We start from the raw sequence: 142,307 nt of genomic DNA, 5'->3' as shown, positions 1-142,307 counted from the left end.
AGTACCTGGGAAGAGATCTTTAGAAAGTATAAGTGAGATTCCAGGTGCTTCCCCTACTTTAATCGCCACCGCCACCCGCTAAGGTTTTCTCTTGTACTTCGAATAAAGATCCAACTCCTATTGCCCGGACCTGCAAAAAAACCCAACAGGGTCTGCTTCCCCCACCACTTTCTCTCTATTTCTTATTCTCTCTCTCTCTCTATCTGGATTTCAGATAACAGAATTGGATTAATCATAATCCTCGGTCCATGACACACTCTCATCATTGTTTAAATTATCATTACTCTGCACATGGGCCACTTTTATTTATTAGACGTTCAGTTATTTTAGATAATGCAGTTGGCACCTTCAAAGCCACAGCTAAGCTATGACACAGGTGAATCTCAAAAGCATATGCTAAGTGAAAAACACCCAGAAACAGAAGGTATATACTATATGCTTCCATTTGTATGTAAACATTCTAGAAAAGGCAAGAGCAAAGAAAGCAGATGACTAGTTGCTGGGAGTGGCGGGGGAGCAGGTGTGTGGGTGGGATAGAATGTGACAAGAAATCTTGGGGGTAATGAAAATGTTCCGTGATTGTGGTGGTGGTTACATGACTGTATACATTTGTCAAAATGTATTAATTTTACAATAAAAACTAGTAAATTTTATTATATGTCAATTAACCTTCAGAAAAGCTAAAACCAAACAAAAAACTACCAAAACAAAGCTAGAAGCTCTAGCAACATCTAATCTATCCTCTTTGCCTCCAGCCCAGACTTAAGCTAACCATGATCCGGAATCCTATGTTCATCACACCTTTGCTTGCCATTTTATACAGTTTTATTCACCTACTTGTAGTCCTTAGAAGCTATATTTTTAAATTTAAATGATTTTTTATTCTATAAAGAGAGTATTAAACTGCATTTAATCTTCTGATGCCTTTTTTTCTTCTTTATTTATATTCCGAGGTATTATCTGCATTGTGGCTTGTCACTGCAATTCACTCCTTTTGACTGTTGGTTAATATTCCATTATGTGACTATACTACACATATTCATTCATTTGCCTTGATGGACATCTGTACTGTTTCTAGATTTTTGCTATTGAGGATTGAGGACAGGGCTGCTGGGAAGACTCTTGTTCGTGTTCCCTGGGGCATATGTGCACAATTTTCTTGAGGGTTCATACCTAGGAGTGGAACTGCTGGATTACACGTGAATTCAGCTTTAGGTGTCACTTCTTTGACCTCATCCCTCACCACTTTTTACTTTGACTACCGTGCTTCAGTCTCACTTATCTCCTCTCCTTGAAGAAGCCAAGCCCTTTCCAGCCTCCAGACCTTTGTACCTGCTGTCCTTTCTACCTGGAAAGCTTTTCCTTCAGGGCTTCCCATGGCTGGCTTTTACTTACCCTTTAGAACTCAATCGAACACTACCTCCTCAGCCCAAAAGTCACTGTCTCTGGCCCCTGGTCTAAAGGAGTCTCTCCTCTTCCCACCCCAGTCACTTCCACCACACATCACCTACCACCATCATCAGAGATAGTCTTTCCTTATTTTTGTTGATTTGTCATTGTCTCTCCTGTTAGACTCAAGCTCCAGGAGAGCTGGGACCATGTCTGCATCCCCCCAAACATCTTGATATAGAGAGTGTGCTCAACAACAACAAAAAATTTTATTGAGGTAGATACTAATATTAATCCTACGTTAGAAAGGAGAAATCTGAGGCTCATAGAGGTTAAACCACGTGCCCAAGGACGCAGAGCTTGGAGGTGGCAGAGCCAGGATTTGAACCTAGATGTGACCAATCCCAGAGCCATGTTCTTCCCTGGAACATGACTGACTTGTTCTGATGTGAACTTTCCTTCCTCCTCTCCCATTATCAGCTTGCCATTCAATGCCACCTGTGGAGCCCCACCCACATTGGAGGGAACCCTGGGTCCTGTGGTTGGCTGTCACTCCCCCATCTGCAGTGGGTGAGGGCTGTGGCCTTGGGCCATGGGAGACCTGGTGTTCCACCACCTGTTCCGGGAATGGGGCCCAGTCTGACCCCCACCCCCCGTTTCCCACCCTATATTAGAGCCCTAGGCTATGTGTCTCTTTCTTATCGCCTCAAAACTCACGATGATCCGGCTGCTGAGTTTTCTCCTATTTGTGGCCCTTGGTAAGCCCCCAACCTGCTCTGCACTGGGCCAGAAGCCTGTGAAATCTGCCACCCACCCTGAGTCTCTCAAACCCAATACCTACTTCCATGGGGGAGCTCTCAGCTTGTGTCTGGGGCATGATTGTGGAGGCTTCTGGATTGGTGCTAGAGCAGGAGAATGGAGGGGAAGCTGTGGGTGGCGGACCAGCTCAGGAGGAAGACTGGGGGACCCAAAGCTCTGTGGTGGGAGTCCTTGATGGGGGCAGTGAACAAAGTCTGATGGGAAAGAGTTTGGGCTCTGTGGTTAGACTGCTTCGGTTAGAACTTCTTTCCCTCTGCTTAACCCTCCAACTCTCCTCTCACACTCTCCTACTGCGCTCCATATCCTGAGGTCTACTCTTTTCCTGGTCTTTCTGCCATAGCACATTACGGCTCTCGGCCACCTTCCCCAAGCAGCCTCCCTTGACTGACAGTGATTAATGGTAACAGATAATGTTAATTGAATTCTTACTAACTATATCCCAGGCAGAATGTCAAGGATTTTTTTTTCTTGTATTATCTATATAGTCCTCACAATGGCCCCAAGAGGTTAGTACTATTATTATCCCCAATTATAAATGGAGAAACTGACCCTCAGAGAAGTACAGTAGCTCATCCTAGAGCCAGGGGAAGGGCTACACTTTGAACCTAGGCAGTCTTCCTCCAAATCCACTATTCTTCGTGGCAATAGCTGTCACTTCTCGAAGGATCATTGGGTGCCAGGTATTGTTCTGAGTGCATCAACCCCTTCTTTCCTGCCATGGAAGGAGACCACATGTTCATCTCCATCCCTAGACTCCCGGGACTCTAGAAATCCCTGCTCTAGTCCAAAGGCTCACTGTTCATTTGTAGTTACTGAGTTCAGAGCGGGGAAGGGGCTTGCGTGGGCTCACACAGCCTGCCTGTCTGTGGCACAGCTGCGGGTGGGACCCTGGCCTCTTCTTTGTTTTTGGGGACCCCTGCCTGGCTGACACTTCTTCTCTCCTCTGTAGCCTCAGGCTGTGGCCAACCTTCCTACCACCCCTCCACCCGAGTTGTCAATGGTGAGGACGCGGTCCCCTACAGCTGGCCTTGGCAGGTAAGCGCAATACTAGCTGCACCATTTCCCACCATGAGCTCTGCACCCCGTGCTCTGACTGCAAGGCATCCAGCCTTGGCCCCACTGCTTCGTTTCCAGTATCCGCTTCAGCTTCTCCAGACCAGGAAACTCTTGGACAATCTACTTCATGTGGAAATTTTGTCTGTTCAGTCTGGAACCCTGGCTGGTCTGTTTGCAAGTTAAAAGTAGAATCTGGGAAGAAGACAATGTTTAACTGAAGAGTTGGTACACCAGTGGTGGAATTTCAGCACTGTGTTTAGGCAGGGAGATTTGAGGGACTCACTTCTAGACTCCTCAAATTATACAACAGAGCTATAATTTCTGAGAGCAATCAAGGGATGACAGGCTTTAGAGAGGTGAGTGGATGGAGGCACAAAGGGCTAGACTCATTGCAGTAACACAGTAGCCACTAGCCTCATGTGCCCATCTAAATTTAAATTAATTAAAGTTACAAAATGTTAGAAATTCAGTTGTTCAGTGCTTAGTCACATTTCAAATTCTCAATAGCTGCATATGGCTAGTGGCTACAATACTGGACAGCGAAGATATAGAACATTTCCATCATTACAGAAAGTTCTAAGAGATGGCCCTTGTCCACAGTAAAGATCAGCAAATCTGTGTAAAGGATGAGCTAGTAAATATTTTAGCCTTTGTTGGCCATGTGGTTTCTATTGCAGTGACTGGATTCTGCCATTGTAGCATGAAAGCAGTCATAGATGGTACAGCTGTGTAGGTTGGGCACTGCACATTTCCAGAAGCTGCCATTCTGTGTGAGTGATGCCCTCTAGAGTTGTACAGTGCACAACCTATACAGCCATGGGTAGCAACCCTCACCACAGGGCCCACACAACTCAGGTTCCTCCCTGCCTTGCCACCAGGTCTCCCTGCAGTATGAAAAGAACGGAGCCTACAGCCACACCTGTGGAGGCAGCCTCATCGCCCCTGACTGGGTCGTAACTGCAGGCCACTGTGTCTCGTGAGTTCTCTCACTTGTTCCTGCCCCTGGGTGAGACCCAGGCAGGCTGGGGCAGTGGGTGACTGTGGGAGGGAAAGGAGGGAGGCCAGTCAGGCCTGGACTGACCTCACCTCCACCGGCAGGAGCTCCCGGACCTACCAGGTTGTTCTGGGCGAGTATGACCGGGGAGAGGAAGAGGGCCCCGAACAGGTGATCCCCATCAATGCTGGGGACCTCTTCGTGCACCCACTCTGGAACTCCAACTGCGTGGCCTGTGGGTGAGTGAACTTGCAGGCCTGGGACCCAGTGACTCCTCTACTGGTCCCTCTGTGACCCCATACTGATTCTGAGCAGTCTGAGCGCAGGTCCCATATGCTGAGGGTCAGAATCAGCAGAGCCTTTGAGGATCATCTGCATCAAACCTCTCTTCCATGGAGGGGACAGCAGGGCATAGGGAGGGGCAGGAACTCTCCCAAGGCCACTCAGCTGGTTGGCTTCAGAACCCAAGACTCCTCGGGCACCCCCACTCCCAAATCCAAGGTTTCTTCCATTCAACAGATGTTCATTCAGAGCACCCTGGGTTACTGGCTTGTGGACAAAAGGAGGAGCACTGGACTGAGAGTCAGGCTCCAGGACTAAGTTGCTGTATGGCTTGAGCAAGTCAAAGTCATTGCCTTTCTCGAGGCCTCAATCTGACCACTTGTCAAGGATGACTTTGTGGGTGGTTGTGAGGGTCAAGGAGGCAATCACTGGGTGAGAACACCAAGCAAGGCTTCTTAAGCCCCTCAAGCATATGCAAAATTGTGTGCCAGCATTTTTTTCTGGTGAGAGGGTCAAAGAAGGGTGCAGAATCCTGAAAGTGCAGTGCAGGAGTGAGGGACCATAATGATCAAGACTTTGACCCATCCTTACAGAGCTCCTGGGGTAGGTGGAGAGAAAATCAGACCCAGACAGAATGACTTGAGTGGCAAGCAGGAGATGGAGACAAAGCAGTGGTCCTCAAAGTGTGAGAAGGCTAGAGCAGCAACATCGCCCAGACACGCATTAGAAATGTGAATCCTTGGGGCTTCCCTGACCCACTGCATCAGAAGCTCTGAAGGGCTCCAGCAAGGAGGGAGTGTTTGTGTTTTAACAAGCCCTCCAGCGATTCCGGTGCAGCTGGTGTGTGAAAACCACTAATGTAAATTAAGCTGAAAACAATTATGAAGGGCAAGGGTCAGCATGGGCTGAAGGGGCCAGGAGGGCTTCCTAAAGTTGTTCAGCAATAAGGATGCATAGGATCTGGAGAGAGGTGGAGCAGCGGGCGCATCCTGAGCAAGCTGGGGTGGGTGGGGCTTGGTCTGGCTGGAGGACCAGGCTCCTCATGACCTCTTCCCTCCTCCCCAGCAATGACATCGCCCTCATCAAGCTCTCACGCAGCGCCCAGTTGGGAGACAAGGTCCAGCTCGCCTGCCTCCCTCCCGCCGGTGACATCTTGCCCAATGAGACACCCTGCTACATCAGCGGCTGGGGCCGTCTCTACAGTATGTGCTGAGCCCTCTAGCCGGCCAAAGGGACACTGGGCAGGAAGACAGAGCCTGGGGCAGGGGGCTGAGGGCAACACCACAAAGATCTTTGCACTTTTCTCCCATTCCTCCTCCAGCAGCAGCCTTCTCCCCTCATCCTCCCAAGCCTGAATGTGTTTGATGGAAAGTTTCTTAATGTCTTCTGTGTGCCAGGAGCTGGAGACATTCTGATGGACAAAGCAGGCAGGACCATATAAGCTGGTGGGAGGAGAGTTCCCATCAGACTAGAAGAACTGCCTTTTCTCAAACCCCTCACCCCACTCAGGGACTCCTGGATCCCAGTCCGAGCCCTGTACCCCAATGGCCCCTGCTCAGCCGTCTCTATCCCCACAGCTGGTGGGCCGCTCCCGGACAAGCTGCAGCAGGCCCTGCTGCCCGTGGTGGACTACAAGCACTGCTCACAGTGGGACTGGTGGGGCAGCACCGTGAAGACCACCATGGTGTGCGCCGGCGGGGACACTCGTTCCGGGTGCAATGTGAGTCAGCTCTCACCTGCCCGAGGTGGTGGGGGGCTACAGCCACTCCATGGGAACTGCAGGGCCCTGGGGTACCTCTGCCATCTGCCAGAAAGGCAGAGGAGGATCTTACCTGCTGGCCCCATCCAGCCTCCAGGCCAGACAGGACTTGGAGGAAGTCAGTGCAGCCCAGACACACAACCCTGGTCTCTTGATTTTCATTGCAGCTCACACACTGACTCTATCTGGGCAAGTCTCTGTCCCTCCCTGGTCCTCAGGCTTCCCCATCAGTATAGCAAGGGATATTGACACCATGACATGACCTCCAAAGCCACCTTCAACTCTGGGGTCCTGAAGTTATAATTAAGCAATACTATAATTGTATTATAAGTGAATATGAGTAATAGCATGAATAACTAACTGTGGTACTAATAATGGGAACTACCATTTATTGGTTGCTTCCTCTCTACCAGGCATTGTGCTAAGATCATATATTTATCATCTCATTTAATTCTCACAAAATCCTGTAAGATAGATATCATTCCCCATCACAAAGGAGCACACTGAGGCTTGGAGAGGTCAAGTCACATGGGAGTTTCTCAAAATCCCCAAGGTCATAACCAGTTCCTTGAAGCTCAGTCACGGCTCAGCCTTCTTCTCTCTGATCATTCCAGGGTGACTCTGGAGGACCCCTCAACTGCCCCGCAGAGGACGGCTCCTGGCAGGTCCACGGCGTAACCAGCTTCGTTTCTGCCTTTGGCTGCAACACCCTCAAGAAGCCCACGGTGTTCACACGGATCTCAGCCTTCATTGACTGGATTGAGGAGGTGAGCAGGGCAGGGCGAGCTGCTGGGGCTCCAGGCGCTGGCTCTTTGGAGAGGTGCCTGCAGGATGGGGGAGAACAGCAGATCCTGATCCTAGGAGGTCAGTGGTTGGGAGGTGGCAGGCCCTTGGGGACATTCCAGAGGGGTTTGAGGATGCTTTCTGCTACAGTGTGGCCCCAGGAATCTCAAGGGCTTCTGGGTGAAGCTTTGAACTACTGCTGAACTTCCTTATTTCAACGAGTGTTTCTGAAGTGCCTCCTCTGGTCCAGGTTTTTTCTTATCATGGAGGATAGAGTGACGTGTCAAAGGGCTGCCTTCTGGGGACAGATGACTCAATGAGCAAAATGATGAAGTGTGATAGGTGAAGCTCAGGCCCCAGTGAGAGTACAAACCTCATCGGGGAATGAGTGGTCAGAAAGGATTAATATTATTCATGATAACAGTAGTAGCCATCATTTATAAACTACTTAAACATGTGCACTGTGATGACACCTGAGCTAATAGTTTAATCAGGAACTCCCATGAGCTAAGTACTATGATTACCCACCTTATATAGATGAGGAAATTGAGGCTCAGAGAGGTCTAATCACTCTCCTGTGGTCACATAGCCAATGAGGGACATGGCAGGGACCTGAACTCAGTTCCATATGGCTCCTAACTAGACTATTCTGATTTTCCCCCCTCTTTTTTCAGACCATTGCAAGCCACTAGAATCAAGGCCTGGGTGGCAGTGCCCATCCACATTCTTTGTAAAAAATAAAGATCTCAGAAAATTTCAACTTGAGTCCTACTTCATTCTTTGATTCATCTCTTTTCTCTAGGCCATTCTTAAAATCTTACATGTGATATACAAAGGTAAGACAAGATCGAATCCTCTTAGAATGAGAAAAAAATGAGGCCCAGAGAGAAGGGAGTTGCTGTCCAGTGACCAACTATCCCAGTTTGCCTGGGATTAACAGGACAGGACACAGGACTTTTGGTGGTTAAAACCGGGCGAGTCCCAGGAAGTTGGTCACCCTATATAGCCACACACACAATCATTGGCTTTTCAATGCAGGCAGAAAACCATGGTACAGCCTAAGGAAACAGTGCCCTTGCCAGCCTCTTGGGAGGCTCATGGTAGAGTCGGAAGGGTCATGTGTCTTCTGCTTCCATTGATGGGCTGGGGAAGGAGGATTGCGGTCATTCATGCATTCATTCAACAAACATCCATGCCTTCTTCCTGACGAGGGCTCACGAGGGGAAGACGACATGGTTCCTGCCCTGAAATGGCTCATTATTTAGCTAGAAATGAGCATATCAGAGTCATTCATTAATCCTTTACTAGGTACCTTCTTTGTTGGAAGTTCAGGGCTGGGAAAACAGAGGTAAGTGAGTAGGACAAGCTCAGGGAGAGCCCTTGCTGCAGGGGGGAGCAGACAGACACACAGACGCACACATGATGTGGAGACCCAGGTCAGAGCCCAATGAGCCGTTGTTGAGGTCCAAAAGATTGCTGCCATGCCTCCAAAAGCAACGTAAAAACAACTGAACTCCTTTACTCACATTCCTCCTGAATACCATGAAAGGAAACGTGGTCCCCACAAGGACTAAGCACATATTTTTTAATATTATCGTTGTTCCATTGCCCCCTCCCTTTAAAAATTACATTTCTAGTTTTGAAAAGTTTAAAAGATAAAACATGGAGAATAATATAGGAAACCCCTACATAGCCTCCCTCCAGAATGAACAAATGTCACATTCTGCCCTCATATTTTCTAAAATAATAACTACAGTTAAGGTGGAAGTACAAGAAGACCCCTCTGTATTCCTCCCAGGGGTCTTCATCATCACGGGTGTGGGGTTGTCCACCCAGTATTACTGGTTTTCCTCTGGGGCACATAGCAGGATAGCTGTTGCCTGTCCTCTTGAAGCTGGGCTTGGCTGTGTGGCTTGCTCTGGCCATGCCAAAGGTTTGAAAGACAGGACAATCTGCCAAATTCTCTTTCCCTTTGCCATGGTTACTGGTGACTACAGGTCAGCCTGGTCCCAGAGTGAGGAGATGTGGTGCAGAGCCTCTCTGCTGACAGATGATGGACATGTAGCACAAGCAAGAAACACACTCTTGTTAAAAGCTGCTGAGATTTTGGGTGTTTGTTACAGTGGCATGGACCTACATCTCCTGACTCATAAAACAAGTTTGGTATTTATTCTTTCACTCCATGCTGTTATATTTTTGTCATATATATAGATATTCATAAATAATATATTGCATTATTCTGTTTTTTTTAAATAGATACATGGTTTCAAGCCATATGGGTTATTCTGCAACTAGCTTCATTCATCCACTATTATGTTTTTGAGGTCTATCTATGGTGGATCTGTCTGTCTTTAGTTCACTGCTGCCGGTTTTGTGGAGTATTCAGTTGCCCAGCAACACCGGTTATTTATCCTTTCCACCTACTGGTGGACATTTAGAGAAGGGCCAGTTTTTGTGATTACAAATAGTGCTTCAGTGAACATCCTTGGACATATCTCCAGGGGCACATGTGAAAGTTTTCCTAGGGTATGTTCCAAGGAAAGGAATGGCTGAGTGGGAGAGTATGCTCATTTTCAAACTTACCAATGGCCAAACTGCTCTCCAAAGTGATTAAGTCAACAGTACTTCTTAAAATTCCTTTTTTCTTTTCCCATCTACTGGCTCCACACATTACAACTGCCCCACATTTTTCTCCTAAAACCACTCCTGGAATCTTAACTCTTTCCCCCCCAAACCCTCTCCTCCAACCCTTACCCACACTCTAGCTCCTATAAAAGCCCAAGAACTGGTGTGGGAAGGCTAGAGTGAAGGGAAAGAAGGAACTGAGTCAAGAAGAGCAGAGACCTCTGTATCACTGGGGTGTAGGGGAAGGTGGGGAGAAAGTCTGGAACCAGCACCTGTTAATCATTTGTATTGAGACAATGCCAGATGACTATGCAACTGTCAGGTGTTCCCAAGGCCCTGCAGTATCTCCTTCCTCCCAGCAGGTCAGGGAAGGGCCCTTGGACAATTTTCCAAAATAGTTTTAGGATAAAGGGCAGTCAAACATGTAAAATTCCACACTGTGGTTGGGCAATGGGCCTTCAAGTGTCCTCACCCAGCTTTAGGGGGAGGCTGAGAGCTGCTATGACACCCTTCTCATGCATGGCCAACAGGGAGTTAGGAATCTTGGCTAAAAGTGCTAAAAATCCCATCAATAATTCCATTTTCTTTTTCAAAGTTTCCGAGTATCAAGAATTCAAATCCTTTACAAACTACACAGTCAAAAATTTAATTTTTTGAGTAATGATTATAGTATAAACACCAATAATTTTTGTTTTTGTTTTCTAAATTATGAAGAACAATCCACCTTTTGAAGATGCACACTGTTAATACTTCAATTTTCTCTTAAAAGTGATAAAGGATTATCCCTGCAATGCTCTTTTTAATCACATAATGTCAACAACTTAGTTCTCATTTTTAAATCATTAAAGTGTAAATTTTCATTTTTTTCAAGTATACTTTAACTAAAAAAATTTTTTTTTTGTTAATTAAAAAAAAACTATGGTCACCTTAAAAAATTCACTTAAAAAAACTGAAGTATGGTAGATATACAATGTTGTGCTAGTTTCTGGGTGTACAGCATAGTGATTCAGTTATATGTACATATTCTTTTTCACTATAGGTTATTATAAGCTATTGAACGTAGTTCCCCATACTATACAGTAGGACCTTGTTGTTTATAAAAATCACCTTTTTTTAAATCATAAGAGTCAAAATTCCATTCTCTTTTCCTTTTTCAGAACATTAACATTGGCTATGTTTTTTTTTTTTTTTTTTGAATTTTGAAATTTTGAAAATTCTGGTTTGGGAAAGACTTGTAAAAATCACCCACATTCTCACCTCTCTTACATAGCTACTTCTGTCATTTTGATATGCTTCCATCCACTTTTTCTTTTCTACCCACTTCTTTTTCTTTCCATTTAGAAAACCTATAAACAGCTAGACTCAATGGACATGGAATGAGCACCTACTGGTATTATGTGCCAGGCATGTGCAGAGAAAAATTACCCCAACTCAGGCCAGGCCCTCAAGAGGCCACAGTCTGAAAGGGAAGCAGGGATGGCGACTTGAGCTCAGTGTTCCAATGGAGACCCAGAGTGGTGTGGGGCCCAGGAAGCTGGGGTCAATTTGGGATGGGAAGACTGGAGCACTCAGTGGCCGTCAAATCCAAATGATTAAGGAGGCATCAAGGGATTCTTGTCAAATGTGAATCTGTATTTGTAGCAACATGGATGGACCTGGAGATCGTCATACTAAGTGAAGTCAGCCAGAAAAAGAAAAATATCATATGATATTTTTAGATTCCACATATATATGGAATCTAATAAAAATTACACAAATGAACTTATTTACGAAACAGAAACAGACTCCCAGACACAGAAAACAAACTTATGGTTACCAAGGGGGGAAAGGGGTGGGAAGGGATAAATTGGGAGTTTGAGATTTGCAGATACTAACTACCATACATAAAATAGATAAACAGTAAGTTTCTACTGTATAGCACAGGGAACTATATTCAATATTTCGTAGTGACCTATAATGACAAAGAACATGAAAAGGAATATATGTACGTATGTGTATGACTGAAACATTCTGCTGTACACCACAAACTGATACAACATTGTAAACTGACTATACGTTGATAAAAAAAAATTAAAACATTTAAAATATGAATCTGTCAAATATTCTTTTGTCAACACCAAAGACACAGTGCTGAGAAATCTTATTCTCTAAAATCAGAGGCTGTCAGAAACTTTACTGTTTGAAATCGTGTCAGTGAGAATGGAACATCCCCCTTTGTCTAGTGGGGTGAAGCCAGATTCGACATAGAGAAGCAGCCTAGATCACCAACCCAGGTGCAGAGCTTCAGAAAAGGGGTTTCTGGACACTCTAGTCTATGTTGATCTTAACTTTGTGGTGTCCAAAGAAATAGGACTATGAGCTCGCTTCTCAGCACAAGTCAGATAGATGTTAACTCCTTTCCACACAGTCAGGCTTGCTTTGAGCCTATCAACACTGCTTCTTCATTTTCATCTAAATTCCACCTTGCCCCCAAATCCTATGATAACCCTGTTAATTTGTTTGGCTCCTCTGGGTGCTGTCTCCCTTGCTGCATCAAGTTAATAAACCAACATAACTTTGTTAAGCTATACCTGTGTTCCTGCTGGTCTTTACCAGATTAGCTTTATCATAAAATCTAAGCCTTCTCTGTTCATTCATTTACCCATTGATTCACTTAGTGAATGTTTACCCAGCCTATGCTCGTTTTATGTGCTGGAGGCACGGTAAGAGGACAGCGAAGGTCCTTGTCCTTGTGGGCCCTCCTTCTAGTGGATGAGATAGAAGAATGAACAGGTAATAAAAACAGGGTAACAGGCTATAACAGGACTGGATGGGTGCTTTTAGAAGTGGGGGCAGTGTAGCTCTGGAGAGACTACAGTTGAGCTAGAGCCTGGAAGAACAGATCCAGGAAAGAGTGCTACAAGCAGAGATCAGCAAAAGCAGTGAAGATGAGCTTGTCAGGTTTCCAAGATAACAGGAAGGCCAGTGTGCTTGAAGCAGACAGAGTGAACAAGGAGGGTGGGGAGAGATGAAGGATGTGGGGCAAAATATAAAGTTTAAGTTTTGTCCCAAACATATATACTTTTCATATAAATTTATAGACCTAGAAAATTAGAGCTGCTCTAGGACCCAAAGGGCTTTCCCTCCCACCTCCCCATCCCTCCTGCCTGAGCAGTTTTCTGAAGCATTCCCAAAGAATCTAAGAATTGGAGGTGGGCAGGAATGACAATTGGAAGTCCTTAATCTAGTCCAACCCTCTCATTTTACAGATGGGGAAACCAAGGCTAAGAGGACATGAAAGGTGGAAACTGTTTTGTAGGAGTAAGTCGGGGAAGTGAGACAGGAGCGCAGGGGGCAAGATGCAGCCACTAGAGGAATGACACAGAGGTTGGTGCCAGGATGGTGGAAAAGTCAACTCCCAGTGGACCTTGGGGCCCAGGATAGCAGAAGATTCGACCTCCAGTGGACCTTGAGCTTCATCATGCACGTTGTAACATACTAGCATGGTGAATGACGCACCCACAGTAACCATGACAGTTCTGAGTCTGGACACGAGGGGTCAAGGAGAGGGCAATGGCCCAATTCCTGGGAATCTCCACCCCTTCACAGTTGTTAGAGCTTGCTAGCATATAAAAGCTAGCAACATCACCCCTCGTGGCCTCTTTTGCTCCCTCGCCTTCCAAGATAGCCTGCACTCTGTCTATGGAGTGTACATCCCTCTTAAATAAACCTAGTTTTACTCAACTATGGCTCACTCTTGAATTCTTTCCTGCTCAAAGCCAAGGACCCTCACTTGGTGGGGCATGTTCCAGGGACATAACCAAGACCCGGGACACGGCCATACTCTTCTGCCCCCTCATTTTTCCCTGTGTCAGGACTCACAGTTGCTAAGAGAGGAGGAGTAGGGCCATGGTGAGGAGCTCTGGTTCTCTAACCACCAAATGGAGTACCTGGTCATCGAGGAGTTTACAGAGCATTGGTGGCCATGAAGACAAAAGACACATCTTCCTTGGCTCTGGGGTGATAACCCAGCAGGAGGCATTGAGGTGACCCTCTTTATTTGTTGTTGTTTTTTGGGTTTTTTTGTTTTTGTTCCTCCCCCATATTGGAGGCACTGGGAATCGAACAGGAGACCTCGTGCATACTGAGCATGCACTCTACCACTGGGCTATACCCCTCAATTTGAGGTGCCCCTCTTAATTCCCTAGCCTGTCCCATTTGGATAGGACATTGGAAGGAGAATGGGACAGCCAAGTCCCTTCCCTTCAGGATTAAGAGCGAGTTAGGAAAACTGCCTTGGTTAGCATCTCTACACTTCTCACAGGAAGTATTTATGCTATTTAACCTGTGTACCTAGACTCAAACCCAGACCAGCTTAGTTCGACTTCAAAAGTCTAGTTCTTAACCGTCAGCAACTGGAAAGTCTTGGGGAAGAGACACACAGGGACAAGATTTAGCCTCCTACACACACAGGGTCGCCTCCTGAGCAGATTGTCAAAGCCCCACGGGCACATGTCCACTATCTGGGTGGGTCTTTGTGGGTACACGGAGACACCTAATAGATTGTGCCCTCTGTTTATCTGGAATGATAACACGTTAAACCTTACAGACCACTGTCTCCCAACAGCTGCCAGCCAGCCCTCTATTTTGGTTTCTTTCCTCTGGGTGGTGCAAAGGCTCAAGGGTGTAACCTCAGGGTGGGGCGCTGACTCAGCGGCGCGCAGGCTCCAGAAATGTCTCAATTCCCGCTTCATCCTCTTTCCATTTTGTTGGGCAAACTGCGGCTCAGAAAGACAAAGGACTTCCCCGAAGCAGAAAAGCTCCTAGGCCGTACCCAAAGCTCCGCACGATCCGGAGGACTGGGGAATGCCCGAGGCCAGGAAAGCGGCACGGGTTAAGGTCATGAAGCAGCGGAGCACCGCCAAGGCCTAGAGAGACCCGGCCCTTCGAATCTAGTTCCCCCTCCGCTTCCAGCTTCCGGGAGGGGCGAGACTTCCGGTTCCGGCGGTGGGCGGCAGAGCTCGGAGCCACGCTGCAGGTTTCCCTGTCCCGGAGCTGGTGGAGGGGCTTGGACCCTCGTCGCTAGCCGCTCCCGCCTGTCCCCACCTCCGCCCTCCTAGGGGCACATGCGCAGGTGAACTCCCCTTCCTGCCCCCTACTCTGCGCACCGTCGGGTGGGAGCGAGCGGCCCTCGGAGCCGGGAGGCCCTGCCCGCGGGGTTTGAGGGTGCCCAGCCTGGCATGGCCTTGGGCCCTGCTTCAGCTCCGGAGGAGGGGGACGTCCCAGTTCTGGAGTTCCAGAAGCGCCTTTTCCGCGCCCCACCTCGGCCCTCTGAACCGTGCCTAGGTGGTGGGAGGACTTGGGTTCAGCTCCCCGCCTCGGCACCGGGGACTTTTGTACTGGACTGAGTGGTCCCGCCACTTGCTAGCCTTGTGACTTTTGGGCAAGTCCCTTGTCCCCGAGCCTCAGTTTTGTTTCTCTGTGAATGGAAATGACAATAACGGACCTATTGGGTTATCGGGAGCATTGTATGAGGGAAAGCTGCTGCGGAGTGTCTGGCCCGTAAAATTCAACAAATGTAGTGGCCGCGGCTGCTGTTAATGGAGACAACTGGGCAATAGAGATTGGTATCAAGAAATTAACCTAGAGGGGAGGGTATAGCTCAGTGGTAAAGTGCATGCCTAGCATGCACGAGGTTCTGGGTTCAATCTTCAGTACCGCCATTAATAAATAAATAAAACTGATTACCTCCCCCACCAAACAAACAAACAAACAAAAAACAAACCCTGGTAAGAATTTCACCTGAGTGGTTAAGAGCATCACATAGAGGAGAATGTTCGTAAAATGCCCAGAACAGTGTCAGATAGAAATAAGGGCTCAGTAAACTGGCTTTATTAACTGGTGCTGGTAAGCATTCTGTCTGGCAGGTGAGCCTCTGAAACTGGTAGGATTTGTAAGCTGGGTAAATCGTTGATCTGGTCCATCTTTCAGAGTCAACCTTCAGAATTGGCCTACTTACAACTGAGATTATTCCTAGAAGTCAGGGTTGTAAAGACCTCTGGTGCTAGGAACTAGAAGAATTAGTAAAACGGTGTTTTTCTAAGTGGATTAGGGGTTTTCACTCAGAAAGGTTTGGGGCTGGAGGGGAAAACCTGAAAAGGTTTCTCCCTCTTGAGTTGTGAAAAAGAAAACAATACAGAAAGATACAAGAAAAAAATGTATCCTCTTCTGCTGTCCTTGCTCCTCAGAGAAAAAGCAATTTCTTCCATAACCTTAATTTCCCCAGATGGGATCATACTACTCATATTGATCTACACCTTGGTCGTGGGTGATACATGATGGACAACTTTACACATTAGCTCTCATAGACCTGCTTCATTCCTTAGAAGGCTGCACAGCACACCACGCGGCTGACAGTACTTTATTTAATCATTTCCCTGTTGATGGCTTAGGTCATCTCAGATTTTGCTTTCTTAACAGTGTTTCATCCATCCTTTACTTGGTTAAAGTAATTATATTTCCTTTTTATTTAAGGTACCCCTGAGTTATGGAGATATTTTTCTTTTGTCCTTCTCATCACCCTGTATTAGTAACAACTTACTTTTGGAGATGAGCACACTCTGTTGATTGAGCAAAAGCCCCAGTGATATGAGAAGAATTGGTATACTCCAAGAATATCTCAGCTTAGTGTCTCTAAACAATTCAAGGCTCCTTAAAAATGGGTCAGGGAATGTTAGAGAAGGGGTGATTAGGAGCCAAGAACCAGTTAATGCAGGGCAGCTGGTCAGTGTTGTGATTGTTGGCTTTTGCCCGTTGTTACCCAGGAAACAGACTTGAGAGAATCTCTGAGGTATGAGGGATTTTAAAAATCAACACTTCTGTTATATAATGTAGGGAAGGACTAGTTCTTGGGGGATGGGTTGTTAATTAAAAAAAAAGATGATCGTTGTAAAGTGACTTCATTATATGGGTTATAAGCTTTGATTGGACATACGTTGATGTGAAAATTAGTGTAGTCATTTCTGTGCTGTCATCTGAAGTTTCTCTCTTTCCTTTTAAATAAATTAACATAGCATGTGGTTTTCCTGTAAATAATCCCTCTTTGAACTGGGGTCCAAACCCAGATGGAGCAAAACATTTTTTTCCCCTAGCATCTCACAGGTATTTGATTTGCCTGTCCTACCCCCACCCCTCTTCCTCTGACTACAGTTGGTTTGCTGATCCTGGAGCTGTCAAGCATCCAAGAAGCTGGAAGTCTATGCTGCTAGGATTCTGACAAGTTCAATTTCCCATGCACTGCAGGAGCTTAGGATCTTGATCTTAATATAGAGGCTTTTTCCTTTTTTTCCTCCTTAGGCTCCATCCTAATGATAGCTCCTAAAGTATTTTTTTTTTAACACTTGCTATTCTTTCATCATCATGAAAGAGGTGGGGGGAGGTAGGAAAGACAACAGAGGAGATGTAAATGAACAGACCCTTTCTCCTCTATTTTAGCACCTCTTCATAATTTGCTTTTGGACAGAGCAAATTCTCCATAAAAATGGTTGGAGGAAGCAAGCAACCATGAATTTAAAAGATTTTTCCCCATACAAATCATATACGTATATAGTTGTTTTTTTGTTTGTTTGTTTTAAGGTAGTGTAAAATACTTTGTAATGGGGGAAAAAGTAGATGAGAGATTCTTCAGCTAGCAGAGCTAACATTCTTCATCCTTTCTGCTTTGAGAATCTACATTTTTCAGTTTAGTAAACTACTGATGCATTTTCTCAATTGTGTCACTTGATCCAGCAAGAGGATACAAAAATAGAATTTCTAGTAGTGTTATTAAGAAACCCTGTTAGGATTGGAAAGTTGATGGAACCTAGGTCTGGACCAGCTCCATGAGATCAAGGAAGTTTTAACATCCTTTGTGGTCTACTTTTGCTGACCCTGAGTTTTCTCTTTGCCTAGGATCTTGAGAAATCCTTTTCCAGAGTTCTAGAATGGAGACTGAAGGATACCCAGCGACGCAAAGAAACAGAGAAATTTGGACTGATCAAATAAGGTCATCACCAAATGAGATGATGGCTGAGGAGCCAGAAGACATCCGAATAGTGTCTCCTCTTGTCCAGGTTCCACCAGAGAGCCTTGATGAAGACTCCATAGAAGATCTTGAGACCATGCCACAAAGGAGTCCTCTCAACCCTGCAGCCTCCAGGCAGAGGTTCCGGAAGTTCCGCTATGAGGATCCAGCTGAGCCCAGGGGTGTCCTCAGACATCTCCAGGAGCTTGCTGGACAGTGGCTGAGGCCTGATACTCACACAAAGGAGCAGATTGTGGAAATGCTAGTACAGGAGCAATTCCAGTCTGTCCTCCCTGAGGGGCTCAGAGTGCGGGCGCAGAGATGTCAGCCTGGGGTCAGAATCACTGGCTAAGTCTCACTGCTTCCTCCTTGCTCAGCCTACATGTGAGAAGTAACCAAAGGCTCTCTTTGTTGCAAGATCCAACTGCAGTCATGGGAAATCTGAACCTCAGTTGTCTTTGAGCTTGCATTTGACTAGCTGTAATAAGAATCCATCAAAACCCACGTCTGGACCTTTTTTGGCTGAAGCAGCTGTATTTCCTGGTACCGTGAACTCCAAAATGAGTTTCCCTGCCCTCCTGTTAGGATAATCAGCCTGCTGCTTGTTTTGCTCTGCTGAATGCCTCCGTTTTTGCACTTTGTGACATGCTTTAATACATTGTTTTTATGTATCCAGAGAGGTGACTGCTTCAATGTTAATATTCTTGATTCTTGCTGTGGTGGCATGAATGGAAGCTTCTGTAACCCCACCAGTAACTCATTTGGGATGTCCTTGAAATATTAAAGTTTGGTTTTTAATAAAAATGTCTTGTGGTGATTTACCAGTTTAGCTCTTAGCAGTCAGCATCTGAGAAAGGTGAGATAATTATCAGGAGTAGATGTGAGGCAGAGAAAAGAACTATGGCATTTGTTGAGCTGGGGAATAGGAACAGGCTTGGCCTTTGTTTTCGAAGTCAGAATTTAAATTGGGCAAGACTGAGAGAGTAAAACAGGGATATCAGAGGTGAGTGACTCTCAGGCAGAGCTGTTCGATTTGCTCTTTCTCCAGCTCCATCACCTTTGTGCTACAGCTCATCTTCCAGCAAAGGGACTCACTCTAAATCATCTGACGGTTCTGCTTTTCCTGAGACAAAGGTCATCCTGGCTTTCTGTGGGTGGAGACCTATACTTTGGTTGACAGCTGCGTCAGAGCAGTAGCTGTGGTTGTGACAGGCAGAGAATAAACAGCAGCTGCTTCCCTAGTGTGACCCAGTCTTGAGGAACCTTTCTGCCTCTGGCCTGGCTTTTGGATTTGTAGATCGGTTCCTGTAGCAAACTTGGTGCCAATTTGAAAACTAATCTTTTGGGATGGGGCTGGTGAGCCCTGTGCTGGAACTCATGCGGATTCTGCTGAGGTTTGTTTAGTACTTCCTGTGCCTTTGGGACGCTCTAGACGCTAGAATATAAATATAAAAACAGTTTTAAGGAAGTGTATGTTTTCTAAGGAGAGGAAGAAGCCATCAAAATAAATTGTTAGAAATGCTTGAGTGAAACTAGTCTTCCCTTTGGCATCTGGTTTTGAGACAGCACTAAGAAAACACATTTCATATATATATATATTTTGAATGTTAAAAGCAAAGAGGAAATAGCCAAGTTAGGCAAGTGGCATTTTAATTGAACTTCAGGAGTGAGAGGTCACTGGACAGAAGGTACATCTTTTGCAAAAGCATGGGAATGCAAGGGTGTGCCGTGTTTGGGGAATAGTGAACATAGATGTGAGGGAACTAACTCTACCTTTTGTTTACTGGGTTAAACTTTCTATTCTTAATTCTAAGAGTAAAATATAACATTGATAAAGGAGCTAGTAACTAATAAGGCCATAGTATCTCCAGTATTTCAGTTTGTTCTGAACGTTCTGAAGGTATTTTCTTTAGTCTGCAGGGATCAGGAACGCCTGGTAAGGAATTTCCTGACCTGCACCAGTCTCAGATGCTTTGATGGCGTGGAATTTAGCATGGAAGTTAAGGACTAGAGTTTCCAGGTGGACCAAAAAGCTTTCACCTTAGGAATTTGATGACAAGACAGCTGAGGTTTCCTGAATTCAGTGAACTTGGCACAAATTTTTCTCAACCCTGGCACTTTGGGGCTAGTTACTTATTTTTTGTGGGGACTTGTCCTATGGATTATAGGACGTTAGGAGCAGCTCTGTCCTCTACTTACTAGATGCCAGTGACACCCCCCTAAATGTGACAACCAAAAATGTCTCCAGACATTGCCAAGTGTTCTTTGTGGGCAAATTTGCCCCTGGTTGAGAACCACTGATTTAATGGGAGAGTTCGTCCAGACATGCCACAGGTTACCCTCATGTCCATGGTCTCTTAAGCTTAATATTGAACTGAGAAAGCTGCAGGAAGAATGGCATAAATTGGACTTTGCTTCCTTTTAAAAAAAATTATACAATTTTTTTGGACTTTTTTTTTAATGGAGGTGCTTAGGATTGAACCCAGGACCTCAGGCATGCTAAGCAATGTGCTCTGCCACTGAGCTATTTCCTTTCATCCTACAACTTTTAAAGGTTACTTTACACAACACTATAAACTAACTGTACTTCAATAAAAATATATTAAAAAAATAAAATGTATGCACTTGAAAAATAAAAAAAAACAAAGGTTACTTTACAGTTACTACAAAATTGGCTATATTCCCCATGTTGTACAGTATTTATATTTCCTTTATGTGTTTGGGTAATGCCACTTACTCTGGCAAATCTTGAGAAGCTCTTTGTTATGAGGAGTAATACAATACCTCCAAATTTTAGAACATTTTATTGGGATGGTTTCCTGTGTGGTGTGCCAGCACCTAGACTAGATGAATTCTTGATTCATTTAATCCTAACAGTCATGTGAGTATGTAAATATACCTGCTTTACAGATGAGAACCAGCTGTTAAGTAACATGCCAGTAAATGGCGGAGCTAGGATCTGAGCCTTGGATTTCTGTCCCCCTAGCCTTGGGCTTCATCATGTCTGGAATCTCCTGTGTGCAAGATGTTTCTATTTTAGCTTTTTTCATCTTTGTGTTACAATTTAAAATAACATCTCTTAGATTCATTTGACAGAAAAATTATGGGAAAAAAGGTCCATAATCTCACTTACTGGGTAACTCCTGTTGACATTTTTTAAGGTTTTCTATACACATTTACATGTGTGTAGAAAAGTCCAACAATATAGAAGGGTGTAAAAGGAAAATTTAAAGACTTCTCACTAACAGTTTCTTATGTATCATTCCAAAAAATATAAATTATGTAAGCAGATATACATGCACATACGTATATCCCTTTTTATTTATACAAAATATATATTATGCATGTTTAGTATGTATTTTTTTCTTGCCCAGTAAGCCTTAGCAATCTTTCACTATCAACATACAGAGGTGTATTTTGTCAAAAAAAAAATTTTTTTTTAGCAGCTGCATGGTACTCTGTATGGCTAATACTAGCCTGACACTTTTCAGTGAAAATGCAAGGTGGAGGATTTAGGTATAGAGTCAAACCCAAAGCATAAGTGAGATTTAGAGAGGCCAGAACTGAAACCAGAACTGGCACAATTCACAATTGCCCAGCACTGTCTCCTAGCAGCCCTGTGGTACCCAAGCTTTCCCATGGAAGTGGATTTACAGATGCAATTCCTTACCCCAAACAAACCTAGTAAGAGGAGAAGCTTGAGTTCATCTCCATTTCATTTCGTCTGGCTCTAGCCCCGTGCCCTTGCCACGAGGTCACACTGCCTGGATATTAAAGAGTAAACCAGCTTCAAGTGTTTTAAGGGCTCCCTGAGATGATTCCTGTACTTTCTCTACTCAGTCACATAGTTGTCACCAATGCCAGTCATCGTCATTTCTTCAGTCATTCTAGACCCCAGTTCGGAAGAACCCTAAACTCTCTGAGTGATGAAAGAGGACAGTGCAGAGGAGCTAGAAGGAAGTGTTTCTAAAATGTCTCATGTGTCTCATTTTCCCTTTGTGATTATTTTGACTCCAGTTCCACAAAAGAATAAATTCATCTAGTTACTGGAAAGTGCCCTTGCCAGATGACTACTGGTGAAAACCAGTGTTGGGACCACAGGGTAATATGAGATTCCCAGCAACTGGCTGGAGCCATGGAAAAATATGTCATCTGTTGGGCAGCTACTCCCTGAGCAGTGAGTGGGTGTCAGGTCCCGGCTGCTGGAAAGGAGGCCAACGCCAGGGGGTGTGGGGGCCATGAGGAGTCCACCACAGTGGTGGCGGCAGCTGGAGGATTCTGTAACTGGCCTTCCTAGGAGCACCATTTGCAGTCAGTTTCCACAGGCAGCTTAATACAATGCTCTTGACAATGAGTTGACTATTTTACTAAGCATTTTCCACCCACTGCCATGCATTTATTGGACATTTTCTCTTGGCCCGAAATGCCCCTCCCCTACACCTCCCCTACACATCTTTGCCAGCCTACTCCTATTCATTCTTTTTTTTTTAAAGCATATTATTTATTTGTTTTATTTATTTTTTGTGGTGGGGGGATTAAGCTTATTTATTTACTTATTTTTGAGGGGGAGGTAATTAAGTTTATTTTAATGAAGGTACTGGGGATAGATTTAGGTTTATTTACCTACTTTTTGGGTTTTTTTGGGGGGGTAATTAAGTTTGTTTGTTTGTTTATTTAAATAGAAGTACTGGAAACTGAACCCAGGACTTCGTGCTTGCTAAGCATGTGCTCTACCACTGAGCTATACCCTCTCCTCTATTCTTTATGACACAGATAGCCAGGGTCACCTTCGTGAAGCTTTCTCTGATAACTGTCTTGTCAGGCGAGCGTGATAACCACTACACTACGGAAACTCACTCTGATAACTGTCTTGAATCAGCCTTTGACACCCTCCTGTGAGCTCCTATAACACATTCCCTTCAGTTCTAAGTCCCTGTTCATTCAGCAAATATCCACTGCGCACCCAATGTGCCATGCCTGCCCTGTTCTAAGTATCACCCTGAGTGTTGTGCCTAGTTTGTGTCCCAAGCAGAGTGTGAGCTCTGTGAAGAGAGAATCTCTATGTTCTTGGCCTCCATCACAGGATCTGAACGTGGCTGATCCTCTAGGAACAGTCTGATTTTTGTAGATGACACATGGTTGTTCCCTGATTCAAGGTGCTTCCTTCTAGTGAACACAAATGACTAGAATTCATGGGAAACAATTAAGCATTTCACTGGGGAGAAGGCAGGGAGTGAGATTATTAATTCCTGTTTGAGGCTGGAGATGATGGTGAAAATAAAACCCCCCAAAAGGGGAAGCCTTCATTCAGGCTTCACTGGGATGGCTGGCTTCCCTCTCCCTTCTGCACCTGACGTTGCAATGAGGTGAAGTTAACTGCCCTTGGCTGGCTCTGCTTGAAAGCTCAAGGGCCCCCTTGGTGCCTAGCAACAACCTGACTGCCCAGAATAGTGATTTTGAAGCTGGGTGTGTCTCCTGGGCAGGAAGCCGCCAACACCACCAAAGCAGCCAGGGCCTCCCCTTCACTTCCTCTGAGCCAAAACTCCGCCTTCAGTTGGGGCCAATACTTAGTGTTTTGAAGTCCCGTCTTAGGAGCACAAATGGGATGTTTCTAGCAAAGATAACTCCAGCACTTAGGTGCTGTGTGATCTCAGACAAGTCATGTCAGCTCTCTGAGCTCCAGATCCCACACCTGTCTTGCTTCTGTGCCAAGAATCCTTTTGTTCTCTCAGCACACCCCACCCCACCCCACCCTGGACTGACCCATCTGTGAAAGTCCTCTAGACTCGATCAAACCTTGCTCCTTTGGGAAGTCTTCTCTGATCAGCTGTGGGTTTGAATCCCAGCTTCTTCACCTACTAACTTGAACACGTGTTACTAACCTCTTCATGCCTCATTTTTGTTGAAGATCATAGTTTATATATTCCAGAGTTCTTGTGAATTTCAAATGAGATAATACATATTAAATACTGAGAACAAAACCTGGAACATAAGAAGTACTTCATAAATGTTAGGTATAACTATTGTGAATACTCTTCTTCTTCCACCAGATCCTTGTACATACCCCGTCTTAGCACTTATTTTGATTATTGTTTGTCCCACTATGAGACCTTACTTCTTTGAGCAGGAATTGTATCTTCATTCATTGTATTTTTCAACAGATATTTATTGAGTATGCACTGTATTATAGCACCAAGGGTACAGTGGTGAAGGAAGCCCTTGAATTTATTTTTTAATGGGAAGAGACAGATCATAAGAAAAATAAAGAGGACAGATCATTTTGGATAGTGATAAGTGACATGAACTAAATAAAGTGGTGTGATGTGAGAGTGGTTTGGGGGTACCACTTAAGCTGGGTTGGGAGAAGGTCTTCTTGAAGAGGTGATATTTGAGCAAGGACCTGTGAGGGGAAAGGAGCAGGCTCATGCAGACCAGGAGAGAGAACAGCGAGGGCAAGGCTCTGAGGTAGGCACAGGAGGCTCAGGTATACCTGAGGAACAACAAAGAGGGCAGCAGAGCTGGAGCCCAGTGAAGGAGCGCATGGTCCAGAGGAGGATGGAGGATGGACAAGAGTCAGGAGAAGCCATTGAAGGGGTTAAGCAGGGGGATATTGCTCACCTTTGCCTCCAAGGTACCTAGTACATAATAGATACTCACTAACTGTTGAATATTGGTGACAATGTACCCATGACCAGTTAGTCCACATGAGTGATTCTCAGTTCATTTTCAAGTTAAAACTTCATCATTGTGCCATGTGCCTCTGGGTTCTTACTAAACCGTACTGGCTGGGGAAGGTGTTGCTCAGTTGTTTCTAAGTTTTTGTCTTCCCTATTTCATCTCATCCACCCTTCCTCAGTGACCCAGTTTATCTCCACCAGAGATGTGTAACAGAGATGAAGGAGGCAAGCCTGGGCCAGTTAGAGAAAAGGCAAGTAGGAAACAGGTTTGGTTAGTTCATCTCCTTTCTCAGACTCCAAGAAGGGTCCAGGTCCCTGGACAAATGGAGGAGGGAGACTGAACAGAAGGAGGAGCTGCAGAAAGGGTAGGAGGTGGGGTCGAAGCCCATGGAATAGGCTGTAGCTGCAGCAGATCTAGCCCTTTAAGGTGGGGCAGGCCAAAGCAGGAGCACATCTGGAGTCCTAGAGGCAGAAAGAGGCTGCTAGCAAGGCCTGGGCCATGACCAGTCAGAGGAGGGAAAGGTCAGCCAGTAAATCAGTATGGAAGGGTAGGCTTGAATGTAAGTAATAGGAATTTACACAACAACATCAACCTTCTAGGAACAACAGTGAGACTTTATTTTTGTTTTATTTATTTCTAACCTTAATTTTTATGAACTGTTTCACATGAAAAGAAGCACGTAAAACTAACACACACTACAATGAATAATTATAAAGGAAGCATCAATGTAATCATCACCCAGGTCATGAAATAGAACATTGTCAACACCGTCCCTCAACCTTGCACACCCCTGTCTCTGCTAGATTGCAACCTCCTTTAGAGGCAGCCAGTAGCCGGATTTTTAAAATAATAATCACTTCCTTGATTTTCTTTATAGTTTTATCACCTATGAATCACAGGGAAAGTCTTAAATTGGGATTTTCTCATGTAAATCCGAAGACTGAAGGCCACAAAGGAGAGCCTCTTTAATGTCGATCCTCTTTTCTTAAATCTTGGCAGGTCCTGGGGAGACGGTGGTGGATTTGTGGTCTCCAGCATTTGGCAATGAATGCGGTTTTGAGGTTTCTCCCATCCAGCCAGTGTCTAAGTGCTCACCACATTTAAGGCACCTGAAGAGCACTGTGAGGGGCATGAAGGTGCACCTAAAATGGAAGCTGCCCCTGGGAGCATACAGTCAGGCAGAGAAAGCATGTATAAAAAGAACAGAACAGGGTGAGGCCTGAAGAAATTCTCAGCTGAGTGCTAGGATAGTTTAGAAGGGGCAGAGATCACTTTTGCCAGCTGGAAGCAGAGCAGACTTCATGGAAGATGTGGCAGTATGCTCATTCATGCATTATTTATCAAATATTTTTGCAGTCAGGCAGAGTGCCAGGAAATAAGGTAAAAGGAAACAAAAATCATAATACCCTTGCCTGCTTATGGACTAATGGTTTAGTAAGCATAGATACAAATGATACCAATATAGTTTGCTTTAAATACAGAGTGTAATAGGAATAATTGGTTGCCTGAGGTTGTTGGGGAAGCTTTCCAAGCTGAGGTTTAGGCTAGTCCTTGAAGAAGAGAAGAATAGCAGTTTAACAGAGAGAGAAGGAAACCACTGAATCTGCAGAGTCACAGAGATGGGAAAGGACACAAGGTCAATGTTGGCAAAAGGTACTGTTCATGGTGGGAAGGAAAATGGGACTTGATAGGTAGGATGGATAAGCAGGAAAGGTGTTCTAGGCAAGGGGAACAGCATGAACAGAGGCACAGAGGCCAGAAATAACGGTGCCTCTATGCACAGTGCTAAGTAATTCAGTCTAGCTGCAACATAAGTTGTGTGATGGAAGTGTAGTGGTTAACTTTACACATCGACTTGACCATGGGGTGCCCAGATGAAATTAACATTTGAGTCAGTAGAATAAGTAAAGCAGATTGTGCTTCCTGTTGTGGTGGGCCTTGTCTAATCAGTTGAAGGCCTGAATAGAACAAAAAGGCTGATCCTCCCTTGAGTAAGGAAGAGTTTTTCCTGGCTTTTGACTCAAATGAAAACATTTGCTTTTCATGGGTCTTGAGACTGCTAGTGATTGGACTGCAATGGAAACATTGACTCTTCTGGTTCTCAGGTGATAGGACTTTGACTGCAACTATGCTACCAGCTTTCCTAGGTCTTCAGATTGCCAAGTCACCCTGCAGATCTTGGGACTTACCAGCCTCCATAACTGTGTCAATCAATTCCTTATAATAAACTCTTTAGATAGATAGATATAGATCTAATAGGAAATACAGATAGATGTAGATTTATCTACCTATCTCTCTATTTCTCTATATCTTCTGTGGGTTCTGTTCCTCTGGAGAATCCTGACTAATACAGAAGGAAAGGGGAAATAACTTTTTTTTTTCAAACTGAAGTATACAGTCAGTTACAATGTGTCAATTTCTGGTGTACAGCATAATGTCCCAGTCATGCATGTATATACATACATTTACTTTCATATTTTTTTCATTAAAGGTTATTACAAGATACTGAACATAGTTCCATGTGCTATACAGAAGAAATCTGTCTTTTTTAATCTATTTTTATATATAGTAGGAAAAGGAGAATAACTTTGGAAAGGCAAGTTGGTGCCAGATCACAGAGGACACAGAATTCCTGGCTAAAGGACTTTGAATTCTATTTTGAAGACAAAGGAGAAAACACTGGGGGTTCCTGAACTGGGAAGTGACTTAATAAGACCTGAGATCTGGGACGATCAAGGCAGTGCTGTATAAAATGAATTGAAACAGAGATTCTTAAAGGAAGCCTCTAGAAATTGGATATTAATTTCATGATTATAGGATCTGTGATATAGAAAAGGTTGGGAATCCTGGATGTACAAGGGTGCAAGGGCCAAAATCAGATACAGGCACTGCAGAACCTGAAGCAGGTGGGAACTAGAAGGTGATTTCAGTCGTGTTGATAAGACTTCTGAGTAGCTGGAAACTTGGAAATGTGGGAATACGGGCTGGAGGAGGTAGAGATTTGGGAATCTTCTACATAGAGGATGGTGGCAAGTACCACACTGGGGCAGACATGGGTGGCAGGGGTGGCAGAATGATTCATCAAGAGCCTTGTAATTGCAAATGACAAAAACCTACTCCACCTGGCTCAGGCAGGAGAGGGAATTTATTGGCTAATGTGACTGAAAATTGAGGCAAGACTGGATCCAAGGGCTCAAACAATGCCATTGGGACTTGGTTTCACTGTCCCATCTCTCAGCTCTGTTCTCCCTCTCTGTTTTGGTCTCATTCTCAGGTGGTCTCTCTCCTTACAGCAGGAAGATGGCTGCCAGCAATGCCATGATCACATCCTGCCCTCAGCAGATTGATTCATTCAACCAGATAGTTCTGACCAAAAGCCTAGAATTGAATCTTACTGGTTCTCATTGTGTCATATGCCTATTGCTGGGATGCTGTGGCAAGAGTGCTCTCTAAAATGACCTGATTGGCCAAGCATAGGTCACGTGGCTATTCCTGCCAGTATTGGTAGAGTCATCTCCTCCAGAACCACATGGATTGAGAACTGGGAGACGGGCTGCTCCCGGAGAAATGGAAGTGTTGTTACCAGAGGAAGAAGGAATGGACACTGGGCTGGTCACCACAGGGGAAGGAGACCTGGAGACTCACAGGCTGCCCCTTCTGCCAGTATGAAGCAGCTGCAGCCAGTGATGCAGTGGGGAGGGGGCACCAGGGGGCCAGGGTCTGGCAGGCTGCAAGAAAAGGGGTAGAATGGGGTCAAATAGTAACACTGTTGCCTTTGGAACTGTGAAAGGTTGGAGAGGGTCCTTCTGACAAAAAACATGACAGTATAATAGACAAAGTGCTGAGTGAGTCCTTGTCCTCAGAATAAAGGCAGGAAAAGCCAAGTGGTTGGGTGACACCCCATCAAGATTTTGCTGCTGATGAAAAGGGCAGACATTGTCTGGGGACATTGTGAGATGGGATGACGGAAAGGTCACTGCCAACCAGTCTTGCAGGGGAAGAAAACAACCAGTTTTCCCTCAAGTTTAAGATACTAAGCTCATGCATTTTTACAGTAGTCCAAAATTTATGGTAGTCCAAAATAACCTTCCAATAAAATTCCAATAGGAGATAGATTGGAGAAATATTGTAATGCCCATTTAGTAAAATGCAGCCTTTAAAAATGGTACTTTATTTGACATGGAAATATGTTCATGACATAGCTTTGAGAGAGAAAAGTAAACAGTCTGCTTTTGTGCAATAAATGTGTATACATATATGTACATATATCTGGAAATGTATACACCCAAGTGATAATGGTTGGTGTCATTGGGGGTAGGAGTACAGCTGAAGCTTAATCTTCTTTTCTTTTTTCGTGTGTGTTCTTTTTTTTTTTAATTGAAGTATGGTCAGTTTATAATGTGTCAATTTCTGGTGTACAGTGTAATGTTTCAGTTGTACATATACATACATATATTCCTTTTCATATTCTTTTTTCATTTTAGGTTATGACAAGATATTGACTATAGTTCCCTATGCTATACAGCAGAAACTTGTTTGAAGCTTATCTTCTGATTTCACTGTGTAAACTTGCTGGGTAGCATGTTGGTTAACTAGAACCAGCCTCTTGGGTTTAAGTCCCACTTCTGCCACTGGCTGGCTTGGTGACCTTGGGCAAGTCCCTTAGCACCTCTGAGCCTCAGTTCATGCATTGATAAGTGGGGTAATAGTTCTTAATTCATAAGGTGGTTGTGAATTTTACATTAGCTACTATTTTATGCAAATCTGTTAGCACCATACCTATAGTAAACAGTCAAAAATGCAGTTATTCTTCTCATGTAATTAAAAATGGAGAGAGGAACTCAGCTGCTGCCCTTTTCCATCCTTCTCAACTCAATGGTGTGTTTGTAAAGACTTTTATGTATTTTTTCCAACTATTTCACTGTCTGAAAACATCCCAATGAAAGATTCATTAAAGATTCATTTGGCTTAAAAAAAAGTCCAAAAGAAAATATGACTATTAAATCAAATATATTGGAAATAGGTGTCTTTCTTGGCCAAATAACTGTGGTAGTCATCAATAAATGAACTATTACTAAGATGAGCTATTTTCCTCTAACCCTAGGAAACATCTGAGAAAAGGCAGAGGAGGTTCCTACTCCCTCGAAGTTTGCACACTAGCAGGGAAGACAGATAATAAACAGGTGCTGTGAGGACAGGATGATCAGGAAGGCAGTGAGTTTGAGGGCTGAAAGCCAACGGAAGGGCTGGTGAAGAGGAAGCAGCCAGGGGAAACAGCGAGTGCGAGACCTTGTGGTGGGGAGGAAGTCTCTAAACCAAATGGTGACCGACGTGGCTGGAGAGAGGGACAGTGGGGTGTAGGTAGAGATGAGAAATGAGCACTAGCTCTCATGCCAAGGCAGGCTAAATACAGGCCGGGGGAGTCAGGAGGCCATACACTACGCCGTGTGGCAAGCCACTGCCCCTCTTTGAGTAGCCACTGTCTTCTCTGCAAAATCGAGATGATAATACTTTGCAAAGTTGCAAAGATCAAAAGAGATGTTAGTGGAGGCGCTTTGTAAGCGACCGTTTATAGCCTTATTACAAATACAGTACAACCTTAGGAGAAAGAGGTGCAGAGCCCCAGCGGAGCTAGTCGTGCTGGCAGGCGCATGCGCGTTAGGCGGTCGGAGCCAGAGCAGGGGATGAATTCAGGCCCCTCCCGGAACCTCGTCCCCTTTTCGCTTCTCGGTCCCTCCCACTTCCGCGGGCACCCAACTGTGCGTTGCCTGCGTGGTGACGTCAGGCGCGTGCCCCTGTCCGGCAGCCGAGGAGACCCCGCGCAGTGCTGCCAACGCCCCGGCGGAGGAGCTGAGGTGAGTGCGGGGCCCGAGGCTCCCTGCGGGAGTGGATCCCGCACGGTCTTGTCCCCCTTGTGGCGCCCCCCGCCCCCCCTCGTCCGCGGGGACACTCCGTCTCTGGGATCTCGGGAAGCCTGGGAGCGCGGGGCGCGGAGGGGAAGCGCCCGGCTCGCGCGGCGCCGTCCTGGCGAGCGCGGGTCCGGGTTCTGTCGGGGGACGGCGGGGAGGGGGTCGCGGCGGGCAAGGCGGGGGCGCACGTCTGGCGAGAGGTGCGCGGCCGGGGAGCGGGGTGCCGGGCCGAGGGCGCGGCCGGAGCCGGGCTGTCACCGGGCAGCGGCGGAAGGAAGGGGTCACACCCATCCCGCCGCCCGGCTTCCCTTCCCCCCGGCCTCGCGGACCCCTAAGGGCAGGCGACTGGCCGGGGCGCCGTGGGTCGCGGAGTCACTCGCGGGCGCCTGGGGTTTGCGGGGGTGCTGGTGGCCTGGGCTCCCATTCCGGGTCTGGCCTCCGCGTCCCGGCTTCGACTTCCTGCTTCGCCCGGCGCCGCCGCGGACATTTTGCGGCGGACGGGGGGAGGGGAGCGGATTGCGAGCGCGGCGGGGAAGTGGTGGCCGGGGAGTCGGCGGCTTGCAGACCGCCCCGGCCTTTGCCTGCGACGTGCCTCCCTCCGCGGCCCCCTGCCGGACGCCTCGTCCGGCGATGTGGGCCTGGTCCCGGCTTCTCCGGTCTCCTTTATTCCTGCCTTAGGTCGAGTTCCTAATACCATTTCCGTTTGCTTCTCCAACTCTCTCCCTGCCTATTCAGCTGAAGCTTCCCTTTCAGGGAGTTACCTAACCACCTCCCGAAACCATCCCTCTGCCGTTTGCCTAATTCCTCTCCTTAGGAGGAGATTTTCTTTGTTCGTTTGTTTTTTTCCTCCCCTTTAAGTCCAAGAGAAAAGCAGTGTAGAAGATTACGTCATCGCAGTATAAGGGGTGAGAGTTTTTAACTCCTACAAGTCAGGGACTCACCAAATTAAGATAGTATTTTGTAGACTTGGTTGGGTCGTCCAGTGCCATATCCTGCCTGTTCCCAACGTTTCGTATTCAGAGAGGATCTTTTGAAATCCTGGCCATCTTGTATGCCGCTAAGAACCAGGAAGGTTTAAAATCTCAAGATCAGCTTGTGCCAGGGAATAAAGCGTAAGACACCACCTTCTACAGCCACTTGCGTAGGCAGTAACTTTAAAGATCCCTTTGACTGTACTCGAATGAAACAAATTTATTTGTGGAAGCATTTCTTTGGTCCAAAATGACATTCCCAGGCTGTTTAATTTCTCTCTTGACTTACTGATTTAGAGTACGTACCTAAGTCGACTAACGTGCACTTTTTGTGGCAAGGGTTTGGTGAAAAAAGAGAATCAGTTCATTTTACACCTAACCTTTGCTTGCTAGCCACTTCTACTTTTTGTAATTAAAAATGAGTTTTGGATTTTTAACCAAAAAGACTTAAATGAGTAACATTTTCAGCTTGTGGGGATGACAGTATTCATTTTCCAAAATGTTAGGTACATCCTAGATTGTGTATCCTTCATTGACTACAGGGTACAGTAGCACAGAAAAATGTTAGCATTGTAAAGCAAATGAGCTCCAATTGTGTAATGCATTGTTACTAGGATAGTTCATGTTGGAACAAGTACATTCCTATTGTTTTTCATTTGTATGGAGAGAACAGATTGCTTGTTAAGAAACACTTAAACGAAGTGGTAGGTTTAAATCAGCTTTCTGTAGCGTGTAGGTGTTGGTAGATGATTGGATAGGGATGGAGCTTGGATCTTCTGAAATACTGTTGTTTGCCATAATGCACCTCTTTTTAAGAATATAAAAATGGAGCACTTACCCTGCTGCCATATTTCTTGAATCTTCTGTACTTAAGAAGTTTAAATATACATATGTCAATTTTCATCTTCCCTTTTAAAGTATGGCAGAATAGTTTGAATTTACAGTTTTTAGTTTTAGACTGAGGCAAGGAGATAAGAGATTGGTAATTAATTGAGTATTAAAAATGAGCTCTTTCCTAGTAATTTCTTCAAGACCCAAAAGGTAGCACATTCTCTTAAAAATGTTTTCACCCAATACTTGTACTCAGTTAAACTTAATTTTTTGGGAATCTGAGGCAGGTGTTACAGCCTAGGGTAGTCAGGGGCTTAAATGTCAGTGAGATTCATAAAGCCCACCAAAGCCTAAATCTTGATTTTTTTTTATAACTTCAAGATTTGTTTTATTTGGATACTTTCCCCACTTACAATTTTATAGCTTATTAAAGAAGCATTTCTAGTTATTTTTGAAATGTTTACACTAATAAAATGTTTTGATCCGAGAGGTGTTGCATTAGGAAAACTTTGAAGTATAGTTTACTGTGCGTGTCTGGGAGTAGTATTTATAGCCATTCTTGGAAGTAGAAATCAAATTGTACTTTTGTAGATACATTTTAAATGCATTTATTGTTTTGGGGTCTTTTTTGAGAAGACAAGGACTGCTTGATGAGGAACGCTTCAGGCTACAGGGCTTCCTCTGCAGGGGAAGAAGGGGTTAATATTTTGTTAATTTATGTCCCATAAATAGATCTATATATTCTGTATTAAAGGGCTTCATTCCAGGCTTTTGGTATTCAGTATTCTCTTCCAGTATTTCAATATTCAGTTTCCCCCACTAGAATGTAAATCTATGAAGGCAGGGTTTTTGACCTGGTATGGTTACCCCTGTATCCCTAAGCACCCAAAAGAGTGCCAAACCCATGGTGTGTCTCGAGAAATGTTTGTCAAATAAATGAATGTGATGATGTCTGAGGGGTAACAGTGTCTCTTTCTGTATATTCTGTAGACTTGTGTACTGTATTTCCTGAGACTTTTGTGCTTGGTCAGGCATATTCGCATTTGGGCTCATTGAAGTGATGATTGCTAACTCTTGCTTGATCATATCCATCTGTTTAGTCCCATATCTTCTGCAGCTGTGCTATCTGGACAATTAACCATTGCTTAGAAAATCTTTTCTGATGACCAGTTCTTACTTTCCTAAAAATTATTTAGGGTTTAATGTTTGTTTGCTTCCTCTGTTTCTTTGTTTGAAATAGCAGCTGAATTTTGCTACTACTTCCCCTCAACAGTATCAAATTACTGGTCATGTTATGCTTTGTCCTTTACATTTCTACCTTTACTTATTCATCCTTTCAGTCCAAAATATTTTTGCTACAGCAATTTTCATTCCTTGTCATTTCAGCTATGTCTGCCACTGCTGCTATTATAAGTCCTGGATGTCAAAACTCTTCGCTAGTCGCCCCAGGGACATTGATCTCAAACTGCTTATTCCATGAAGTGAAACCCCATTTTTGCCACCAGAATGGTGTTCCATGAAAACAAATTGAGACTTTTTTTTCCTTCAAATATTTAGCTATTTTGCTGAAGTCCAAAACAGTTTCTAAGATAGCAAAAAACTACATATTGTTAAGTAATGGTATTCACTAAGACTCGGTGGTCAGTCACCTGAAAAGAACTCTGTTGCTCATTGTGCTCTTTTTAATGCTTTACACTTTAACACTTGCATCATTTTCTCCAAGAGTAGGCCATTTCTATTTGCTATTTTAATTCTGTTGCTGTGTGTTCTTGAGAGACACTGCTAGTGTACTGATCAAAAGTGTAGACTCTGGAACCAGACTGCTTGGATTCAAATCATGGCTCTGGCACTTATTAGCTCTATGCAATCTGAGAAATGTCTTTGTGACTCCATTTATCTTCTGTAGAGTAGGGCTAGTGATAGTCTCAGCCGCACATTGTTGTTAGGAGAATCGGTTAATCTATGTGAAGTATTTAAGACGATTCACTGGCACGTAAGTGCTCCGTAGGTGTTTGCTTTTATTATTACAACCTCTCTTATACCCTTACCTTTGAGAAGTTACCTGCATTTGTCTCAAACATCAACATTTTAATAACCATCCCTCTCCCAGATTAATCTCATGAAACCATGAAAATTAAAGTGGGATTGTTGTCTGCTTTAAATTTTTATACATTATCTTATCCAGTATCATAGAAGTAAGGGTGCAAGTTCTCAAGTATGCAGTATGTGGTCTGTGGACGAGCAGTATAAACATCACCTTGGAGCTCATTAGAAATCTCAGGCTCCATCCCACTCCTACTGTATCTGAATCTGCATTTTAACGGGATCTCTAAGTGATTTTTATGCATGTTAAAGTTTGAAGCACCCTCTTCAGGACTGCTAGATTTCAGAAAAAGTGTTGAGTGCTTTATTTTTATTTTTTCCCCCTATTTAAGTGTAACTTGGCCTCTTTTAGGCAGTGTATCAGACTTTATTGCAGGGGTTGTAACCTGAAAGTGAATGTGAAACCATATGGCATTTAAAGGAATGAGTTATAGTTTCTTGCCTATTGTCAAGAATTGCCTCTTGTCTGTGCTCATTATCAGGAACTAATGTGTTGTTTAGTTACTAAAGAGTCATTACCCACTTAGTAATAACTAAATAATCTTAAATTCTAGTTTAGAACCGCTTGAACTTGAGTTCAGTGACACATTTGAACTCTGATATTTTATGGAAAAGTAATTGTTATGAAGAGCATATGATTAGGATTATTCACATAATTGTTGGTTATGAAAACAGGTGAAATACAAAGTTGGCATTTGGCTGGTCGAATGTAAAAAATACTTTCTGCTTTTTTTTTTTTTTACTTAAATAAACCATATTGCCAATCTCAAGGGAAATGTTAATAACTAAACTCTAGTCTTATGTAGCTACCATCCTGAAAAAATTATTGCTATTTTAAAAACGATTGAATTTCTTTAATTTTTCTTTTGTCTTACACTGTTTGACGTAGGAGAGATTAACCAGCAATGTCCCTGTGTGATATATGCTCTAGGGCAGTTTCCTGACCCTTTTCAAATCAAGGGAAACAGAAGAATATTGTATGCTACAGTAGAGTAAATGGATAAGGCAGCTCTTGGCTGGCTGGAGGTGCTGTAGCCCCAGGAGAGCTGGGGGATCAATGTCTTAGGCACGTCTGTGTCCCAAGTGGCAATATGAAGCCATCTACTGTCAAATGTTAAGCCACAGCCTTCGTTTTCAGCTAAAAAGATGATCACTTTTTGTTACTACTTGTGAAAACAGAAGAGATTGAGAATAACAGCAAATGAAGAGCAGATGAAACCAGAGGGAGAGATGAGGTAGAATAAAAGAATACTATGTTGATTAGTGTTAAGGAGTATGAGAAGACGATAAATTTTGTAGAAGAAAGTATAAAAAGATTTCAGCTACAGTCCATTTGCTTTGATGGTAGACAATTTAAGGATTTTTGTTTGTTTGCTTTTAAATCTGTTTAAAAGTAGATGAAGAGGAGAGTAGGAAGTGAAAGAATAAATCTTAAAGAATCATTGTGTGGTTTCAAGGATTTTCATTCTAATGCAGCTTCACTATATTTATTTCAGCAGCTGAATGCTGTTTGAGAGGAGCTTAATTTTAGAATCTTCTGAAGTTGAATTAAACCATCTGTATCACTTTATTACTTTTCCAGAAAACCATATTTTTATTGTGAAGTTTAACAGTAAGATTTAATAATAATCTTAGATTTTAAAGTGTAATTTTTCATTTATCAGATAACTAGGAAAGAATGGATAGTTCCTGTGAATGTTAGGGTGTTAGGGGTCTAAATCAATGTCTAATACCCTTATTTGTTTCGGAAAGTATGCAAATAGTGTACATACTACAAATATAAGCTATGAGAATGTTTGAATTATTTTAGGTCTTATTACTTATTTGTTCTGCTCATCATGGAGCCAAAGGGAATGTTAGTTCATCCTAAGAGTTTATAAACCAGTGAAAATGGGAATAAGAGGTAACTTAAATTTTACGAATAATGCATGTGTTGTTTCTTTAGTGTGTTTCAGAATACCTGGAAGATGATTTCATAGGGGTGGATGTCAGATAAATTGTAAACCCTACTTACTATTTCCCCATCTTGGAAATTCATAATGTATAAGTTTATTAAATTTTTTAAGAGTCTGTGATAGTAATCTGTAAGTTCTTTCTAATTTATAATTTGACGTATTTCTTTTGCATTTTCCTGTCATATTTACTGCTGAATCCAATCTTCTCTCCTCATCAAAACCAAAACAAAAACCCACCTCAGGTCCCATCTTTTAGGTTAGTTTTTTTTCCTGGTTGCATGGAAATGATGGTATATTCTCCTAAAAACTTGTCCTTGGTTCTAGTTAAATCAGAGCCAGGAACAGAAAATTTATTTCACTTATCTGTGTTACCAGTTATCCGAGAGAGGTGGAAGAGTGAGGAAAGGCATCATTTTGTGTATCAGGATTGGGGTTAGTGGCTTAGGTTGGGCTGTCTTGGTTCTTTTAAAAAAATTACTATTTTTTGGTAATTGAATAACTTTTCTTCAGGATCAAGATTAATTCATATCTTGGATGTGACATGTTGAAGATACAAAAGTTTGTTTTCTGTTGACACCAAATTCTTTACCTCTGCCTCTTTCAATTGGAGAAATTGGTATTATTTCTGTTCTTGTAAAACATAAATCTGTCTCTCTTGCTTTCAGTCTCTAATATATGAAGATTAGGTGATTCTTTACAAATATTAAAACATTAAAAAAAGAAAAAGGCATAGAAGCAGCTTTTAAAATAGAGCTAATCAGTGGCAAAGATTTTTGTGAAGACCTAAATTCTGGAGCTAATTCTTTGACAATGATGTGATTCCTCAAGTTTATTATACACTTTTATTTTTTGGGGGGCATAACTAAGTTTATTTGTTTATTTATTTTAATGGAGGTACTGGGGATTTAACTTACGATCTTATGCATGCTAAGCATGCAACCACTTGAGCTATACCCTCCCCGCTAGAAGGGTATTTTAATTGTAAAACGGCTGAGTGTAAGATTGGTTACATTAACTATTTCACTCTGATACAGTTGCGTACGCAGTGGGATACACTTTGTAGGGATCCTGCTTTTTCTGGGAAGATACCTTTTTGTGTGTTAGTTTAAAAGTCTTTAGAATTGTGCTTTCCCAAAACAGAATAAAGTTGCTCATGATGATACAAAGTATTTATTCCTGCAAATGATACTGTGTGGCCTTTAAACTTGGTGTTAACTACTTTAACTAGTTCAGGCTGTGGACTTACTTAGGTGTTAGGAATTGGATTCTTACATTACAGAGGATATCAAAAAAAATTTTTTTTTATCCAAATAGTAGTAGATGAGGGTTTAGGTGCTTCAAGGACCCACTAAAGCATATATTTTGAGTGCAAAGCACACTTTTTTTTTCTTTTGACTTACTGCATTTCCAACCAATACTATCTTCACTTGTCAACTCAACAACTCTTTTTGAGTGTGTGCCCTGTGACAGTCACTGGGTATATAGCAGTGAATACAATAGACCAAAACAAATCTCTGGCCCCATGAAACTGACATACTAGTGTGTGAGTTGGAGATAAATGTTTGGCTAAAAATGAAGAAGAGGAGGCAAGGTACAGTGGAGTGCTTCAGGGTTTGGTAGAACTTTAGTTGCAATTTAAATAAGTAGTGGGGAGGAGGGTATGGCTCAAGTGGTAGAATGCATGGTTAGCATGCACAAGGTCCTGGGTTCGTACCTCCTCTAAAAGTAAATAAATAAGTTACCCCCCCCCCCCAAAACAAAGGGTAGTCAGAGGAGTTCTCACAGCAGAATGACATTTGAGCAAAGATTTGTAGGGGATGAGACTGAATGAGTCATCCAGGCAAGAGCATTCTAGGTAGGGGGAACAACTGTGGTCAGCCATAATCAGTGACAAGGACTGTTACGCTTAATTTTTTATGATGTCTTTAAAAATAGACATTAAATAAATTATACTGTAATGCCTCTGGAGCTTAGCTCTCCAAAATATGTTGTATATATATAATTTCCATGGAAACAATTGATAGTCAAAGTAGAAGTTTGTGCTTTGATGGTGTGGCCCTTGATGTCAAAGCGCTTTAAAAGGCAGATTTGTTGCCAACACATACTGGTTGTTTTGTTTTCCAGAGTCTTTGCAACTCTTACCTTTATTGTTTCTGATTCTTTTCTATCTGTTTTAGTGAATAGAAATACGCTGATACTCTGCTGTGCAGCCAAGCTGAAACATCAGCAGTCATGCCAGCTGTACTGCACTGACATAGAATTTGGTGCAAATATTATAGCATCTCTTATTCTTTATCAAATTATTCAAGCACACGGTTGAATGCTTCTGTAGAAATTCACCTCATTAACAACAGATTTTACATCAAAATTGGTAGACTGCTTTGATTCAGAATCTTGGAATCTTTACAAAATAGGTTGTATGAGAATCTCAATGTAGGTACCTCTGCTTCATTAGTTATAACCAAAGTCTAAATGGTCATAGTTTTGTAGTTGACATCTCAGCTGGTTCAAAGAAAGATTCTCAGTTTGTCACTCATTTTACAGTGTGTGTGCTGTCTAGGTAAATATAGTAGCTTGCTTTTTTGCTGCAAATGTATGCTTTTATGTAGGATTTCTGATACAGGCTGGCACATGATTTCATCCTTGACATACCAAATTATTATGTGCTGATTCTGAAAAGTCTATTCTTTTCCATGTTTTCTTACATGAGTGCTTTAAGAACATAATAGCTTGACCTTAAGCTTTCTTCTTCCAACTTCTCCATTTTATCTGTGGTACAAACCTATCCTGTAATTTCCCAAACTAAAAAAAAACTTCTTCATAATTTACCACCTCCTTAAACAAAACCACCTTCCACCCCCAAACTAGTCGGCTGTTACTTCTCTATTGCCATGTTATCTACTACCTAGTGCAAGTCCTTCATTTAAATCTTGGATTTTTTTTTAACATTTTTTATTGATTTATAATCATTTTACAATGTTGTGTCAAATTCCAGTGTTCAGCACAATTTTTCAGTCATACGTGGACATACACACAGTCATTGTCACATTTTTTTTCTCTGTGAGCTACCATAACGTTTTGTGTATATTTCCCTGTGCTATGCAGTATAATCTTGTTTATCTATTCTACAATTTTGAAATCCCAGTCTATCCCTTCCCACCCTCCGCCCCCCTGGCAACCGCAAGTCTGTATTCTCTGTCTATGAGTCTATTTCTGTCCCGTATTTACGCTTTGTTTTTGTTTGTTTGTTTTTTAGATTCCACATATGAGCGATCTCATATGGTATTTTTCTTTCTCTTTCTGGCTTACTTCACTTAGAATGACATTCTCCAGGAGCATCCATATTGCTGCAAATGGCGTTACGTTGTCAGTTTTCATGGCTGATTAGTATTCCATTGTATAAATATACCACATCTTCTTTATCCAGTCACCTGTTGATGGACATTTAGGCTGTTTCCATGTTTTGGCTATTGTAAATAGTGCTGCTATGAACATTGGGGTGCAGGTGTCATCCTGAAGTAGGGTTCCTTCTGGATACAAGCCCAGGAGCGGGATTCCTGGGTCATACGATAAGTCTATTCCTAGTCTTTTGAGGAATCTCCACACTGTTTTCCACAGTGGCTGCACCAAACTGCATTCCCACCAGCAGTGTAGGAAATCTTGGATTATTGAAGTAGTTTCTTAGCTGAGTTCTTTTACTTTATCTGGTTACCTTTGATAGTTCACCTGAATTTAGGTGCAAGAGCGATAGTCCTTAAAAAAAAAAAACACAAAAAACAGAGCTGTTCATTGATCAGAAAGAAATGATAGCCTCCTGTTCCCACACCTATGTTAAATGAAAGGTCCTTGCTTTCAGAGTCTGTGGCTTGGTCCTGTGTGTGTGTGTGTGTGTGTGTGTGTGTGTGGTGTTTCACTTCGCAGGCTGGTACTACTTGTGCCCTTTCTCCTGGTGTTCCATCTAACTGGAGGCTTGTTCTCATTTTTCTAGACCATAGCCGTATTTTATTTTTGAAAATCTATGGCACTTGTAGTTTATAGTGTAATTTTGTAGCAATCAGACTACTACAACTGTGTTAGTGTCTTCTGCTTATAACCAGTGAAATATACTAGGTGACGTATGTCAAGCTGTCTAGCATAGTGTTTGACATAGAGTAGGCATTCAGTAAATTGTTGAAATGTTTCACAGTCGGAGTTTCTGCCTTACCCAATGGTAATGCTGTAATAGGCACTTAAATATCTTGCTGACTTTTATAATACATATAGTTGTTTCTTGGAAGAACAGAAGGCTATTGTAACACATTCTAGGTTCTAACTTGTGTTCTGATGCAGTGAAGATTGGATAAGATCTGTTAGGCGCTTGGTTGTTTCTCTTTAACTGACACACACACCCACTCACCCTTTCACTCCAGCCCAGCAGTTATTCTTTCTGCATTTGTTTTTAACATTGTTTACTATGTAGGTAGTCTTCACAACTGTTTTTAATATGTGTAACATTTCATCCTCTGGTGTATTGTTACTTAATCACTTTCTATCGTAATGTTATAACATTTTATTGTTTGATAAAGTATCTTCATTTTGGATAAATTATTTGAAGTGGAATTGTTTTTTAAAGAGGAATAAAAATGTTTTAATTGTTGAAAGACGTTGGTAAGTTGAGTGACTTACATTATGAAGAATTGGAATTATTGAGATAAATAGTGTGTGAATATTATGGCTTTTAGAACACAAGTGCAGGGTATTAAAAAAAACAACAAACTACCCATGCGCATGAAGGATTTTGGTGAGTTTTGTTTATTAGGACTTGATACCTTTTAGATGAGTTTAGCTGATGGTGGTTTTCTTAATTATTGAGTATGTCTTGGAGTTCTTTTCATTTTAATAGATAAGTTTTAAAAATAAGTACTACATGCATATGGTGAGAACTTAAATACAAAAGAGAATATGGTGAAAAATAAGTCTGCCCATCCCAGACACACCCATATCCTCTTCCCAGAAGCATCACTGTTGTCTAGCAGCTATGTTTTTGTAGATAGTGTCTGTACCTGTAAGTGTCTTTGCAGATAGTCTCTGCATCAGTGAGTATATTTAAAAATCCTCATATGTTGGCATGTTATACACACTGTTCTGCACTTTGCTTTTTAAAAACTCAGTATATTTTGGAGGTCTTCCATGTTGGCACTGTATTGGCACTGTTTTCTTGGGCTGCCATAATAAACTACCATAGACTAGGTGACTTTTAACAACAGAAATTTATTTCCTTACAGTTTTGAAGGCTGGAAGTTTAAAGCTGGAAGTTCAAAGTCAAGGTGTTGGCAGGGTTAGTTTCTTCTGGGAGCCTTTCTCCTTGGTTTATAGATAGCCAACTTCTGGTGTCTTCAGTTGGTCTTCTCTCTTTGTGTGCTAGTCTTCTGATAAAAACCAAGTTACACTGGATTTAGGGCCCACCAATCTGATCTCATTTTACCTTAATTACTTCTTTAAAAACCCTGTTTCTAAATACAGTCAGTTATATTCTGAGGTACTGGGGGTTAGGACTGCAACACATCAATTTGGTGGGGGTGGTGGAGGGACACAGCTTAGTCCTTAACAGGCATTGTAGCACATTCTTTTTAGTATTGCATGATATTCCTTTATATTATAACCTATTACCATTCCCTTGTTGATGTGCGTGTTAAGTAGTCTTCTGTCTTTTGCTCCTGCAAACACGGCACAAGTAAATATCCTTGCACCTACCTCTTTACATACTTGGAGATAAACTTATAAATGGAATTGCCAGGTCAAAGAAAGTACATGCTAAGTTTTGGTAGGTAGTGGCCTAGACATGGAAGCCTTATTTCTTATTGTTTCTTATATTTTTTGAAAGCAAAAATTTGCCTTGAGTATTATGTCCTAAACTAAAACCACATTTTGCTTTCAGGGGTACATGATTGACTTTTACTTTATACCTAGTATAAATACAACCCCCTATAGAAGGTTGCTTAGATAATCAGATTCTGAATTGGCTGCTTATCTGGGTCTCTTTATAATGATAAAAAGCTCATATTTGAGTGTTAGTGCTGTACAGAGGAATGACTCAGTTAATTCTTACAACCTGTGGTGTTAATACTATTTCTGTTTTACAAATGGAGAATCAAAGTCTTGGAAAGAGGTTATTTAAGTAGCTTGCCCAGAGTCAAACAAGAATGGGGATATATGAGCTTAGGGCTACTTAAGTTGAGAGATTCTGTCTGTGCTTGACTACCACTCTATATTGTCTTCTTTGGACATGTTAGAGCCTTGATAAGTATTTGTTGTATGATTAATGTTATTTTATCTCTTAAAGATGGATTACAACCCTTTCTGTAACATTCTGAATCCTCTTGCTACAAATAAGACATTTAAACCGTTCTTTGAGATTAAAGTGAGGTGATTTCAGAAAGGATTGATCAAGTTAGCAAATAACCATGTCAAGTGGAAGCAAAGATTTTTCTCAGTTTTCTCTGGTTTATAGTATTTAGGTGCTTTCGTTTAACGATGGTGGTTCCAGTCTATCATAGGGCTGTTTTGTTTTTTTTGCAAAGTTTAATTGGGGATAAGAATAAGGTGCCATATTAGGTGTTTACTCTGTGCCAGGTGATGTATTAGTTGTTTTAATTATATTATCTCATTTCTCTTTATAGCAGTTATGTGAGTTAGGTGTTACTGTGTAGATGAGAAAATTAAAACATAGAAGTGAAATAACTTACTAGGATCACATACATTGATGTGGAGCTAAGATTGGAACCCATATTTGCCTTTTTAAAAAAAATTTATTTAAAAATTTTATTTTTTGGAAGGTGAGGTAATTCATGTTTGCTTATCTTTAAAAATTCCAAGGGTTTTTCACGTTATTACTTCAGTCAACAAGGTATTTAAAAAAATAAAAAATGTTTTTTTCTCACCCTTAATATATACTCAATAGTGTATTGAGTACCTTGAGAGGGAGATAAAAAGTAGAAGTCTAGTTTTTCTCCCAGAGAGCTTAAAATCTGTTGAAATGAACACAAGCCTACATGAATAAGAACAACATGATTAAGTACTCAGTTGTGTTTTTTATTTGTTCAGTAAGCACCTGCTGTGTCCAGTATTGATCTGTGTTCTGGGAATACAGCAGAGTCCCTGCCTTAACAAAGATTTCCTTTTTTTTTCTGTTTTCCTTTACTGTAATATAACATAAACAGGATAATTACAGATTATGATCATACTATAAAGGAAATTAACAGGATGATATGATAGAAGTAAGGAGGGTGGGGGCTGGATGGTACTCTGGATATTGTGCTTAGGGGAGGATTTTCTGAGGAGGTGATGATTTGAGGTGAGATCTGAAGGATGAGAAGTCAGCAGCTTTAAGAGCAGAGGGATACTTGTCAACTATAAAGACCTGCAGGCAGGACAGCGCCTGGCATATTTGAGGAATATAATGAGATTGTGTAGCTAAAGCATGGGGAGTAAAGGGGATAAGAGTATGAAAAATGAGATTTAAGAGCTAAAGGCCTTCTCATGGGAGTTCAGAGAATTTGGGCAGTTTTTGATAACTGAAATAGTTAGGGAAGGTGTCTTGGATTTTGGGGTAGAATGTTAGGATAGAAATTGGATGAGTTGTAAGGCTAGACATGCAAGGTTTGGAGAGATGTGAATAAAGGCATAGACATTGAAATTAGCACCAAACCATATTGAAAGATTTAAATAGTATCAGGCAATTTGCAATTGATTACATGGGCAGAGTAAGATGCATAGAAATTGGCTGAGACTTTTCCCCAGGTTGTGTAGACCTCAGAGCTGTGGCAAATTCATATTTGAGATTTGGGATAAGTGAAATGCTCTGTCTGTTGTTTTTGGTCTTTTGCGTGATGCTAAGGGGAGGTGTGAGTGTTTTAATATCTTCTTGCCCTTTCTTAATTAAGAGAACAGAATTGTGTTGCCCTTAATTAAGAGATCAGAATGGGAAAATTACATATGAGGATATCAGTATCAGTAATGTTATGAAGGAAGAATATGGGAAACTGGGGGGAATTTTGTTTATTTGCTTATTTTCCGTATATGCCATTTAGGATTGTTGCCCCAAGAGGACACGAACTTTGTTCCAGGCGTGGAGGAATATGACTATGTATAGGACAGTGCTTGACACATATTAGGTGCTTAATAAAGGTTTGAATGAATGAGTAAATCTATAAGTCTTGAATATTTTGAGGGAAATTCTTATTATAATTTCCATTGTCTTCCAATCAAATACTTAATACTCATACATTATTGCATACTCTTCCAATTTTTCCAAATTACTTTGAAATGTTACATTTAAAAATTATAAAGTTTTTATGTTTACTAACTGGATTAAAAATTTTTTTTGATCACAAATATAGCATAAAATGATGGCTTTGGCTAGCATCCCTTAGTTTTTGCCAGTTTGAGGAAGGAAAATTCAACATGGTAGCAAAAATAAGGACTTGTTTTCTCATTGGATCAGACATTTTGGAATGAAGTCATTTTCAGAAATGAAGCTGACACAACAAACTTGTAGCACTACTGAAAACATCTTTTACCACATGGAATCATACTCTTTGATTTTGAGTGCTGCTGTCAGCACTTTTTCCCCTGACAGTTGCTTCATTTTTGTCATCTCAAGGACCAATAGAACCTTAATTTGACACCCACTTCTCTGTTTTTCTCATGTAGGTTGTAATTTCACAGTGTCTTATCAATTTCTTTCACAAGTGGCAGAAAATGGAGGAATGAGTAATTGTGTTAATGAATGCCTGTTTGCCACCCACCACTTTGAGTATATTAATGTATTTAATTGGCAGCTGGAGATTTTAGGGGTTTTGCAACCATTTTGTGGGAGAGAGATACATGAAGAATTTGAGATGTCAAAAGCCCAAAGGTACTTTTGTTCTATGCAACATCTGGAAAGTACATTTAAGGGAGGGGGAAAAAACCCAGTATCTTTTCCAACAATCAAAAGCTGTAGTAGTAGTATCATTTAGATTTTGCCCAAGTCTACTTCTCTGATTTCTTTGACTAGTATTTGGTGAAACATCTACCAGTTTTGCATCTATTCACCAGTCTCACATCAGAAATCAACAAGAGAAAAACACCAACAGGGCTCTCAGACATGTACCATGGAGACTTTGTCCTGTAGCTTTCTATGATGACTTAATTCTAGATGTGAATAAGTGGAACTTAAGAGAAAATAAGGTTACTCACAGCTGTTTAAGGATAGGAGAGAACAAAATAAGGTTTTTTTTTTTTTTTTTAAATTGGCATACAGTCAGTTACAATATATCAGTTTTGGTATACAGCACAGTGTCCCAGTCATGCATATACATACATATATTTGTTTTCGTATCCTTTTTCAGGTTGTTTATTTTTTGAAAAATTAAAAATTTTATTAGCTTTATTGAGAGCAAGTTCATACATTTCTCCCATTTTTATTTTACCACCTTTCTTGATGATAGGATTCTTGCCTTTGCTAATTTCTTCCTGTTAGAATAGACACTTAGAAGATGGAACATAAACAGTTGAAACAACCAGTCAGCTCCAAGGGAACATGTGCTGGTTGGCTTGGGTGAGGAGGAGAAGATGGAAAAAATGTCAGTTATATCAGGAGGATTTTCTTTTTTCTTCTTTAAATGAAAAAATTTTTGAGGTTCTTTTTTCAATTCACTTTTTTTGAAGGGGCAGGGGAGGTAATTAGGTTTGTTTGTTGGTTTATTTATTTTTTATTTATATTTTTTAAGAAAGGTACTGGGAATTGAACCCAGGACCTTGTGCATGCTAAGCATTTAACTACCACTGAACTATACCTTCCCTCTCAGAAGGATTTTCTATAAAGAAAAAATTTGGATAATGAATAAAATATTTAAGACCTGGTGTTCCTACCTGACCTCTACTCTAATAATTATTCTAATAAACTATTTAATTGACACGACTTAAGTTCACAACAAAATCATTCTCTCACAAAGCTCAATCAATTAAGTAAGCAGGGTCGGGGATTTTATTTTACTCTCCTTACAAGCTAACATGTTGTATTGTTTTATGGATGCCAGCAGAAGACATGAGACTCCTGGGTCATAGGCAAAGAATAATTGCTTAAACCACAGTCAGCAGCATTAGATCAGTGTGTTGTGTGGTGCTTTCCCTTACCTCTAAGACTGCCATGTGGGCGATGCAGTGAGTTTGTCTCACAGCTGGGGAACACTGAGCTTGGGGAACGCACTGTTTAGTAGCAAGCAGGAGGCAAGCCTGTTCTTTGTCCCAGAGGGAGACATTACCGTATCCTTCAAGGTTGTTTGCTGCAAACACTACCGTATGTCATGGCCTGGGTAGAGTGGCCAGGGCCTTGGATTCTTAGCATACTTAGCAAGCTGTGTAGGAGCACGAGAGACCCATGGGGGACTGTCTCTCCCAACACAGGGTTGTCTTCTTTTTACTAACTGAAAATCATTTTATAGAATTCCAGTTTTATTTTAAAATTATTTTAAAATTGGAATGCATAAATTTATTATTGAAAACTGAGGTAAATGGCTGATCATACTGACTTTTGGATTTTTTATTAGGGCAAGTAAGGTTGAGCAGTAGCTGAATTGCTTTGACATTTTGAGTGAGTGTCAAAGTTTTCTAAGATTATTTCCTGTTTACTGAGGACTCTGAAGGCAAATTATAAAGTTCAAAAAGAACTGTCTTTATGTGGCTTGTTTTGTATTTGCCTCAAGTCTGAAGAGTTGGGAAAGAATGTCAGGATACATGGGTGTTAACTGTCTGGCATTGGGACAAGTCCTTTGCATTTAGGCCAAAATAGCTGGGAAATGATGGGGTTCAGTTAATTCATTAAGAGGTATTCTAATTCTGAAAAAAATTTCTTATTCTTTATTTTGGTTCTTTTAAGCAATATCGGGTAAACTTAAGTTCTCTTAAATTTTGTTTGAAGCTAAACGTTTATTTCAGGGTTTAAAAACATTCCTTTTACAATGTATTGTTTGGGGGGAGGAAGATAACATGGAGGATTTTTGGTAGGACTACAAACGGTTATATAAATCATTCTTGCTAAAGTGATTGGATTTGATAGGAGAGACAAGTGGTGCTGATTTTATTTATTCTAATCCTGTAACCAGACTAGCTGATACACTGGATTGCTAAGGAAGGCTTGTAAAATTCAGGGTTGTTACTCTCTTGATTTCTAGTGTCTCTTTCCTGTATCCTAAGAATGAAAATGGATTACTTTAGGGGGAAATGTATTTCAAATGAAGAGAGCATTACTTTTAGTGTATTTTGTGTTAGTGTGAATATGGTGTCTTTTTTCTGACATCACTTCTGTCAGTTTCATTCTGACACTAATTCCCAGAGTTAGTTCAGACCCCACAGTTTAAGGGCTCAGTCTCACAACATTGCCTCCACTTTGGCACCAGCTGCAAATGGGGTACCCAGGTTCTCTACCCTTCTGCCTGGCTGACAACAAATTTGGGGCTTGGGGCACAGAGCTTCCATGCCCTCCCTAGGCACGTGCCCTCCAGCACATTGTGTTCAGCAACTTGGAAGCTCTCTAAAATTTAAGCAGTTTTCACAGAGCTCAGTCTCTAGTATCGCACCCCTCCCCTCACTTCCTGAGCTTGGTAGGTAGGGTTGAAAGTTATAACCCTCTCATCTTTCTAATGAGCAGTCCCATCCCAAGGTTATCTAGGGCCCCCATCCTAAGTCATTATTAGGAAAGTGCTCATTATTAATTAAGAAAGATAACTCCTATCATTTAGAGGAATCCCAAGGGTTTTAGGAGCTCTGTGACAGGAAGCTCCTGGACAAAGAGCAAACACTTAGTTTTACAACAGTGAATTACCAAAAATTTGACATGGCTTTCATTCATGCTGTTTACTGTTAATATTTTACATCATTTTATAAGGAATATAATCTGATTGAGAATACACATTTTTTCCAAAAATGCTTATTAACAAATACTTAATCTCAAAAATTTTCATATGCTTTTTGTGTTTCATGCCTAGAATGAACCATGGGGCATGGGAAGATAGGGCAGCTGTATCTGGGAGTGTCCCCTTTCCCCTACAGGTTCTTTCCTCAGGGGTTGGATTGTCTGGTGGAGTTTGACAACCAGCCAATAATAATGATTCTAAAGAAAGAGTTCTATAGTCTCTGTAAATCTAGAGTTCAGGAACCCCAGAAAAAAAACTAAAGGGGCTTTAGTTTTGAGATTCTCAAAGAGATCTCAGATTTGGACCCCCAAAGCATTTAAGAACCTAGTAGACAAGGGTTTTGGTGTGACTGCCTGATGGAGTGATAGGTATTGCAAAGGAATGTAGAAGATCCACCTTATTTCACAGTTTATTTTCCTCATGATTGGTGGAATCATTTTTTATGCCTTAAGTTGCCCAGCACTAATTCTGAGTTCTGGTACAAATGAACTTCATTATTAAAAAGGGATAGTGTCTAGTTATTGGTGGAAAATAATCTTTCTAGCCACTCTGGATAGCAGAATGGTAATTGGTAATACATAACCTCTTTGCTGTTAAGGGATTTGATGTTAACTTCCTATGTTAACTTCCTATTTAAACAAACATGTCTGGCCTAGTTTCCTCCATGTTTTTGAAGCTGGCATTATATATATTGCAAAAGACAAAATCTCTGTCCTGGTCCCCTACTCCCTCTCCATTGTGGGTCATCTGGTGACATTTTAATACATGAAACTATTAATTAATAATACACATCAGATATTTTGCAGAATAATCTTAATAAAATTGGAACTTGATTCTGAAATTACCACCATTGTAATGATAGTTCTAAATTTGACTGCATTTGTTGTAAAGACAAGTGAGTACTATTATAAAAAGAAATTTATGTGCTCCTTTCTTAAGTAGGTTGGAATTGTTACTGTTTTAAAACTTATATTGACTTAAAAGTGTCTTTACTCATTCAAAAGTAGGTGCTAACATTCACTAAACATTCACTGGATGCCAGGCTCTGTTTTAAGTTCTTTACACATATTGTCTTATTTTATTAACTTGCCCTTTGAGGAAGGTATTACTATTTTCATTTTTAGATAAGGGAAAACTGAGTTACAGAGAAGTAAAATAACTTGCCTAATGTCACATAGCTAGAATGGTAGAGCCAGTCTGATTCTTGAACCATGATCTTAACTGGGGACCCACAACTAGTTTTTGATAGACTGCTGTCAGGTCAGGAAGCCTAAGAAATGGAGGACCTGTGGGTATATATATAGAAAGGGGAAGAGCAAACACTATCTTACTAATTCTTTCTTCTTGCTTCCCTTCTCCCCAATAAAAATGAGTGGTTGTCTGCAGGGTGAAGAAACAGGAAATGAACTTAACTCCTGTTTCTCACTTCCTCCTCTGCCTTCCTCTTCCCAGTGCTGGCAACTGTCATAGGTATATACTTGTCACTCCATTTTCAGTGATCATGTTTGTTTTTATTAATGTCACTTCTCAGGAGAAGGTGGTACAGTATAGAGTTTAAAACAGGGGCTCGACAGACTACTTGGGTTCAAATTCCAGTTCTGTCATATACTGGCTCAGTAGCCTTGGCCTAGTTACTTAACTTCACTGAGCCCTGCTTTTCTTACCTCTAAAACGGGGGTAATATAGTACATATCTCATAAGGTTGTTGGGAGGATAAAATGTATGAATATGTGTAATGCATTTAGAAGAGTATGTGGCACATAGTTAAGTGCTATGTAAATGTTTGCCACTATCACCATTATTTGCAAACACTTTTAGGTTGAACTAGTAATTGAAGCACTTCTGAAGTATCTTGGTTCATGATTCTCCATATCCAACTTGAGTTTTTTATTACTAAGTATGTAAAATTTCTGATAGGTACAGATAATTCACAATGATAATTTGGATTCTACTTTAAGAAATTGACTTCTAGGTGATCTAAAATGCCATTAATGTTTACCTTAGTTTATTCTTGTGTTACTGTTTTGTTATCATATAGGACAGTAGTTCTCAAACTTCATTGTGCATTAGAATTAAATAGAGAGTGTTGAGTTCTGATTTATTAGATTTGGGGTGAGGGCCCAGGAATTGGAATTGTTAACAAATTCATTCCAGGTAATTCTGAATCTGGTTGTCCGAGGTGATAGCTGTAGTATTGCTGATTTAAAAGCTGAATTCAAGCATAACAGGAAAAAGAGATTATAAAGGTACTAACAATGTTAAGCCGAATCCTCATTTAAGATGGAGTTGGGGCCAGAAGTGGGAGGTCTCACACCCTTCAGTTGTAGCTCCAACAAGATGAAAAATACCTTTGTATCTCCAACAGGAAGAAGGTAAAATAACTGGCTGTTGGAAACAGACTCATAGACATAACATACAAACTTGTGGTTGCTAGCCAGGAGAGGGGTGGAAAGGGATAGCCTGGGAGTTTGAAATTTGTAGATACTGATAGGTATATATAGAATAGGATAAGCAAGATTATACTGTATAGCACAGGGAAATATATATAAGATCTTGTGGTAGCTCACAGTGAAAAAGAATGCAACAGTGACTATATGGATGGTCATGTATAACTGAAAAATTGTGCTCTACACTGGAAATTGACACAACACTGTAAACTGACTATAACTCAAAAAAAAAAAAAACTGGCTGTTTTATTGTTTCAGGTTAACAGCTATCGGATTTTCATTAATTTGCATGTGGGCAGCGATGATTTATAAACTGAAAAAGCATCTAATTTGCTGTTTAAAGATAGTGGTAGGGTCCATTCTTATATCTAAATTATTTTGTTAACACCTGTTAAGTAACTTGGTTTTAGAGACTGCTTTGTAAATACAGAAATAATGCAGGAAATACAGAAAGAATTAATATAGGAGTCTTCAGTTGAAGAAGAAATATTTGAGTGGATTTCTTGATTTTTGTGTCACTAGCTAAATAGCTGCAAATATATTTAGTTCATTTTAGCTTATGTTTTTGGTAGGGCTGTTTTGTGCGAAGTGTGAAAAATTTTGATTAGGTAACAATCCACCAAAGAGAGAAGAAAGTGAGTTTTGATCCACTGGACAAAAATAGGTGTGGTGGGATTGATTTAACTAGCACACTTGGTAGAGGAATTCATGTATATTGAGTATGTGCTAGAGCCAGGTCCTTTTATATTACTTAGTTTTTATTACTTTGCAAGGTGTTAATATAAACCATGATTGGTTCTATTTATTTACAAATGAGAAAATTTAGGCAAAAAGAGATTAATAAGCTTGCCCAGGTCACTAGCAAGTGCTGAGCAGTGATTAAAACCTAGGACTTTCCTAACTTCAAAGTTAGGAAAATTATAATTATATATTAAGTTTATGTAGTTTGGAAATTCTTTCAGGCTCATTAAGCAGGATACACAAGCAGGGCCTGATTGGCTTGGGGGCTGTTTTTCCTGCTCAGAAAAGAGCAGTTCTAAAAGTTCTCAAAATAGTAATGTTGTTTTGTGATTTAGCCAAACTGTTTGCAGAGCACGTTTCTCTCACACAAGTTCTATTCACTCATTATCTTTCATTGGAAGAGCTTAAAGATCTCCCTCAAAAAATTTGGCATTTAATTGTAGTGATTTTGTTCTTAAGAATGCTGAGATATTTAAAAAAATCACATTCAAAGGATAAAATTTAGTAGCCAATTTGAAATATTATTACCCTGGTCCTAAACTTACATTGTAGACTTCTCTTAATACAAATTGTGTTGTATCTATATGTTTTACTCAATAGTTGGAAGTTTCCTGGTAGGCAGAATGATCTCATCTTTAACATTTTCTTATGCTTGTATCAGAGAGAGAGGTACTACGGTTAAGATTTCTGCTGTATAAAGAACCAGCATCTAAAACTGTTGTTTGTGAATGATCTCCTGAAGACAGTTCATTTTGATGGAATTTCCAAATATACCTATAATATAAAAAATGAGTTCAGCTTGAAACAGATTTAAATTATTCTCTTTTAATACAGTTATTAATGATAGCTTTTCTTTTCTTTGGAATGTTTTAGACCAGCTCTAACCTTCGCCATCACAGCTTGTGATAGTTTTTGATTTAGCCATGTGGCAGTCATATTCATTCATGTCTTTAATCATGGAAACTTTCTGTTTTCAACTTCTTCTTTCTTATTTCCTAGAGAATTCAAGAAATGGTAGTTCTTCCTTATTGGAAGTTTCAAGTTTATAAATGGCCTGATGATTTAAGACTTAAAACCTGACGAGTTTTAAGTCTTAAAAGTGAATAATACCATATATAGAAAGAAGAACAAGGAACGTCGTATTTAGGGGTGACAATTAATTTGATTTTATCTACAGTTAAATTTTAACAGTAGCATTTATCTTAGATGTTTTAAAGACAAAGTCTCATAAGTGGTCAAGTTTATTTGTAAAGTCACTTGATAAATCCAAGTATTTCTATAATTTTATTCTACGATGTTTACTTATATATATTTTTTTTATTGAAGTAGTCAGCTTTTAGTATTGTCAGTTTCTGGTGTACAGCATAATCTTCAGTCATACATGATCATACATATTCGTTTTCATATTCTTTTTCACCATAGGTTAGATTCTAAGATGTTTTTCTCATACATTTATAAACACCTCTAAATTTAGGATGTATTTTAAAATCATTGACTTCTTTGAGTCTGTGAAATACAGTAATTAGGATTTTAGTTCTGCTGCTGTAACAGAGATGTCCAAAATACTAGGGGCTTAATAAAAGAGAAGTTTCTTTCTCATGTAAAAGTCCTGGCAGGCAGTCCAGGACTGGCTCCTCCTGTTGTGTTACTCATCCTTAGCATGTAATTTCTGTCCTATGTTTCACTGTGACTACTTCATCCCCTATTATCATGTCTGCATTACAGCCTAAAGGCCTGGACAGGAGAGACTATTCGCCTTTGCTTTTAAGGCGGCTAGTCATGAAAGTTTCATCCATCGCTTTCACTCCAATTTGTCAGAACTTGGTCACAGTGGTCACATCGAGCTGCAAAAGAATTTGGGAAATGTAATCTTTACTAGGGGCCATATGCTTCAGTAAAATGCTGTTACAAAAGAAGAGAGGAAGAATTGGCAGACTGCTAGCAGTCTCTGCTACAGTGATCAAACCTTACTTTCTGTCCAGTGTTTGTGATTAAACTCTATGTAAAAAAATTGCCCCATAATAATGATCATAGGAAATAGAAGATATAAACTGAACTTGAAATCGATTTTTAGGCAGCTGGAAAATAGACTGTAGGAAGATCAGAACTCTCTTTGCTTACTTTTCTTTTCTTCACTCTGAATTGGAAAGAAATTGTACAGAAAACCTTGTTTTTTAGCAGAATGTTAATCCTGTTTTTCAGAGGTGGACCAAGGAACCATAAGACTGCTATTCCCATTTCCTCTTCTTGCTTTTAAGTAAAAATACTTTTTTTTAAAATTCTATCTCATTTTATTTTATTTTTTTTAATTTAAGTATAGTCAGTTACAGTGTATCAGTTTCTGGTGTACAGCATAATGTTCCAGTCATGCATGTGTATACATACATTCGTTTTCATATTCTTTTTCATTAAAGGTTGTTAGAAGATATTGAATATAGTTCCCTGTGCTATACAGAAGAAGTTTGTTTTTTTACGTTTTTATACATAGTGGTTAGCATATGCAAATCTCAAACTCCCAAATTTATCACTTCTCACCCCCTTCCCCCTGGTAACCATAAGATTGTTTACTATGTAAAAGACATTTTTCGAGAATAATTCTCTAGAGTTAATTTAGTACTCAGTTTAGTGTGATTATTTTGATAAGTAATTTGATTTAGTTTAGGGATCAAGATCCTTAACCTAATGTAAGTATGCTAGTATGAGTAGTTCTTTAGTGCATCACAGGGAAAAGAGAAGGGAAAAGATAAAAAGAGGTTAAATAAAGAGAAATGTAGTCAAGATGGTTGATGAGGAATGGGAGAGTGTGTATTTCCTGTAGTTTACTCACTCTTAATGTATCTAGAGATGTTAATAGACTTTATAAATCACGATTAAGAGCTGTGAAGGTTACTATAAAAGCATATAGGCCTGGCATCCACAGTTAGATGGTTCTATGACATTTTTATGTTTAATAAGGTGCCAGCTCTAGCTAACAAGAAAATGTAACCCTTTCAGGATTATAAGCAAAATAGGACTTTATCTTAAAATATAGGTATACAGAGGGTGGTGTTTCTTTATTTTAGAAAAACTGTTTAAATTTTTTTTATTGTCTCTAAGCTGTCACATATCCCAATTTCATATATTTCAAAATGTAGGGGGGAAATCGCTGGTAACAGGGACTATTTTTATAAATGTTTAAATGTAAAAACAAATATCTCAGAATTGATGAAATATAATAAATTTTTGGTGCATTTGTAATCGATTTCTTCTTAGGATGGAGGACTACAGTAAGAGAAGCTAAAGTAATTGTATCTGTTTTTAAGTCAGAATGCTTTAGAGTGATTTGACTTTTTCATTATAAAAATGTAGGTTTTGGCCTCTTCATGTCATGAATATTGAGTTAGTAACTATGCAGCTTGATGCTAAAACAGCTGCTGAGACCGGGGATCACCCCAATCTTTGTCTAGTTCCTCATGTTGCTCATCTGTTGCGGGAGGCGTGGAAGTGGTGGTGCTCTGCTGCTTACTGGTTATGGCCTGAGTAACTGTAGCTCTGTAGTTGGGTAAATGAACCATTCTTTGAAACAGTGGCCTTTGTAGTGCAGTCTAGTACATATAAATATGTGTACACATGTGGGGGCACATTCAACTGAAGGAAGAGTTGCAGAAAATAACACTTGACACACTACATGGGATTCATTCTGAAATAGCTTCTTTTTCATTATACAAAGAAATATGCTGCTCCTAACATACACTACTTTTGATTTTTTTTAAAAAACACTCAAGTTGAAAACAACCAGGCATCAGAAATGTAGAAAATTGACACTTATTTGCAAGTCATTATTTCTCTTTTTAGGTTCTTGCACTGAATGAGTGAGCCTGTTGCTAGTTGAAGAAAAAAAGTACATATATAAGTACAAATAATTAAGAGGAATATCTTTAATCTTTTTGTAGGTCATCATTAAATTTGAAATATTTAAAGTGGATAGAAAACTGTTTCAGCAATGCAGACAATTAAGTGCGTTGTTGTGGGTGATGGTGCCGTTGGTAAAACATGTCTCCTGATATCCTACACAACAAACAAATTTCCATCTGAGTATGTACCGACTGTAAGTATAAAGCTTTCATCTGTTAATGAAATGTATTATAAGTTGATATCCTTTTGAAAACTTTCTCTGTGTGTACTGAATTTTTTCTGTTGTCTGCCTTTGTTTCCTGTTTTTAAAGATCTTGACTTCTCATGGGTAAATTATATACACTTTAAAATTAAACAGCTGAAAAATCAGTGGAAAGTCAGAAGGGGTGACACAAGGGTTTGCAAGAAGTGCTTGGAGGCAAAACTCCAATAGACAAGATTCTAAAGAGTGGTGGTCTCAGTTTGGAGAAGTATGCCCTACATCTTGGAATGAGGTGACTTTTTTTTTGATATCTTAGCCAATGATTAATCAGTGCTTGGAGGTCTTTTGGGATGCTTTTGGGGGTCTTTAACTTCAGGGAAAGTAGTTTTATGCCTGCACTTACTCTCTGTAGGGAGTAGAAGGAAGCTTATGTTGTTGTTCTAGCAGTAATGGAGCTCCATAGTGGTTTTCAGGGACAGAGAAGACCTGTTTTTGTTATGAGAACATCAACAGAAGCCTTTGGGGATTCTCCTCCACAAATGCTTTTTATCAGCTCCTTGAAAGAGTAGTGGGAGAATGGGAATAACAGAGATACTGAGGTGAGAGAGAGTTATTTAGAGTAACAGTCATTTGTGAAATAATGTGTTTGGGGATCTAGTGTTTATCTCAGGTTGGTTGACCAATGTAGTGGTATGATTATATTAAACATAGATGTTCAGTGGTGAGAGGGAAGCTAGGGTTGGCCTGGCCTGACAACATCCACCTCTGTTAAGTGAGCTGTTTTAGGGGTTAGAAGCACCTATGTATGATTAATATGGGACTAGCATTGTTTGTAAGTAACAAGGAAGAAAATTTATGCATACTTTAGGTTAATCTTCAGAGATGAGAGCATCTTTAAGAGGGTAGGTAGCAGGTTAAAGGCTTGATAATTAAGTTTAATTGTAATTGACAGTCTGTAATGTCCCAGGGCAGATAAGGTGATTGAAGTAGGCCCAGGTTGTAGGAAGAAAGATTAGGCTTCTTGGAGGGGAAGAATTTGAAGATAAAATTGAATACAAAGTCATATTTTTGAGTTGGCCCATTTGGTGAAAGAAGTTCTCAGGTTGAAAGGGACATTTAGGGGACTTATAGAAGTATATCAATCTTGTAGATCTTGAGTGAGGGCAGCTATCAGAATGTGTTGGTGTCGCCATTAAAATTATTTTCTTGTAAACATGATTTCTGAGTCTATTTTATGAGTTTGGTCTTTAGGTGTTCTATTTATAGTGGGCTAATGGGCGTTTTATATATGTTATTTGTATGTGGATCTTTGGGAGAGGGTTAGATATGACTTAAGAAAATAACCTGAATGGTTTGAGAGCTTAACCACATTCTTTACATATCCTTGTTCTTATTATTAAGGACTGACTTTCATTCAACTATCACTTCCCCCAAGCTCTTGCTTCCGTTCCATTCTTGTTTACATTTAAACAAGCTTCCAACAACCGGGTAAAACATGAACCAGAAAATTAGTGTTATATCTAAAAGGCTAAGTAGGGCTGATCTTAAAATCTACATCCTTCTTCTGGTTGGAAAGCATTGCTTTTAAATTGTAAATTAATTCAGAGGAATCCATGAATTAGTGTTGTATCTTTTTTTCACTTAGCACCATCACCTCCCATTTTCACAAGTAACTTTTACAACGAGTATTAGTATATACTGAGTTTCTGATAGGTTTTACAGTCTATTTACAAATAGTATACCCCCTTCACTATCCTTAAAAAAATATATATATGTGTGTGTATATATATATATACACACATACACACACACATTATATATATTCCCCCCATATACTATCCTTAAGTGTACCCAGTTCAAAGAAGTTATCTTAGGTCATGTGGTTTATATCTCAAAACAGGAATTTTATTCATGAAATCCCAACAAACAATCTGTCAGCCTTTTCTTGGATACTTTCCTTGAGTACCTTGAGGGAACCTTTATTTCTCTCTAGTGGGCGTGTTTGCAACAAGCTGCTCTTGTCTTGAACCCTGGAAAGAAAAAGATTATCGTGGACTTAGGAGATTTTAATTCTAGATGAAAAGGAAATGAGCTATGAAGAAGTAATTTTTTGGAAGTCAGATCGAACACTCAAGCTAAGATAAACTTTAAGCTACTGTCTGAAAAGTTTTCAAACTTAAACAGAGTCATTTTGTATAGCCAGGGGACTTTGCTTCTGTGACACCTGTAACCCTTCTGTGGCTTTTTATCCAGGCTGCTGGGGTAGAGCAGACTTCCCAGAATGCATCCCTCGTCACTTTTTCCAGGAACCTAATAGGTCATGCAAGGGCTTAGTTTGCAAGGTTGGTGATATGAGAAAGATGGACTGAGGGAGTATTGAGTCTTAGGAAGGAAACATTGTCTTAGCTTAAGAGTTGTCCTTTCCCATTTTGACCATCCCCCTGCACACTAACAATGTCGTATTTTTGTGTTTTAGGTTTTTGACAACTATGCAGTCACAGTTATGATTGGTGGAGAGCCATATACTCTTGGACTTTTTGATACTGCAGGTGAAAACTTGATGTCTTTTATAATGTTTTGGTCTGTAACTATAACACTTGCTGGTGTCTTTTTTGGGACATTTTGGGAAACTAGGATATTAGCAAACCACTTGCCTTTTGTTAATAGTTAGCAAGATTGAATATCTTGATGGTCAGTGCTTGACCAAGAGACAGTCTCAAACCTGGAGTGGCAGATAGGCATCTGGAATACGCTGGGTAGATGGTGTGAAAGGAGATCAAGTAGACTGAGAGCAGAATATGTTGCCAAGCTGTACTATCACGCTGAAATTTGAAGACTTACTTAGTATGTGTATCTGTATATTACATGTACAAATAGCTTCTCATATTAAAAGCTTGTTATTGTATACTACATTTGAAAATATTTTGAGGGCAAACCAATTATCTAGTTCACAGTATTGACATTTGTGGTTGACTTTTCAAATTTAAGGAACAAATTACTTTCTTCCTTAAGTATTCCCAATTCCTCACTGTTATTTCCTTCTTGTTTTAACAATGACTGCACATCTTAATTTCTGACTTCCCTCTCTGTTGTTTCTGTTATTACCAGCTCAGTTAGCCAAAGAAAATTTTGGAAAGTTATCCTTTTAGTATATTGGAATTCTAACCTTTTCGCTTTTTGTGGATTATCCTCACTGTGTGCCAGCTGACATATTGCTCTTATGGAGCATATTACAATGCCCACTTTGAGGAACTGCCTAGATTTAATTGGGTGGGTGAAATCAAGAGACAGTAGTAAACAGGTTTAGAGTTCAGTGACTTTCTAGTGGTATTTTAGGCTTTTTTAATTTTTACGAATTAAAAATTATAAGTGTAATGATGTATTAGAGTGAACTTGGAAAACAGACAAAATAAAAAAGAACCTGCATTTCATGGTAGGTGAGGGATTTTTCTGTGTTTCTATGTACCCTTGGAGGCAGTCTATGCAGAGAGAAGACGATTTATGTCTACTTGAGGTTGAAAATTAATTTTAAATTTTATTTTCAAATTTCAGCACTTATTTTTTATAAGACTTAATGTTCTTTTTTTTTTAACATTTTTTATTGAGTTACAGTCATTTTACAATGTTGCGTCAAATTCCAGTGTAGAGCATAATTTTTCAGTTATACATGAACATACATATATTCATTGTCACATTTTTTTCGCTACCATAAGATCTTGTATATATTTCCCTGTGCTATACAGTATAATCTTGTTTATCTGTTCTACATTTTGAAATCCCAGTCTCTCCCTTCCCACCCCCTGCCCCCTTGGCAACCACAAGTTTGTATTCTATGTCTGTGAGTCTGTTTCTGTTATAAGCCTTTAAATTTTAATCAGTATTTAATTTTTTAGCTTTATTGAAGTATAGTACATTCATTTCAAGTGTTCAGTTTGATTATTTTTGCTGACTGTATAGTTGACAATAGTCAAGATACATTACCCAAAAAAGTTCCCTTGTGCCCTTTATAGTCAGTCCCTTCTATTGGCCTGGCCTTAGGCAGCCACAGATGTGTTTTCTGTTGCTGTGCTTTTGCTGTTCTAGAGTTTCATATCAGTGGAACCATATAATCTGTAGCCTTTTTTTGTGTGTTTGACTTCTTTCACTTAGCGTAATGTTTTTGAGATTCATTTATGTTGTATGTATCAGTAGTTTTTATTGCCGAATAATACTCCATTCTATGAGTACAACATAATTTGTTTACCCATTTACGAGTTGGTTGTTTGAGTTCCAGTTTTAAGCTGCTAAGGATAATGGTACTATGAACATTTGTATACAAATCTTTGTGTTGTCATATTTTATTTATCTTCGGTAAATAGCTTGGGAGTGGGCAAGCCTTTACATTTAGTTGCACAACTTACTAAAGTTTTTATTAAAACAGTCACTTTTAACAAATCATTCTCAAGCTAGCTAAGGGGCCTTTGATTAATACTGGTTTATGTAACTTGGGTTGGTAAGACTTTAATCCCAGTCAGTTTCATTTACAACTGTTAATTTCTTCTAGCACTTTAGACTGCATTTATAAATTTAATGTGTTCAGTTTTTTCTTTTAAGCAATTCAATTTGCTTGACGTGACAAGTGAAACATTCCCAAGTTTTTACATATATAACTTAATAGCTCATGATTTTCTGTGATTGTTTTAATTTATCTTAAACAGTATTATTTACAACTTTCATAAAATTCTTAACATTTTCAACAAAGACTGAAGATCAGTTATTCAATTAAACGTAAATTGGAATCAGAAAACTAATTTATCATGTTCTTTAAACTTCAAAATGGTGATTGTTTTAAATATAGACACTAAGTATTAAATAAGAATAGGTTATTCCTAAAGGTAACTGAAAATTAATAATAATAATATTTGATTTATTTCATCTCTGTGAATCTCATTAGATTCTGAATATTTCTAAGGATTAAAAGGAAACAATTTTTTTTTTTAAAATATCCCAGGCAACTTTGGGGGTTTCCATCTCAACTGGTTGAGAGGTGGAAGAAGATAAGCCAGAGATCTTTTTTTTGACAGGTACTGGAGACCTGGGGCTGTAGGCATCCAGATTGAATCTCTTGTCCTTGACACACCTAACAGGAAACTCTGTATCTTTCTCCAAAAGCCTTAATCTCAGAATCCTGGTTCAAGTCATGCCATTAACTCAATTTTCCTTCTTCTAAAGCTTACATTCACACTGAGATAGCCTCTGACTTCCTTTAACCTGTTGACCATGTTTCGTTGCTTTTATCCTGTTAACAATGTTATTTTGTTTTGAATTCTTTTTATACTGTTCCTCTCTTTGGCTACAACTCTTATAGATATATTTAAATAATATCATATAAGACCAGAGATAGGGCTCTTCTTCTGTCTCATAGCTTTATTTCTGCCTTTGTGGTCACAACACTAAATTCTTGCTAATGAATTTCCATAGTAACCTTGGTCGTTTTCTGCACATGTTTTACTCTTGTATATATAGTTCTAGATTTAGTTTTTTTCACTTAACATGTTTATCATAGGCTCTTTTCTATATTGAATACTTGTTATCCCACCACTAATTCCTTTTTATGTCAATTTTAAGTGTTATTTTTTGTTACAGAGATACAGTTTTACTTACTACAGGAGAAAAATCAAAATATAAATAAACAAGAGGAGAAAATGAAAAAGCCTTTATATTCAGAGATAATCATATCTTCGTGTATGTCCTAAACAGAGCCTTTCTTACATAGTCATTGTATTTATACACAGGGAAAAAAGGATATTCTCCTCCAGCCCTCAAGTACCCGCCTTTATCTCTTAACAGAAAAACATGGTGATATCTCTTAATGTTGTACTGTGTGTCATAGTCTTCATGGTTACACAGTAGTCTGTTGTGTGGCAGATCACACCACAGTTTGTTTAACTTCTTTTGTTAACATACGTGATCCAATTTCAGTTTTCTTTCATATTATAATCTTTCCCTGTAGAAACATCTTAATATTTTGACACACATTCTTTTTTGTCACTTTTTATCTTGATTTAATTTCAGACTTGCAGAAAAGTTGCTAGTACAAAGAACTCCGTTCTGGATTTACCAGTTCTTAACCTTTTTTGACATTCTCCAGCTGTGTGTGCGTGTGTGTGTGTGTATTTTTTTGGGAGGGGGGACAGGGTAGATGTAATCAGGTTTTTTTGGTATTGAAATGTAGTTGATTTACAATGTTAGTTTCAGGTGTACATCAAAGTGATTAAGTTATATGTATACATATATATATGTATTTTCTTTTTAGATTCTTTTCCATTATATGTCATTACAAGAAATTGAATATAGTTCCCTGTAATATACAGTAGGTTCTTGTTGTTTATTTTATATATAGCAATGTGTGTCTGTTAATCCCCAACCCCTAATTTATCCCTCCCCACCCTTTCTCTTTTGGTAACCATAGTTTGTTTTCTATGTCTGTGAGTCTGTTTTTGGTTTATAAATAGAATTTGTATCGCTTTTTTTTTTAGATTCCACATATAAGTTATATCATATGATATGATATTTGTCTTTTTAAATTTTTATTATTTTTTAACGCAGGTACTGGCAGTTGAACCCAGGACCTTGTGCTTGCTAAGCATGTACTCTACCACTGAGCTATATCCTCCCCTCTGCATATTGTTTTTATTTCTAACCCATTTGAGAGTAGGTTGCATATACATCATGCCCTTTTATTTCTTAATGCTTTTGCATAGCTCTCTCTCGTGGTTTCCTTTCCTTTCCTCTCCTTTCCTTTGCTCTCCTTTCCTTTCCTCTCCTTTCCTTTCCTTCTTTTTGTTAGTGGAGAGCTGGGGATTGAACCCAGGACCTTGTGCATACTAAGCATGTCCTCTACCACTGAGCTATACGTCCCCCTTCCCCTTCAGTGTATATTTCTTAAGAGCAAGGATATTCTCTTATAGTGTATTTACCAAATTCAGGAACTTTAACATTATTTATATATAACATTTTAAACTTTAACCCCTAGTCAACTTTCTCATTTTGTCAGTTGTCCTAATACTGTTACTTATAGGAATTTTTCTTACAGGTTCTAACCTAGGATCACACATTGCATGTAGTTGTCACTCTCAGCCTTTCATGCCACTGGCATTTTTTAAGGAAACAGGCCACTTATAGAATGTTTCTTGGTTTGAGTTTGTCCGTTGCCTCATGAATAGCTTCAGGATATGCAGTTTGGTTAGAATGCCAAATTAGTAATATTGTGTCCACCTCAGGGTATCCTTTTGGTAAAAGTAATTTTGATCATTTGATTAAGTTGTTGTCCAGTTTTCCTACTGTATGTTTAGAATTTTTCCTTTTATAGCTAATAATTTGTGAGGAGATACTTTAAAACAGTGTAAGTATTCTATTGTCATTAAATAACACCCCCTCTAGATTTAATAACCACGGACAATTCTTGCCCAAATCAATTTTTCCTACAGTGGTTGCAAAATGGGAATCCAGGTGGTAATTATGTTTATTACTACAGAGGTCTGGACAGAGAGAAGACAGCAGAACAGCTGTAAACACACAGTAACAGCACTTGTTCTGCACCACAGTGACTTGTCCTGAATATTGTTCATCTACTAGCGAAGAAAATAACATTAGACTGGTTAATCTGGATAGTGAGTTTTTGTTGATACCTCCAATTCAGTTCAACTCCGGTATTCTCCTTTGCCTTCACCAATTCCATATTTTCATTTCCATTTCTTCTGTAGTTAGAATCTAGGTCCCCTTAAAGATCAGTATATTTACTCACTTTCCTTAGTACACATAAGATAATTTTGGAATTGCTATACCATCCCACTAGGAAAAACAAATATTTAGTAAGAGTTCAAAATTGGTTTGCAGTTCTTTTTTAACTTTGGTCTAATAGCATACAAAGTTCCTTGTTCAAAAGTTACTTGGATTTGTCATCACCCTCCTCCGTCCTCCCATTCAATGTGGTTGGCTGTGTTAATTTGGAATATGGCTGGGTTCATATATGTTCACAGTTAAATTTGTTTTCCCCCATTCCTCATTTTATTTATACTCTTTTAATTGTTAGGTTCGGTTTTCAGAAAAATCTTCATTTTTGAATTTTAATCATTGTAATCACAATCACTTCAGGCATTACCACGCTAACAGGCAAGAGGAAGGTTAGACTGTGGTGCTAGGTAGACCAGTTATCTAGGTAGCTGGCAAGTTACTTAGCTGTGTGGAGTTTAAAGACCTTGCTATGTAAAATGTTTAAAATACTTTCCTCTCAGAGGTGCTGTGAAGATTCAGTGATAGTCACTTTTAAAAAGTATGTATTTATGATTCATATACTTTACTAGCTATTAAAAAACCCAGCACAGTGACTGGGAATGTGTTCGATGCACAACTAATATTATTCTCTTCCTTAGCAGATGAATAATATTCAGAACAAGTCATAGTGGTACAGTTTGACCTGATATAGTGGATTCTGTTTTTTTGTTTCCTTGTTTTTTTAAAAAGAACTCCTTTCTTTCATTGAGGTTTTTTCTAGTATCTGCCAATCTTCTGCAGTTATTGATCAATTACATTATCAGGGATGACAGTGCTCTCCAGTGAGATATTTATAGCCACCTTGGTCTCTAGTGCTGCTATAGAATCTTCCAGACATGTTTGAACTTAAGATTTGAGTCTTCAGTAAATTCTGCATTAACATGCAATAGTCTAGATTCTTAAAGATTTTATACATAAAATGGTAGGAATCTCAAGTTCCACAATGTCCCCATTTGTTTTTGGATTTTTTTTCATGGTATAAAAGGTATTACGAAGTTGTTTAGGAGTAAGCTTCATAGTACAGATGAAGCAGGGATCACTGAGTGCCATTAAATTTTGAGTAATTGTAGAAAAAATGTTAAAGTTTTAATCTGTAGTGGTAAATTCTGTGAAACATTTGTTTTCTTCCTGTGTTTATAATGTCTTATCAGAATTCTCTAGAAGTGTTGCTTTTTGGCAGTATTTTTATTTTTTGTACCATGAGATCATTTCAGATTTTTCATATTCACCAGAGTCTTCAGTCCAAACTGACCTTAGTTCCTCTTGAGTTTGAATTTTAAATACGAGATTGTGAGCAAGGGAAAAAACCAGCAACCATGAGATGTGTTCTTGCTTTTTGACAAGTGTTAGAAGTTAAGTGGTGAGCTGGTACACTGATAGAGAAGATGCAATTTAAGACTTGTAGTCAAAACCTGTCTTACACAAGTAGAGTGAAGTTTTCTTGATCATGTTGTGTACTGTAAATGATGCTAAATGCTAGTGCTGCCTCTGCTTTGAGTGAATAATGGCTATTTGTGACATACTTAGAGGATACATTTTAGCTGGATAAATTATGCTTGGATATTGAAGAATCTTGCTCATCTGAGGGGTTATACTCATTCTGTTTCCTTAAATGTAGCACTTGTAGCAGATGTAGATATAAGGTAGCCTACTTTTTGTTTAAAGAACAATTTTCTAATTTTTTTTTCTCCTTGGGAAAGGAAAAGAAAGATTTTATAGCTTTGAGGGCTTGTTCATTGCAAGTAAATGGGCAGACCAATACTGCTTTGAATCTGGTTTTAAAAAAGAATGACTATATTTTGTTTTCTGTCACCAATCCATCTGAATAGAAGGTAGGTTGCATGTAAAACATTAGATATTCATTTAGATGCCCCTAGTGGTGCTCAAGAATACAGACTTGGATCTGTTTTTGATGTGGGGGCTGAATGACTAAAAAATGGAGTTTTTTCTAGTCTATGCCAGGCTTAATTTTTGTGAAATACATTCCATTTGAATAGGGACTAGGGCTAAGAAAAGATATGTGAACATCCATACTTTTTACATGGCTTGGTTAACTGTTTTGTCTTATTTTAAAAATTTTTTGTCTTATTGGAGCTTTGGTTGTGATGCCTCAAAGCTTCAACTATTATTAAAGCTCAGGCAGTTTAGACTGAGAGAATTGTTAAGGAGTTTTGCTGATTTTGTTTTCCTGTAGTCCATTCTATCCTTTTTAATCCATTCTGTGTCTATAATTGTACATTATAATTTAAGAAGTCAGAGTTATACATCTTAGTGCATACCTTTAAATCCTTTGATTCTAACCCTAGCATATCGCTATCGTGAATTTTGGTAAACGCTGGAGGTAATGATGGTGATTTTATTGTTTTGTAACCTCCTTTATTTTATTTTATTTTTTTTTAGTTTGCAGGGGGAAGGAGGTAATTAATTAGGTTTCCTTTTTTCAGAGGAGGTACTGGGGATTGAACCCAGGACCTCATGCATGCTAAGCATGCACTCTACCACTGTGAGCTATACCCTCTCCCATGTAGCATCCTTTATTTTGACTTCTCCTTTAACCTTCCTTTCTGTAGAGTATTATCCTGACAATACCTTTATTGTCTACTTATGATGTATTATTTAAATGGCAATAATAGTAACATCTTTATCATATTTTGATAGCTACCCTAAATTCTTGTATTCTCTCTCAAGCCTGGCAAAAAAAATATTTCACCAGCATACAAAATATTTAACTTTCCTTTTAAAATTTTTTTTATTGAGGTAAAACATATGTAACAAAATTTACCATTTTAACCATGTTTAAGTATACAGTTCCGTGTCATTAAGTACTTAACTGTTCTTTTAATATATAGGATTTTTGTAGCTCAGTTTAAAAAAAAATTGATTATTGTATTTAATTATTTTTTATTTTGACAGGATGGTGGGGGAGGTAATTAGGTTTATTTATTTTTGGAGGAGGTACTGGGGATTGAACCCAGGACTTGAGCTATACCCTTGAGCTATACCCTCCCCCCATAGCTCAGTTTTGAAATTGGAATGTTAAATCCTTCATCTGCGACTCCTCCCTTCACTTCACAGTTTTGGAAATGTTTGAATATTTTTAAACACTTTTTATCTGGAAATAATTTCAAGCCTACAGAACAGTTGCAAAAATAGTACCAGGAGCCCACATGTATCCTTTAACCAGATTTACCGAATTGTTAACATTTTACCCTATTTGCTTTATTTTTCTCTTTCAACATATATGAACATATTTCCCCCCTCCTCTCCGAACTATTAGAGAGTGAGTTGCTATTTAGCCTTGAATAAATATATATTTCCTAAGAAAAGAAACACTTGTATAATCGTAGTCAACTTCAGGAAATTTAGCATTGATACCATGCTCTAATCTAACATCTATATTCCAGTTTTTTCCATTGATCCAAGTCCATTTTTTTCTCTGCTTTTAGTACAGGACTATGCATTGCATTTAATTGTCATGTCTCTTTAGTCTCTTGTAATTTGGATCAGTTCTTCAACCATTTTGTTTTGGTGGGGGAAGGGGGTATCTTTCATGACATTTTAATAAAATATAAGCCCAGGAATCCTCTTTCCCTCCTCCCCTTATAAAAATGTTCCTCATTTTGGATTTTTGTCTGTTTCTTCGATTAGATACAAGCTATGCTAGCTTGGTTGGAATACTGCCTTAGTGATGTCTTTTCTCAGGGTGTAAATCTACTAGAGGTACATGGTACTCCTCTGCCACTCATTGATGATGGATGGTAACCCTGATCGCTGAGTCAAGGTGATGTCGTTTCTTCACAGTGTAGTTGTGTTCTTTCCCTTGCAGTTTATAAGTAATCGTTAAGACCATACAAATAGTCTGTTTTTCATTAAAGTTTCCCCTATATTGATTTAGCACCCATTGATTCTTGTTGAATTATTTTTTTCTATGCATTTTCAGTTTCAGGTGCTGGTCTTAACATGTACACATTAACTAAACATGTGAACTTGCTTTGGTAGTCATGATGGGCATTGGATTTTATCAGCTGGGTTTTACTGAGATTTGTTTCCTTAGATGGTTTCACTGTGATTTTTTTCTTAATCAGATCTGAGAAGAATTGATTTTTAGTCATTTCTGTAGCAACAGTGTGTTGTTTTTGTTACATTATTCTTGGGTTGCTAATTGGACGCAAAGATTGAAAACTACAAACTAGTAATAAAACAAATAATTACGAATTATTCATTGCTGTTCTAAGGGCCTGAAATATTTTAGCTGAGTGAGAATGTTGCTCAAATTTTTCTATTACAAAACCATACATTTTATTAGATAAGTTGCTTTCTCATTAATGATGCATGCTTAATCTGCTGACTGACTTGTGATTTTAATGCTTTGAGGGCACCAAGATTCAGTGCTTATTTCTCCAATATTTTCCCCCTTAGGGCAGGAGGATTATGACAGATTACGACCGCTGAGTTATCCACAAACAGATGTATTTCTAGTCTGTTTTTCAGTGGTCTCTCCATCCTCATTTGAAAATGTGAAAGAAAAGGTGAGTTGATAATATATTCTTGCCCTGAAAAAAAGGTTGTCATTGAACTTCTGTTGGACTTGTATATAGCTTTGGAGGCTTGTGGATTAATGCAGGTGTATTTTTTAAAATATCTCTTCTCTAGTGGGTGCCTGAGATAACTCACCACTGTCCAAAGACTCCTTTCTTGCTTGTTGGGACCCAAATTGATCTCAGAGATGACCCCTCTACCATTGAGAAACTTGCCAAGAATAAACAGAAGCCTATCACTCCAGAGACTGCTGAAAAGCTGGCCCGTGACCTGAAGGCTGTCAAGTATGTGGAGTGTTCTGCACTCACACAGGTGAGGACTGTGTGGAGCCCAGTATATATTTACAGTTGAATAATTTCTTAGAGCATATGATTCAGGGGTTATTTCTGACAGTGGTCTGCAGTGCTCAAGAAAGTTGCCCAGGAAGACACTGACCAGCTTCATACTGTATATCCTTCTAGAGGTCTCTGTGTTTATAGAGAAAATTACTCGTCTCTGAGTAAAGCTCTTATGTTCGTGAGCTCCCGTGTTGTACTAAATCATTTGTAGTGGTCAAGGACTGTGTTAAAAAAAAAATACAGGAAAGGTCCAGATTAGCACAAATTTATGAGAGTATATGAATGATTCCCCTCCCTACCTGCTGACTTAAATTTTCATCTAAATATATCTGATCTTTTCTTATCAATACTGACAACTGATGCTATACTATTTCTGGGGTAATTCAACTGGGATAGGAAATTAGTCATAATAATTGAGGCTTTCATATCAGAGAGAGCTGCCTTGGCCATTTCTCAAATGTGCCTTTATATAGTGCCTCTATTTTTATGTTTTTGGAGGCATTCCTTCCTCATGTGGTTCTCTTCTGTTTCTTCCTGAGTGACTTAATTGGAACTCTTCTCTCAGTTTTTGGGTTTAAAAAAATTTTTTTTTTTTAATGGAGGGAAGTAATTAGGTTTATTTATTTATTTTTAATAGAGATACTGGGAACTGAACCCAGGACCTCATTTCTCATAATTTGATGGCAGACTTCAGATTCCGAGGACAGGGAGCAGTGTTAAGAGTATTTGGAGTGAGAGTTGTAACTGATCTATGTGGTTTCATCCTCTCTTCCTGCTTGGTATCATTGACCAGTTTTCCCCTCTGAGTACTGTTCTGGGGGCAAAAGAAGGGATTATGGAAATGATTAGTATAGGACTCTTATTCTGCTGGTATTGGTGCTTTTATGTTTGAACAGTGAGCAAACATGCCTACTTAAAATAAGGCAGGGCTGAAGGGTAGAGATTTCTTATAATTACATCAGATCCACTTATATTTCTGCTGCTAATTTTTCAGGTAATTTTTTTAAGTTAAAAAAGCACTACTGGATTCTTGATAATATGTATGCTAAGGTAAATGGTGTATATAGTTACATATGATAAATGTTCTAGGTATTTAGTATGTAAGACCTAGACTAATTTAATAATCTCCAGTTTAGTCCTGGGTTGGATATGTAAAGATAACGTTTCTGTTCATAGCTGGATATTTCACAGGATAACTTCAAGGCCTAATTTTATTCTCTCAAATGCAGTTTTCCTTGGCAGTTTAGTTCTGTTGTGAAAGCAGGCATTTAAAAGTTGAGATGATTTTGCATCTTCTCACACATGGCACTGACTGAGATTTTTAAAAATACCTGATGCTTCTATGTTTTGGTACCATCCAGAACAGAGTGTGTGTATGTGTGGATTGAGAAGGATCTTGTGGAATATTTGTGTCCGATAACTGTTGCATTTTCTCATTCTCTAAATGTGGGTTGCTTTTGGGCGAAATGGAGGCGAGTAGGCCACGGGGACCTAATTTTTGGTCACTAATGAAGCTCATCTTAGAAACTTGGATGCTTCCATATAAGATTTTTTACAGTATGGGCGGTTTTATATAGTGAGTCACTTTGCAGAGAGTAGGAATTTGAAAAGGTCTTAGTGACTACATTTTTTTTAAAACCAGATTTTGAAGTTTGGAGAACTCACACGAGGAGAGGATAGAACATAGCGTCTCTCGTACCATATTGGGAGCTAGAGCTTTTTAGGACTCCAGATTCTGTTTGTTGATTCCTCTAAAACTGAACTCTATATAATCAGATACTGTGATTAAAGCAAAGATTAGTTTTGTCTTGTAGGGGATTAGTTTATCTTTGTCAATAAATAAGCAAGAAAGGATTTGCTTCTTATTAAGGGATGCCCTAGTTTCTAATTGTCATTCTGTACTTTTTCCCTTACACAATTTATTTCCCTTTCTACCTTCCCTCTTTCCACCTTCCCTCTCTCCTTTTATGTTCAGTGACCAGAGTTTGTTCCTAGGTGTGTAGAAAGAATTTCAGAGGAACTTTAACTTTCGTTTAGCATTTCTACTTTGTAAAGGACACAGGAAGAAGAAAACTTTAACCACTTTGCTTCTTTTAAAGTGTTTATTGTTATTTCTCATTTATTTTGTACCTAATGGAATGTGTGGGTGCCAGTCCTCTAAGGTACCATAATGGGGGAGGCTGATAGGGTGGGGACACCTGGGGTAGCCTGGGGCTGGCGCTTGTTGCCGAAGCTGTGTTCTGGGACTTGGGGGAAAATCTTTACTTAGGATCCAACTCACCTAAAGAATGTGTGAAACTTCTTTGGGTGGTAAACCTGTGGCTTCAGATTTAGGTGAGTTTAGGTGAGTCTGTAGACCTGGTACCAGTACTACTGAGTCACACTGTCACGCTGGAGTTCTGGCTGAGGTGTAAGTGTATTTCTGCATCTTAATCCTTGTAGATCTGAAAATATTCTTTGTTTTCACTCCATGCTTTACACTCTGATATCCATGCGAACATCTAAAAGCATTGGACTGCTTGCTAAAACTCATTCTCGGACCCCATTCTTTGTTTTCCTATTGGGTGGTGGTTACTTGCTCTAACATTACTGAATAACTGAAGTGTATGCTGTTTCTAGAGTCTGTTCTTTGAACTTTTTCCAGGACAATTAACACTTTTTCTAAATGTCTGAACCTTTTGTTCTGGGAAACTTATTTACTCTGAAATCCTGATTAATTTTCTATCCAGATATGTCATTGAATCTAGAAACATGTAGCATGCCTGTTAGTCTGCTATTTGTGTCCTTCAGTTATTCAGGAGGTGAATTCACAGAAGCCTGACATTGCAATAGATTTTGTTCCAAAATGTGTGCGCCTTTCTTATCATTAGAAATAATAGGGAATTCTACAAGGCCTAATTTTTCAGTGCATGTATTTTGTGTTTACATATCCATTTTTCTTTCCTGGCATTTTCATTAAAATGTTGTGATACTAGATTTCAAGGTGGGATTGTTATAGAAGTCAACCTGTAACATTTTCATAAAAATTGATTTATGGCTCAGTTAACCTTTTTCGAGGTAAGAAGTTGGTTCATTTATCTACTCTACTGATAATGGGCTTAAGAGCTAGCTTTCTGGCAGTTATTTTTCTTGAGGCACATTGCTTCTGTGAATTCAGCCCATTTAATCCAGACTGCTGTTGTATCTGCTAGTCTTTCTAATCCTCTAACCTGGCTGCTATTCTCTCTCCTCCCCTCTGTCTTGTAGAGAGGTCTGAAGAATGTGTTTGATGAGGCTATCCTAGCTGCCCTCGAGCCTCCGGAAACTCAACCCAAAAGGAAGTGCTGTATATTCTAAACTGTTTTCTCCTTCCCCTCTTTGCTGCTGCTTCTTGTCCCACTACTGTAGAAAGATCGTTTAAATACAAAGGAATAAAACCATCCTGTTTGAAAGCCTCTGCGTCTTTTTACTCACCACCTTAGAGCAACCTCTGTATTAGTTTTTGATCAAGAATGCAATATCTTATAGAATATTTTTTGTGATCAGTAGTCAAGTTGGACTTATTTAACTTTCTGCTGCTTGAGTTGCCTGATGCTCAGAGCTTTTTGGTTTGGATTACTATTGCAAAAGGGAAATTGGTCTGGCATTAAGAATGTCCTCTTGGAGAAAATAAGAAGAGTCTTAAAACACTTAAAACATCTAGATCCCAGTTCTAGATGGAGAAAATAACATAAACATCATTTTACTCTTATGATCAATTGTTAATTGTAATTGCATGACAAAATTTATGGAAAAAGGGTGACCTGCTAGTAGAGTGTAATGGGGAAGGGAGGATTCTTTTCTGGTTTTCCTTTGTGCAGTGAAACTTTGTGTTGCTGTTGCTTTGGCTGTCTGTGCTGTAGTGGAGTATTTGTCAGTCTGGGGGTGGGAAAGATACTGTACCTGCTACTGCTTTATGAGATCATTTGTTACATTATCTTTTAAGAATAGCATCCATTTTACCAGTTGACTTAAGGTTTGTTAACGTTGAGATGTAAAGCTGCCATCTTTATATTTTCCTGCTTCTAATTTTATTGTTGTGAGGGAAACATACAATTGTGGTTACCTTCAAATTTTAAAATTAAAAGTATACATTTGTTTGTATAAATGCCTGATGAAGCTTTATTCCTGTTTCACTGACTGGCTGTAGTTTTTCATATGTATCAGGTACCCACATTTTTGCTTCCTTAAATCCCCTTGGTTCTCGTTGGTGGGATAAAGGGAGTTCAGAATGAATGTCTTTGCAGCCGCTGTAATCGCTCTCTCCATCTTTGCCTGCGCCTTCCATGTAATAAGGATGCCACCGCCCGGTGCCCGACCTCTCAGTCCTGTTCCATATCCGGCTGTTTCATTTGAATGCAGAGCTGCTTACTTGTTTTTATGTAAAATGTTTCAGCAGCGCATTACAAAACTCATATTGAATGAGCAAGTGACACATGTGCTTGTTTGCTTCTTGTGACATACATTGGTCTGCAGAAAGCTTTCTCAAAGGACCACTGTCTCGCTCATGAATATCTGCTCCTCCGCTCCTGAATTGCTGGGTCCTTCCAGCGCCCTGCCTGGATGAAACTTGGTGAATTGAAATATTGTGTTGAGACTCAGAGTTGTCTTTAATGTTTCATTCTTTGCCAACTCCTGGGAGTTTGAATGTTTTAAATTTGATCTTCAACTTTATTATACTGAATATCAGACTGGCCGTTTTTTTCTTTCTACCCCTTTTCAGAAAGGCCTAAAGAATGTATTTGATGAAGCAATATTGGCTGCCCTGGAGCCTCCGGAACCGAAGAAGAGCCGCAGGTGTGTGCTGCTATGAACGTCTCTCCAGAGCCCTTTCTGCACAGCTGGTGTCGGCATCATACTAAAAGCAATGTTTAAATCAAACTAAAGATTAAAAATTAAAATTCGTTTTTGCAATAATGACAAATGCCCTGCACCTACTCACATGCACTCGTGTGAGACAAGGCACATAGGTATGGCCCCCTTCCCCCTCTGAATACTAGTTAATTTTGAGTAATTGTGTATTGTCAGAAAAGTGATCAGTACTAGTTTTTGTTTTGTCGTTTCAAAAAAAATTATTTTTTGTTTAAAAGCAAGGCATGCTTGTAATGACTCTGTAACAGACTAATTTGGGTTGTTGAAGCTGTTCCCGGGTTCCACTTTGGAGAGTAATCTGGGATATCTTAAGTTTTTTTGTTTTTTGTTTTTTTTCCTTTTTGGGCAGGGGAGTGTGTGTGGGGTTTGTTTTTATTAAGTCATGGTTTTTTAATTCATTAACCATTGGACAGCCCTTAAGGGGAGGAGGACGGATTGATTCCACATTCCACTTCCTAGATCTAGTTTAGAAAACATGTTCCCCACCTGGTGCTCTTAGGAAGGAGTATAGTAAACGCCTCATTTAATAATATACTCCTTTTTGAAAGTTGCCTTTTCTCTCCACCCTTGAGTAGGTCCAGTATTTGATGAAACTCATGAAAGTGGGTGGAACCTGTCTTGCCCCTCCTCTTTTCTAGGATGCACTATATATGTGACTGTGACTTTCAAGGAAATTTGTTTGCCATTTGCTCATTTTTTTTTGAAGTTAATTTCTAACTTCTTTCACTGATAAATGAAGAAAAGTATTGCACCTTTTGAAATACACCAAATGGATTGAGTACGTAATTAAAAAACATTTTTTTCCCTGTCAGTCATTGTCTTAATATGCTTAGCATAGATGTGCAGCTTAATAGTGTATGATATGGTGTTCCTAGAACACAGCTGAAGACCTGGTATATAGAGGAAATCCAAGGGGTGGTGCTAGAAGACAGATGTCTGTGGGATGATTCACATCCTCTTTCAAGTTATGAGGATGGAGACCTGCTTCATTAAGAAGCTGGGGGTGGGGTGGGGGTGGGGAGAACATTTAACAACTTGGGGACCAGTCAGGGGAATCCCCTTATTTCTGTGTTGCATATGAGGAACCCTAGAGCAGCCAGTTGAGGCTGTCTAGTTTAATAAAAATCCTGGGGAGAGTCTTATGAAGACTCTTCATAAGTGTTAATAGGGATTTTACCAGCTTATTTTGGTTGCAGTTTCCAATTTTTAAAAATATTAGGTAATCTTCTCTACCCTCCCCAAATCCTAATTCTTGTAGATTTCATTAGTGTTGAACCAATGCTTTCTCATGTCTCAAGTCTTTGTATATGCCTTCTTTTCAGATGTATTAAACAAAAAACAAACAAAAAACCCTTCACAAGCCAGCCTGGGGGTTGTTATTTTCCCTCCGCCTTTTACTTTTGAGATGTTTAGGGTTGGGAACTTGACTCTTATTAGCATCAATTTCTAACAAATTTCAGGATAGATTTAAAGCATAAAGGTTTAATGTACTTTATTTCTTTTCTGGAATTCATTTTGAGGTTTTTTTTCCCCTCCTCATATTCAGGTTTGCGCCTTCTCCCCTCAGTTTGGCAGGTAGCCTGCAAGCTCCTTCTCTTTAGTACCAAGTGGGTTCCTAACAGTTCTTACTGAAGAAATGTTCTGGAAGGTGACTGCTCACGTGGTTGGAAGGAAATGGCAGCATACCTCCAATCCATTGATTAGTTGGAAAACAGCTAGTTTTTTCCCAAGTTTTCTGAATCAGTGGTTTTCAGACTTTGTTGCTTAGTAGAGTTCAGCTTAAGCAATGATGTATTTAAAAGCTTTCCAGATATTTCCAAAATGCAGCCAAATTTGAGAACCACTGCTCCTAGGTTAACCTCAAACTGCTTCTATTAGATTCCAGATTCTGTGCTGTGAATTTGAATATGGGACATATTTTCTTTAGGTGACAAGAATGATTCATTTACCTTAAGGGCACTAAAATAATTTGTATGAGAATCTTAGAAACTAAGAACTGGTAATCCAGTTAATAAGATTGATGACAGGGTAGCCTCTTTTTGGTAGTTCTCTACATGGAGCTATGTTTGGCGTGATTCCACATTGTATTGGAACTGAGCTGGGCTGGTTGGGAAGGGGTTAGGAAGAGGCAAATTTAAGCTATACTCTTTTAACCAGTTATCTTACTTAATTCTTGTTGACCATGCTAGGGAGAGGACCTGGATCATGCTGTGAGTGTCTGGGGAGCAAGGACTGTGTATCCTTAGTTCTTACTACAGTGGCATATAGGTCCATCCTGATTAGTGCTGTATTCCTGGCCTAGAGCAGTGTTTGACACAATAAGCAGTGGCTCTAAAAATAGTAATTGGATGGGAACTTGGTTTCAAGAATGAATAAATGAAATAGAGGTCACATGATTGTGTCAGTGAATTCTCCATGTATCAGAAGAACAGTGGTGACAAGAGGACTGATTGAAGCTAATGTTTTTTAATTAAATATTTCCAATTTGACCTCCACATATTAGAAGAACATGGGTGGCAGATGGATGAAGCTAACATTGTTTTCTATTTGAGTTAACAAACTTGTCTGTCATCCTTGGCTCAGTGAGTGATACTGCGCAGGGAGTGTGATCTAGAGGCTGGAAAGGGTTATTAAAACAGTTCTAAGCAGACTTAGCTTGTGGCAAAATTTATAATCTTTAGACTGATACGACACTAATCACTGTTTTTCTAAAATGCCAGTGTTTTAGAAATAGTTTCCGTAGTTTGTTAAAGTTGGTGTACTTTGAGCTGGATTTTGTGGCAGTATGGGGAGTATATTCTAAGGGGAAGGAAGTGTTGTAGAATCTAAGGAATGTCTATAATATTTCCTTTACTATAAGATACATTTTTCCTTACATTTTCATATTATAATAAGAATACCTCCTAAAATTTGTATATTGCTTTTTTCCCTGAAAAGTGGTCGTTAAATCGATGGTGTTTTGTAATTGTTATCTTCATAATGTCTTCATAGAATAGATAAAGTATTTATTTTTCTTCATTGTTAGGTTTGGACTATTTCTTTTTTTCCTCCTCCCATTTTGATGTTATTAGTGATTATGTGGGTGCTGAGTGCTAGGAAACTGGTGTACAAGGACCCTGCTTAATCCCTGCTTGGATACAGCTAGCACATTGGAAATGTTGTGTATAACAGTGTGGGGAAGGGACAGTATTTCACCAAGAAGTAGCATCTCCATTGTCTTTCAGAACAGGCTTAGCTCTTTCATAGTTAGGGTATCTGAATGATACTATAAAGAAATTAGCTTTAAATCACATTCCTAATTTAGCTCTCCTTGTTTTCTGTAAGCCTTATTCCAGGTTCCCCCAACTTCAGAGCATAGTGATTTAACTACATAAATCAACAGATCTCACCTTAATATTTTCTTTCCAGGGCTGTTATAATACTAAAAGTATGTTTATATATTACTTCAAGTTTTTCTAAAGAGCTCCTCCTTTTTAAAAAAAGCTGTTTTATTGGCTATTGCTACAATAATGTTGCATTGCAAACCACCCTAACACTCACTGGCTTACTCCAACAAGCATTTATCTTGCTCACTGTGGGTCAATTGGGTGTTGCCTCCAGGCTTCAGATTGGGCTCAGGTTGGCTTCATTTTTCTCATTTTGGAGCCTGGCTCCAGAGAGCAGTGCCTTTCTGAGAGGACTTCCTTTGGTGAGTCTGGTGAGCCAAATAAAGTGAATACAAAGTCAAGCACATTTAACATTTCTCCTGTTCCATTGCCCGGAGGATTCCACACAGCCAAGGCCAAAGTCTACCTGCCCCTCATATATTCATTCATTTATATTTAGTAAATTCAAAAAAAAAATTTTTAAGCAGTTAATAAGGCTCTGAGGATACAGCAGAGAATAAAATAGATGTGAGTTCCTGACTTCTGGTTGGAATTTTCTTTCCTTTACAGTTTTGGTAGCTGCTGCTTCTTGAATAACCATGTGGTCTCATCCCATTTAGATTGCTCTCAAGAGAGTAAAATCTTATCTGTACGTGCATGTTGATGACACACATTCATTTGTCAGAGCACCTGTCCCCTACTGGGCTCGGGAAACATTGGAGAAAGACAGCCCTAACTTGGTGTGCAGCATCTCTCTCCTGGCCTTCATATATAAAATAATTATGTACTTAGTTATTATCAAAGTTTCAAATGCAAGTCTCTGTAGGTATGTGGTAAGACCTGGGGGTCTGTCTAGTTTTTAAACGTTCCCAAGATAGACTAGCTGTGTGTGGGAACAGTGCACACCTCAGTGGTTCTTAACACTGGCTGTGTGAATGATGCCCAGGGAGCTCATTTTGAAAAAAAGAAAATAATGCCTGGGGCAATTTTAGGCAATCCCTGGAAATAGGATCTGGGCATCACAATTTGTTTTCAAATTATTTTGGCAGGTGGGGGGAGCATCACTTGAAAGCTCACCAGATTATTTTAATATGCCACCAGGTTTGAGAACTGTGGTACAAGATGATCTCTTAAGGTTTTATTCATACCTGACATGAATTTTAGAGTAATTTTGGGCTGCAAGTCTTCAGTTTTATCTCCTTTGAGGAAGAGGTTTTCCAAACTTGAGGTCCCAGACCAGCATTCAGTTCTTAATCCTTAATCAGAAAGAGGGTTTACGGAGTTTCTAGTCATGTAGTCTTACTGGTGGACCGGCACTGAGACTGCTTGGGAGTCTCCTAAGTGATTTATTGAGGCAGCAGTTTGAGAGGAGGGCAGGTGTTTGAGTTGTAGAGCTCAGTTAAGGTTTTCCAAGTCAAAGCTAGAATGTAGTGATAGGCTGTATTTCCCTGATAACTTCTAGACAAGTGTACTACTGTACAGATTTCACTGGAGATGGTTATCCTTTCCACTCTTCTCAGGAATATTCTAATTCATCTGCAGAGAGTACACAGGCCCAAATTCCAAAGTGTAAGTTAGTGCTAAAAATGAATATGAAATTGAAGTTACTCCAACATTAAATTGGACTTCTAGGAGATGAAATCTCTTGCTAAATTAAAAACAAGATCACTTTGTTTCTCTGCTGTAGATCCCCCCTCCCCCCATCATTTGTGAGACCTTTGGGCAGAGGGTGGGGCAGTGTTGTATGGCTTTACTTCCCCCTCTCTTGTCGGTGAATATAGTTCCAGCTGGATAGATTTTTCTTTTTTTAAGACTGGTTAAATAGTCTTCCTCTGTATTAGCCTCATACTGATGCATTCATATCTGATTGGATAGGGTCTTAGTTTCTGTGGCTTGGTTTGTGATTTAGCTGTAAGTTGCTGCAGTCATGTGGCCAAGTCCTCTCAGAGGCAGGAACTGGAATGGGGAACCTGTGAGGGTTTGCAAATGTTCCATGCTTTTGAGCCATATGGCCTGAACTGAAAATTCTTTCTTAACTTTCTGATCATGGGCTACTGAGTGTTGGGGCATAGCCTCACAAAGGTGGGAAAGCTTGTGCCAGGACTCTACTATTTCTTTTTTCTTTTAAACCATTTATTGAGCTATTATATTTTAACTCTGGCCCCTCTGTGCTCTTTCCCAAAGACCTAGCCTGTAAGCTTTAGATTGTTGAGATTGGCTCCACCTAGTGGTGAATTTAAGTTAAAACTAGCAGTTGATTCCGGGGTGCACACTCTACCTACTGTCAGAAACTACTCTTTATGTGGGGTCTTGATGGCAGAGGATAGGGAGAAGGTGGTGAGGCAGGAATAGTGGCTGAGCCAATACACTGGTGGGCTGGGGAGATTTCTGAATTTTCTAGGAGATGTTGTTAAGAGTCAGAGAATTTGTAGTCAGTCAAAATGTAGAAATCCATGATGGTGTGTGCTATAGAGAAATAATTGCCCTGAGTCTTGACTCTTGCCTTACTAGCTGCATGATCTCTGAATGATCTCTGATAAGTTAGTGAATATGCCTTAAACTCTATTTACTTCATCTGTAAACAGGAATAATGATAATTTCAACATCTCAGGGTGTGAGTGTGAGGATTAAATGGCATTGTATATGTGAATGTGTTCTGTAAACACAGAAGTACAATGCAAATATTGACAGCTACCAGATCTGCATTGCAGTGGAAAGAATTTAGGTTTGTGTGAGGAAGTACTTACTGATGATACTGTGCTACTGAGTGTATATTGGAGATTTTGTGTTTTAGTAGTTACAGGAGTACACATTCAATATTTATACAGCTCAGATGGCGGAGCTCAAGGTAGTTTAAAGCTTTCTTTAAGAAGAACCTAAGGCCCAGAGATGGGGTTTCTCCCATTTTGATTTCGTAGAAGTACTTTATGTACACAGTACGTTGTATCCAAAGAGTTTTAGGTGCTTCATCTCTGAAATTGCTTCCTTTCTAGGACCCCTGGGAGGCAGGGAAACAAAACAACCTCTGAAGACCAGGTCAGCTGTGCAGTTTCCTCTCTGTCCCAGAATGAATCAGGATTGGTTGTCTCAGGGTGGCCAAATTCCTGAAGCTAGCATGAGGGTCTTACTGGTCCAAGTCAGTTTGTGAACATCAAGGGATAAATGTTCAGAAAACATTATTGTATTAAGAACTACAGATCTCCCCAATGCTTTTATTTTATGTAATATCAGTTTTACATGCTTGCTTAGTACTAAGAGGCCCTCTATTAGATAGCAAGGTGGATGAGGATGGTTCTAATAAGAATGAAAGTAAGGGAGGGTAACTGAATATACCAGGAAGAAGAGAAATCACATTTAGTTGTGTATGTATGTTGTTGGAGGGGAGGAAGGAAAGGTGGTGAAAATAAGTCAGGAAAGGCTTCTTGAAAAGGGTGAAAAACGGGTCTGATTTGGACATGCAGTGATACGTAGGGTTAGGGATGGGATCAGGTAGGTGAGTATGGATTTCTGGGTGTAAGGAATGGGAACGAAGATGAGAGATACCTGTTATATTTGGAGAGAAACCAGGAGCCCTGTTTAGGGATAGGTGTAGTATGAATAAAGGTAGCTCTTAGGGGTCCCCATAAACAGATGAGTGAGTTAAAGAGGGAATATTAGTCACACTTAGGAAGGGCTCTGCTCTAATTATTGAGGATCATAAAAGAAATGGAACCTGTTCTTTGGTGAATGAATAGCTACATTTATTGCACTGTGTTGAACCCACAGTATTATCACATTTAGTAATCAGAACAGTCCTGTGAGTTTATACTACAAATATCTTCATTTTATAGGTAAGGACTCTGAGACTACATAATTGCTTAACATCTCCAACCAGAATTGAAACTCAGATCTGTCTGATTCTGGGACCTGTGTGCTTAACCATACATATCTTGTGAAAATAAAATGTGTGTGATTAATTACAAAGCTGAAAATTGCAGTTTAAACATCATGTGATGCTGAGGGCAAGCACAACAGTCTGAAAGGCTTCGTCTGTGAAGGCAGGTTGATTGGGTAGGACCTTTGTGGGGAAGGTGACTTCAGGAACAGCTGTAGCGTGAGAGAGTGATACCCTTTTCCTTTGCGTAGATTTAGAGGATCTTGAGGTGCCTTTGAATTTGGGTTGTCTGTCTGTAGAGTTTCTGCTCAATTGCTTGCAGACTGTTGTTTTCATCATAGCAGGCCTTTGGGGTGGCAGAGCAGGTTTGTTGGTGAGAAAGCTGGGCCACAGTATCCAGGGCCAGGGGGATGGGAGTGCCAGTTCTGAAACCTGGCACCATTTTTCTTTTCTCTTGACCTACTCAAAGAATGGCCTTTAGAATAACACCATTATTCTCCATTTATCTAATATGGGCTTATCAGGAGAAAGGAACCCTGATACTAGGTAAGAAAATCTCATTAGCTTGACCCAAATAAAGGGAGGTGATTGGGGTTCGGGAGCTACATCTTCTTCCTAGAGGTCAGGAGTCCTCACACTGTTTTGATTTTAGGTAGTAAACTTGTAATAAACTTCAGTTCATGTTGGTGTTAGTGATTTCACTTGATCTTCAATACATCCCTGTAAGGGAGGCAGGATAGTTGGTGTCATTTGTGAGATGGCAAGACTGAGGTTAAACAATTTTGGCTCTGGTACAAACTTGATCTTTGACCTTAGGCAAGTAACTTAAACCTTCTGAGCTTTGGATTCTCCTCTGTGAAATAAGAGTAACTTTACTTACTTTACCTGAGAGTTGTGAGGGTTAAATGGAGTGCTGTATGTAAAGCACTTCGCACAGTGCTTGGCAAGCAGTAGATACTCAGCAGTAAATGGGATGGATGGAGGCTATCATGGCTCGTCACCACTGGCTCACTTTGAACCAGGGCCAGAGAACCCTGTTGGCTTCTGGGTCTTAGGCTGCTATTTGAGGGGTGGGGGCTCAGAATAGGAAAGGCTTTCAGGGAGCTTGAGAGTGTATCATATTATTTCTCACATCTCATCTCTAACCAGCTCTGGGATAGGGCTGGATATTTGTCTGGAGTGCCAGACCCACAGTGGAGCCTCAGTACCAGCTTCCTGGACCTCCTTTGTAAAGCTTTATAAGATCTGCACTGATCTAATGAGAGAGGGATTTTTGGCTTGATTCTGAATCTCTTACTCCCTTAGGAACTGCTCCCTTTTCTCCATAACTTGAGCGCTTCACAGTAGTATTGGTATGAGGGAGTTTGGTGCATCCCTTGGCGACTTGTGAAGGGTAGACAGGCACCTGTGAATTCTTCACTTGCCTCATATGAGAATGACTTCACTCCCAGGATGCTGAGTTTACAGTTATCTCATCTGCTTCGATAGAATTCCTGTCTTAGATGCTAGTTTTTTTTAAGACCAGTCTTTCCTAACCCACAGGGATCTTGAACACTGGTAAATGTAGTGTGACTATGTGGAGTCCTGTTTTTGCTTTCAGCTTGCATTATGGTATTTGGCTTATGGAATGTTATCTTCAAATGGTACACATGCTACTTCCATAACGGTAGTGGGAATTTATTCATAACCATCTCACAGGAAATTTAGTCTCAAAGTAGCTAAGTAAGCTCAAGATGAAGCTTCAAAATAAGGAAACCATGATTCAGCTCTAGATCTGATCCCTACAAAATGTGCTGCGCCCCTTGAAGTGCAAATGAATATTCTCGGAAGGGTAGAGCTCAAGCTGGAGCCACACTTTCGGAGGAGGAGCTCTGTAAAAAGCGAAAGGACCAGAGCTGGAGGTGGGCCGCATCTGCCGTTTCTTTCCTAGAGTCAGAGGGTGTGTAGATGTCTGCAGTTTGGGTTCCTTAAGGTAGGAAGAAGGTCATCCACCATATGGAAGCAGACGTTGCTCAAGGCTTAGGGGGAGGGCATGGAGCAAAGTTAATTCAGGTGGCCTTTGATGGGACTGGTCTTAATACCAGATTGAGTCCATTCAGGCCAAGTTGCCACTGCTGGAACTGATGACAGATGGTTCTGTCCCCTAAAAGACAACTGGAAGGGCCTTCAGAGTTTATCTAGACCAGCCTTCTCACTCTGAGGGGTGTGTGTCCGTACAACAATTGAGATATAGTTCACACACAATTTACTTAAAGTGTACAATTCAGTAGGTTTTTTCTCTTCCAGTTTTGAGGTGTAATTGACAGACAGCACTGTATAAATTTACAGTGTGTAGCATGATGATTTGACTTACATACATCATGAATTGATTATCACAATAAGTTTAGTGAACATCATCTTGTATAGGTACAAAATTAAATTGAAAAAGGTTTCCTTGTGATGGGAACTCTCAGGATATACTCTCTTAGTAACTTTCATATATAACATGCTTATTATATTTTACGTTTCTAGTACTTACCATCTTATAACTGGAAGTTTCAGTGGTTTATATATTCACAGTTGTGCAGCTGTGACCATGATGCATTGTAGAACATTTCCTTCACCTCAGGAAGAAACCCTGTGTCCTTTAGCTGTCACCTCCTTCCCCTGCCTCCAGTCCCTCCATCCCTAAGCAACCACTAATTCTACTTTCTATTGCTATAGATTTGCCTCTTCTGGACATTTCATAGAAATGGAATCACAATGTGTGGTCTTTTATGATTGACTTCTTTCACTTAATGTTTTCACGGTTCATCCATATTCTAGCATATGTCAAATTCATTCCTTTTTATGGCTACTGTTCCATTGTGTGGATAACATTTTGTCTAATTCATCCATCCATCACTCGATAGACTCTTGAGTTGTTTCTGCCTTTTGGCTATTGTACGTAATGATCCTGTGAACATTTGTGGAGATGTTTTTGTGTGGCCTCTCAATTTTCAGATGGAGAAACAGAGTGGGATGATTTACCTAATTCTCAGTGCTGTACCCAGTGTATCTTGGGGCTAGGGGAGACTATGTCATCTACTCGGCCAGGATGGTAACTGACTGTGAGGAACTTGGAGCATGTAGGGATTATGGAAAAATTTAGATTATCTTTAATTTTGGGGCCTTCTTTTCCTCCAGAAGGAGTGATACAATGACATGAAGATGGATTTATTTCTTAGATTTTCCACTGACCCTCAGTGTAACCCTGGACAAGTGACTTCTGTAAGTCTGGGTTTTCCTGTTTGAATAGTGGGATTAATACCCACATGCAGTTTTATGAAGACAAAGCACCAGCATAATTCCTGGCTGTTTAAATGGTACTGTTAGGAATAGGAAGATACTGGAGGGGCCGAGGGAAATGGCCACGAGGTGAACTGTAATGCTCCAGAGGAGCCACTAGGTGGCAGAGAAATAGCGAGAAAAGTCTGGTTGGTTGTGCACCTGCGACTTGGCAAGGTTTCTTGAGTTTTTGCCTTTCTCATTACCCCTGGGAAGAGAGTCCACTGCCCACAGTGTCTTGTCACTCATACCTGAAGCCTGTACTTCATTTCTGAGAACCATCACTACCCTGTAGAGCCAATGTTTTTGCTTCTCATTTCTCAAATAACTGAGTATCTTTCAGTTAACCTTCAGCCAAGCATCAATCTTCATTCTCCCTAATTTTTTTTTCTTTAAATTGGATCGTGAACAAAAGTCTTTGTGTAGATTCTGTCTTTAGGGAGCTTGCAGACCAAGACATTCTCCTTATAGACACACATGTTCTGTCCCTACAAGCAGCATCATCAAATTTGGGCTGCCAGGGAAGACTGAAATGTCCAAGTGTCAGATGGGAGTTGGAGGGAATTGGTTTATTTCAAGGCTGTTGGGGTTGGTGGGATATGTGTAAGCAGAGAACTCCTTGAGGGCGTACACTGGCACCATTAGGCCAGATGACCTCCACATCCTCTTAGGGCTCTGAGCATAGATGGCTGGAATGGGTGGGTAAGGGGAATTTTCTGCTTTTCCCTGGGTCATTCAGAAAGATTTCCTACTGCTTGGTTTCTCCTAGTGCCCTTTTGCTCCCAAGGTGGGAAGTTTATATCTAGTAGAGCTGAGGCTCCCCAGTTTGGCAAGGCCCATGGGTAGAGGGTGGAAAAAATGAGGGAGTTAGGGGCAGATGGGTGGGATGCTGGGGCTGGAGGTAGCTTTGAGAGATCATGTGTCCATATCCTTGCCTATGGACAAATGAACATCTGAATTAGGGGGAAGCTAAACTTCTAGTCCTAGGGCCCCACAGCCAGGCTGAGAAGGCCTTGGGCAGCCTGAGGCTTAAACAGACCCTGGCCGTTCCTCAGCAGACCTGGCTCTTCAGTTCACTGGGAGCCGGTTGGCTCTGATCTTATGTCTGATCTTATGTCCCTGTCATCTTTTCTTAACCTGTGTGTGAGCCTCTCCTTGTATCCAGCATGGTGTTGAACACATAGTGAGTTTAGATGTTTGAACAGAAGAAAGGCAGGGAGAAGAAGGGGGAGCCAGTAATGCAAAAGAAATCAACAGAGGAAGAAACATGCATGGGTCAGAATACTATCTATTTGTAAAGCTGTTGATAAAATGCTTTCATGTTCATCTTCAGAAAAGCCTGTGAGGCAAGCTGAACGGGTGTTTATTTTACAAATGAGAAAACTGGCTTAGAGTTGAGCTTCTATAAGATTCCACAGATGGAATCACAGCCTTCTGGTTCTGAGTCCAGTACTCTCTCTACTCGAGCAGGCACTTCTGTGTGGATGACACCCCTTTTCATTTTTTTTTTAATGGAGGTGCTGGGGATTGAACCCAAGACCTCATGCATGCTAAGTACACGCTCTACCACTGAGCTATACCCTCCCCCTGTGACACCCCTTCTCCACTCAGTGGGTCCTGTGGTTTGGAAAGCTGGGACTGGCATTCCACTAGTTTACAAAGTGGGGGAGACTCACCCTCAACACCTTTTGTGTCCCGTTTTCCCCTGTGAAGCCACCCTCCTTTGTTATCACTTGGTCAGATTGAGGTAGAAATGACTTGAGAAACCAGGCTGGCAACTGCTGTTTTGGCTTCCGGATTTAGGAGTCTGGGTTTTGTTTCCCTCATGAGATTTTTCCCTTCAAAGTTAGAGGGTAAACCTTCTTGCATTGGAATTGAGAAGCTGGGCATTAGGGAAAAGGGAGCATTAAAAGAAAGCCGGGGGTTGGGTGGGAGTTTTAGAATTAATGTGGAGGCTGCAGGTTTTGGAATGAAATGGACCTGGGTTTTAAACCACCTGCTGTTGGATACCTGTGACTTTGGACAAGTCCGTTAACCCCTCTCAGCTTCAGTTCTTCATCCCTAATATCGAACAGCTCCTGTGTCATAGGGCCGGTAAGAACTGGCTTGTTTCCTGTGAGTGCTCTCCACCCCACTTAGTAGCAGTTTCTTGTATGTGCTGCCGCGGGATGGACCCTTGGTTGCCTTCTGCGCTGGTGCGCTGAGAGCAGGCATCCCAGGCCCAGTTCTTGGGAAGCTCACCCCAGGGGCTATAGAATCTGATGCATTTGTACTTTCCCAGGAGAAGGGGGAGGATGTCTTTAAACTTCTTGCTGGCTGCTGGGCCCTGGGACAAAGGGGAGACAAGCCCCAGGGCTGAGACAATCATGTCTTTATTATCTCAGATGTCTCAAGCCTGTCCCTCGCCTGGAGATATATGGCCGAGAAGGCTAGCTCCATGGCCTCGGCGCAATTCCAGGTCCTAGGAATGTCTGGCTGTTTTATAGCAAACAGGATCACGCACAACAGCCCAGCATCCAGGCATCTCCACCACAGCAAGTTTTTTCTCTCCGCCAGCTTGTAAAACAGTGGGACCTACAGCAGTGTGACACAGGCCCCATGCCTCTCGGGGTCCCAGCAGCCTGGTACAGGGCAGCAGTCCTGGGCAAGGGCGAACCCATCCAGGGCTCTGGGCATAGGGCCAGTAGCACAGGCCTAGCTGTGCCCAGGGACTGTCTTTTAGACCAGGCTGTGACCGGCTCAGTTCTCACTTGTAAGCCATGGGCCGCCCTGATTCTAGCCTGCTTCTCTCCCTTTTGACCCCTGGGGAGCAGCTGCAGGGAGCCACTGAGAAGGCTTGTTTACAGATGCGTTTGGCACGGGTAGGGAGACCAGCAGCGTTGAGTCCTTGAGTTCCAGCTTCCAGCTGCTCCCAGGTGCTGCAGAGCCTTCCCTTCTGGGCCATGAAGAGACGAGTCCTCACTGTTGTCTTTGGCTGAGGCTTCAGGAACTTGGAGATGAGGAGACTAGGAGACAGTGGGTCAGATGGCTGTCAGGGCATCGTTTATAACAGAGCCACGTGGGCTGGCCCTCAAGGGGGGCCTTGCACAGGGACCAGGGCTTGAGGGCCCAGGCCAGGGCTTTTCTCTGGGGCCTTGACAGGGGAGTGGGGTCCTGCTGTCCAGGGGTAGTAGTAGATAGAGATGGTTTAATGTACTCCCTGGACTCTTTTGTTCTGGAGAAGGAATCCAGAGTAACAGCCATAGAGCTGTAGCGTTTTGGGGCTTTCAAGGATTCTAACCCACTCCTCTGCTGCCCATTATGAGGCCGGCAGCCCATGGTGTGCCAGCCTAGTGCTTGGCAGATGAATCTACTCCCCGGACTCCTTTGTTCTGGAGAAGGAATCCAGAGTAACAGCCGTAGAGCTGTAGTGTTTTGGGGCTTTCAAGGATTCTAACCCACTCCTCTGCTGCCCATTATGAGGCCGGCAGCCCACGGTATGCCAGCCTAATGCTCGGCAGATGGTTGAGTTGCGTTTTTTTCTGGAATGCATGCCTTGGGGCATTTGACATTTATTCAGTGCTTCCTGACACCCCTGCCATGTAAAATAGAAGGTCCAGATCCCATCCTGAAGGAGCTGCAGTCTGAGGGGGTGGATATAAACATAGAAGCAACAGTGTGTGGGGCACAATGTGACAGGTGCTTCAGGCGAGCACAGTCTGTAAAAGGGGCACCTGCTCACTTTTCTGTGAAGTGTGTCCTCTGCCCAGCTGAAGTCTGGGGAGTGCACCCTGACACACCTGGCTCAGCGCGTCTCAGGATCCAGGACGAGGAGGTGACGTTTAAGGGTGACAGGCAATGTGCTTTATCTTCACAGTAACTCAGTTTATCACCGAGGAAACCCAAGTGACTTACCCGAGGTGCGCAGCTAGGACATGGTCGAGCTGAAAGTTTTTGACTCCAGAGCTTTTAACTGCTAGACACCCCTTGTGGAGAAGTATCAGAAGAGCCAGTGGACAAATGGTGTATGTAATGTGAAATGCTTATTTTAGTCGCAAGATTTATTTTGAAATGGCAGATAGAACTAACAGAGCAAGGGTTTTGTCTCTCAAAGGCTGGGAGCATAGGTTAAAGGTTGAGAATTTCTTTCTGATGCCTCTGCTGGGGGGGTGAGCTGGACGGAGCTCTTATCCTTGGGGCAAGTTGCAGGGGAGTAACCTGCCTTTCCCCTCACCGTGCTGGGGTCCTCCTGTCATACTGAAGCTTACAGATGGGTGCCTGAGCAGCTCGGAATCATATGCCATATTGAGTGTCCCCTGGTGCTGGAGGAGAGGGCTGGGGTATATGTGTGTAGGGTGCTGTCATCAGACGTGTGACTTTGGGACTTGGCCAGGTGGGAAGGGGAGAACACATGTCCCAGGATGGAAGGGAAGCGAGTGGGACAGGGAACTATTTACTGGACACCCACCTACATTGTGGTCCAGTTCCCACAGTAACTTCTGAGCTAGCATCGATGGAGGCGCTGAGACTCACAAGGGTTACCTTATCTAAGATCACTCTGCCTGGGAGAGGTCTAGGAGAGAGTCAGTCCCAGATCTGTGGGACTGCAGTTCTCAGGCTTTCTCCGCACCCCATGCCTGTTCTTTTTGAAGGATGAGTCTATAAAGTCCCCTTTCATTTTTCCTTTCTGATTTGAATGAGCTGCCCTCTGTCTCAGCCTCCCTCTTTCTGGACTGAAGCAGTCTGAATTCATAGCAGCAGCCTTGCATCCTCCTGGTCACTTTTCTGGACCCGCTCCAGCTCCGTGATGAATCAGGGGCAGCAACTCGCCCTGTCCTGACTGTGATAACCATCAGCTATTCCTGAAGCTTCCCAGGTGGCTCCAGCCGAGGCCCAAGAAGGGGATGAGAGGAGGCCCAGGCTGCAGGAGGTGTTGAACGGAGGGAGGAGGAGGGATGGGAAGACTCCCAGGAGAAGGAAGACCCAGCAAATTCTCATGTCACCTAAACCTGATGGGACTGGAAACCTACAGTGCCAGTCCCACACCCCCAGTGAACATTTCCCATCATTCTTAAAGAAAGAGCCAGGGTTCTGGCTGACGATGAGCATCACTGACCCTGACAGCCCCTCCCAGTCCACAGAGCATGTCTCCATTTAGTGTTACATGGTCTTCCAAAAGCTGCAATGGCGGGGTGGGGGAGAGGTTGTATAGAGTAGTGGCTTTGGAGTTAGAATTGAGTCCTGATTTGGCTCTGCCATTGTCTTCACCTCTCTTTTACGGATGAGAGTTAGCACTTACTCACTTGCCTCAGATTGCGCAGGCTGTGGACCATGGGGCTGGAACGAGGCCCCGCATCCTGGTGTCTAGAGTGGGGCTGCACGAGGAGAGGAGGGAGGAGCAGCATCTATAGGGCTTTGGTTCGCTGCTGGTTAAAGTCCTGCTTAGGCATCTGCTTGTTTCTGTGTGCTTATAATCTGTTTGTTTGCCTTCAGTTTCCTAGTAAAAGATGTTTTTGAAAACTACTTCCCTTTTTGGCTGAACTGAAGGGGAAAAGGATTCATCTCTTCATCGATACGGTGGTCCAGGCTTGATGCTCTGGAGCCAGGTGTGGGAGCAGCCCAGAGTTCAGACTGTGGATGTCAGCCCTGTCCTGTGGTGGGCAGGGACCGACAGCCTCTCTGGCAGGCTTGGAAGTGGACTTGAAGTCTTCTGCCACCCCTGCCAGGGACAGGGGCTGGTAGGCAGGGCTACTGTTTCCAGCTGTGGTTTTGTCAGCCCTAGGAGTTTGACTGTAGCCTTCCTCACCCTCTGCCCTAGAGAAAGCTGCCTACAGAGCAACGTGTAGGTTCCCAGGAGAGTGACAGTGGAGCTTAGCCCGGCCGGAGACAGATAATGTTTTGTGGGGAGGGGGTGGGCTCAAGACTCTGAGGCTCTTTGGCCCAGGAAGCATCAAAGGTGGGTCTAGGCCAGCAGTGGGGTGAGGACAAATGAAGGGGCTTGTGGTGGGCCTGGTAACAAACTACATCCTGACCAGGAGCCTGGAGACCTGGGCTCTGGCTGTAGGCAAGTCTTCCCTTCTGTGGGCCTCAGTGTCCTTATTTGTAAAGTGAGGATAAATCATGCAGCTGCCTCTCAGCTGGCTTTTCCAACAGGAAGTATTCCTGGTCTGTTACTTGCTTGTGACCATGACACGGGATAGTGCTGGTAGGCGGCGTTAGTGTGGGAGCCAATTGCTGCTCAGTAAATGGTGGTGCTGTTGGATATTGACGATCAGCACAGCATCCCGAGGGGCCTGGCCACGCAGGAGGCTGTATCACTTTCCCTAGTAGAAGCTCCATGGAGGCTGTGGTTCCTGATGTGGCTGCAAAGTCCACAGGTACCTGGGTGGGTGAGGAACCGAACAGGATAGGGGGTTTGGCTCAGAAAAGAGATACTCCCAGAGATGCTCACTCTCTCCTCCTACTAGGAAACTGCTGGACTCCTCTGCCCAGATGCCCTCTGGTCCCTTAGTGCCTTCCTCTCTTTCTTCTGATGTCTTTCTGTCTTTCTGTTCCTGTGTCTGTCCCGCAGGCTGATGAAGGTAAAACTGGGCTGGAATCAAGAAACGGGGATGCAGGAGCAGGACCTTGTCTTTGGGCTCTCCCAGTGGTTGCTGGCTTGAACCAGGACCAGTCTGTGCCAGAGTTTGTTCTGGATCCCTCATGCCTCCTTTGGCACCATCTCCCCATTTATCAATCTCTGGGCCTCAGTTTGTTTTTTTTCCTGGGTCCCCCTTTGCCTTCTCAGTTGTGGGGGTGCTACTATAGTCTTTCCAAGTTGGGCGATTTCCTCTGGGGCTAGAGACTGGCCCTGCTCCAGGGTCATACCCAGTCTGTTCTCTCACTAGACCATGAGCCCCTTGAGGGAAGGGCCCAGGTCTGAATTGCCTCCGGGCTCCCATGTCCAGCATGCAGCCTGTGACCCCCAAGTCCTGACCAGAGGACCCAGCCCCTGCTGGCCTCAGTTGTCGGGCTGGCTGAGGTAGCACAAGCCTGAGTTGGCCTGTCTCCCTCACAGGTGGCATGGGTTGGGGTGGGGGAGGGCACTGAATCAGAGTACATGGCTCCTTGTGTCCAGCTTCCTCTTCCTGGCTGGCCAAAGGCTTGGGAACAGTGGCTGCCTTTCTGGGGCAGCCAGGGCACCTGGCCAGAGTATGCTCTGTCGGGTACTGTCAGCTCTTCAGCAAGCCCTGGTCCTCCTCTTAACCTAGAGAAGGCCCCGGGTTATTGGTGTTGTTCTTGGCGGACCACTGGGCCCCTCAGCAAACAGGGAGGCGAGTGTGCACCCGGCCTGGGCCTGTTTGTGTTGGCCTCGCCAGGCCGGGGATTAGCTCAGCTGGGCTGCTAATTGCCTCCGAAGTGCCGGCTGGGATGCTGACAAGGGCTGGGCCTCTAGGCCCCTCCTCCCCAGCAGGCACTATGCCAAGCTTGGGGGCCTGGCCCAGAAGGGCCCCTTCTCTCCCCTGTCAGCGCCTGCTTGGCCTGGACCCTTGAGATGCGGGCAGGGGGTCAGCAGGCCTGGCGGCTCAGGAAGGAATGGGGGGAGATGCCTATGAAGTCATCGCCTGGGCCAGGCTAGGCCACACTCCACCCCTCCCCCACATCCCTGAGACCTTCTTAAGTCAGATGCCTTCTCTTGAAGCTCAGCACTCTCTCCTCTTACTAGGAAACTGCTGGACCCCTCTGGTCCCTTGGCATCTTCCTCTCTTCTGGTGTATTTCCGTCTTTCTGGACCTGTGTCTGTCCTCCCACCCGCTGCCCTTTCCTCCCTCTATTTCTCAGCCTTCCTTAACCCCTCTCCGCTGCTCTGTGCTTCCTTCTACCCTCCATTTTCCTGTGTTCTCTGGTCCTTCCTTGCCCGAAGATCCACTTTAAACCCTGCCTCTGGTCTCCCCAGACTTCCCTGAGACCACTGGCTGTCAAGAAGGAACTGAGAAGGAGGTCTCTTTTATCATGTGGTTTTACAACCTTCCCAGAAACCTTCAGGCCTTAGTCTGAGGGCTCTGTCAGGGATGGATCTAGGCACAGCCTCTCTGCAAGCTGACCTGCCTGAAGTCCTGAAAGCCTTCCATCCCCACAGGCAGAGCCCCTGGGCCCCACAACCTAAGCTTCCTACAGCTCTGACATGCCCACCTCCACTACTGACTGTGCCCTTCTTTACCCCGACTCCCTGTCCTAGCCCTGCTTCTCACCCGCATTGGGACCTCGGTTCAGCTTTGCCGTTGCCTTGCTGCTCCCTGGATGTCCTGATCCTTGGATTCTCCCTTCCCTGCCTGGGGATCTCTGTCCCGAGACATCCACCTGCTTCTGATCTCTAGGATGGGGCCACAGTAGGACCACAGTCTTGAGGCACCTACTTTCAGCTCCTACCCTACCCTACACTGTCTCTGCTTCCTCATCTCATCCTCCCTCTGACCTCCTCAATCTCAGCGCTACCTTAACTGCCTCCTACATTCCTGAAAAGGGAATTATTATATTTATGATAATAGCTGCCATTTGTGGAACTTGACATATTTTATTTAACATCTCCAAGAAATAGGTTCTATTACTATTTAGCCCCATATTATGAATGAAGTTGGGGCAGCACAAGCAGCCCCATATTATGAATGAAGAAAATGAGTCCTCAAGGGGGACAATGAGTTGTCCAAGGATCCATATAGTGAAGCAGTGGTAGCACTGGGGTTCCAAGCCAGGTCTGTTCGATGGCAAAGCCTGGGTCCTGTTCCCAGTTCTAGAAGGTGGTTGGGCGTGGGCGTCACCTCTTTGCTCTGCCTTGGACCCTCTGTATCAGTAGTCCCTTCCTCTCTGCTTTTGACCTTGATTTGAGGATGTGTCCTTTTCTATCCACCCATACTCTAGACCCCCTCCCCAATCCTTTACAAATCTGTGTGTACCCCTGCTATCCTAAAAGCACTTTGCTTTGGCCCTTTTATATCCCACTGAACTTTTGGAGAGCGAAGCACATAGCAGCCTAACCGTTCCCAGGCTAGTGTGGATTTGTTGCAGTGGGCGGGGGAGTGGTGCATGGCCCCCTTGCTAAGGATGAGGACTTCACTCCCCTAGGCTCAGGTTCCTGACAAGCCACCTCGGGTACCCCCGGAGGCTGTGACTTGAGTTATATGGAGTTTTCCATCCAGACTCCTAATCCCGACTGGGCTCCAATCCTGGAGTTTGCTTCTAGCCACGGGCTTTGAATCCTTGTGTCCTTGGCAGGAACTAAATTCTTTTCCATTTGTCCCCCACCTCCTCAAATCAATACCCACTTTGCCAGCCCCTCCTCTGTCATTGTCTCTGTCCCTTCTCTCCACATCAGTGCTTTAGAATGATTCTGAGACCTTGGATCAGGCCAAGGTTTGAATAGCTGGATCAGAGAAATGCAGATACAGCCTCTGGGTGTCAAAGGTGAATCCCAGACAGCATGTGGGTGGGTTCCTTGAGGACATCAAACCAGTTACTCAGAAGGTGAAAGGGCAAAGAGGGTCCGCATGGCTAGAGTTTGCTACTGTTTCTCTGCTTTTCCCATGCCCTTCCCCAGGTCTCTCTTCTCCCTCTTCTACAAAAAGAGTCACTGCCACAGTTGCAAGATAAAGAAATAATCATTTTATCGTGCATCAGACTATTTCATGGGGATGTCACAAAGGCAAGGAGCCTAGTATAAAAATTGGGGATGGGGCAGGGACAGCAGAGGGGGTAGCAGCAGCCAGAGCCGGGGCTTGTCCAGCCCTAGGCCTCAGAGGACACCTTTGCCTTGTGGTAAGACTAGTGGAGAGGTTTTCGGGCAGGGCTTGGACCCTCTGGCCAGCTTCCAGGGTGAGTGGGCTCTGTCAGGCCTGTGCTGGTTCCTCCTCTTTATTTGGGACAGTTTGGAGCTGGGTGTGTCCAAGGAAGTGCCATTTTCCTGCGTCTGTGGATCCCTTTGGCCTTTGGGGTGCTGGTGGCAGCGGTGGTCGGGCTGGGCAGAGGTTGCTAGAATCTAGGTTGCTTCACCGAGGTGACACCCTTCAGAACCCAGGAGGATCTGCTTTGAGGAGCCTCCTGGCAGGTGGAAAGGTGAAGCCTATGAATGGACACAGGCACTCTCACTTCTTCCTGGGGCAGTGCCCATCTTGCCAGCACCCAGCCTGGGTCTGCTAGTCCCCAGGTTCTGGGGACAGGACTTGGGGTGGGGGAGGGGTCTCCACCGCTTCCTTTGTGTGGGCCTGGCCTCTGCAGTGAGGGGTAGTATTTTCCCTGGCGCTGAGCAGACAGCTGAGCAGAGCCCGCCAGAGGAGCAGCGAGCCCAGCTGGGCTGCTGTGGGGACACTCGGTCGGCTCAGCTTTCATCCACATCAGAGCCTGCCTGCCCCACGATTATCCCCGCATTTGAATGTGGGTCCAGCATCTCACTTGGTTTTGGCCTTCTTGGGTGGACATTGAGCAGAGAGCTTGGCTGGGGGCCAAGGGTGTTGACCCTCTCTTCGTGAGGGAGCCAACACCAGGAGGCACAAAACACAGGCCTGGAGGAGAGCGTCTACAGGCTGGAGCCCGTGTTCTGGATCTGAGACTTTGAATTTAGACACAGAACCCTGGAGCCAAGAACTCGGGGGTCTTCTGAGATCCTCCGAAGGGGATCTCGGAGCTTAAGACATCAAACCAGGAGCTTGAAGCCCCAGTGTGGGGGCAGCTTGGAGACTGGGCTGAGAGCAAGGCCCTCTGGGGGTTGGGAGCCCATCTGAGAAGCAGTTGGGTCAGGCCAGGGCTCTCTATGTGCAGGTTCTGCTCACAGAAATTTGAGCTGGGCTCCTGCTGGTTTGGCCCTGCACAGGGCCGGGCCCGGGCTGCTGGTGCTGGCTCTGCGGGGCTCCTCAGAGCCCGAGGTGCCTGGGGGCGGGAGGGCCTCTGCTGCTGAGACCTTACCTCGTCAGCTTTCCAGCTGTTCTCCTGTTCCCTCAGAGCCTGCTCCATCTTGGCTGGAGGGCTCTTCTGGCTCTGCCTCTGCACCTACTGGCTCTGGGACCTGGCTGCGCCTTGCCCTTTCTCCTGCAGAATGGGCACAAGCATCCCCGTCTTGTCCTCCCGAGATTGCTGTGGTCGTCCAGTGAGACGGCCCAGGACAGGGCCCAGAACAGTATCTGCTCGATAGATTTGGTTAAGGGAGTGAAATAAAGGTTGGGAGAGGGCTTTGCTCCTGTGTGTGTATGTGACGTTTCCACTCTTAGCTTCACCAAGGAGCAGCACCATGAAGAGACGCACACTGGGGCGTTGCTGTGAAGGCCCTGCTGGGGTCTCTGACTTGGGCTGCAGCCGTATTCCTGCCTGGGAGGGACCAGGGGGTAGGGGTCTCCCTCTGTGAGGGGTAGCTTGGCTGCTGGGCTGTGGGGTCTCACAGAGATTGAACCTCAGCTGCTCTTGGATGCCTGAAATTAACCCTTTGCCCTGGACCTGGTATCTGCCCATCTCCTTTGCAGAGGGCTTGAGAGACGAGGCCACTGAGCTGAAGCGGCCAGGGATCTGTGTATGTCTGGGGGTGACACTGCCATGGAGATGGCGCCCATACCCCTGCCATAGGGTCACCCCTTTCCCTGGAGGGCAGAGTCAGTAGGCATGTGGCTGTAACACTCTTTGTTACCCACCTTAAGTCTACAAGTAGAAAAACAGATACAGATAACTGAGTGGTCAGCAGCGGCCACATGTGGACAGCCAGAGGCATGAGCAAGGTCCCTTTGGTCAGTGGCAGCCACAAGGGTCCAGGTTGCAGGGAGGCCCCGGTTGGTGCTCTTGGGGTCGCCCACCTGGTTTCAGCAATAAATAACATGAGGACCCAAAAACCAAACCAAAACAAAAAATACAACCAGTATCTTTTGGGGTGGGTGGTGAGGGACTGTTTAAATTATTGGCCTTCCCCGGGCCACGGGGTGGTTGCTGGGCACAGAGCCGGGCGGCAGTCACCGGCACGTGTGCAGCTCGACGAGGCGCTGGCACTGCCGGCACTTGACGAAGCAGCACCAGTGGAATTTGCAGCTGCAGCGCTCAGCTAGCTCTACCTGTGCTGTGTGGAAGCCGCGGCCACAGCACAGCAGCTCACAGCCGTCGATGGCCTTGGATGTCTTGTTGCACGTGCGGCCCCTCGTGCCCAGCACGCCGCTGCGCATGTCCTGCTCGCAGAAGTCTGGGCTGGGCTCCAAGTACACCAGGTCCTCGTCTGTGTGTGGCTTGAACTGCGCGTTACGCGGCACCAGTGCCCTGGAGGAGCCCACACGGCGTGGCTCCACCTCGGTGGCTCCATCAAACTTCTCCTTGAGTGCGTGGCCCACCTGGCGGAAGGGCGGCACGGCTCGCCAGCACGTCTTTACCTCGCAGGAGCCCGACACCCCGTGGCACTTGCACTCCACCCGCATGTGTGTCAGGATAGCCTGCGGGGGACGGGGAGGGGAGAGGGGCCATCAGGAGATGTCAGGGGAGGCCAGGGAGGGGCCACTAGGGGGTGGGCAAGGCGGGGGCAAGGATGCGGGGAGGCCCTCAGGAGAGGAGAAAGTTTGACTGTTGTGCTCCCTCTGTATTAAGCTCCTGCTGTGTGCCATGGTAGGCTGGTAAACTGTTGGGAACAGTTGAAGACACTGGCCCAGCCCTTGGGGCACTCGGAGTTGATAGAGGAGAGACATTAAAGGGCTGTGTCATACAAAAACAGTGACGTGATGGAGAAGAACACGGCTGCACTGGACCTGCACAGGAACCTTGCAGAGTCGGGATCAAGGTGGCAGATGGTGTCACAGTTAAGCACATGACCTTTGCAGCGACACAGAGAAAGTGTCCAGCTCTGCTGTTTATTACGTGATGTGTGTGACAAAGCGGGATGGAGACTATACCTGTGTAGGTATGTGTGTGTGGGGCACGTCGGGGGCACACGTGCTGTGCTGCGGGCCACACACATGGTTCTGTAACACCTGGTCACCTGTCTGCTCCCCTCTCCCACCACCCTGCACCCCGCTGACCTGCAGGAGGTGCCTGGTGCTAGTGAGAGCCTGTTTCCCGTGTGGCACATGGGTGGAGAGTGGGGACCTCGCCGAGCCCGCCCTCTCCCAGATGCGGGGTGGCGGGGCTGTGCACGCTACCTTCCTGCCGGCCTCGTTGTTGTGCAGGTTCATGAGGGCCCGGCTGGACGAGGCCCCCTTGTTTCTCTCCCGCACGTCCACGAACGACTGTGAGAAGGCCACGCCGTAGGCAATGTTGTCCGAGCATCCTGACCACTGGAAGCCTGGGGGTGCGGTGGGCACGGGGAGCCGAGGGTGAGTGAGGGCCAGGGCCCAGGCCCCTGCCCTCCCCCCGCGCCCTCCCCACAGCCTGCACTCACCCTGTGGGCTGACCCCATGTACCGTCCGGTCACAGCCGCACTTTTCAAGCTCCCCGCTGCTGCATGCCCGCGTCACCGCAAAGGCCACACCTGCCGAAGAGATGGCGTACACGAAGGCCGCCTCCCGAGTCCCTGTGGGAGGCAGAGGGAGGGCAGGGCTGGGTCCCAGTGCTCCTCCCTGCACCCTCCTTTTTAGAGGGGAGGGGTAGATGGGGCCTCCTGAAGATGGAGGCCCACGGAGAGAGCAAGGCAGGCTGACTCCCGCAGGCCAGGACTCACGCTGTGCTGGGGCTTGTCCTTACCAGACCAATGGCTAAACACACTTGCACACGCCAATCACTGCTCCGCGGTCTGCACGTGTGCTGACCAGTTACCCTCACAGCACCCATCAGTTAAGTACTGTTATCATCCCTGTTTTCAGAGAGATTAGCCAACTTGTCCCAGGTCACACAGCCCACGGCTGAGCAGGCAGACAGCCCAGCGTCAGTGCTCTGAGCTACGGTCAGGTCCTGTTCTCACAGCCTCGCCACAGGTTTAGTCATTTTATGAGACAAGAAGGGCTCAGAGAGGTGAATTAACTTAGCAAGACTACAGAAGTAGCAGCGCTGGCCTGTCCGCCCAGCCCTTTTTGTAGCTGTTCCCCAGCTGGCCCCTCTAGGCTGAGGGGTCCCCCACTCTGTGAACCTGCCCCAGCCCCCCTGCTGAGACTGGGCCCATTTCTGAGACTATCTTGCTTCCTTACACCTTTAAGAGCAGATCATAGTGACAATGGCCCCTACTGCTTACCACAGCCATTGCTGATGAGGGGATGCCCTCTGCCGCCGGGAGTTTTATCCATGCCCATTTCACAGATGGCACTGTGCAGGTTTGGGGAGGGGAAGGGGGTCCCAGTCTCCCAGGCAGGAAGGGATAGGACCAAGGCTCAAACACAGGTCTGTCCGCCTCTGCTGCCTGTCTTTTCCCTTCTGCCCCGTGGCTTCTTGGCGGTTCTATTTCAGTGCCTGCCCCATCTCCTGCCTGAATGGGTGTTTTTATCCTCCTAGGAAATGTGCCTCAGGGGGTGTAGCTGCTGTGTAGCCTCTTTCTGGGGGTGTGGGTGGTGGGAGAGAGTGTATTTGTGCGTGTGTGTGTGTGTGTGTGTGTGTAGTGCGTGTGCACACGGCCAGCTGGGTGTGTGACCAGACGGGCTCTGCTCCTGTCCTGGGCCCTGTGAGGGCCTCTGTGTGCCCGTGACTGTCCTTCTGTCTCTTGCTGGAGTGTCTGTGTCCGCAGGAGCGGAGGGGGCAGGCTTTGGCCTCGTGGTTGGCAATTAACTCTGTGACACCCAGGTCTGTGCTCTCGGCTGCCCCGGGGAGCAGTCGCCGTGGTCAGGCGGAAACAATCACCTCCTGTGTGCCCGCGTCTGTGGACAGGCAGCGGAGGCCGAGTGCTGGGGCCGGGGGCAGCGCAGCCCCGACGGCTCAGGACGCCCTGTTCTCGGCTCGGCCCTTGAGCCGGGGATACTGCCCACCACCCACTCTCCACAGCCCACCCTCTGCCCTGGCCTGGCCATTTGGGGCCAGCATGAGGGGGCTTGGCTGGAGCCACAGGGGCCTCGACAGCCCGAGAAGGAATCCTCTCCAAGTTAATCGAGGTTAATAGCAGGATCATGTTGGTTGGTTTTGTGCTGTGGCCGCCCAAAGAGAGACGACTTTAGTTTCTGGTATTTCTGGTATTTCCAGGCCTGAACTAGCACAAATCTCTGCCCCAAAGACCAGGGGGGAAGGGAAGGCGGGAGGTAGGATGGATGGGACTGGCAGGGTGGCCCCAGCTCCTGGCCTGGCATGTCCTTTCTCCTCTGCTTCTCTGGGCCCTCAGGCAGCCCCTGGCCCACCCCCAGCTCTGGGCCCACCTCCTCTCCCGAGTGCTAGCAGTCCTGGCTGCAGAGCTCCCTGTCAGGTGGCTCAGGGAGACCCCTACCCCATCCCCAACCAACATCCATCTCCAGGACTCCAGGCCCCCTTATCCTGGCCTTGGGAGCAACTGGCTACAGTTCTCTCCATGGGGGCCTGGAAGGAAGGTGATAACAAGAGCTGAAGCTTGGGGAAGTGGCCTGTGCTGGGCGCTGTCTCAACCCCTGATGGAGTTTATGTACTCTGCACAACAACCCTGGGAAGTAGAGACTTTTCCTCCTCATTTTCCAGAAGAGGAAACTGAGGCACTGAGTGGTGAAGCAACTGGTCCAAGAACACCCAGCCAGGAAGTGGCGGAACCAGAATTCAGACTCAGGCAGCCTTGACATGATTCGGCCTCGCAGAGTCCGGAGGCAAGCCCACAGGAACCTCCCTGCTCCCCGACAGTACATCTCTTCCCATCTCCCACATGTGAAGCCATGAGCTGTGGGACGTGTCTAGTTCCTTCTGTGGGTTCTTTCCTGGGGAGTGGTGAGCAGCTGGCCTGTGCTCAGCACAGGAGGCCCCAGAGGCCTGGAGAATGTACCTGAGCAACTGTGCCCTGAGAGCCGATGGCAGCGGCTCCTCCAGCCTCTTGACTCCAGCGCTGTGCCCCTCTGGGCTCGTCCCCTCTGCCCAGCTGGAGCTTCACTCCCCGGTGGGGCACCTGGCAGAGACCACTGAGACACAGGAGAAGGATTGTGGTGCGATTACGAGGGCAGCAGAGGGGAGCTCCCTGGTGACCGGCTAGATGAATGGGCCCTGGTCCGGGCGTTGGCCGGTTCCAGCTGCAGCAGGGAGACAGTCCTGGCTCTGTCCTCCTGGGACAGCAGAGCCGGCTCTTGAAGGTGCTAGCAGCTGCCCTGGGACCTTCTGCCTTTTCCATAAATCCATTTTCCCCCTCCCACAGCCAACACCTCTCTTCCTGCTCTCCCTTCTTCCAGGGCACCTCCTTCCCTGGCTCCACCAGCTTAAATCCTGAGTGTCCTCTGGGTCCCGCCTGACTGCCATCTTTTCCAAGGTGTTAAGGCTGCCGGGGGCTGGGAATTCAGATATCCTGAGGGGATAGCTCCACTCTCTGAGGGCCTACAAGGGCTTTTCCATCTGCTGTCTAACATCTGCTCATGGCCACCTGAGCGATTGGCTCTCTCCGGCTCTGCCTGATGGAGGAAAAAGTGAGGCTCAGTGGCTTGTCTGGGGTTCCCTGGCCAAGTGGGAACTGGAACCAAGGTCTTCTGTGCACTTCTGTGCACATCATGTGCACTGTCTCCCCAGATGTCAGAAGAAAGAATGTTTGAGCAGGAAGGAGTGTTTGGAAGAGAAACAGATGAGGCTGAGTTGGGCTGGAAAGGAAGCTACGGACATGGTGATCCTTGGGGCACTGGGCAGGTGTCCTGGTGGCAGTGTCATTCTGAGCATAACTCATGTGTTTCCAAAGCAGACCCAGTGGAAGTTCTGGGGAGGTGGGGCAGGACAGGCCCGGGTGTCTGAGAAAGTCACTGTCCTCGTCCTCTCCACATCCCTGCCCCCAGCCTGCCTTTCCAGTTTCCTTTGCTTTCTTCTCTGCAAAGTTCATCTCTTCTTGAAACCGCCTCCAGGAAGCCTCTTTAGATTTAAGAGGCAATGAAAGACAGGGGAAAGGGGAAAGGCTTTGGAGCTGGACAAAGCCATGTTAAGACTGTTTCTGGTGATGTGACTTTCCCCAGTTCTAATGTGAGGAAAATGCTGCTGCCTGGCAGGCAAGACCCCAGCACTTCTGCACATCCCTCCCACCATCATGGACTCCCAGGACTCCGGGCGCTCTCACTGGCCTACCCGCCCCATGCAGAATCGGACAGACTATTTCATCTTCTAAGTGTATCTGCAGCCAGATTGGAAGGTCCAGGGGCCAGGCTGTCCCTCACCTTCTCTGCCCCACCTTGAACCCAGCACAGGGTTGGGCACAAAGCAGGCCCTTCACAGCTACCTGGAGAGAGATGTGGGTACTGGGGAGGAGCGAGGATGCTCAGCCGGGCAGGCCTGAGATCTAGTCCTGGCTCTGCCCCTTCCTAGATGTGTGATTTCAGTCTTCTTATTCATAGAAATGGGGTTGATCATAGTTCTGATCTCTTCAGATGGGTATGGAAATCTCATGAAGTGACAGACAGGAAGTGCTCAGCCCAGTCCCTCGCCCAGAGTAGGTACCTGGGACATAGTAGCTACTGTGAATGTTGGGTTGGGCACTTAAACCCTGAGGGCCTGTTGTCCACATATTTGCATTGGGGTAAAACCTTCCTTAGGGCAGAGACACTTCCTTTCTCATCAGACATCTGTTAGCCACATGCTGTGAGCCGGGCTCTATGAGGGCACCAAGGATGCCAAGGATGGGAAGCCAAGGTGAGTCTGTCTTCAAGGAAGCCCTGGTGTAGGGTGTCTCTGGGGTACCCCCTCCTCAGACCTCCTGTGCCTTATCTGCTGGCACCACAGGCTGGCCTGAGAGGTCGCCAGAAGGAAAGCACATTCTCACCCTCACTGGGTCCAATGTGATACCAATATTGAGGACAAAGGTGAGGACACAGGTGTTAGTCACTGCCCAGGCCCGAAAAGCATCTGCTCAGCTCCAGCCTGATGGTGCCGTCAGTGAGGTGTCCTGGATGTTAGACGCATGGGGAGTGGAAAGACAGTCTGGGCTGAACCATCCCTTTGCTACAACCAGTGCACCACATCACCTCCCAGTGAGGCAGCTGGAGCCCAAAAGGGCCTCAAGGCTCATCAAGTCCTCTCTCTTGGGACAGGAATGTGATCAAGGTCACAGAGTAAGATGTGAAGAGGCAGGGGGAGGCCCCGCATTGTCTACAGAGGGAGGGAAGCAGGAGAAGAGGGGTTGGCATCGCCTTCCCACCTGCCTGCCCTGCTCTGGCCAGCCCGCTCTGAGACCCAGCACACCTGCTGCTCACGGCCACACCGAACCTTCGCCAGACTCCACCGCCTCTCCCTCCCATCCTCAAACTCTTGTCGTTCATTCCACATATACGTATCAGTTACCTCCCACGTGCAGGCACTACTCTAGGCACTGGGATCAAGCAAGGACCAAACCATAGAAAGGCCATCCCACACCTGGCCCTGAACGCCTGCTCAGCCAAAAACCACCCTCTGCCCCATCCAGCTTCACCACACGTCTGGCAGATTTTCAGCCAAAGGACACAGTTTGGCCCTGACTTATACACAATCGTCACTGGTCACCATAATGTCACCATCTGTCTTGCCTCTGTAGGCCAGTAGCAGGGGGCCTACACTGCCTGGGAGTGGAGGGAGGGTGGGGTTGGAGCCTGTGTAACCTCGGGCAATGCTGGCAGTATGATAGCTGCCCCTGTCCCCTGAGGGGTGCCGTGGAACCAATCGGCCCTTTGGAAATATCTCTGACTCCTGCCGGAAGCCTGGGAGCTGGGTCCTGGGATTGCCCCAAATTTCTAGGGAGGAAGGTGCAGAGACAAGGACAGGGGATGGACCCTGCCCAGGATCTCATGCCAAGAGCTGGCAGGTGCCGGATCTGGGTGCATTACACCCTCTGCCTGCTGTCACGTGGGAGCATTCCACACTCAGGATTGTTGTGAGGAGGGCCTGATGCAAGACAGCACCCAGGAGGCCCTCAACAGATGGGGCTCCTTTTCTCCAAGCACGCCCTGGCTCTGGGTGGGATCTGTTTTCTTTTGCACATCAAAGAAAACTATAAAGAAAACAAAAAGACAACCTACGGAATGGGAGAAAATATTTGCAAACAATATGACTAATAAGGGCTTAATTTCTAGAATATATGAACAGCTCGTACAACTCAGTAACAAAAAACAACCCAATCCAAAAATGGGCAGAAGACCTAAACAAACATTTCTCCAGTGAAGACACACAAATGGCCAATAGGCACATGAGAAAATGCTCAATATTGCTAATTATGAGAGAAATACAAATCAAAACTACAAGGAGGTACCACTTCACACCAGTCAGAATGGCCATCATTAAAAAAGTCCATGAATGATAAATGCTGGAGAAGGTGTGGAGAAAAATGAAACCCTCCTACACTGTTGGTGGGAATGTAGTTTGGTGCAGCCACTATGGAAAACAGTGTTGAGATTCCTCAAAAGACTAAAAATAGACTTACCATATGATCCAGCAATCCTACTCCTGGGCATATACCCAGAGAGAACTTTAATTAAAAAATATACATGCACCCCAATGTTCATAGCAGCACTATTTACAATAGCCAAGGCATGGAAACAGCCTAAATGTCCGCTGACAGATGATTAGATAAAGAAGTTGTGGTGTATTTATACAATGGAATACTACTCAGCCATAAAAAATAAAATAATGTCATGTGCAGCAACATGGATGGACCTGGAGATTGTCATACTAACTGAAGTTCAGCAAGAAAGATAAAGAAAAATTCCATATGATATCACTTATACATGGAATCTAAAAAAATTACACAAATGAACTTATTTACAACACAGGAACAGACTCACTGACATAGAAAACAAACTTATGGTTACGGGGGGAGAGGGAGGGGAGGGAAAGATTGGGAGTTCAGAATTTACAGATACTAACTACTATATATAAAATAGATATGAGAGGGTATAACCTAGTGGTTAGAGTACATGCTTTGCATGCACGAGGTCCTGGGTTCAGTCCCCAGTAGTTCCCGTTAAAATAACTGACGAAATAAATAAACCTAATCAACAACCCGCCCACCCCCCAAAAATGGGTAAACAACAAGGTCCTACTGTATAGCACTGGGAACTATATTCAATGACCTATAATGAGAAAGAATATGAAAAGGAATATACATGTATGTATGTATATAGCTGAACAAATATGCTGTACACGAGAAAGTAATACAACATTGTAAACCGACTATACTTCAGTTAAAAAAAAAAAGAAAGGAGATCTTAAAAGTTCTCACCACAAGAAAAACATTTTTGTAACCGTGTGTGGTGATGGATGTTAATTAGACTTGCTGTGGTGATCACTTCATAATATATGCAAACTATGGAATTATTACATTATACATCTGAAACTAATATATGTCAATTATACCTCGATTTAAAAAAGAAGAAAATGAAAGTAGGTAGCTGAATAAACACATCACACAGAGATTTAAAAAAAAGAGTATCTGGGAATTCCTTGTACTATTTTTGCTATTTTTTTGTTAGGTTTGAAATGACATCAAAAACAAGTACCCCCCTCCAAAAGAGAAAAAAACACCAGCATGAACAAAGAGCTTTACAGCCCAGAGGTGAAAACAACCACCTGTTTGCAGGAGCTGGGAAGACTGTGGAGGAGGAACCTGTTGAGCTGGTGGAGAAAGAGGGCTGGGTATTTGGAGTAGAGGAAATAGCACGTGCAAAGGCACGGGGGTGTGAAGAGGCCTGGCACGTGAAACCCTACCAATATATTCACCAATCCACCTACAATATGGAACACCTACTGTGCATGAGGGGCTTCCCATGCCCGGGGTCTGCTGTTTGAGCCTAGTACCTGGGCCTCATCAGGCGGGCAGCCCTGGGTGCTCGGCAGGGGAACCTTCACCCTGGGAGGACCTCCGCTACCAGGCCGCTGACTGGGTCTCCGCTTCTTTTCTGGAGCAGCAACGTTCAGTCATGCCAAGCATGATCGTGCCTTTTTGGTCCCTGCCAGCTCCCAGGAGAATGGCTTCCAAATTTCTATCACAGTTGGTTTCCAACAGCATCCAAATGGTTTGCCACAAGCCCAGCAGCCCTAGCCGTCCAGGACCACAGGTGCCAAGACAAAGGTTGGCCCAAGCAGTGCCTTCCTGCTGCCTGAGCAAGTCAAGGGGCCTGTTGACTGGAGGTGGCTCAGGAGTGTCAGTTTCACACTCAGGAAGTAGAAGAGGCCGCTGGCTTATAACGCTCCCTCGAGGGCAGCAGCTTGACCCGGTGACCTCTCAAGGAGCCTTCCAGTTGCACGGAACATTCTCTCTGCCCTGGCCCACCTTCCTCTGGCTTAATGCCTTCTCATATTTCTGGTGTCAGCTGAGGGCCCACCTCCTCAGGAAAGGTTTCCCTGAGCATCCTGTCCTGGCCAGAGGAGGGGTCCAGCCTTGTGCTCCCGAGGCTACCACATCCCCTCCATCACAGCATTCTCTCATCGTGGGCCCTGGAGCTGGACTGCTGGGCTCAAGTCCTGGCTTGGCTAATTTTTGGTTCTGTGACCTTGGGTAAGTTGACCTCTCTGTGCCTCAGTTTCTTCATGTGCAATAAGGAGGCCTATCTCAAAGGGCCAGATGAGTTAATACTACTGAAAACACTTAAAGCAGCATCTAGTCCCTAGCTGGTGCTCCTGGTGTGTAAGCTGCTGCCCCTGCTGAGCTGTAGTTGCTGCCCTGACTATGAGTCCGGGAGGACAGGATCCGGGTGCTGTTATTCCCAGGGTCTCCGGGCTGGGCACGGTGATGCTCTCTGCACGGTTCGTCAAAGGTGCAGACGAACAAGATGGGCTTGCTTACGAGAGGCCGTTGCTAAGGTAAAAACAGCATGGGGCTGGGGGTCTGGAGTTCTAGGTCTGAATTCTGATTCTGATGTTTACCCTCTGAGGAGCGCTGGGCAACTCTATCCTTTCTCCCTTGCCTGAGCCTCAGTGTCTGACTGTACAACGGGATGGGAGCTCAAGGACTGACAAGATGGCACACTGTCTTGTGCTGCACAGCCAGAGAACAGCATCCCCCTCCAATAGCCCTCCCACCCGGACTCCTGCCTGCCGGGTCCCGGTGCTCCTGGTGCCTGCATCTGCATCCTATGTGGCTTTAACTTGATAAGTGATGGAAAGGTCAGGTCACTCACGGGCATGTGGTTCCCCACCCAAGGACATGATGGTCTCTTCCAGGGTCCCCAGCACCCCCGCCAGCCCCTGCCTCACCTTGCGTCACCACCTTGCCAAAGACAGGCAGCGAGTCGAGCGTGGAGCAGTTCCAGCGCCGGTTCCGGAACTGGTACTGGCACTCCTCGATGGCGAGCTGGGCGCCGCGGCGCACCGAGTCCATCACCTCCAGGTTCCGCTTGCACATCTGCACCTGCCTCTGGATCAGTCCCTTGAGCTTCTCGCATGTCTCCTCCTCAGAGATGCTCCCCACCGAGGACAGCTTGGCCAGGTACCTGGGGAGAGGGTGGTGGGGGGTGGGACGCGACGCAGAGCCCCTGCCCTCCTCCTTCCACGCCCAGGCTGAGGCCATGCCTCGCCCAGGTGTCTGGGGGCCAACTAGTCCCAGCGATGGGTCCTGGAGGTCGATTTCTCTCTGGATCCAGTGATAGCCCTCCTGCCCAGCTCCTGGGGTGGGAAGAGGGCAGTGCTGTCTTGTACAAGGCCTCTGTCTCCAGTTAGACAAAGCAGGGGAAGCTCTGGGAGGGAAGCTGACAGAGCCTCTGTGGGATCCCTCCCTGATGGGGTAGCAGCCCCTGCTCCAAACTCTGTGCCCTGATGTTACCTCAGACCTGGCCTATGGGCTCCAACCGCTCCATGTCGAGATACCCTCTAGGTGGGAGGCTGCAGCCACTGTCTGCCCTGGCTCTCTCTTTCCCGCCCCCAGGCAGGGACCCCCATGACCTAAGCCCACCTTCAGGATACTAGGCCATGATCCTCACTGCCAGCCACATCCCAGGGCCACCAGGTAGAGACCAGCATCAGTGCTGCAGCACCTGGGACGAGGGCAGTGGGGGGCTGGCGAATTGGAGATGGTGGTGGTGGTGGGGGCTTTAAAAACAAAGCATGCCATGCTCTCCTCTCAGCCTCTGGAGTTTTTATAGCCTGAGGGTGGGGCACCAATGCTTGCCCCACCTCACAGGGTTACAGTGAGGACTGCAGTCCAAATGAGATCATTTATGTCAAGACACTCTGGGATGAGGCACCTGTGGGAAAGGCTTCTACTGCATCCATTTCAGCAAGGACAGAGAGAGCACTACTGTTGATTTGAACACCTACTATGTGCTATGCACTGCGGCCAGCACTTCTTTCTGTTGCCTCCTCACTCCAGATCTATGAGGTGACAATGATGTTCATTTTGTGGCTTCCAAAATAAAGGCTAAGAGGGTGACATGCCCAAGATGACCCAGGTAACAAGTGCCAGAGCCAAACTTCAAACTCCTGCAAACCCCATGGGCTCTTGCCTGTTGCCCTCTCTGAGGGCCCTGGAAGGCTCTGCCCCGTCTAATGATGGCCACTTTGTGATCTGGGCCAGGAGCTCATGGGGGTGGGGCAGAGCTGGGGAAAGACCCTGTGAGGAAGAAAGTGGTTTCTCTCTCAAGGGAAGGGCGTGCATTAACTGAGCACCTACTAAGCGCCGGGTATGTCTCAGAGCAGCGAGATGACTGTCAAGGTCACCTGACTTGTAAAGGCAGACATGGATTGGAGTCCAGGTCCGGATGACCCTGAGGCTTGTGCTCCAAACACTGCCCCTCAGCCTGTCCCCTCTCCCCACCCCAGCATCCCTAGCCAGGGCCCAGCGCACATAGTAGGTGCACAAGTGGCAGCCTGATGGTGGGAAGAGAGCTGAGTGGTGACTCTGGAAGTTCTCCTCTCCTTCCCCTGCCTCCCTGTCCCACTTCTTCAGTGGGAGATGCATCCTCCCAGGGCAAGGCTCCCTGGTGCTGCCTCCCAGGTTCTTGGAGACAAAGCAGAGTGCACAGGATCACAGACTTAAGGAATGTTCCCTGCCAGGTGGTGTGGTCCAGACTCCTTATTTTACAGGTCAGCTCAGAGAAGAAAAGGGGCCTTTCCATCACCTGCCAGCAGGAAACTCAGACCCTGGTTCTACCTTCAGCCTCAGCCCCACAGATCAAGGGCTCTGAGCAAAAGAGAGCAAATGTCCCACTGCCCCTGACTCCACAGGGAACCAGCCCAGCAACCCCAGTCTTCTGAGCAGCAGGGGGCGATGACCCTCTTAGGGGTGGAGGTGAAGATGCTGGTGCATCTTACAAGGGAAGCTGCACAGGTTTCTTGTCTAAGGAAGGATAAATGGGGAAGACCATCACTCTCCGGGACTCAGTTTTTCCATCTGTAATGTGAAGGAGAGACCATGCTTGTGGCTAAGTCAGGGGACTGTTGTCAGGAGCAAGAGTGATCTTGCATATGAAAGATGGTCTGACCGGGGTCTGAGGCAACGAGGCAGAAACTCAACGTCTGTTTGCTGAGCGAGGGAATGAATAAGTGAGTGGCCCCAGATAGAAAAGCACACAGACAGCCTAGTAAGATATGGGAGATTTTTATGATGATGACAATAAGACACTTTTATGGCCCTTCATCAGCAAAGCCTAAATACTTTACTTACATTATTACATTTAATCCTCACAGCAAGCCAAAGAACCCCCATTTTGTAGAGGAGGAAACTGAGGCACAGACAGGTTACGCACTTTGCCTTGGGTGCAAGGCCACAGAGCTAGTAAGAGGCAGAGCCAGGACTCGAACCTGGTTTTGTCTGGCTTCAAAGCCTTTGGTAGACAATATTCTTTTATGTAGCTCAAGGAGATGAAGGACACCAGTGGGCAGAGGCTGCTGGGAGCTGGGCTCGTTCAACCCAAGGTGCAGTTGGTGGGCTGCCTGCAGGCTGCCGAGCTCTCCAGCCCCACGGGTGCACAATCAGCAGCTGGATTCTATATGTCAGGCACCTGGGCTGGACCAGAGCGATGGTTCTCAAGTCTGGCTGTGCATCGACACATTCGTGGGGTTTGTTGAAAGCACAGGTGTCTGGGCCCCACTCCAGGCAGGGCCTGCTGGGCATCTGGGCTTTTAACAGGTTCCCAGCAGCAGCTGTGAAGCCAGGCTGGCACTAGCCTGGAGGACACTTTATGGGAAGCCCTTGGGGAACCACTGGTGAGGCTTCCTTTTAAGCCCAAGGGAATCTGATTCTGGGATCCGCTCTCTTCCTCACTGCTGCACCAGCCCCCTGGCTGTGTGGCCTGAGTCTGGCTCTTTTTATCTGGAAATGGAGGTCGTGGTTCCTCTTCTGCAGGCGGCTGTGAGAAGTTAACGTGATTAGACGTGGCTACTGCATCTGGATTTCACCCTGGCACATCATGGGTGCGCCGTAACTGTGATGGTCTCTCCCTTCCCTGGCAGCATGGGCTGGTGGAGGTGGGTGGTCTCGGGCTGAGGCTGTCTAAGCTGCCTTCACTTTCCCCACGTGCCTTGCCTGCTGGGACTCTCCCAGTCTTCTCTACCAGGTCCTGCCCAGAGGATGCAGACTAGCAGTGTCCTGAGGCGCAGGCAAAAGCCTGACTTTCTCAGACAGGAGACAAGGGTGGCTGAGGGTCAGGAGGAGGGTGCGTCTGTAAGGGGAGGGGGCTGATTTGGCACCTCAGCCCTGCCTGGCTGCTCCCTCTGCCTCTGCCAGCTGAGGGAAGGGGTCCCCCGTGGAGCTAGTCCCACCTGGTGCTCTTGGCCTGCAGGGGGCGCCAAGAGCCTGGCTACTGGCCGTGGGCCAGGTCCACGTTTGGGAGGCCACAGGTGAGGGGACAAGGAGTTGGGCCTAAAGCTGGATCCTTTCCTGCTCAGATGCTAGGGTTGGACTCTAGAAGAAGGGGGGCCCTATTCCCTCTGTGACATGGGGGCATAGAGCTGGCCTGTCCCCATCTCAGCCTCTGCTCTTGCGTCCGGCCAAGGGGCCAGTTTGGGCTGTGCTGGGCCCTGGCTTCTGTGTGCAAGGCAGGGGTTCTCTGGGCAGGGGAAGCAGGCTGGGGAGGCCTGGCTGAGCCACCAACCCACTTTGTGACCTTAGGCAAGTCCCCACCCCACTCAGAGCCCATCTCCTCACGGTACCGTAAACGAATGGGTCTATGTCAGAGTTGGCTGGAATGGTGGGGGCAGGGGGTGGGTCCAAGCCTCAAAGGCCTCCTGGCCCCATGCCAGGCTGGTAGACTGAGCCCCTGCCACTGAATGAGGAGGGAGACGGACCGGAGGAACTACTCATCCCCTCTGCCAGGCTCAGGACTCAACGAGGGGACACAGGCTGAGATAACAGTAGTAGGATTTAGGGGTGAGCTGCTGGCCTGCCATGGCTGTGAGTCACTGGGACAGCTTCCAGGAAGAAGCTGAGGGACCTCTTCCGCTGAGGAGTGTCCCTGTCCCCAAGGCTGGCACCAGTGCCCACCACCCCCAGCCCCTGCCTTCTTCTGGCCCCACAGTTGTCCCCTTCCATGCCACAGGAGGTACAGCCCCACCCCCCTGCCTGGCTCTCTCCAATCCCAGAGTCTTGCTTGGGAAGGACTGGGTGTCAGAGTCGGAAGTGGAGCTGAGAATGGGGTGGGGACAGTTTGTACCCCAGGCATCACAGGCCCTTGTCCATGCTGCTTATTTGTCTGGCATCCAGTTAGGGTGCCTGGCCTCATTTTACAGATGAGCAAACTTAGGACCAGAGAAGTGGAGTGATTTGCCCAAAGTCACACAGCTAGTGAGTGGCAAAGCTGGAATGCAAACCCAGCTTGAACTGGGAACTCTCTTTCCCCTGTACCCTGGTTGTGGCTCTGCTTTGTTTGACAGCCATGGGGGGCTGACGCCACCCTCAATGTCACGTCAGGTCTGTGGCCTCCTTGATGCCTAGCCCAGGGCGTGGCGGGTAGAAGGTGTTCAATAAATGCTTGCAGTATGAGTGGAGGCTCTGTCCTGACTAGGTCCCCTCTGCTCCCCTCCTGGTAGAGCGCTCGGGGGTGAGGGAGGAAAGAGGGGCTCCTTTGCTTTTCAGTCTGCTGAGGACTTGGAGACCCTTAGGGGCAGGCGCAGTTGGTCCCTGGGGCCTTAGGAGTCCCCTCCCCACACCTTAAGGTGGCTCAACCTTTCCCCTGGAGACACGCTTGCCACTTGCTAACCTGGAGTAGGGTGGGGCTCAAATGTCAGCCGCACAAGCCGTTCCTGGGGGAGACAGAGCCTGGGCATGATTGGCGCTGGCTGCCACTGGGCTGGGCCAGCCGGTGGAGGGCCTTGGCCATCCCTGCTTCTTCTCTCGTTCTGGTTGTCGCCCCAGTTTAGGCTTCTTCCTGCCACTGCTGAGCACAAGCTTAGCAATTTGCTACCTGCTGCCCTGGCCACCCAGGGCTCCAGCCACAGCCGTGCCATCGATCGGGTTACCCCCCAGCCCAGGCCGCCCCACGACCGCTGCCAGCCAGCTCATGCCCAATCTTCTCCAACGGGGGCTCCGGTCCTTCAGGCTCCTCCCAGGAGGCCCTCCCCGCGCCCGGCCCGTGCCTGCAGCCTGCAAGGCTGGAGGTTCCTCGCCCTGCCAGGGAGATCAGATCCTCTCAGCCACCTGCTGTTTTCATTAGAAACTAAAATTAGCTGGGCTTGTCCCAAGCTTTTCCAGGTTTGCTTGCTTTTTAAAAAAAATATACAAATTCTTAGAGGAAAATCCGCACCTCTCTGACTCCTGCCCGGCTCTTGCTCTGGGCGTCAAGAGGACAGGGGACGGGAAATAGCTGGAGCGTTTGGGAGGCCAGGCAGATCAGTGTCGTGGGTCCTGGCCCCACGAGTGTCCAGGTGGGGGCTGGGACGCCAGCCCAGGCCTCTCTGCCCCCTCCCTCTGGCCTCCCGGCCTGCCCGGGCCACATTTAGAGCCTTCAGGAGCAGTCATGCCTGTGACACCAGAGAGGAAGGAGGCCAAGCGGGCGGGAGGAGGAGCCTTCCGGAAGGAAACGGGTGCTTGCTGAACAGAGCCGCCTTGGGAGACGCAGCCGGGTGAAGGCTAGAGGGACACAGACCCCATCCAGGACTGTGTTCTCATGGCGGGTGGGGAGGACCTGGTTCCCCAAGATGCTTTCACACCTCCAATTGTTTTCAGACCTTTGAAGGTTTCTGTATCCGCTGTCTTAGTTTTCTGCCATCCTTCCCCTGACAGTGTCCCTGTCCTGGAGGCTTATCCCTTTGCATGGCAGGCAGTGGGGTGCACTGTGCAAGAGAGATGGACGGATGGGTCAGAATCCCATCTCTATGTTACCTGAGGCCAGTGAGGGAACATTTTTGGGCCTCAGTCTTCACCTCCAGAATGGGGAGCAGAATAGTTCTGATCTCAGGAGGCTTAAATGAATTAAATATTCAATAGCAGGCACTCCTTCTCTGTTGGCGACATCATTACATCATTATCATTAAGATGTTCATCGTCATCATCACTGTCATCTCAAAGCCTCTTCAGAGTCCCTCGAGCTGGACCTTCTTCTGGACCACAGACTGGTTCTTCTCATTTGTCTTCTTTGGCTTGGCTCTATCAGCTCGCTTTGATCCAGGTTCCCAGCCTTTTTTTTTTTCAGCTGAGCACCCCTGATGGGAGGACACACGTCCATTGGGAACAGCAGATCATACCAGCCTCGATCCCAGCTGTAGATTTCTGTCAGAATCTCCTGATGGAGTATGCAGAGTTACAGAACATGTTTCCAGTGATTCTGGCTCATCACATGGATCCTCCAAAGACCAGGAGTATAAGAGATGGGATGAAGTGGGGATGGTGCTGTTAGATTAGGAGCTGGGATGCTGGCGTGAGGACAGCAGGGGTCCAGGACAAGTTCTGGTGTGCCCAAAAGACTTGGAAACCACTCGGGGGACTAGATGACTGGAAGAGAGAGACTTTACATCTGTTGTCACTTGTGCTTTTTAAAGAATTGTCACTTGCTTTACTATATCCTTATTGAAACCATGTAGGGTTGTCCAGGTGGATATCAATCCCTTCCTTTTACAGATGAGGAAACTGAGGCTCAGAGGGGCATGTGTTCAAGGCCATGCAGCCAGGAGTGGTCAGGATTTGAAAACAGGTCATTCTGGCTCCGAAGCCTGGGCTGGCTCATCAGACTGCAGAGATGGCCCAGGGTACCGAGGGCATGATGATTTGGCATCTGTGGGCAATGATCTGAGGAAGGTGGTCTCATTCTTTCACTGATGAGTCTTTCTAGAGCCCTGTGTCTTTTCTGGACTATAGTGAAGGCATCTCTCAGGGTTGCGTTCAGGAGTGCGGGATGCCAAGGAGGGAGCCATCTCAGTGGTTATGTGACTGCCTGGACAGTGTCTGGGCCTGGCATCCCTGCAGTTTCTTGGGCCATGGAAGGAGTTGCTGCCATCAGCCTGAACCCCCTTGGAGGGGCAGCCAGCGCGGAGGGGCTGGCCTTGGAGACACTCACAGTGGGTGTGGGGTTCAGGGTGCTGCCTGCCTGCCTGCCACCTTCTTTCCAGATGTGGTGTAACTCCACAGTTCTCAATGCCCAGGTCAAGTTCTCTTTGCCCCCAGTGCCCTTCCTCAGTCAGGGGAAATGATGGCCTCCTCGGAGCCCAAGGCCCCACCCCTGTACCTCAGGGTGTGATTCCTCCTCTGCCTGTCTCCTGGGATCCCCAGCTCCTTCTCTCCATTCTTAGAAGCTAGAACCCCCATTTTCTGTCTCTCAGCGTCCCAGTTTCCATTATTTTCAGCACCCTGGTGCCCCAGCTCCCTACAGCTCCTCCTTGTCCTCCATTTCCTACTAGGGAACCCCTATGTTCCATCTCATTGTATTTGTTCCCAGGGGAGCTGGTGGCTGGCTCAGGGCCAGAAAGTAGCCACTCAGACCTGAACCTGGATGGTTTCAGAGCTGGGCCAGGGGTGAGGATTTTTCTTCTCTCTCTGGGGCACGTGTGGGGTGGAGGCGAGTAGGTGTCGAATTTAAGGCACTTACTGACCTTGCCTCGCCTCCTTGTTTTCCAGTAGAGAGCTTCTCCCCTGCAAAGACCCATCCAACCCTTGTCCCCAGAGTGCCTTTCTTGCCCTTGGAGTAAGGTTCAGGCTCTGGTGGTTCCAGGTTTCTAGTGGGTTCCCTGGCCTTGGTGCACCCCTTCTAAAGGCCTGATCCTGGGAGAGCCTGTGGCTGAGTGCCTCCCCCGCCTCACTCCCCCACAACAGGGTAGGGCAGATGGGAAAACCTTGGTTCCTCCCTTGTCTCTCATCACCTCCAGCAGAGATGCCTGGCTAGGGGGATGGGCTGCAGGCCTGCTTTCATCTGCTGCAGGGAAAGTTCTGGGAAGACAGTCGGGAGACCTGGGGTGGAGATCCAGCTCTACCACTAATATGCTCTGTGACCCCAAATGCCTAGCACAGTGCCTGATGGTCTTGACAAGTGAGTGCTTCACAAGATTAAATGAGGCTTACCAGGCACTCACTCTCCTGCTTGGAGGTTCAGTGTCCCGGAACGGGGGTGAACTCATCATCTCTGAGAACCCCTCTGACTCTGATGGCTGTGATTCGGTCCTCTTTGCCTGGGGTACTGGGGCAGATGGACATTCCTGCCTCAAGAGGAACACTCTGCTTGGGAAAGAGTTCCTGAGACCCAATCCTGTGATGATATGACTTGTGTGTGAACAGGGTGAGAAACCGGGTCTGGAAGGAGTCACAGAAGGAAAGAGGCCCCTCTAGTCTCATCAGCAATTTCATGCTGCTTCGAATGGGCCTCTCCAAAGTTCCTTCGTGAGCTGCGAGCTGTCGGGAAGTTCCTTCTCTCCCCGGACACATCCTTCTCTCCATCTACCCACCTCTCCCCGCCTCTCTTCTCAGACCAGGTCCCCTCCACTGCGGGGGTTCTGACTTGGCCAGGGAACTTTGAAAACAGAGTTTGATTTCAAGTTTGCCAGGAGATGGGGGAGGTGGAGAGGGGTTTGGAGTGGGGAAGGAGGAGCTGGGGAGGGTCACGGCAGGGAGCGAGCCTTCTCCCTGGTTTGGCTGAATCACAGAAGATGCAGTTCAGGACTCAGAGATAAAACCTGGCAGCTCCTGCGGAAATCTGGACAGCAACCATGGGGTCGCAGCTTCGCCTCCCAGCTGAGTTTACTGAGTGGCTCTTGCAGGCTCGTTTGGAGTGGGGGTAACTGGGGAGGCAATGGCGGGCAGCTGTCACCCCTGTCAGTGGCTCCCTGGCCAACTTGGTGCCCGGCTGGCTCAGGCCAAGCCCTTCTTCCCAGAGGGAGGAACAAGAGGAGGAAGCTTCGTGCAAATGCTCAGCTTTCCAAATGCACCCACAGGGCCCGAGTTGGGCGAGTTTCAACAGGTTTGGGGAGCACTGTCTTGTCAGATGCTTGCTGAGTTGCTCAATTGCTAATCCAGGGTTGAGGGAAGAAAGTCAAGCCATAGCAGACAGCTGGGTCGTGACTGCTGCCTGAGCAAACCCCTCGGGCAGAGCCTGGTCCCGGGGCCCTGCGAGGAGGGTGAGGGGAGAAAGCACTTAGCCTGGCTCTGGGGGGTGCTCTGGCCGGGAGCTGCCAGGTGACAGCCACACTTCCTGATACTCACTTTGGCACATCTTAGCATCACCTGAGACACGGGGCAGTAGAGCAGAGCCTCCCTCCTACTTGAGGTCTTTGAAGGTGGGCCATGATATGACAGCAACTTAAAACCCTCTGGAGTGAACAGGCCCTTCCTTCCTTTGTTCACCAAATGTTGACTAAGCACCTACTACGTGCCAGACATGTGCCAGGCACTGAGGCTGCTGTTTATGTCACAGCCTCGGCCTCCAGAGGTTTATAACCTTGTAGAAGAGGTAAGAAGCCATACTCTTAGACTACAGTTAGATATTCTCAAAACAGTTCTATAGGTGGGAATGAAAACCATGAGATCTGGACACATGAGAGCAAGTCAAGTTCAAGTCCTGCTTCTGATGTGCAGGATGCCCTTGGGGAAGTCACTGCACCTCTGGGCCTCTGAAGTGGGGCTGAAATGAATGCAGACTCCCTCCTGTGAAGGGGGAGGGGGACAGTTTATGTGGTTCTCATAGGTTCTAACAGATGCTTTTTAAGACACTGATGCTCAGTCGGGAAATTTTGCCCTCCAGGGGACATTTGGCAATGTCTAGAGACATTTTTGGTGGCCACCTGGTTGAGGCATAAGTGGCATGTAGTGGGTAGAGGCCAGGAATGCTGCCAAACATCCTACGATGCTCAGGACAGGTCTCAAATGTCAATGGTAGGATCTGAGAAATACTGATGTGAACATGTGAACTGTAAAGGGCCGTGGGTGTGTTAGTGATTGTGACTCAATGCCCACAGCCATGGGAGGTGCTCCAGGTGGATGGTTTTTTTCTATTTTGAAGGGAGGGTTTTTTTTTTTTAATTTTAGCTGGAGATGAGGGGGACCCTTCCTGGGGGAGACAGACCACACCTTTACCTTTGGGGTTGGCACTGCACATCTAGGCTGGCTCTGCCCACACCTGGCCCAGCAAATTGTGCCCAGGGAGTTACACACCCCTGCCAGGTAAGCAGGCACAGAGGATCTTGGCCAGGAGACGGAGATGCATACCTGCCGGGAGTCAGATCCAGTGCGGACTGAGATGCCTCCCGCAGTGGCATGGAAGGGGCTCCAGAAACTGCTCCTCGGGCCGGCAGGATCTGCCCGGGAGCCAGGCTGGCCTCTCTGCCTTTGTGAGGCACTTCCAGGGGCCCTGGTTGAAGAGCAGGTAAGTAGCAGCCTAGGAGCCTATCTGTGTGACTTGTGTAAGATCACAGGATCTGGACAGAACAGTTTTGGGTAAACAAGGCTTGGGAGCAGCAGCCCGAAGGCCCGTTCTCTCCAACACCTCTGTAACCAGAGGCACGTCTTCTCCAGTGCAGTGACAGCCACCCTCAGCTTCCCGCAGTGGCCATGCTGCTGTTTCCATGGCTGTGGCGGGCACTGTGCTCAGCATGCTACGAGCACAGGCTCACTCTGCCCTCATCACCCCCAAGGATGGGTACCATTTAACAGATGAGGACTGAGCCTCAGAGAGGCTGAGTAACCTGTCCAAGGCCACTCTTCTGGTCAGGGGCAGACCTGGGGTGGAACTGCGTACTGTCTGTCCTGGAGACACAGTTCCTAGCCACTCCGCTGGACCACCTTTGAGTGCAGCACAGGCTCCCTGCCCTGTCCTAACAGGCCTCCGTTGGGGCCCCAGCTGCATGCATTACTGCCTGTCTTCAGTGTCCACAATGATGAAACCTTAGTTTATCTGTTCTCTAACTCTTCCAGTACTTGCACTTGGGGTTCAGAACCACCTGCTGAGGATTGTAGCCCAGAGGGGAACAGAGGCCCATCCAAGGTCGCTGAGCACTGGGGGCCAAGCTGGGATTGGAACCCTGGTGTCCCGACTTCCAGCCTAGCCCCAGTGCCAGGGGGAACATTCAGAGACAGAGCCCAGGTCTGTGGCAGAGTCCAGGTCTTCCACTGATGGACTGTTTTCATCCATTCATCCCTCCCTCTGTGGTGGGAGCTGCCACAAGCTGTCAACTCACTCCTGGTGCCAGACACAAGTCTAATCAACAGCTTCCAGCTTCTCTGGGCTTGCCCAGGCCTCAGGCGGCAGAGCCCTCCCAGCTCCAAGCTCCATCCTGCCCAACAGCTGCACGCAGCGGGACACCTGGCCTCCCCGCCAGGCCACCCGCCCTTCTGAGACAACGGACAGCACTGGCTCTTGCAACCGGCTAGCCAACTGACCCTGGATGGAATCCTGACTCCAGGTACTGGAAGGGGAGTGGACACTCAGGCCTCGCTCCTCTGAGAGCACTGCCAGCCGTCCTCTTGGGGCCAGACCTCCAGCGTGGCCTACACTTGAAAAGACACAGTGCCAGCCACCGTGCCTGGAGGGACATCTGCCCGCCAGAAGCTTTTCCTTCTAGAGGCAGCTTTTGGGTCAGATGCCTCTGCCATTTACAGGCTAGGTGACTTGGGGCAATTACCTCTGTGATCCCCCAACTTTCTCATCTGTAAATTGGGATTCAGATGTCGTCAGTATTTAGACAGCACGGGGGGAGCTATTCTAATTATTGTGGTCCAGATTCTACGATCTCCAGGACAAGCCCCCTCCATAACTGCTCCAGCTCATTCAGCTCATCCCTCTCAGAGCAACAGCATGCACACTGTCTCACCCATTCGTGGTTTTGCTCTTATCTTGTCTTCCTCCAAGCTCCTTGGGGGCCAGGCTGTGACATCTATTTCCCCCAGAGCTGGCCCAGTCCCTGGCCTGGGGTTGGACCCAGTATTGGAATGTGTCCAGAGCTCCCTTCTCCATCACAGCCTCTCTGGTTCGGTAGGGTCCTAGGAAGCCTCTTGTTCCTCCTGCCTTGGGCTGAACAGAGAGACCCTTGGCTCAAAGCCCGGGGTGCAGCAGGAGTGAGCTGGGTCATCCAGAGACCTGCTTCATGGCAACCTGAACCATCACTGCTGCAGAGAACAGGTTTGCCAACCTCTCTTCTCCCTCTCGGCCTCCCCTCCTCACCTCACCCCCTACGGCGCAAGCATGAGAACTGAGCTGTGTTGGAATTCCCCATGGTTTGCGTGACCCAAAGCTGGGGCTGCCTCCCTAGCTGGGATTTCAGGCTTGGACATGGCTGAGGACGGGTAGTGACACTATCTGGACCACACTGGCTTAACTTTGAGATGGCTTCAGGGAGGGGGGTATGTCACTGCCCGGGAGTCAGGGCACCTGGGTTCAGTTCTCATCTCTGAGTTTAAGCAAGTAGCTCCCCCTCCTGGGGCCTCAGTTTCCTCATCTATAAAACGAGCCAAGACACTAGATGCTCTTGATGGATGTCTCTCTCTTCCCTGAAAGCCTGAGTCAGACCCTTGAATTGCCACCTTTCCCTTTTCGTAGCCCTCAGCCCTGGGCTGGTCAGACCCAGTTCTTGCTCTTCCTGCCACTCATGCTGACTTTGGAGACCCCATGCTCGGAACCCATGCTTCCGAGACTCAGCTCCAGGGACCCCAGACTCCCCAATGTCCAAATCAGCTCCCCTCTTCGGCTCTGTGACCCAGGCCCCACTCAAGGGGATGGCCTGCCCGGGGTAGTGGGAGGAGGCGGTGGGCCTCGGTTTCTGTACACTTTGCCACTGCCCCTGAAGTGTTAATCAAATTAAGTCTCCAAGAAAAACAAAAGCTCTGCAGCCACTTCGGGCTGCCTTGGAGTCACTCACTCTCGCTCTCGGAACAGCTGGGAGAATTCCACATCACCTCCGTCCCCCAAGCCCTGGGTGGCTCTGACCCCAACGAACACACTCCTTCCAGCCTGCAGGGCCCCGGCGGCCGCAATGACCTCATAGCAACAGCCATTGGACACTCAGGGCAATTTCATGGGAGATATTTGTTCTTTGGTCTTGATGCAGAGAGAATTTTTTCCTCTCCCGCTGTCTCCATGGAAACCCCAGCTACACTGTTGGCTATCCCCCTTCCCACCTCATGCTTTTCAGATCAATATTGGAGCTTGGTTCCCCACTGGCTGCCCACAGCGGATGGGGGCAGAGCTCTGGGCAGAAGGAATTGGGACCAGGGTTAAGCCTGGGGCCAGGGGAATGGTCACTGAGGGGGATGAAGAAGGTGTCCAGGGTCCTCTTGCTTCTCTGTTCCCCCACTCATGAAAGCTCATCCCTTTAGAATCCCTCCACCCGCCCCAGTGAACCTTCTGTCCCTTCGCAGGGAGTCCCCTGAGCCAGGCCCAGTCAAGGAGAAACACAGACAGGTCACCAGCGGTCACCACCCCTTCCTCCTTAGGCAAGACACAGGGAGGTAGGGGGCTGTTGTCCTCTTTAAGGTCTGGACGGAGTTTCTTCCTGCCCCAGCCGGCCAGCGCCAGCCTCGGGCTCTTGGAGGCCGGTGGTCCCGGTTCCGTCCCTCCTTCTATCCGGGATTCCGCCCCCTAAGTAGAAACAGGTCCCTGCACGCCTCCAGCCCAGCCCGCAGTGCAGCGCGGGGCAGGTCGGCGAGGGGAGCTAGCTCCTGGACTTCTCGGGACTAACCTGCTATTTATTAGGAGTCAAGGTCCCTCCCGGTAGTGGGCTTCCTCGGCGACCTGTCAGCTCAGTCCGGGCTGTGCTCCACGCCCGACGACCCACCCCAGCCGCCGCCCCGCGCTCGCACCCCTTGCGCTCTAGGGATCCCCAAGACGCCGCCGCCACCCCTGCCTCTTCGGGGCTGGGAGCAGGACCCGGGCAGAGAGGTGTCCAGAGGGAAGCCCGGGTGGTGGTGGCGGCGGCGGCAGCGCAGAGGGCGAATGAACCTCGCGTCCCGCGGCAGAGACACCTGCCGGGCGCCCCCGCGCCTGCTGCCCCGCGCCGCCTGGCACCGGCCGCTGCCCCCAGGGCCTGCCCCGCCCCGCCCCACCCGGCCCCAGCCCAGCCCAGCCGGGTCCCGGCCCGACTTACAGCCAGTTGCTCGCGGCGGCCGAGAAGACGGCGAAGACCAGCAGGCGCAGCGAACGCAGGCACGAGCGGGGACTCATGGTGCCGCCGCGGGCGCCCGGCCCTGGGCAGCGGCTGCGGCCGCGGGGTCCTCCCGTCGGGGCAGCAGGTGGGCGCCCCGCGGGTGGGCTGGGGCGCGGCGCCGGGCGCGGGCCGGGGCGCGCGCGGCGGGGCTCTGCCTCCGTGCCTGCCGGCAGCCCTGCCCGCTGCTGCGCCCGCTGCCCGGCGCGGACCAGACTGTCAGCGCCGCCCCAGAGCCGGGATGCGGCGGCGGCGGCGGCGGAGGCGGGCGGGCGGGCGGCCGGGGGGGCGGGCTGGGGGCGGGCCGAGGATGGGGTTACCTGGGCGGGCCCAGCGGCCCGGGACACCCCCCGGGGGCGGGCCGGAGCGGCGGCGGCCGCGGCCGCCCTGGCCCGCGGGACTGGCTTCTCCGGGGGTCTCCCCGGCCGGGCGCCCGGGAGAACCTGGAGCCCAAGCCCGCTCCAGGCACGCCTGGCTGCGCGTCGTCTAGCTCGGTCGGGCTAGAGGCGCGGCGACCCAGCTGCCCGGTCCCCGCCTGAGCCTGGGGGACAGGCGGGCACAGCTCCCCCAGCCCGCCGCTGCGGGCACTGCAGCGTCGCCCTCGCCGCCCCGCCTCGCCCCCCGCCGGCGCCTCGGAGCCCGACCCCGGCCCGACCGTGGCTGACCGGCCCGAGCGCGGCTGCCGCTCGCGCGCGCCCGGCCGCTAGCGCTCCGGGCGCCTGGGGCTGCGCACCCGGGCGTTCGGTGCCGCCTGCCCGGCCGCCCCTCGCCAGGCCCCTCCCTGCCTCCCAGCCGGCGCGTCCTCTGGTCCGGCCCCTCCCTGGCGCTCACCTCCCTCCAGCCTTCCGGGAGCTGGACGGGGCCTCCCCAGCTTCGGGCAGCTTGGGACAGTGGCCGGAGACTGCCGGAATCCGAAACCTCGCTTCTGGCTGGCCACAAGATCTGGGCGCGACCTAAGCAACAGGGTCTTGACCAAGTCCCTTATCTTGCTGGTCCTCTGTTTTTCTCATCCGAGAATTGGACATAAGACCTGGGGTTTGTGAGGTTGGAAGGAAATGAAGAAAGGTCTCAAGCACACTTGCCAAGTCTTGCTTTGCGTTTTGGTTTTCTGTGTGCTTGTTTTATTTATCCTTCCAGATCCGGCAGATCAGCCCCTAGCTGGCACAGCGTAGGTGGCTGCAATGTTTGTGGAATGAATGAATGAAGAGAAAAGGGCTGCAGCCTGTGCCTGGCTGGTGCAGAGTGATCAGTTCCACACCTTAGTGACTGGTGGGAGCTATTTGCCCATCCCCAGGTCACGCCTCCTCCAGGTTCCTGACCTGATTGTATTCTTCCTCACCCTGCCTCAGCCTGCATTATACAGCCTCCCATGGCTGGAAAGCTCTCTTGTGTAAATGGGGAAACTAAGGCCCAGAGAGGGCCAGGGAGCTGCCCCACCTCACCAGGGTTGGGGACAGAGCCGTAGAGCAGGCTCACACTCCCACCCGCGACCCTGTGCTCTTCACTGTTCCGGGAGCATGAGGTTTGCTCCCATGTAGATGGTCACATTTGGGTGCTGGAAGGGTACTCTTCACTCCATGGAGTCCTCTGGGCTCAGCACAGAGGAGGGGCTCAGTAAACATTTGGTGTTGAGAGTGGGCAGGAGGTGGCAGGGATTTGTGGGGCCGAGCTAGAGTACAGATGGAGGCTCACACACCATATGTCTAAATATTTGCAAGTTATAAATCAAGCTAACAAAATGTGAAATAAAATATGTTCTATTCTCCTACTTTGACAAGCACACTTTCATAACAACCCGGAAGGCCAGCTCTGAAGGTAGAATTTTCAGACTCCTCAGACCCCGCACTAGAGCATGGGGGCACAGGGAGAGGAGACCCCCTCCTTTTCCACCTCTGCCTCTGGCCTGCCCTTTAAGGAGCCTTGTGCACACACGTGTGAACATCTCAGCCTGTACACGCAAGCTTGGTCCACGCCATCCCCCCCTCCCCCAAGAGCTGCTCCTTGGCTACCCCTTGTCCACAGGGCTGGGCACATCAGTGGTGTCACCCAACCTCAGGGGGTGGGTCTGCAGAAGAGATCTGCCCGGATCCTGGAAGTGGGCTTAGGGCCATATGGGCAGATAATCCCAGGGCCCTGAGTACCAAGGGGGTGGTGTCTAGAGGGGGCACAGGCTCCAGGTGGCATGTCCCCTGGCCTCATGTTCTCCTCTCCCTGTGGGGAGAGCTTAGCTGGAGAAAGACCAGAGTTCAGGGTCCCAAGGGCAGGGGCCACTCTCATCTAAGAGTGGTACTGAATTACTGAACTATTTTGAACCAATGTATTAGCTTCTTAGAGTCTCAGCGTGGTATGATGGAAAATAATGATAGTAATAATAATAATAATTTAAACAGCAGCAGGCAATTATTTTAGGGTGGCCATATAGCTTCTTTCCAAACCAGGACATCTTTGAGAGTGACTGGGGACTCTAACTGGAAGTTTTACTGGAGTATCAGGCATAAAGCAGGACTGTGCCAGGCAAACTAAGATGTCTCATTTTGCTAAAATATTGAGCCCTCGCCCTCGTATGCCAGGCGTTGTTTTAACTGCTTTACATGCTGTCATTCATTCAATTCTCACAAGAAGTCTGGGAAGCAGGTACTGTTCTTTTCTCCATTTTACAGATGAGGAAATGAGGGTTAGAGCAGTGATTTGCCCAAGGAAAGTGGTGGCCCTGAGACTCCAGAGCCACATCCTCAGCCCCTCGGCTGGCCGGTGCCTGTGGCTCTGATACTTGGGCTTGAGCCCCTGTCCCGCAGCACATGCTCCGGACATTTGGGGAGCTGCTGGACCTCCGATGTCTGTACCGTCAGGTGTGGACAATGCTACCTGACTCCCCTTCTCCTGGGGCTGCTGGGAGATGCATATGAAGCAGTGGGTGTGAGTCCTGGGAGCTGGAAGGAGCAGAGAGTAGAGGAGAGGGAGGGAGCTGAGGTCCCCGGCCAGAAAGGCCCGCCCTGATCGTGATAAGGGAGAGGAGGAGTCCTTTGGTCTGAGTCAGTGGAAAGTCTTAATGTGAAAGTCTCTTTGAGAAAACGCTCTTCCAGCTTTCAAGAGCACTTCAGTTGTGAAGTTATAAGTATAAATTAATTAAAAAGTTCAGCCATCAATAGCTCTTTCATAGTGATTGCATATGATAACAGCAAACATGTATCTAGTACTTTCGATGTGCCAGCTGTTGTTCCAGATGCTTTGCTTGTATTAACTGATTTAATGCTGGCCACAGCCCTCGGAAGTAGAGGCCGTTGTTATTCCCACGTACAGGTGGTGAAACCCAGGTGCTGCTCTAACGTGCTTTAAGATATTATCAATGACCCTATGACATTGGCACTATTATTGTTACTCCCACTTTACATACAGAGAAACTGAGGCACAGGGGGTAAAATGACTTGCCTATAGTCACATGGCTAGTAAGTGGCACAGCCAAGGTTTGGACAGAGGTGCTCCGGATGCTGAATCACCCACTCTTTAAAAGACAAGAATTTTCCGTATGTCAAGATTAATGTCTGGGTCCAGAAGGTGCGGCCATGGGGTTTTTCTAGGCTCCTCCTGGCAGTTACTATAAACCCTCCAGGACTGAGGTGGGGTCTCCACCCTCTGAATCTCCTCTCTGCCCAGTGCATTGAGCACCCCACACAAGCGGGAATCTGAACTCGTGTTAGTTGTTTTCTGTTACTTGGTCGAAGAAACAGTTTCTTAACTTTCGGAGTGGCCCATTTTTGGAGTGAGTTCTCCTCCTTTACTGGTAAAACTATGAAAATTCACCAAGGAGGGGAAACCTGGCAAAGTTTCTAATCAGAAAGAATCATATACTGCGTGTCTAAATTATTGCCAGCTCTCAGTGACTGAGTCCAAAGCAACATGGTTGGCTGTGTTTCCAGCCCGATCTTAGAAGTACCCGGTAATGGAGCATCTGGTCAGCGGGTGGCTGGGATTTCCAGTCCAACTTCCCAGAGTTTTGAGATGAGAAACTGAGGGCCTAGGCTTGGTGTCTAGAACATTCTTAAGTCTATATATGCATTGTTCAAGGAGATAAAAAGTAGAGAGTGCCTTTCCTGCCACTGTGGTCTGCACCATCTCAGGATTAGCTGGACAGATCTGCACAGTTGTCTTCTCCAGAGCTGTCCACCCTGGGGCCTCGTTCCCAAAGAGCACCGGAAACCTGATCAGTTTCAGCCAGCCATGTGTGCTTGTGTGGCCCTGGGCAGCTAGCTCCCTGCCCCTCTCTGGGCCTGGCATTTGCTCCCTAAAGACCCTTCTAGGAATCTAGAGAGAGGATAAAGTGGAACTTCGAGTTCTCAGGAAGACCTATATTTGTTTTCAGCCCGGACAGATCACTTTGCCAATCTGAGCCTCAGTTTCCTCACCTGTGCAATGGGGGTCATAGGGATATTGCGAGGAATCAGTGTGATAATGTGTGTAAAGCCTTCGAAGCACAGGGCCCAGCTTCCATGAACGTTAGCTCTTCATCTTGTTGTATGGTTTAAACCAGAAGTCACACTCCAGTGGTCTGCAGGTGTGTTTTACTTGGCCCGCCCAATGTTTTTAAATGTATGAATTTGTTGACAACATTTCAAGATTGGGAGATTTCACATAAGAAGCGAGACCCCCAGCTTCTCTTGAAAGATGGGGAGATTTGGCAATAGGGCACCCACTTTCTTGTGTGAAGAAAGCCATCTCTGTACATCTTTAATGGCTCACACGTGTCCCTGCATCCCTCTACAGAGCCCTCTGGGAAGGAAGGAAGCCAGTGTTTCCTGAACATCCTACTGTGTGTCAGGAGCTGTGCCTATGTATTGTAATTTAATTCTCACCATAGGTTATTAATGTCTTTATTTTGCCAAAGAGGAAACAGGGGCTCAGAAAGTTGGGATAACTTGCCGAAGATCACTCTGTTAGCAGATAGCACAACCCAGGACTTCCAGTCAAGACCCGTGTCGCTTTTCTCTTTTGGGGACCCTCTGCCTAGTACCGGGTCCATGGAGACACCTTGGTTATGACCTGTTGATGGATTGATAAATGGGTTTAGGCATGTGATGTCAATGCCTGTGGTTCCCATTCTTTATCTTCAGACCCCTGGGGGCCTGTGAAGTTAGGGTAGGGGTCCAGGAATCAGTGCGCACACCTAGAAGTCTTGGAATAAAACTCTCTTGCCTGTCTATGATGATTGTAGTTTTAAATGCTTTATTATGAAAATGTTCAAATATGCACAATAGAAGAAAGCCGTACTGTAATAAATCCCTGTGTCTGCATCACCCAGATTTAGCAGTTTAGCAATATTTTGTCCCATCTGCTTCATCTACTCATTTTTGTTGTTCTTGTTTCTCTTTTTCTTTAGGGCAATATTTCAAAACACATTCCAGATATCTTGTTGTGTCTCCTGCACATACTTCAGTGTAGATCTCTAAAACCAGTGGAGGGTTGAAGCCAGCTGGTTTCTGGCTGCTGAGAGCCAACTGTGTGGTCTCTTCTCAACTCCGTGTTCAGTGATGTCATGTTGGTAGCTTGAAATCAGCTGTGGTGGGAGTATTTACACCACGGAAATTGGCAAATGCTACAAACCAGGGCGCCCTCCATCCCCCACAGCAGAGAGCCGGTTGTTAAAACATTTACAGGCACACTACTGTCCAAAACCCATGGACATGACTGCCATGCTGTCATCTCCTCTAATGAAATTAACACTAACATCCTAATCAAATGTCCCCAGTAGTTTCAAAAGTCATCTGTTTACAGATGATTTGTCCAATCAGGACTCAGACAAGGTCCACTTATAACATTTGGTGGTGACATCTCAATTTTTCTTAATTTGGAGCATGTTCCTCTATCCCCTACCTGCTTTTGTTTTTTTTTTTAATGGACTTGATTGTTGCAGACATCACCTTCATGGATCTGTAGAGGGTCTCCATCCTGCGTTGGCTATAATCTCTGTCAGTTAATGTATTCCCCCATCCCTGTATTTCCTGTCTTTAAAGGCTGAATAGATTCAGCTCAACTTTTTTTGGTGTTGTTGTTTGTCTGTTTGTTTTTGGAGGAAAGCCAGAAGATTTCATAAATGATGCTGGGCTGTACCATTAATTTTTCAATGGTCATAGAGAACTTTGTGATGAATGTAATGCGAAGTCATGGAAAAGCATTAAAACATTTATGGTCTCTTTTTGCTATTTTACCATCAATGTAGATGACAAGTACACCTGCTATGGAATCTTTTGCTCTGAAGGAGGGGTCCTCAGACTTAGGAAAGCTGGGCCCCTCTGATTGGGCCTCATCAGTCTGGGCAGGTCTTTCTGCATTCTGGTCTCAGGGATTGAGAACTGCCATCGGAAACTCATCTGAGGATGTTCAGGAATCTCATGTCTATCTCATGTCTAACTGTAGTATTTCCTGCTTTAGGTCAAGCCCATTTTCTCTGCCTGGAACCCTGGGATTTCTTAACCTGTCCTCTGTCAAGTCTTTTCTAGAGCTGAGGAGAAAAACAAACCCAAAATAGCCTGTGATTCTAGGACTCTAAATCCTGATCTTGAAGTGGTAGTGATCTCCCCCTAGAGTGGTTCTAACTTTGCTATGCCCTCAGTTGCTGCCCAGGAGAAATGATGCCTACCTTCTCCACCCATCTGAAGGAGGGGTTCCTCACAGATCAGCACAGAGGTCATTCTCCTTTGCCTGTCATCACAGGTTCCCTGTGCACCCCTGGCTGTCAGACCTGGGGTCTTATCCACCAACACATCCTTAAGTCATGGTTCTGGTCCCTGACAGGGCTGTTGTCCTGGTCCGCTCTTGCTATCTGGATCGCATCCTGGAAGCTGACTTCTCTCCGCCTTCATCCTTTGGTCTGCTCCTTCGGGCCCTGACCCCACCTCACTGAGTCAGCTGGGAGCTTGCTCTTTCCTTCCAGAAACAGGGCTGGGATGAAAACACTTCTCGTGGCTGAGCCTTCTGCTTAACTCTTGAAAGTGACTTGAGCTAGAATTGATGCTGATTCCTTTGGGAAGCCAAGTGTCATCTGGGGGACATGGAAGCCTCGTTAGCACTATGCCTTGTGCCAGAAGTTTGAATCTGAGCCTGTGTTGAAGCTGCTATTAGGATTCAACCCAGAAAACAAACTCTTCAGGGGTGGGAAAGCCCCATTAGACCTGTCCCTGGCACACTGGGGAACCCCAAAACAGCTCACTGGCCTGATAGGAACTTGGGGGTGGGCAGTATGAACTTGACTGTTTCTCAGTTCACATTACCTACAAGTCCTTGGACACCTGTAATCCTGGAGTCTCAGAAAAAAGGTCTGACTTGTAAAGAACTATTCAAGGTAAGTAACAAGAGGCATTCTGTTAAGGTCATGGGAATAGGGAATGTAACTGACAGCTAAGGATTACTGCATGTGGTGCCAAGTAGCTCTTGAATGTTTATTTTCTTGACTTGTTTTTATTCAGACTTAAAGAAATGGATTGCTGAGATGTCTTAAGGAGGACTTAATTTTCTTAAACATTCTCTAGTAGAATGAGTGCTGTTTAATCTCTTTGTCACACTTATATCTGAAATCCAACTTTCTGGACAAGGAGGCAGTAATGGAGATGGCTCCCAGTGCTGTTTTCCTTCGGCAGCAATCTGCCCTCATACTGGGGAGGCATTAGCAAAGGCCCTGGGGTCACCTAGCCTTGGGCTCTGACCCAGGTCTGTCCACACTGGCTGTGTGGCTTTCACCAAACCATCTATTCCTTCTCCCTTCCAGGCTTTTGCATGTGCTGTTTCCCCTGCTGGAATGCTCCTCAACTCATCTTTTACTGGGCTAATTCCTTTCAGGTCTTGACTTACATGTCATGTCCAAGAAAGTTTCTTGGTCTCCTAGTTACATATTTTCTCTCAGCCCCCTGAATTTTTTCTTAAAACACTATCAACCTAATCAAAATGGTTATTAAATAGTTATATGTAAAATTCTTTGTGCTATATGCCTGTCCCAGTGGATTATGATCTCCAGGAGGGTAAGGACCATGCCTGCCTTGCTCACTGCTGTGTCCCTAGTGCCACCGTGTACCTGGCACATAGAAAGGGCTCAATAGATAACTGCTGAATAAAGGAAGTGCAATTCTCTAAGGCTCAGTTTCTTCATCCAGAAAATGGGCTGATGAGTATCTTCTTTTTAAATGGGAATAGATACACCTGACAAACATTAGTTTCTTTCCTATCCTCATACTTGGCAAAAAAAAAAAAAAGAAATCAGAAGAAATAAGTTGTCTTTTGAATTGTTTGCCTGAAAAATCCATAGTTCAAGGAGTTTCATAAAGTTAGAAGTGTAATTCTGGAATGATTGAGAATTCTGGAATGTCCCTGGTTTCTGCCACAGGGGGATGGACTAAATGACTCTCTCAGATCCCGAGGTGAGGGAACATTTCCTCCTGGGGATGAGAGAGCTGGCTTTCCTGGATGTACTCCCCTATGTTGGTCAGGGGAGACCTCCTGGCTGAGGTGATATCTAAGTTCAGGCCTGAGGAGTTAGTAAGGCTAGCTCAGCAAATGGTAAGAGGAAAAGTATTCTAGGCTAAGGGAATAGCATGTGCTAAGGTCTGGAGGTGAGATGGCATGAGGTGTCTTTGGAATGAAAAGTTCAGAGTGGTGGGTGGGCAGAGACGGAGGAGGGTGTGGTCCTATGATGAAGAGGTCAGCAGGGGTCAGGGAAAGAGCAGAGAGGGGCCACCCAACATGTGAGGGAAGCCCTGGAGGAGATTGAAGCTTGTGGGACACTGTGTGCACATGTGAGTGTGTGTGTGTCTGCATGTGCATGTGTGTATGTGTGTGTCCGTGTGTGTGTGTGTGTGTGTGTGTGTGTGTGTGTGAGGGAACAGTTGGGGGTACAGGGGCAGCATCTTTGGCCTCCAGCCAGGAACCACACACACAGATGCCCAGCCAGCATCCCCACAAATGCAGACACCCCGGCACTGGAGTGTCAGAAACCCGCCGGGGCAGGAGCAGCTGCTTCTAAATCAAGGCCAAAGGCAGCCGAGGGGCCGGGTTGGGTTTGGTGGCTCTTCCCTATGGGCTGATGTGGGGGCTGGGGCTGAAGGGGGCTCTCCGTTAAGGATTCTGGGCCAGAATGAGTCCGGCTGGTTTGGGGAAGTTTATTTTGGAAACTGGGATGATGCAAAATTAAGTGGGGAGGAAAAAATAGATGAGGCGGCGGTGAGGGTCTGTCTGTGGCCGGCGGGGCTGAACGTGTCCAGCTAGAAGAGCGTTGTTGGGTAAACAGATGGGGGTGGCAGCTTTCTGCATGTCCGCTATAAATACCCAGCAGCTCGGCCGCCCTGCTGGGGTTTCCTGGCATCGTGGGTGTGGAGATCAAGGTGCAGACACAGGGCACTTCCGGGAGCAGCAGGGGGTGGCCAGGGCACTGCTCAGATCATAGTCCCCTGGGGAGTGGGGTGGGCACTGAGGGCTGAGGCTGAGGCCCTGGGAAGGGTGGGAGGTGCTCCTTTGCTATAATTGGCTGTGGATCTTCGGCAAGCCCCATGATCCCTGCGAGTCGCAGTTTCCTCACCTGGAAGATGGGGTTGATAAAATAAGGCAAAGGAAGTGTCGCTCTTGGCACAGTGACAGGTATACTGCAGACACTCAGGAAATGCTCTCTCCCATGGTCACACGGCTTAAGTCTGTGTGACCTGGGTGAATTCTCATCAGTCTGAACCTTAGTTTGCTCATGGAAAATATGAGAAGAACCGTTGTCTGCGGGGGGAACTTGTAGGTGTGGCAGTGGATTGCAATGTGAGTGGTATTTCAGGGCTGACTGTGGGCAGGGCTGGAGCTCCCCCGGCCCCCAGCCCTCCGAGCCCTGGAGAGATGGCTCTCATCTCTACAATAGCACTTAGTAACAGTGATAACGATGATGATAACAGTCATGCCCACTGCAGGCCCGTGATGATCCAGGAACTTGGCAAACTAAGTTATCTAAGTCCTTTGTTATCTCAGTGTATTTTCCCAACCTCTCATCTTACAGATAAGAAACGTGAGGTGCAAGAGAAGGGACTGCCGGGGGTAAACAAAGCTGAGATCCACAAGATCCTCTATCCAGTCAATAAATACTCAGTGAAGATGAGCCATGTGCCAGGGAATTTAGAGGATCCCTGTGTGCATGGAGCTCACAGCCTGGTGGGGGAGATGGGCTGCAAATCAGTGAGCAAGTGATACACAGACAAGAATCTAGCATCCAGCATGTCCTGGGACCTCCTGTTCTCTTGCATCTTTAAGCGGATGTGTTTGAGGTCCTCCTAGGACCAAGGGACTTTCTTATTCAGTCACCTGTAGTGTTGGCCCTGGAGTTGGCAGGTACCTGCTGAAATGAATCAAGAACAAATCAATTCAGTTCATCGAAACATTGCTAAACACTACTCTGTGCAGGACTCGTGCTGGTCATTGGGGATCCAGGCCTGGCTGGGCTGTTTGGAGTTTGGAAAGAAGGGAGAGAAGGCAATGCCTCGTACACATCTGTGTGACATGTCATGATGAAAGAAACATTTCCATACTCCCTAGAGCCCAGTGAGTTAGGCAGGGCTGCTAATCTTTGTCCCCATTTTACAGATTAGGAAACTAAGATTCAGGGAGGTGAACTGACTCACCCAACGACATTCAGCTGGGATATGGCAGGACAGGGCCTGGAACATAGGACTGTCTAACTTCAAATCCAGTGTTCCTTCCCCTGTAGATGGGAAGGGGACCCTGGGCCTGTGGGAGAGGCTTTAAGGGCCTCCCAGCTGCCCCAAGGCCCATGTTTGCATGTCAAGCTCAGCAGTGGGACTCTGGCCAGAGGAAGGGCAGGCATTTCACTCCTGCCACTTGCATCTCATTATGAAGGTGCCTGCCTGCAGTTGGAGGGTGGAAGGACACCCTCTGGACGGAGTTTCTGGAGGCCCAGCTCTGCCCTTTACGAGCTTGGCCATGAGAATCTGGCTCCCCCTCCTTCAGCCTGGATGCTCCATATTTCTCCCACAGGGTGCCCCATGACCTGTCCTTGGGCACAGTTGGAAGCAAGGGTCCTTCTAAGACTGGACCAGGACAGGATTTATGCTCCAGGACTTATGCTACTAAAGCAGGCTTGCACTCATGCCTGATTCTGAAATTTCCACCCACAGTTAGCAGGGCCCAGGAGCTGGGGAGTGAAGATGCCTCCTCAGGATGCCTGGACTGAGGAGATGGGCCAGGGTCTTTGTTCTCTGTTTCCCCTGCCCCACCCAGTCTCCATCCCACTGACTCTGGAGACAGTGGTTCCAGGCAGCTGGAGTGGGGCACAGCATTCCCTAATATCCAGGTTCCCCTCTTTCTGGGTCCGTGGGGGAATGCACTGTCCATTCCCTTAAAGTTAGGGATGACAATGTGACAGCTACCAGCTACTAGCAGGATGGGGTGGCTTGGGTCCTGAGTGAGGACCACATGGAGTGGAGCCCCCACTAACCCGCAAGCATGGAGATGAACAGGAACTAAACCATCATGGTTTGGAGCCATTGAGGTTTTGCAGTTGTTTGATACTGTGACATAATCTTGTGTATCAGTGATGGGTTCTGGGGGTGGGGAAGCACATGGGACAGCAAGAGAGACTGCAGCCTTGGGATTAATGAACTGATCCTTCTTTCTTCCTTCTTTTATTTATCTATCCATCCATCTGTCCATACATCTCCCCATTCATTCACCTACCCATCCATCCACTCATCTGTCTGTCCAACTGTGTGCATCCATCTGTCCTTTCATCCATCCATCCATCCACCCACCCACTCATCTGTCCATCTAAGGAGTCACACCCAGATCACCTCGGCCATGAAGACTGACCTTCTCCCTTGTGCTAGGAGGCCTATTTGGAGAAGACGTGCCCTTCTCTCTACATGCCCAAATCCTCTCTGTCCACCAGGGCCTGCTCAACCCTTCTCCAAGAAGCCTTCAACAACCTGCTCTCAGCCCCAGCCAGGGTGTCCAGGGGGCTGGAGAGACCATAGAGCACTGATCATCACAGCTGGCCCACATATGTGTCAACTGAGTCACAGCCTGGAGGCACACCTGCGTTTTCCCAGAGAGAGCTAAGGCATCACAGGAATTCGGCTGCAGTGACTTCTGGACCCTGATTGCTGGAATGGCCCCAAATGCACATATCTGGAGATTCTTGTCCTTGGCAGGCCTCATGTGCCCACTTTGGGCTTGGCACACATGATTACCCTAGAAATGTGCCCCCAGCATCACAGCTCCATTCTTGGTCCCTCCAAGGTTTAGAGCAGCCTTGGGGTCCACCTTGAAACACAGGTCTTAAAAAAAGGGGGGAGGAAGTCCTTCATGTAGGGAAATTGAGTTTTAGTGAAACTGTCGCATGCTGGTTGGTTAGGGGAGCCACTCAGCCTTCGCTGTTTCCTCCAGGGTCTCCCTAACAGCCCTTGCTGAAGCACTGAGAGAGAGGAGGCCTCCCTCCACCTTGGGAGGCAGGATAGCTTAGTGGTAAATGCATGGGCTTTGCAGGCAGACTGTGGGGCTTGAGTTCCTTTCCACTTCCATGTGGTCCCTGATCAGGAACATCACATCTCTGAGCCTCAGTTTTCACATCTGTAAAATGGTGTTTTCCTCATTGTTATGAGAAGGTGATAGAATAGGGATAGAAATGCTCAGCACACAGTAGGTGTGCAATAAATGACAGTTACTATCAATGGTGGTGGCACTGTGCACCAGACAGGACCTCACTTGGTGACAAATGTGCAGAGATTTGAGGGAAGAGTGGGAGTGATGGCAGTGATTTATTTTTGTATTAAGTCCAGTTTTTCTTGTGAAAGACGCTTAGTCCCTAGACTTAAATATTAGGACCAGGATCAAGGGCACAATTCAATTTACACATTTATGGGGGGGAAGGGAATTTTTCTTTTCTAAAACTACTGGCTGCCAGGTGCCAAGGTAAGCAGAGTAGGTGCACGATTTCTTGGGAGCCTCGTGTGGGCTCTAAAGGGATCATTAGCCCCATTCTACAGATGGGGCAGCTGAGGCTCAGAGGCCAAGAGAGTGGTCAAGGGCACAGGGTGAACAGAAGATGGAGTGAAGATTCTGGCCCAACTCCTGTGCTGTTTCTTGCACAAACGGTACTCAGGCCTCTGTGCTGGTCAATCTCTTCACTGCCAGTCAAGGTCATGGGATGGCTTGGGCAGCTGTGCCAAAGCCTCTCCTCACTCCCGCAGGAGGCCGCCCTGCCCTGGAGCTTGGCTTTGGCTGCCACCCCAACCGGAGTGTGGGCCCAGGTCTACTCTAGGTCAAGCTCCCTGGGGACGCAAGGGCAGGAAAGAGGCAGGAAGTGGGCCGCCGAGCAGCAGGTGGAGATGACAAGGAGGAACCAGCGGGTTGCTCCCCAACGCCTCATCCTGACTCCCAGGGTCCTTTCCCCGACTCAGGGCCACCACCACCTTCATTCTGGTGCCCACATCCCTCCTTCTGGTCAGGGAAGATTATTAGCCTGAGGCCCCTGCCTTTGATTTAGGCCACAGTGCCCACTGTCAGGAAACCGAGGCCCAGGGACAGGAAGGGAGACCAGCCCAAGTGGCAGAGCCAGAACCGAGAACCTGGGCTCCAGACTCCCTGTCAAACCCCCAGGGTGATCCTATTTCCCGACAGGTCACTGGCTGTTTCCCACAGGAGGTGGGAACAAATGATCTGAAATCAGAACAGTCAAGGAAAGTTCAGAACACACAGTCAGCACAACTAAACCCCACAGAGCCTCTCCTGTCTCAGGGCCTAAAGCCATCGCTTCTTCTGGGAGTGAGGATGCAGGGCAGTGCTTAACCCAGATCCCCCGTTCTAATGGTGCTGTTTCAGCACCTGGGCAGAGCAGAGGTTTTGGAGCTCAGGGACATTTCTAGCTTCCCTCCTTCCTCCTCCACGATGGCCTTTGGGAAGGCTGACCGGAGCCCTTGCACCAGGCCGGGCCTCCTCAGAAGACTGTTTCTGTGCCTTCCTGTTGCGGTTTTGACTTTGGAGAAATGCTCTGGCCTTGAACTCATCGAGGGCCAGCCCCATGTGAAGCTCGAAGTTTGTTCAGCCGTTTTGGGCTCCCGGTGGCAGGGAGCTCGGCCTTAAGCAAAGTCCAAACTGACCGCAGGTTTCCAGGGTGACTCTGGAGCGGACGGGCCTATTTATATGTGGTGGGCATTATATCACCACTTCCCTCCACGCTGAGTTGGTGAAGGTTTTTCTCTAGGGGAGGAGTGTGCACATCTTCCCACCATCATCCTTGCTTTCCCTGGCTTCTCAGCATTAGAAGGCCGAGCAGCCAAGGGAGGCAGTGCTGCAGAGTGGTTAGGGTGGGGATGCAGACATACCTGGCTCTGAATCCTTCATGTCTGTCACCTCCTCCAGGAGGCCTTCCCTGTCTGCTCTGCCCCCGTTTTGTTGTCCTCAAAGGATTTACCATGATCCGGATGACCTCATCATGTACTGATTTGTCTTACTGTCTCCCCCACTAGGATGTCAGCTCCAAGATCAGGAGCTGTGTCTGTTCACACACAGATGTATTCTCAGTGCCTAGGACGGTTTCAGGTACACGGTAGGCGCTCAGTCAAAGGATGTTGAATAAATGCACGAATGGGGCATATTCCTTCCAACAGTGGTTCTCAAATTTCAAGGAGCATCAGAGCCCCAGGGTGCTTATTAACTGACTTGGGTCCTGCCCCAGAGAATCTGGTTCAGTGGGTCTGGGGTGGGCAGCAATCTGCAGCTGGTCTGGGGGCCATCCTTTGGGAAGCACTGGCCCAGGGCCCCTGGGCAGCACAGGGCCCCAGAGCATGGCAGGACTAGTGCTGCGCTGTGGGTGTGACTCCTGGCACATCCTGCCTTCAGGGTCTCGGGAAGGGACCGTGCAGCAGGAGGGGCCTTGGGCACCGCAGGAGGGGAGCAGAGTGTGGACCCCACCCAGGTGAAGCTGGGCTCTTTCTCCCCTCAGGCATCTGTATCATAGATCCCACTTTCTTATAATTCCTTGTTTAACATCTATTCTCTCTGCTAGGCTCTCAGGGTCCCAAGAACAGGGATCTAGTCAGTTCTTAATTGCCCTTAGACCTAGGCAAACGAGGTCCTGATCTTGACCCTAGACCCTGCTCTGGCCCTCCGTCTTCTTCACTCTACCCCACAGAATGAGGGGTCAAGGGGATGCCCACCCAGAGCTCTGTAGACCACCCTCCAGTTGCTGGAACACCTGCCACACTCAGAGGCCTGAGCCGGCTTCCAGGGCCTGTGTGGGCCTCGGCCCTGGCCCGTTCTCCCGAGGGTGGACTGTGCTGCAGCTGTGAGCATAGCCAGGCCAAGGTGGCCGTGGAGCAGATGTCTGGGGTGCATGGACAGAATTTGGACACGCCTGCTGGGATGTCTGCACGCTGAACCCAGGGTGGGAAGAGAAGGGGCTATGCTCAGGGCCTGATGCCTGCCTCACCCTCTTCTTACTTCTCTCCCTGCTTCTGTGCTTCAAGCTGGCACCCTTCCTTGACAGCAAGCAAGGGAAGGGTGAGGGGATGCAATTGTGTCACTTCCTTGCCATGTATGCTCATCATTTATGTAGGGCCTGCAGTGCCCAGAGCTTCCTTAAGTTTCCATGTTTAATCCTCACAGGGTCCAGGAGGTTAGGTAATGTTTTCTCTGTCTTATGATGGTCAGAGAGGCACGGTGACTTGTCCGAGGCCACACAGCCAGTAGAACCCCCTTGCTTGCTGACTCCAAAGTCAGAGTTCACAGGTTGGGGAATTGATTTTTTAGGAAAGAGCAAAACTCTGTGGAAACTGGGTGGGTGCCTGTCCTGTGTTTTCTGGAGCGGTGATAGGGTTGGGGGAAGGGGTGGGTATGTTTCTGAAGATCCTGAAGAGGGCAAAGACGGGGCCACCAGGGCATCAGCAGTGTCCAGGGACAACTCGGGAGCTCTTTAGATCCCCAAACCACCATCAGACATCCCAGAGCCTCCCCTGAAATGAACACAAGTCAAGTTACTGGGACCTGAATGTGGCATCAGCTCAACCCCCCGGCTCCCTTCCAGCCAGGTGGCTGCCCCCAGAAGCAGGACTCTCTCAGCACAGGGCTCACCCGGGAGAGGGCTGAGCCCTCAGTGTCCCCCCAGGAAAGGGCTGAGCCCCTGGACCAGGGCTCCTCCAGCCAGCCAGTGTTTAATCACATGTCAGGCACTATGCCAATTTCGTAGTCACAACAGACCAAAGGGGGTGGTTACAGTTACTATCGTCATGCTACATATGGAGAAAGGAGGCTGAGAGACATGAAATGCTTGGCTTGAGGTCACAGAGCAGCAGGTGGAGAGGGGGACTTGGACCCAGGTCTTTCTGACTCCAGAGCCCGAGAAGTTTTGCTGATGCCTCGGGAAGTGTGGCTGGAGGAGCAAGAAGAGGTGAGTTCTGACTCCCTCTCCCCTTGGCTCCCAGACAGACCAAAAGGTGAGTGTGTGGTGCACCGGGGCTGTGGGGAGCTAGGGTGGCAGGAGCAGTGGGGGGTTATGCATGGATAGGAAACCCAGCCTGGCGATGCCAGTCCCAGCAGGAAACACCTTTGCTTGTTCGGCCAGGCTGTGGGCAGAGGGCAGCTGTGTTGGGTGCCTACTGCCACAAGCTGGAGATGGTTTCTAAGGGCATAGAGTAAACAGTTGCCTTGGCTACTTGGGTGTGCACCTGGGTGATAGATCAGCTCTGGAATATTCCAGGAAGTGAAGGAGGGATCTGAGAGTGAGGTGGAAGGCACGAGCGGGAGGACCCAAGAGAAGTCTGCTGTCACAGAAGCTGGCCCAGCTGGAGGGCTGGCTTGGTCTCCTCCCGAGGGAGGAGGGTCCTGCAGTCAGGACATCAAGGAGGCTCTGTTCTGGTCAAGCTGACAGCATCTGTGTGATGGGAGAAAAAGAGGACATCCTCTTTGTTACTAATTATTGCTCCTTTCGGTCCCACACTATGGGCTGCCTACTTGCCGTCATCCAACAAACAGGAGTGGAGCAGACTCTGAGCTTGGAGTACAGCCCGGAAGAAGTCAGACTTACTGTCCTCACCTCCACAGAGCTTTGGCCTCCTCTCATCTATTGTTTGCAAGGTGAAACCAGCTTAACAAAACAAAACACAAGGGGTTGGGGGCATCACGTGATTGTGAGACATTCAGATGCTGCTGGCTCCAGGGCAAAAGAACATTTCAGGCTTAGCTGCTCTGTCTCTTGTTTGTAACTTCTCCGCCTGGGGCTTCATTCTCATCTGGGCATTCTCCATGGGGCCTGAAGATATCTGCCCCAACCAGTGTCCCTACCATGGTTCTTCCTATGTCAACATCCACGTATCCAATCTAATTCTAGACCCACCTCTGAGACCGTTGGTGGGGGGCATTCTTTTGAGGAAGAGGCAAAAACAATGCATCCATGATTGAGAAGACAGATATTCAAGGACTAATTCAGCCAATACTTATATAATTGTAATTGTATTCGGTGCCACAAAGAAGTACAGGGTGAGATCAATAAATGAGGGAACCTGATCTGATCTGAGAAATCAAGGAAGGCTTCCTGGAGGAATTAGCCTTTGAATAGGGATTTGACACATAAACAGGAGTTAACTGGTCTAGAATGGGGAACAGATTTCCAGGCAGAGGGGACAGAATGGTGTGATGCTGGATGCAGAGAGCCCTGGGGAGAGGACAAGAGATGAGTAAGTAGGTTGGCAGAGTCAGCCCCTCTGGGCCTCTGTGGAGGCAGCAGTAGGAATTTTGGAGTTTCCTTGCGAGCAGTAAGAAACCATTGGAGAGCTGTAACCAGCCATGGCATCATCAAATATATGTTCTTAAAAGATCTCTCTGGCTACACTATGGAGAATGCATTGAAGGAGGCAAGCAGGCCTTGAGAGGAGGTTGGCTTACAGTGTCCAGGCGGGAGATGATGGTGGCTTGAATGAGGGAAGGGATATAAAAGACAGGATGAATTTGAAATACAGTTTTTGAGATAAAATGAATAGAATCTGGGACCTGATGTGATGGGGGAGGGGTGGGAAGAGATTACACACTTGAAGGCTGGCTTCTAGGTCTCCAGCGGCTTACACAGAAACCTATGGCATGCGGATTATTGGCTCTCATTTAACTACTCTGGAAACTGAGGCTCAGACAGGAGATGACTTGCTCAAGGTCACACAGCATGTAAATGGCTAAGTCTGGATGCAAGTCTACCTGTCTTCAAAAGCTTTGCTCTCCATGGTTCTTTCTCTGCAATGATCTCTTCCATGAAGGCTTTGAGAAATGAGTGGTAGATTTAGGGAGGCTTGGGGATCCCAGCTCCCCGCTGAGGGAATATCTGCAGTGAGTTGCCTGAGGCTTCTAGAAAGTCCACAGCCAGAAGCCCAAGTCAGAGGGCTAGTCAGAGAGGAGCCTAGGGGAGGGTGACTGAGGATGAACACAGCCTCTTCCACCCCTGACAGCCAGGATATGTACAGCCCGGGGAACTTTGGTGTCTCAGGACGAGCAAGGACCCTGGAGTCAGGCCTGGGGGTGGCATTCTGGCCCGATGACTTCTGAGCTCTGTCTGTAGGATTCAATTAGCTTGCTTGTAAAATGAGGTTTACATCCCTACATTGCAGGGTGATCACAGACAGATGAAGACTTGGCACCAAGAAGGGGTGTAAATTGGCGCTATTAAAATTCTCCTGTGCTAACCTTGGGGGTTGAGCATTATTGAGAGAGTCAAGCAGGTTTTCCTGTTTGGGGTTCTGGGATGGGAATTCCCAGAGGTGGGAATATTGCAAAGACCAATCCCCAGAGCAAGTGGTCGGCACCAGTGCCAGCCCAGGCACCTTGAATTTTTTACCCTCCTCTCCACAGCTCAGCAAAACCTGTTCTTCTCCAGTTCTCCCCAATCCACAGTGCACCTCCACTCCTCCAGGACTTGAACTCTCAGTGAACTTGTACCTTACGTGGCTGTCTTCTTGCTGATCTGACCTTTGCAAGCGACCCCTCAGCTTCCAGAAAGTGAGACCAAGTAGAGTTGCCCAGTCAGCTGAGTGATCTGGAGTGACGTAACCTCACTGTCTCCCTGTTAACTCAGGAATTCAGAAGGGATAAGACCATCCTCCCCAGTGTATATTTAAGGATTTAGTGAGATAATGTACGTGACATACCCAGCACGGAAATAAACAGTGCTTCTCATTGTGGTGTCATTATGGGTTTGTGCCTGTCTCCTTGTCTAGACAAGGAGCCTGAGAAGGTAGGGATTGCACCTCACTGACCTCTGAGTACTCAGAGCCTGGCAGGTTGCCTGACACATAGTAGGTGCTCAGTTAAGCCCTGTTCAATAAGTGTGCTCCCTTTCTGGAGTCCCCAGCAGTGCCTTGCATATTATTAAGAGTCAGGCTAGGGTACAGATTAGAAGAATGGATTTTGGGAGCAGACAGACTTTGGGGTTCACATCCTGTTTCTGACTCGTAACAGCTATGATGCTTCAAGTCACTTCACTAAACTTGCTTCCTTCTCTGAAAAACAGGATTGAAAAGCTACCTCCCAGGGTTCTGTGATGATTCATTAAATCACAAAACTTATGCATGTGAAATGCTTAATGTGCTTCATGATAGAAGCTGCAATTATGATAATTAATCAACTAACTTCCATGTATGTGGCTTCCCAATGCAGTGCGCTCCTTGTGGGTGGCTTTCTCAGCACCCCTCTGCCCTCCCAGAGAGCCTTGATTTTGGTTTGGGGAGCCATGTAATTCCAGGGACTGACTCCACCTCTGGTGCCAGCCAGGAGTGAGGCTAAGTCAATAAGTGCATTTCAACTTCTGGCTCAGTGATTGGCTTAGTGTTGGGCATGTGATCTAGACCCATCACAGCAGAGTGAACGTTAGGACTTTTGCTGGGAATTCGGGAACAAAGATGCTTCTCTGATACCCTACTAGCCTTCAGTGAGGCGATCTTTTTCTTGGGAACTGCTGGGAGGTGTCTTGGGACTGTAAGGGAAGCCAGCCTTGAAAAAGGCAAGTTGAATAAGAGAAAGAAACAGGGTCCTCGATAGCACTGTTAAGCTGCTGGATCAAGCCTTTCCTGAAGGACTTTTCAAAAAATGTGAGCCAATAAGTTGCCTTCATTATTTACGGCTGTTTGAATTGGGTTTTCTGTTCCTAGTAACCAAAGTCACCCTTACGGATACAACACATACATTTCTCCACCTTGTGTAGCTGTCACTTCCTTTCTGTGGGTGTGGTGACATCGGCTCAGGCCACATTTCCTCCATGAGCACATGGACTCTGTGAGAACCAGCTGACGCTGCTGCCTGTCGGAAACCAGACCACCCAGGAGCCGAAAGATTATGGAAACATAAAGAAAACCAGAGCAGGGAAAAATCCAAATGAATGCTTCCAGAATAACCAGAAAGAAAAAAAAGTGGTGGCAACTCTAATAGCAAAATAATTGACTACCACACTCCTGATTGAGGAGGGTGTATCCTGAGCTAAACCACCTGAAGGGTGTGTCATCCTTGCAAGGAATATTCCTTGCTTCTGGCTGTCAGCATCTCCTCCCCTGCAGGCCAGCACTCTGGTTTCCTTTACTGGAATGATGGCTGGGGTCCCACCTTCCCTAGTCAAAGGTGGGCTAAACAGAAGCTCCCTTTCTGAGACTGGATCTTGAGCTGAAGAGCCTGGTGCATCCATCTCTGTGTCAAGATCCTCACCATACAATTGCAGTCGTGAATGCAATGTACCTTTTGCTATCTAACTTCTGCAGCATTCTTGGTTCCCAAGCCGGGTGCTCCAGCTCCCTTTGGATCCTGTGAACTCCCAGTAGAAGCCTTCCAATATTTTTCCTTTTACTGAAGCTAGCAAGATTCATTTCCGTTGTTTACACCCAAAGAATCCTCAGTAACACACCTGCTGAAGGGGCTGCAACAAGATGGGAGAGGAGTCTATCACTCATTGAGAAGCCTTCTCAAACGCAGGCTGGGTGATTTCCCATAAGGCTGTGGCGATGCACTCTATGGGTCCATTCTTAGGAAGGCAGACTGGGTAATCGTGAAGAGTGTCCTCAAATTCATAGAGCACTGTCAGGCATCAGGCATTGTCTGTAGGCTGAATACATACATATATAATGATGCTGAAGACATGAATAAAATGCAAATTAATTTCAAGGAATTTCTGAATCCATATCTAAAAAAACCATTAGGTAGTGTGTCATATAACCAATACTAAATGTAAAATATTGGAAAGTGTTCACATGGAAAAGGAGTGCTTCACTTGAAAATGTCAGAATCACTGCTGTGGGGAGTGTGATGAGCAGAGGGTGTGTATTGCCGGACCACAGCGGTCACCTGTCCTTCCTGCCTCCAAGGACCCACTTTTTCTCCCCCAAGGACTTCACCCTGAGAGAGCTCCGGGGGATTGGTTCCTCCCACTGGCTCCAGAGGTGACGAGTGACTCAGATCTGGCCAATCAGAGCATTGGAATTCCCTGGTCACAACTGATTGGCTCAAGGATGGGGACACGACCCAATCAGAGCCAATGAGAAGCAAAGGAAGTTTCGCTGGGGCTTCTGGGAATGAGGTGCGCACCGTGGCTTAAAGGGTTTAAACCTGAAGTGGCACAGAGGTCGGCCATCGCCGAAGGTGACGGATTCTGAGGGGAAACTTGTCTGTGAACAGAGTGGGCACGCAGGAGAGGCAAGCTGAGCTGGAGAGTGGAGCTGGGTCCTCGAGGGTGGTTTGGGCCTCTGCTCAGGCCTCTCAACCAGCCCACCTCTGGACTCCTCAGTGACAGGAACCGAAGAATCCCCTTTCTCTTAATCCGCTAAAGGACACATCAGAGAGGTGGTGCTAGAATCCTGAGACTCATCCGGTTCTCATCACCCCAGAGAGACCCCTTCTTGGAAAATGCACATTCAGTGTAATTCAACAGAGGTGTATCAAGGGACCTGCTTTCCTGGTGAGGTGAGAATTCCACCGAGTTGGGGAGAGGGGGTGGCTCACTGAAGGGACTCATTTTAGAGTTGCCAGATTTAGCACGTAAAAATACAGGACATCTCCTTAAATTTGAATTTCAGATAAACAAGTAGTTTTTTTTTAGTATGTCTCATGCAATATTTGGGACATATTTATAGTAAATAATTATTCATTGTGCATCTAAACTTGAAATTTAACTGAGCATCCCATATTTTATCTGGAAAACCTACCCCAGACTTCCTTTACGTTGCCCTAGACAGGTTCGTTCACAAGGTGAGAAGGAGGAGGAGACAGGCAAGGGGCACGGTGAGCATTCACTGGATGGAGAGGG

General features: G+C 45.7%; 4 protein-coding genes across 6 annotated transcripts; 3 read left to right on the top strand and 1 right to left on the bottom strand.

The window, feature by feature from the left end:
* Positions 1-2,074: 2,074 nt before the first annotated feature.
* Positions 2,075-7,774, top strand: LOC102530490 (proproteinase E). Its single transcript, XM_006196740.3, has 8 exons — positions 2,075-2,147; positions 3,158-3,243; positions 4,143-4,240; positions 4,363-4,497; positions 5,606-5,742; positions 6,118-6,260; positions 6,914-7,066; positions 7,757-7,774. Exons 1-8 carry the CDS (start codon positions 2,075-2,077, stop codon positions 7,772-7,774), a joined length of 843 nt encoding a protein of 280 aa, XP_006196802.3.
* Positions 7,775-14,502: 6,728 nt separating this feature from the next.
* Positions 14,503-20,391, top strand: LOC140700771 (SCAN domain-containing protein 1-like). The gene is made up of 2 exons (XM_072975159.1): positions 14,503-14,820; positions 17,637-20,391. Exon 2 carries the CDS (start codon positions 17,669-17,671, stop codon positions 18,098-18,100), a length of 432 nt encoding a protein of 143 aa, XP_072831260.1. The 5' UTR covers positions 14,503-14,820; positions 17,637-17,668; the 3' UTR covers positions 18,101-20,391.
* Positions 20,392-30,146: 9,755 nt separating this feature from the next.
* Positions 30,147-74,361, top strand: CDC42 (cell division cycle 42). Its single transcript, XM_006196741.4, has 6 exons — positions 30,147-30,281; positions 55,252-55,406; positions 57,892-57,964; positions 67,650-67,759; positions 67,884-68,081; positions 72,849-74,361. The coding sequence occupies exons 2-6, from the start codon at positions 55,302-55,304 to the stop codon at positions 72,936-72,938; spliced, it is 576 nt and encodes a 191-aa protein (XP_006196803.1). The 5' UTR covers positions 30,147-30,281; positions 55,252-55,301; the 3' UTR covers positions 72,939-74,361.
* Positions 74,362-95,380: 21,019 nt separating this feature from the next.
* Positions 95,381-120,248, bottom strand: WNT4 (Wnt family member 4). Of its 3 annotated transcripts, none has more exons than XM_072975155.1 (5): positions 119,960-120,248; positions 105,728-105,963; positions 96,891-97,022; positions 96,652-96,794; positions 95,381-95,952 (listed from the first exon to the last, which is right to left on the bottom strand). In XM_072975155.1, the coding sequence occupies exons 1-5, from the start codon at positions 120,034-120,036 to the stop codon at positions 95,485-95,487; spliced, it is 1,056 nt and encodes a 351-aa protein (XP_072831256.1). In that variant the 5' UTR covers positions 120,037-120,248; the 3' UTR covers positions 95,381-95,484. The 3 variants fall into 3 exon arrangements, with proteins under 3 accessions (XP_072831256.1, XP_072831258.1, XP_072831257.1); XM_072975157.1 differs by having other exon boundaries at positions 95,381-95,853; positions 119,960-120,242; XM_072975156.1 differs by having other exon boundaries at positions 96,891-96,980; positions 119,960-120,242.
* Positions 120,249-142,307: the final 22,059 nt, after the last annotated feature.

The sequence above is a fragment of the Vicugna pacos genome, chromosome 13, assembly GCF_048564905.1.
Source record: "Vicugna pacos chromosome 13, VicPac4, whole genome shotgun sequence".
Taxonomy (NCBI): domain Eukaryota; kingdom Metazoa; phylum Chordata; class Mammalia; order Artiodactyla; family Camelidae; genus Vicugna; species Vicugna pacos.
Note: the sequence above shows the minus strand (reverse complement) of the source record. Positions and strands in the feature narration are given on the sequence as shown.

Bases quoted from the DNA above. Each gene is read 5' to 3' on its own strand.
- LOC102530490 (XM_006196740.3), top strand. From the start codon at position 2,075: ATGTGTCTCTTTCTTATCGCCTCAAAACTCACGATGATCCGGCTGCTG. The intron at 3,244-4,142 runs GTAAGCGCAATA...CCTTGCCACCAG, and splicing joins CCTACAGCTGGCCTTGGCAG to GTCTCCCTGCAGTATGAAAA. The intron at 5,743-6,117 runs GTATGTGCTGAG...CTATCCCCACAG, and splicing joins CGGCTGGGGCCGTCTCTACA to CTGGTGGGCCGCTCCCGGAC.
- LOC140700771 (XM_072975159.1), top strand. From the start codon at position 17,669: ATGGAGACTGAAGGATACCCAGCGACGCAAAGAAACAGAGAAATTTGG.
- CDC42 (XM_006196741.4), top strand. From the start codon at position 55,302: ATGCAGACAATTAAGTGCGTTGTTGTGGGTGATGGTGCCGTTGGTAAA. The intron at 55,407-57,891 runs GTAAGTATAAAG...TTTGTGTTTTAG, and splicing joins CATCTGAGTATGTACCGACT to GTTTTTGACAACTATGCAGT. The intron at 57,965-67,649 runs GTGAAAACTTGA...TTTCCCCCTTAG, and splicing joins TGGACTTTTTGATACTGCAG to GGCAGGAGGATTATGACAGA.
- WNT4 (XM_072975155.1), bottom strand. From the start codon at position 120,036: ATGAGTCCCCGCTCGTGCCTGCGTTCGCTGCGCCTGCTGGTCTTCGCC. The intron at 105,964-119,959 runs GTAAGTCGGGCC...CCCTCTCCCCAG, and splicing joins GCCGCCGCGAGCAACTGGCT to GTACCTGGCCAAGCTGTCCT. The intron at 95,953-96,651 runs GTAGCGTGCACA...CGTCCCCCGCAG, and splicing joins ACAACGAGGCCGGCAGGAAG to GCTATCCTGACACACATGCG.